The sequence below is a fragment of the Eptatretus burgeri genome, chromosome 15, assembly GCF_056783735.1.
Source record: "Eptatretus burgeri isolate ZD-2024b chromosome 15, Ebu_testis_v1, whole genome shotgun sequence".
NCBI classification, from domain to species: domain Eukaryota; kingdom Metazoa; phylum Chordata; class Myxini; order Myxiniformes; family Myxinidae; genus Eptatretus; species Eptatretus burgeri.
The window spans coordinates 2,774,340-2,909,339 of NC_140975.1; the positions used below are offsets into that span (position 1 = coordinate 2,774,340).

The window sequence follows — 135,000 nt, forward strand, 5'->3', positions numbered from 1 at the left end:
TCGAAGGCATAGCTGATTCTAGGGTATCTGTCCGTAAATTGAAGCGCTTGTACCCTTGCTTCATTTACAGACGGACATGTTTTTTTGTGAGTACAGGGCACAGGTGAATGCCTCCAACTTTGACAGTATTTCACGAGAGCTTGTGAATTCTGCTCCAAGGGCGAAGAACACATAAACAGACCTCTCTTCCTCCATGATCTTCCACGCTTTCACCTTTCCTCTTCCAAAGAAAGCACTTACACTATCTGTCACATCCTGTAAAGGAATGCAGTCCAAGAAGAGCACTTGATCTCTGTGGACCAGGCTTCTCTGCAACCTTAGGCCAAAAAAAAAAATGTTGCATTGGCGTAACGGGTCACTGAAAAATAGGGTAGGTCAGTCGGGATCTTTTTTTTTTTTTTTTTTTTCCTAATAAATCCCTCCCAAAATCTCCCCCGGCTCGAGTACCACCCTTTTTGTCGGCGGGTTCTGTCCGAAACACTGCCGGGTTTTTGCGATCGCGATCGCAATCAACAAGATACTTGAAAACGATAGCAAAACAACAAAAAATAGCAATAAAATAGGGTCGGCAAAATTTTTCGATAGCAAAAAAACAAAAAAAAAACGTAGGGTCGGCGGAATTTTTAGGGTCGGGCGGGTTACGCCAATGCAACATTTTTTTTTTTTGGCCTTATCACATGTACAATCCTCTTCACTTTCTGCCTCATCAATACACAGAATGATGGAAGTAATAAAAACATCCATATCAGGACTCTTGATTACGTTTCCAGCTTGTCGAGCTGAATACTTGCTCTGTGGAAGCAAACGGGTATCTGCTTCCTCATGATTACATGCTCGATCCTTGATTTCTTTCACCAGAACATCACCACCCTTGACAGAGGAGTGGCATGTACTTCCAACCTTGGTTTCTCCTCGGATTGGTGCAGCTCCATCTTTCTATGCTGTGAACAGGAAATTCACAATCTCCTCATTGTTTGGCCCATGGTTGCTTTCACCAGATAAAAACCACCGACACTCTTCCATCGCTCAGCACACTGTCTAAGTTTCATCCAAGAGATCAAAGAAAATGATGACATTTTTGCCTTATCTGGAATTTACATTCCAGATAAGGTATTGTCATCACGCATCGTCCGTCCTGTTCGTCTCCATTTTCGACTTCTCCGGCCAAACAACTTGGCCGATCCGGTTGAAATTTGGCAGCAACGTTCTTCTCGCGACTGGTAACAGAAATTGCAAAGCTCGTTGTAGAACATGACGAAGTAGAACAAAATGGCTGACTTAGTAAATTTCTTCAAAAATCTTTTTCTCCAGACACACCAGTCAGAATGCTACCAAATTTGGGTTACAACATTAAGCAAGGGTAAGGATGCTAAATTGCCAAAATCATTCTGATCACATGACCCGAAGTGTATCAAAATGGCTGACTTAGTCAATCTTGGGGAAAATTACGCAAATTCCTTTAAAAATCTGCTTCTCCAAACTCACCAGTCAGAATGCTACTAAATTTGGGTTTCAACATTAAGCAAGGGTAGGGATGCTAAATTGCCGAAATCATTCTGATCACATGACCCGAAGTGTGTCAAAATAGCCGACAAAGTCAATTTTGGGGAAAATTGCGTAAACTCCTTCAAATATATTCCTCTCCAGACTCAGCAGTCAGAATGCCACCAAATTTAGGTTACAACATTAGGCCAGGGCCCAGATAAGATAGATGTCCTGTGGTCCTATTTTTGATTTTGTTGACCGGCAGACATGCATGCAACACTCCACTTTGCGCACTCCGTGCTGCATGCAGAACACCATGTTGCAAACTCCGTGCTGCATGCAGTACTTCATGTTGCGAACTCCGCACTGCATGCAGTACTCCATGTTGCGAACTCTGCACTGCATGCAGTACACCATGTGGTGAACTCTGCGCTGCATGTGTAACACCATGTTGCGAACTCCGCACTGCATGCGGCGCACCATGTTGCGAACTCCGCACTGCATGCGGCACACCATGTTGAGAACTCCGCACTGCATGCGGCACACCATGTTGCGATCTCCGCACTGCATGCGGCACACCTTGTTGCGAACTACGCACTGCATGCGGCACACCTTGTTGCGAACTCCGCACTGCATGCGGCACACCATGTTGCGAACTCCGCACTGCATGCGGCACACCATGTTGCGAACTCCGCACTACATGCGGCACACCATGTTGCGAACTCCGCACTACATGCGGCACACCATGTTGCGAACTCCGCACTACATGCGGCACACCATGTTGCGAACTCCGCACTACATGCGGCACACCATGTTGCGAACTCCGCACTACATGCGGCACACCATGTTGCGAACTCCGCACTACATGCGGCACACCATGTTGCGAACTCCGCACTACATGCGGCACACCATGTTGCGAACTCCGCACTGCATGCAACACTCCACGTTGCAAATTCCGCGTTGCATGGAACACTCAATGTTACGAACTCCACGCTGCATGCAACATTCAATGTTGCGAACTTTGCACTGCATGCAATACCAAGTAAACACGCTATAGTGTCAGAAGCCTTCGGCTGTTTATTCGCAATGCAAAGCTCCGACAAAGCTCCAAAATGATAAAACTCCGGATGACTTCTTGGCTCCCAAAGACCCCGTGAAACTGCACATCAAATGAAGCAATATACAAAAGCATTCAATGGTGTCGATACAAGACATGCAATGCAGACAACATATAACAAAGCAAGCATTTCAATCACTCCATTAGCTACATAAAGAAATGCACCAACCACATTTAGTCCTCTTGTCTCAATGGAAAGCTCTTGTACGCAGAACAGACCTCTCCAAGCAGATGGCCTCATGGTTTGATTTCAACCGCACAACACAGAGGATAAGTTTCACAGCACGATGCAAACTTTGCAGCGAGCCATAAGCTTTGCATCGAGCCAGTCTCAGCGAGAAAAGGTTCCGCACGAACAACTGTCCAGACAGCTGCACTCAGAACCTCTGATCAGACTGTTTAAACTAAAAGGCATGGTGTCACTCAAGGGCCGATGACTTCATTCACCTATAAACGTCATGACTGGAATTACTTACCTCCTTAAATTAGCTTCTCTAATTTCTACACAAATGGTATACCTTACTATGGTGATTGTTTTCAAAGATTCGGACAAGCTTGTGTATTGGGCGTCCAAGTGCGATTGAGGGATGAAGCACAAGACCTTTCACATTCAGTGATCTGTTGCCGATGGTCAGCTCAACCTTGTGAACATGTTCACCTTCATCCAGGTAAGCCTCTGCAACTCGGTCCAACTGACAGTGGTTACATGCCAGGTTTTCTTCTTTCATCAGTATCACATCCCCAATCTGTATGTTACGGCACGGAGAATGCCATTTCTGTCTTGAAGTTGTGCTCTGAAGGTATTCGTTCTTCCATCTCATCCAAAACTGATTTGCCAGGTACTGAACTCTTCTCCAATGCTTGCGGGAGTACACATCGGCATCTTGGAAGATACCCGCAGGCGGCATTATAACTTGAGACTTCAGTGTCAGCAACTGGTTGAGAGAAAAGAGTTCCAGTGATGTGGGATCGTTCAAGTTGTCAACTGTCAGGGGGCGACTGTTCACAATGGCTGTGGCTTCACACATCAGTGTCCTCAGCAGCTCATCATCAAGTTGGTTACCAGCGCTTGAAGTCCATTCCCATCATTCGAGTGACATCATGTGGGTTCATAACTTCTTTCACCTTGGTTCTTAAAGTGGAACTGAAACGCAAATTTTCTTTTTTCCTGAAAACCATTGAAAATCATTAATTACCTTGTAATTTGAAGTGAAACGATTTTTGAATTTTTTTTTGGAGACATACTAGCACATTTAAAAGGGATTTTGTATTCACTGATAAATCATCTATTGTACTTCAGCAGGGATACGGCACAGAAACGATATGGAACGACACTGCAAGGACACGGCACGACACTACAAGGGCACTGCACGACACTGCAAGGGCACGGCACGGCACTGCAAGCACAAGGCACGGCACTGCAAGCACAAGGCACGACACTGCAAGGACACTGCACGACATTGCAAAGGCATTGCACGGCACTGCAAGGGCAAGGCTCGACACTGCAAGGACACGGCACAACACTGCAAGGACAAGGCACGACACTGCAAGGACAAGGCACGACACTGCAAGGACACTGCAAAGGGCACGGTACAACACTGCAAGGGCACGGCACGACACTGCAAGGACACTGCACGGACACGGCATGACACTACAAGGACACGGCACGGACACTGCAAGGACACGGCACGGACACTGCAAGGACACGGCACGGACACTGCAAGGACACGGCACGGACACTGCAAGGACACGGCACGGACACTGCAAGGACACGGCACGGACACTGCAAGGACACTGCACGACACTGAAAGGACACTGCACGACACTGAAAGGACACGGCACGACACTGCAAGGACACGGCACGGCACTGCAAGGACACGGCACGGACACGGCACGACACTGCAAGGACACTGCACGGACACGGCACGACACTGCAAGGACACGGCACGGACACGGCACGGACACGGCAAGGACACTGCAAGGACACGGCACAGACACTGCAAGGACACGGCGCAGACACTGAAAGGACACTGCACGACACTGCAAGGACACTGTACGGACACGGCACGACACTGCAAGGACATGGCACGACACTGCAAGGACACCGGCACAGACACTGCAAGGACACCGGCACGGACACTGCAAGGACACCGGCACGGACACTGAAAGGACACGGCACGGACACTGAAAGGACACGGCACGGACACTGAAAGGACACGGCACGGACACTGAAAGGACACGGCACGGACACTGAAAGGACACGGCACGACTCTGCAAGGACACGGCACGACTCTGCAAGGACACGGCACGACTCTGCAAGGACACGGCACGGCACTGCAAGGACACGGCGTGATACTATAAGGACACGGCACGAACACGGCACAGACACGGCAAGGACACTGCACGGACACGGCACTGACACGGCACTGACACGGCAAGGACACTGCACGGACAGTGCACGGACACGGCAAGGACACTGCTCGACACTGCACGGACATGGCACGACACTGCAAGGACACGGCACGACACTGCATGCACACTGCACGACACTGCATGCACACTGCAAGGACACTGCAAGGACACTGCAAGGACACCGGCACAGATACTCCAAGGACACGGCACGACACTCCAAGGACACGGCACGACACTGCAAGGACACCGGCACAGACACTCCAAGGACACGGCACGACACTCCAAGGACACGGCACGACACGACACTGCAAGGACACGCCACGACACTGCAAGGACACTGTAAGGACACTGCACGGACACCGCCAGTAAAATGGGTCATGAATGCTTTGTCTCACTATCACAGGCTGACCAGGAGTCTTGTATGTTACGATATCGTCTGGCTCATACTTTCCAGGGACACCATTTCTGTCTCTGGTCATGCCATATCCGTGCTGTGTCATGGAGGGGGAGTGGTACTATGCTGGAGAGAGAATGTGGGGTGGTTGTGAATATTTTGGGGGATTGGTGGAGGGATGTGTGCAGTGATGGTAGGTATTGTGAGACGATCGTGGATTGGGGGGGGGGGAGGGATATGCGGTGGTGGTGGGTATTGTGGTGTGATGGTGGAGTGGGGGGGTGGGAGGGTAATGTAGTGGTGGTGGGTATTGTGGGAGGATAGTGGAGGGGTTGTGTGGTGGTGGTGGTGGTGGGTATTGTGGGGGTGATGGTTGATAAGGATTGTGGGCGGATGTGGAGGGGAAGTGGTCACCCGTGTGCACGTGCTGGTAGCTGGGTCGAGATGGTCCTACAGTTTCGAGTGATGGCTGTTTCTTCCGCTTAATCATGGGGATGGCCTCCTCTGTCAATTGTGGTGGTTAACCACAAGATCTAGCCATCTGTTATTTCATAACAGTGCTCTGTAAAATGTTTCGAGCACAAAAGTGAACATTTTCTAGGCCCGATTCACACTCGGTCATTTTGGGCAAACCTCATACAATTTCTGGCAAAATTAAGGTATTTTGTCCATTGATGTAACATAAAAGCATCTCGGTTTATATTACAACAACCAACAATAATGCATCAATTTGGCATATTTGAAGAAAATCTAAAATTATTCGTCGTTCGAGATAAATCGTGATGTAACCCGCAGACAATACAAATCTGGCGGTGGACTTCCAGGTGTGACGGCATGGCTAAGCAAGAAGAAGAAGAAGAAAAATGAATATTAATCGCAAAATTACTCACTTTAATTTTTGTCAGTTGCCACGTAGTTTCATTGAGAAGGTGATGTACTCTTGTGGATCCTTTGCTCTACGTGAGCAATGATGGCGATGGGTTCCATGAAGTGCACCACTACTCCGAAGAGACTATTGGTTAGGTCAAGAACCTCAATTCCGTGACCATTCTCTGGCTCGTAAGGTTTGACGATTGATTTGACTTCTATTGACCTTTTATAAAAAAAAATGTAGCCCCCATGTCCCTTACAAAAATCCCAGCATTTTTTTCCTGAAGCACAAATCCAAGATGGCTGGTGACGCCATCTTGAAAAATTACGTTTTGAACCAGAGCACCTAGAATCATGTACAAAGACACTTTTTCGGGTAAGTCGACCACGAGGATTCCGAATCTGACATTAGTTTGACGTTACAACATAATTTTGACCCAGAAATCCAAGATGGTCACCATCCGGTAGAGTGAAAACGTAACTTTTTAATGGGAGCACCTAGGATCATGAATTAACACATTATTTCTGCTAAATCTATAATGGTCACAGAATTGAGGTCCTGCTTAGTGAATTGTTATTTTTTTTATTTTTTTTTGTGTGTGTGTAATTTCATATCACACACATATTCTACATATACTTATTTTTGTCTTTCCAGGGAATGTACGAGCGTACGAGATGGCACTGAGATGCACAGTATTGAGAAGATAGCTGTCAAGACAATGTCCACCGTTCCGTGTATCCTCCAGTGTGGCGGGCTTTGCAATGAAGCCACCGATGCCATTGTCTCCATTGAGAGTTGGGAAAATCTCAAGAAAAAGGCCCTTTTATGGAGTGGTCTTAACAAGTTCGGAGACGTCTACGCAACGGTCGATTGGAATAATGGTCCCGGCGTACAATATGTCCATAAATCATGCAAGTTGACCATATGGAATGCCAAGAAACTGGAACAGGCCAAGACAAGACATAAAAAAACGAGAGGTCGAGGAATGCCAATCTCAGTGTTCGTCCATGTCTGAGGCTTTCCCCTCAGCTGCCGCTCCAACTGCCAAGCGGCTGCGGTCGAGTGTAGAAGGGCTGATACATGAAAAAACAAACTGTGTGTGGTGCTGTAAACCGGAGTCGGCCAAGCACCCTGAATCAAAGCTGTCCCTGATATCGTACGATCATGCATGGGCAGCTTTCAAGAGCCACACGGTGGCCCTCGAAGAACAGAAAATGTGAGACGGAATCAACTGTGTGATCGATTATGCAGCTGATGACCCCTACGCGATTGAGATCAGATATCACAACAAATGCTGGTTGAAATATGTGCGTATTTACCAGAAAATGAGTGAAGATGACAAACTCCCACGCATGCACAATGTCAATCTCCGTGAGGCTCAGACTATCTTCTTTGACCACATCAGAACAGTTATCTTTGATGAACATGAGCTAAGGTCACTGCAGAGCTTCCTCAAAGACTACAGCTCCATCATATCTCGGTATGGCTTCCCAACATCCGGCGTCAAGTCATTCTCTATCAAAGATATCCTGACCCGGGAGTTTGAGGGCAAGATCGGGTTCCACTCCTGCCCTCAGAGGAACCAGAGTGACCTTGTCTATGACACGTCTGGGGTTGGTTCATATGTCGAAGCAGCGCTCCCCGCCATCGGTGTCAGCAGTGAGCAACTGGTGCGCAACGTGGCTGAGCGGTTAAAGGATGATGTCAAGTCAATCAAACTCAACCCATGACCGCCGAGAGTCGAGGAGCGAGAAGAGGAGGAAGAGTTCTCGCCTCTCCTGGTCCAGCTGCTATCTGCTTTGCAGGGGAAGAAGGGGGTAGATCTGTCTCCCAGCACATAGCACATCGCAAAGCGACCCACCACTACCGCCATAAATGCCACCATCACCCTTCACGGGATAACTCGCAGCAAGGAGCTTGTTGACTCGTACGACAAGCTGGGCATGGGGATCAGCTACCAGAACATGCTTCTCCTGCGTGTCCTTTGGGCTATGCATGACCTCGAGTGGTGCTCGATCTGTACTGACGAGATCACCGAGGGAGAACCAAGCATCAGTATCATTGACAATGACGACTTTACCAACGACACCTTGACAGGAGGGGATACTGCACACTGCTGTAACTGGATGTTTCTGCAGCATGTGGAACGTCTTGGACCGGAGTACGAGGCAAACATCCAGGATGAGCAAGCATGCATCAAAGACGCCAAGACTATCACACAGGCACTTACTGAGAAGGCGTCTGAGATGCAGGTTGTAACGCCGTATAGGACCATCAAACACGGGGAGCCTCCCATCCGCCCCAAGCCCACTACGTTCTCGTCAAGTACAGAGCATCAGCGCAAGCGGAGCATTATTCATGCCTTTGCTCATGCGGACGTGAATGGTGACCACCCTGATGCAGCTAAGCAGACTATCCCTTCCTACAACGGGTTTCATGTTTGCTTGAATGCGGAGCAGGGAAAGAGCAAGGCTTATTTTCATACGACTTACAATCAACCGCCCAACAAGTCAGTTGTGAATGACATCATGGACAAGCTGTCTACCATCATCGCCACTAAGCGCATGCCCTTCGCCTTCTTAGTGGGAAATCATCCCATGTATGTCCTCATCACCTTGCTCAAGGCTGAGAACCCAAATAAATACCGTGACATTGTGCCCTTTCTCGGTCCCTTCCATACACAGTGTGTGATGATGAGCGATATCTACAAGTGCTACAAGGAGTGTGAGCTAGGAGATGTACTCGTGGTGGGAGGAGTTATTGCCGAGGGCTCTGTTGATTGTGCGCTGAAAGGCAAACATTACAAGAGGGGGCTGCATTGCTCTCGGCTCATGTATGAGGCACTCATGAGTCAGCTGGTGCATGAGAGGCTCATGCCCCACCTGGCTGATGACACGAGGAAGAACCTCGAGATTCTGAGAGATACGAGTCTCTCCCAAGAATCCCGCGCTGCTGCTCATGCGGAACTGGAGGAGGATGCTGATCTCGACAGCCTCATCACCAACTTATTCATCCATGTGGAGGCCAGTGACATGGCAGACTATTGGAGGGACTTCCTGTCCAAGACGGACGCGTTCATGCAGAATGTGCACGCAGTCCATATCAGTAACTGGGACTAGTATGTTACCTCTCTGTACGCCATGCTGCCATGGATGGTAGCGTACGACAACAATAGATACAGGAGGTGGCTATCTGACTTCTGGGCGATGCTGACAGCTCTCCCTGCTGATCAGGTCGCCTTCATTCGTACTGACTTCGCTCATTCCATCACAGGCATCCTCTACCCCAACATGGCCTTGGACATGTGGATCGAATGCACTGTGAACAAGAGCAGCAAAATGAAGAGTGGCTGGCTCTCCATCCTCCAGAATGAGAAGCAGCTGCTGGTGCACTCCAGAAACGTGAACAATGTGTCCCGGATCCGGGCGGCTTATAATGCCCTGGCCAACCGGGAAAAAGCCAAGAGGAAGCACATGGAATGCGGTCCAAAATGGATACGAGAAGATGAGCAGTGCGTGCTGGACTTGGTCGGATGCATGCATGAGTTAGACTCCTTTCCATTTGACAAATCCTCACCCACCCTCCGCACCCTACAGTCAGCCATGCCTGCCTCTGATGAGCTGGTTGCAGACTTCAACTCAGCCCGTGCTGCAGGGGAGGAAAAGTTGACCAGCTTCTTGCGAGAGCGGATGTTCAGTAAGAAAACCTCCCTCCATGCACCAGTCCCTCTGAGCAAACGCTTGACAAGATGCCAGACACGGAGAAGCCCAGGGAGAAACTCAAAGCAAGAGCTGCTAAAATGGAGCGGAACGCTCTCAAGGCAATGATCAACCTGGTTGAGGTCTGTCAACTTGTGGACCTCACCGAGTTGCTTGAACATTGTGTTGTCGAGCAGTGTATGGCCCTATGTGTTGTGGTCAAGTTTCATCGGAATTGTGTGTGTAGTTTCAGAGAAAAATTTGCAAGTGCTTGTGGACGGACAGACGGACGATGCGCCATCCCACAAACTCCCCGAAACTACGTTCGAGATGAGCTAAGAACCGAATGACATTAGAGGGGGTGGGGGGGGTCGATTTGTGAATTTGATTTGTTTTCTTAAAATGCTTAAACTATATACATAAAGGAGCTCCAGCTCGGTGTCGGCATGCGTGCTGCTTGCACCCGTCAATAAAAAAGAAGAAGACGTCTGAATATAAAAGGCTAATACCTTGCTACAAGCGTCCTCACATCGCCAAATTTTTTGCTTTCTTGTGTTTCATATGACTTTTAATTTTATTTTTTGCGTGCAATTTTTTAAAGTAATGAAATGCTTAATATGTATATATTTTGTTACTTTGGTATGGATTAAATCAATCTATGTTACTACATTTGGCTTATGGTACATTCCACCCTCCTCCCCCCCCCATCCTGGCTTTTGGCTCAGTCCACAATGTGGATTATCACATATTGTGTGTGGAAATGTCGATGCGATTCCAGTTTTAAAAGTTACAAAATGCTTAATGTTATACATGTTTTGTTATTTTGGTATGGTTTAAATCCATCGATGTCATTAAATTGTTTTAGTTGATTTGAGGGATCATTTGGATATGTATCACTTTTGAAATGGTCCTGTCCAGTGTCTATTTTCCCCTCAGCTCACGATCCTGGACTGTTTTGGTTGAGTCCACATTTACGTTCGATTTCTTTTCTTAATAAAAAAATTAATGTTTTATATATTTTTAAATTTTGGGTTGCGTGCACTCGCCCAGAGACAAAGTCACTTCCTCGCGTTGGAATCACCATCATGGCTTCAGCAGTTGTTGAGGTAGCTTGGGCTACAGTTTTACATTGTTTTGAGAGGGAAGAATAAGAATAAGAAGAATAAGAATAAGAATAAGAATAAGAATAAGAATAAGAATAAGAATAAGAAGAAGAAGAAGAAGAAGAAGAAGACGACGACGACGTACAATTTGGCGTTTTAGCGATCTCCCGATGTGGTACTTTAGCGATGTATTTTGGCATCTTTTCAAGTCTTGGTAGTTCAGAAAATGCTCGAGAATAAAAGTTATGGCTTTTAAATGCTTATAACTTCACTCTTAAGGAGTTTATGAGTGCATCATTGCGTACACATTCGAATGGGCGGCCATTTTTCCCGTATCATCCCACTATGTGGAGTAAAATGGATCTTCATGATATAATATATACATAGTTCAGAGAGCTGGGTGTGTGTGTGTGTGTGTGTGTGTGTGTGTGTGTGTGTGTGTGTGTGTGTGTGTGTGTGTGTGTGTGTGTGTGTGTGTGTGTGTGTGTGTGTCAGCATTTCTCTCAGTGATGGTCAAACGGACCTTCATCATACTTCCAGAGGTTCATCAATGAGTGCCGGGGAGTGTTGTTGGCAAAAAAAAAAAAAATTGAAAACAAAAGTTTGATTTTTGGGGGGATTTTTTTAGATCCTCGTGGAGGATCTCTAAGTCTTACTCACATTGTTGTTCTTCATCTTCTTCTTGTGGACTTTATGTGGACGACTGGATCCTAAAAAATTATCTCCGAAACTTGGCAAGCTTTTTGAATTCTGTTTGCGGGAATCGAACAGGGCATTAGCAGAGATGAATTACCGCACATATGATACATCACTATGACGTCATATCAATTATGACGTCATTCCTATTTTTGACATTTTTTGTTACACAACCCAGAGTTTTAATCGGATCTTCGTGAAACTTGCCATGTATATGCAGAAATACGCGCAGGCAGTAACCATCTCCAATTTTGGAAATTCTTCCTCGAAAAAAGTTGACGCCATAATATCGCCGCTAATGGAAATCGCCTATACCATCATCTCCAAAACTAGGCAAGCTGTTTGAATTTTGTTTGCGGGAATCAAGCCGGGCATTAGCACAGATAATTTATCGCAAACCTGATACATCACAATGACGTCATATTCGTTTTTATGACGTCATCATTAAGAGGACGAGGATCTTAGCTCATTTGAGCTTGTTTTTTTTCATTGCTCTATCGTGCCTTAGCCTTTGTTGCGATGTGAAAGGTAATATGAAATGATCCCTGACCCCATTCCTTTGAGAGTGCAGGGAAATATTTTTGGCCCCCACATAAAAATAGAAAAAAAAAACATTTGATTTCTTCTCAATGTCGACAGGATAAGAACAGCACCAGGAAATGTCGGGTACCCCTGCCAGTAAATAATAGATAATGGTCCGAGTACTGATCCCTGAGGTACCCCACGACTTACATCCTCCCAATCGGACATCCCAACACACACACACACAACAAGTCTTTGCTTCGTATTACTAGTCCAATTATCTACCTGACCAGCCACTCCACAAGCCCACACCTTGGCTAACAACCTCCGATGTGGTACCTTATTAAATACCTTCTTAAAGTCTAGATATACTATGTCCACTACCTTTCCCTCATCCAGCCAATCAGAAACTGCTTCATAGAACTCTAAAAGATTTGTTAAACAAAAATTACCTTTAATAAATTCGTGATGATTCGTTTTAAATTATTTCAATGCTTTCCGATCCGATCCCGAACCCCAAAAGCCAAGTGTCCGTTCATGGTTTCTGCTCCGCATTTACAATACTAGTGCATGCCCGTAGGTGCATGGCCATACGTGCAAACCCACCCCCCCCCCCAAAAAAAACTTTCAAACAGTGTGCCAGAAACAACAACCACACAGGCCGTTCCTTCGCTCTCACATGCCCGTATGTGTGTGCCCGTACGTGCATGGCCGTACATGCAAAAAAAATAAAATATATATATATATACTTTAAAACCACTTGCCAGAAACAACCACACAGGCCGTTCCTTCGCTCTCGCGTGGCCGTACATACAAAAAAAAACAAAAAACTTTCAAACCGCGTGCCAGAAACAACAACCACACAGGCCGTTCCTTCACTCTCGCGTGCCCGTACGTGCAAAAAAAAACTTTCAAACAACCACACAGGCCGTTCCTTCGCTCTCGTAAATGACGACTGGATGGGGCATTGCGTTTATCTATAAATGTGCATAAGAAATCGAGAAATTATTAGAATACAGTCTGGGTGTGCGCTGCCACTCACCACGTCGCCACAGGGCGAATCCTCCTTACCTGTGGCTAATATTTTAAACCACCCATTAGCCAATGTGGCTTGTCCATGTTTTAGTGGATTTTTACCAGTTTTAGATGAATTTTGGGTGATTTTAGCACAGAATTCAACCTTCGTTGAGACGGCCGAGACGGCCGCCATTTTGTATGTTTTGATTACGGGAATCACGCGTGATTTCGTACAAGCTTATATATTATACTAACTTTAGTAGTTTTAAACTAGTTGACAAGTTTGTTTGGATGAGAGAGTTTGTTTGGATGAGTGAGTTTGATGGGTGACTTTGGTTGGTTGGAAGTGTGAGTTTGATGTGTGAAATTGGTTGGATGAGTGAAGTTGTTGGGTGAGATTGGTTGGATGAGTGAGCTTGACTGGCATGAGGTTGGTCCAATCCTGGTCCACAACCACCCCCATCCCCCACTACCACCGACTAAAGGCACAACGACCATACACCCCCCCCCCCCGGTTTATTATAAGCTCATGCATACCCTGAAACACAAACAAAACATCAGCATGAATTAAAATTTCAAATTAACTTATTATTTCATATTGCTAAAAAAAAAACCTTTTGAATAAAATATGTGGCCATTTCCTTTCTCCTGTGGCTAATCATTCTAAACCTGTATTAGCCACAATGGCTAATTCCTTTTGAAAGCCAGAGCACACCCAGACAGTAAGTCATCACTATGCAGAAGTAGTGCGTGCCCGTACGGAATGTTCACATCATTCCACGAATTATCGCTTTCATTGAAGTAACAACTGCTGTGATATTTACACACACAGAGTTAATTAAAATCCAAATTAAAATCAACTTTACCTCCCTGTCTTTGCTCGCCATGACATTCGCTGCCATTGACCATTGACACTCCGATGCCACGGTGAGGCGACAGGGTAGGATTTGTAGGAGACCTGAAAGTACAGTGTCATGAGGTATTCCATGTTCGAATTGTTTTAGTTTGAAAATAGTTTAAAAAAAAATAGTTTGCAAAGCATACCACCAAGTTGAGATGTATTTCGTTGGCAAGCATGTTCAGTAGAGCTGAATTCCTTAACACTTCCAAAGGCCACACCATTTTGACAATTGGAAACAAAAAGAAGTTGTGCACTTTTTTGATAAATTATTTTTGGAACAATTTTTCTTCAATAAATAAATAATAATAATAAAAAATTGTCTCCATGTACATTGAACACACCTTTATCTCGTTAGCACCTCTTCATAAACAACATTGCTGAGGAAACGGCGCTTCTTATTTGTTTCCTCGTCCAGGGCAAGAATGCGGAGGATGCTGGATCTACCAACGTTTTGATAAATTATTAGTTTTAATGGCCAATTATTCAATTAGTGCCGACGTATTTTACCTTTTCGCAAAGAAAAGAGAAAAAAAACCAAGGTAATGGCGAACATTGCTAAGGTTCCGTTCCACATCGGCCACGAATACGCAGCAACGTGTCCTGTCATTGGTTGATAAATGATTGGCCGCAGAAACGTGTCCTGTCATTGGATGGTAAATGAATGGCCGCAGCAACGTGTCCTATCATTGGTTGGTAAATAAATGGCCATAACTTGGGAAGCACTTGTCCGATTAATATCAAACCTTGAGAAGGCACATCCTCAGGTCCCCAGCAATATACCTGGCAAGTTTCAATTAGATCGGACCAGTGGTTGTCGAGAAACGGCGGTCACACACACATATATATATATATATATATATATATATATATATATATATATATATATATATATATATATATATATATATATACATACATACACACACACACACACACACACACACACACACACACACACACACACACACACACACACACACACACACACACACACACACACACACACACACACACACACACCTGGAATTATAGATAGATGGAGCAAGAGAATGAGATCGAACCAGCACCGTTTTAAATGGCCCTTGTGATTTGCTTTCCTAATTTCACACGACATTATAATGAGCGCGTGACGTCAGATATCATAACGTACAAACACGTCACATCCCCATCGAGATACCTGAGAAAAATCCTGACGTCACAAGCTCCTCTTGTACTTACGGAACGCCCTGCTTCGTGCAGCCAATCAGCACTCCCCGATCTCGTGGACTCCTCCTCCTCCTCTCTGAACAGCGAATCAACCCTCACTGACCGGTCGTCGGGTGGATTCGCTGTGCGCATGCGCGTCGCGCCCAGCGCGACATCTTGTCGGAGCGTCCTTTTGATCCGGTAGGTTTTTGCGATAGTTTGATATTTTGGTTAAAATTGACTTGAGTTGCTTCATAATTTATCATGTTCTCTTTTTTTGTCAGACACCCAAATCTCTCTAATGGTTATTATGTCACATTCGAACATCAACCTTGAGTTGTTTTCATTCTTTGCGGATCTGCTTCTGAGAATAAGAAGTTGATGAAGTGATTATTTGTATAAAATCATCGATTACACCCTCGACCAATGTTTTGGGGTGACGTCATGGTGGTACACCGCGTCCTGTTCCCCCCGTGAGATGCGTCCTGTTCCCCCCCGTGAGGTGCGTCCTGTGCCCCCCCGTGAGGTGCGTCCTGTTCCCCCCGTGAGGTGCGTCCTGTGCCCCCCGTGAGGTGCGTCCTGTGCGCGCCGTGATGTGCGTCTTGTTCCCGCCGTGAGGTGCGTCCTGTTCCCACCGTGAGGTGCTTCCTGTTCCCCCCGTGAGGTGCTTCCTGTTCCCCCCGTGAGGTGCGTCCTGTGTCCCCCCCCCCGTGAGGTGTGTCCTGTGCCCCCCGTGAGGTGTGTCCTGTGCGTCCTGTCCCCCCGTGAGGTGCGTGTCCGTTCCCCCCCCCCTGTGAGGTGCGTGTCCGTTCCCCCCCCCTGTGAGGTGCGTGTCCGTTCCCCCCCCCTGTGAGGTGCGTGTCCGTTCCCCCCCTGTGAGGTGCGTGTCCGTTCCCCCCTGTGAGGTGCGTGTCCGTTCCCCCCCGTGAGGTGCGTGTCCGTTCCCCCCCCTGTGAGGTGCGTGTCCGTTCCCCCCCCTGTGAGGTGCGTGTCCGTTCCTCCCCATGAGGTGCGTGTCCATGCCCCCCGTTATGTACGTGTCCGTGCCCCCCTGTGAGGTGCGCATCCGTGCCCCCCCCGTGAGGTGCGTGTCCGTTCCTCCCCGTGAGGTGCGTGTCCGTTCCTCCCCGTGAGGTGCGTGTCCGTTCCTCCCCGTGAGGTGCGTGTCCGTTCCTCCCCGTGAGGTGCGTGTCCGTTCCCCTCCCCGTGAGGTGCGTGTCCGTTCCCTCCCGTGAGGTGCGTGTCCGTTCCCCTCCCGTGAGGTGCGTGTCCGTTCCTCCCCGTGAGGTGCGTGTCCGTTCCTCCCCGTGAGGTGCGTGTCCGTTCCTCCCCGTGAGGTGCGTGTCCGTTCCTCCCCGTGAGGTGCGTGTCCGTTCCCCTCCCCGTGAGGTGCGTGTCCGTTCCCCTCCCCGTGAGGTGCGTGTCCGTTCCCCTCCCCGTGAGGTGCGTGTCCGTTCCCCTCCCCGTGAGGTGCGTGTCCGTTCCCCTCCCCGTGAGGTGCGTGTCCGTTCCTCCCCGTGAGGTGCGTGTCCGTCCCCCCCCCCGTGAGGTGCGTGTCCGTGCCCTCCCCCCGGTGAGGTGCGTGTCCATACCTCCCCGTGAGGAGCGTGTCCGTCCCCCCCCCCCCTGTGAGGTGTGTGCACGTGCCTACCTGTTTATTTTGTATTTACACCTACCTGTGTTTGTTTCTCCATGCCACTTCTGAATTTCCCACCAATCCCAATGTTCCTTCTGCTGTTTTCTCCCTCTTACGATGGATGCTGTCCTCAAGTCGAACCAACCTCTTCCTTTTCTCATCATCCGACAAGCTGCCATAACTGCTGCCCGACTTCCATTCACTTTAATTTTGTAACACTATCACTAATTGGTTTGTAAGCGTCATGCTGGCGTTCCCTTTTCTTGGGGATGATGATGATGATGATGATACTTCATGATGAGTTCTTTGTTTTTAGTGTGTGTGTGTGTGTGTGTGTGTGTGTGTGTGTGTGTGTCTACAGGCAGGGTGTGCTGAGGAGGAGGACCCATTGTGGTGGTGTTCCCATCATGGCCCAAGAAGATGAGTGTCGGAGGCTGACGGAGACTATAAACCACTGGAATGCCAATCGCCTTGATCTGTTTGAGATCAGCCCGCCAAACTCAGTGAGCCCCATGTTTTGCTGTTTGCTGGTTTATTGGTGTTAAACCCTCCCCGTGCTCCTGGTCTCTGCTTGGAGCCGTTTCTTTGGCCATATCGCCGTAATGACCGTTTCACCATCAGGCTATGCTCGTTTGAACAGCTATCTATGTGTCGTCTCGGGAGTGAATAAACACAGGGGCACCGACCACTTGCGAGTGACGAACAACTGCCGTCCGCGGGCCCGATACCCGGAACCTCATCGGCTGCACTGGCAAACCGCAGCGGGGCCTTTGTGGCTACTGCAGGAAGTACTTATGGTTTGAATACTACTTGATTAGGCCTTGTATCTGTGGCATGGCTCACCTTGTGTTTGTCTTGTCTCAAGGTTAACCATGAATAGTCTTAACAGCACCCACATTGTTTCCACATTTGTTTCATTGTGGTTCTGGCTGAACTGGTAGTTGATTCATTTATGCACAGCAATGCCTTCCACAAAAAGGTTTTGATGTGTTTACTTGTCAAGTTCTTTTTAAAAAAATTATTTTTTTTATTTTTGGACATTCCAAGTTTTACAATTATTTAAATGGATGCTCCTTAATTGGTTTAAGATGCTGCTAAAGATCGGTTTCAGTGGATTTGACATGAAGTGATGCGTTGGTTGTTGGGTGCTCAGAGCAGTGGGTTGGTTGGTGGGCATTCAGACTGGTGCATTGGTTGGTTGTTCCTCGGTGACAGTGGGTTGGCTGGTTACTCAGATCGGTGGTGTCGTGATGATTGAGAAGTTTCGATATTTATGTGTGCTGAGGTTCTTGTTCTGGTATGTCGAGAATTTGAACAAGAGACACTCTGTCATTTCTCAGCAGCTTTTGCTTGCATGTCCTGTTTAAACATTCGCATTGAGCTGGAGGTGAAATGAGACTCGCAGTGAGCTGCCTTTTCTCAGGCGAAACCATCCTTGTCCTATCCCTGTCCCCTTGGTGGCTTCTCTCTCCCTCTCTCCTTTCCTCAGTGTTTCGGTTTTATCACTTGTTTCTCTTGTGCCTTATCTCATCCGTGGTGTACTCCCACCAACGGCATTTCTTCATTTAGCATTTCCCACAGATAACCACACCGTGCCCGTGGTTTATCGAATGCACTCGCACTTTGTTCAAACGTTCGTTTTCCATAGCGCGTTGTGTTGTTTTCAATGATGCAAGCTTCCTGTGGCTGGGCTGGCTTGCACGTGACACGGCGGGAGATATGCAGGTCGGTTGGTTCGATGTCTGTCTCGTAATGGGAAATGCCTCCGATTCTTCATTTGCAACCTGATGCCTCCTGTGTCGATGACATAGTGTACATCACAGAAGTAGTTAATGTTCTTTTTCTGACCACAGTTGTTGCCTTTATCAGTCGTATGCAGGTGTTGACCATGAGAGAATCGATGAACTTTTATAATCCTGGTACAACGTGTAATGTCTTGCATTTTGAGCGATGTATGTATTTTGTAGATCTTGTATCGTGTAAGGGAAGCACTGTTTGGTCTGCATGAGCAGTCTTACTGATTACCGTTTGGCTTAACCATGTGGAATGCATTATTATTATTATTATAATTATTATTATTCATATTTTTGACGAAGACCATCTTGATGGTGCTTTGAGTTGGGCATTGTTCACAAGGAGGAATTGCATGGAAGCATCCTTCTATTGTGTGTCTGTTTCCTGTTATCAACCCCTCTCGATGGGCCAGGTGGCTAAACTCCTGTGGTTTTTGGACTTTTCCGACATTGGCAGCGATTTGATGGGAATCAGCGCGTTTTGATGGTTGATGTCTCACATCGGCCTCATTTGATGTCACGTGATTGTGCTTCTCGTGGGTGAACAACTCTGCGCTCTTTTGTCGCTTTTCATCTTGGTCTATGATGAGCAATCTTGGTTAACCTAATGGTCCAAAGGCCTTTTTTTTTAATATGGAAGATGCAATGGGATCACTTGCACGTGAGACAGCCAGCTCAACATCATCTCGAAAGGATGGGGTCTATGATGTCACCATCTCTGTGCAGAGCCAGAATGGCAGTTTGTAGTTTTATTGTATTTTTGTTGTTGTTTGATCATTTTCCTCTTGTGTGATTGAGGCCTTGCCTGTACCTTCACATTCAAACTTATACCTGTTGTGCTGATGTTTGGGAAAGGGGTTGTTTGTCGAAGACGTTACCTTTTTATTATACGCCCGATGTGTGTGTGTGTGTGTATGTATGTATATATATATCGGGGCATATTATTTTCTTTATTATAACTTTTCCCCGTTGTTATACCTGCCTCTTTAATCGCCTGCGAGGCAAACTTGAGGGGCATGTTGGTCTTGTTTTGTGACCGTTCAAGCAATAGAATAGACAATAGGAATGGAGACCAATGCATTGGATTGAATATGACGCACGGTGACGGAACAGGACTGGCAAGACAGGGCGGTACTCCCGCATTCCTCGGCGGCCTTCGTTCTGCCAGATTGCAGATCTGGCTTTTAGTGCCATTCGTGGCATTCCGGAGGGGCCGAGGGGTTGAGTGGCTCCTGTCAGGCTCCTAGTACAGAGCTGTACTGGAATCACTCGCATCCATGAGCTCTGACAACGCTTGCATTCCCGATTAGAGATTGATTGTGGTTTCCTACAAACTATATTCCTTATTAATTTGCTGTATGTTGGATTCTTCAGGCTCTACGTTTATTTAGTTTTTGGGTTCCCCATCCCTCTCCCCCACCTTCCCTCCCCACAAATCAGTAATCCAAGGTGTGTGTGTGTGTGAAGATCACACCCCATCACTGTAGTGGGTACCAGAAAGCTAGTGCCACACCAGCTATTGTTGCATACATCCTGATCAACACGAAATGCCTGCCCAACATTAACCTGCCTCTGTAACAAGAAACAGTTCTGGGAGCAGCGAGGAACAATTTAGAATTTTTTTTTTTTTTTTTTTTAAGGCTCTTCCGCCGAAACAGTTGTATAGGCTCCGCTTAGAAGGCCTCAGTTGGAGCTACAGTTTCAGCCCGAGGATTGTACTGCAGCCAATACCAGGAAGATAATTTAATTATCAATTGTACTCCACACCGGAGAAGGAACATCCCTGGAACAGTGTGTTCAGATTTATTTTATTTTTTTAAACATTTTATTCTCCTCCCCATTAGGACTCGTTATGATGGTGCACGCGCAGTGTTGTGCTGGTAAATGGGCCGTCGTTCTTTCATTGTTCACCGCTAAACCAGAAACCTTGTGCCGTGTGTACTCCCGTAAGCCCCCCTAACTCCCTCCCCTGCCGAGGACAAACTCCTCGTTTCCCTGTGCGACGTCCATGCCCATCATGTTTGAGATGCCATCTCGTCACTTTGCTCTGATGTTTTTGAGAAGGAATTGCGAAAGAGCCAAGTCTTTGTACCATAAATGCACTGACACAATCCAGGTGCTTATAGCACAGTTCTTGTGGGGCCCATAAGCGCAAGGTGAAGTGCTATAAACACGTATTTATCACTGACCCTTTGCCACAGGATCTGGACTATCATGGGGTGATGCGGTTCTACTTCCAAGACAAGCTCTCTGGGAATTTTGCCACAAAATGCATCCGAGTGGCGAGTACTGCCACCACGCACGATGTAATCGAAACCCTGGCCGAGAAGTTCCGCCCGGACATCCGCATGCTCACCGCGCCACGCTACTCACTATATGAGGTTCACTCCAATGGAGGTAGGCCCTAGCCCGTGAATCTGTACTTCTGGGTCCAATCAGATGATTGTTCGTCTTTGCTTCACTGGCTTTGTTCAACATTGCTGTTTAAAACCTTCACAGATCACACTGATAATTCACTTGTGCTGACCTGGCACACAGTCAGCCCATCCAGGAACTTGTTACTGTTGCACCACATCGGTGATAAGGTGGTGAATTTAAACTCGTCCTCTGTACTCCCTGGGGGGGGGGGTGGGTTTCGGTCCCATACCTTGCATTGTATGACAAATACATTGATCTTTTTCATTTATTTAATTCCCCCAAATACAACCAATAATGAACGACAAACTACTTAATTCATCATCATTCATCATCATTTATTTCAGTCAGTATTATCCCCCTTACGGGAGGGGGGGGGGGTTGCTGACTTTCACTCTTTCCATGACATAACTCTAGCTCTCCACTTTCTTCTATCTTCTGCGTCTTCCACTCCCAATCCCAATTTCTGACTTGCTTTCATAACCAACTCCTTCCAACTCAACTTTGGCCTTCCTCTTTTCCCCTTTTTTCCCCTCCACTTCCAAATTCCATACCCTCTTAACTCCCTCGTCATCTCTCTTTCTTAGCACGTGACCCAACCATCTCAAGCCACTCCTTACCACCTCCAATATTGTATCTTTCAGACCAATCCTTTCCATCAACTCCTTCGTGTTCTTTCTGTCTACCAACTGCACTCCACACATCTTTCTAATCATTGCTCTTTCTGTTCTTCTCAAGAGACCTTCTTCTACCGATCTCACAGTCCATGCCTCTGACCCATAAACCATCACTGCTCTCACACAGGTGGTATAGATCTTCCCTTTCAACTTCAAAGGCAGTTTTTTTTTTAACCACATAACACTAATGCAAGCTCGTTGAACTTCATCCAACCCAATATCGTTCTTCTTGTAACTGCAAGCTCGCTGCCTCCACTACTGTTGATGGTGTCGCCCAGATAACAAAATCTGCTTACTCTCTCAAGATCTTTCAATCTTTGCTCCGAATCCAGATCCTGATCCTCATGGCTTAAATTTCTTCTTCTGATGCAAGCATTACACTCAAAACTACCATTCAACTACCATCCATTCGAAGATGATTTTTTTTTTTTATCCAGGTCTGTGGAAGGTCAGTGATACAGATTGTAAGGCAAAGACCTTCCTCAAAAGATGAGGTTTAAACGACTTTGGAGAAAATTTTAGTTCAAGGTAAAAATGTGCCAGCTTTCCTGGCTGATTGTCATGTTGCTTCATAAAAGCGTTGTGCTCCATTTGCCAAAAGTTACATCATGAAGTCTTCATCATGGTTTGGGTTTTATTTGCATGTTGTGCTCTTCCTGGCAAAAAAAAAATAAACAAATAAACCTTCTCTGGTATCTTCACGAGCTACAGTCGGAATCTATGAGCACATGAAATGCTACGTCAGGGTGATTTGTCAATGTGTGGGCTGTCCCTCAGATGGACGTTAAACCCGGTCGTGGGGCACTCGCTGAAAACAATAGGAAAGAGGATGAGCGAACCTCTTTATTATAATTATTTAAACCTTCACTATCGGGGTACGAGTTTTCGCTTGCTGCCTTTGGATCCCCAAGTAGTTTTTCTCATTATGACCTCGTTTTTATTTTTACACCAGAGATTATGAACTGGGTTCTGTACACACAATGGCCACCATACGTGTGAATCATGGAACTTAAAATGATCTCTTCACACCAATTAACATTTCTCATTATTTTCCCCTTTGTGTTTAACTTCCTCGCATAACGGACGCTTTCAGGCTAATAAATCCCAACTTGCATTCGGATAATAATACATTTAATCATTGTCTCTTTCATTCATCTCCATGTGCTCCTGTTCTCCTTTCAGCCTTTTCCACTGTCCCTGCCATGACCCAACATTCCTTCAGAGGATTTCTCACAAAACATGAGCTTTTGAAGACGGATACTTTTTTTTTTTATGTTTTATTTATTTATTTATTTTCCCCCCTTTCTAGTTCAGCAAAAACATTGTTTCCTTTTCACCTGTCACTTCGTTGGTTTATAAGAGTAAAATGCCATCCAGGTAGCGTACCACCTTTTTCGGCTGTATTTGACACTCGCACCTTTGCCGCTACACGACCTTCGGTGTGCTTCCAAGCACACGATACGATGAGATGCACAAGCGAGGGGACATGAAGGATCCTGTTTTATGTATATGAGGTACCTTTAGGATGAATGTGGTTCCACAAACAGCAAGCTCTCCACCATTATGACTCGTATGTTGTTTTGAATGGGTGGTGTGTTTGACGTAATAATATGTGTGATGTTATGATAGATGGCTAGATGAATCATGTCGTGAAAGTGGGGCAGATGTGTCATGTAATATCAAAAGGAAGACCAATGACTGCACCGTTGGCCCAAGAAGAATGACACACACACACACACACACACACACACACACACACACACACACACACACACACACACACACACACACACACACACACACACACACACACACACACACACACACACTATGTACTGGTAAGTACTTACAAAAGCTACTTTATTTGAAGTTATAACTTTAACTTATAAACAATCGACTGATTTCCCAACTGCCTGGATCATCAACCGGGCACCGTTTATCATCGAGGTCATGTAATGATATGTATGACGTAGTGATATAAGGGTAGGTGTGTCATGTAGTGATAGAAGGGTGGATCGTTACTGCTCCTCCATCATGTAACCTTGTGACCTCTCGCTTTGTTCACGTGCGTGTGTTTGTCATCGTTCTAACCCGTAACTTCAGTTCTCCATGTGGAATGGTAAGGCTCGTGTAATGGACCCTTTCATCCGCACCTGATCATCGCCTGTCTCCTGATTCAATAAGAGCACAGTGAGTAATGTATATGTTGTTGGGGACCGGTGGCGAGAACGACCGCCAGGTGGGGGAAGTTACGTCGTCTCCCACCAGACTCCCGGAATTGTAGGCCGTCCCTCTCGGATAATTCCGTGAGGCGGCGGGTCGCTTTACCGACCGTGGACGCCAATACCTCCACCGCGTAGCGTAGGGTCTTTTTGTCTAGAACCAATTTACCTAATTAACCACCGGTGTCATCTACCAGGGAACCACGCCCTCGGAATGTCTTGCTCGAACCGGGTGACTCTACCAACTGCAGTGGAGTTCCCACTACCGACGACCAACTCCGGTTCGGGTGCAGTCGAGCGGAACTGCCAAAAAAAAAATAAAACCCGTGCCGGCTCAGATGAGCAGATTAATGGGAACAAAGACCCAGCTAAAACTCAGATCCGAACCATGCTGGACCAATGAAGGAAAAGACGAAAATGAACTGGGAACATTTGTACAATAATTTATTTATAATAAACGAGGAAATTTATGTGGCACAGAAACAGGTTTATTGGGGTGTTATGCAGGGGAAAGAAAGAAGATGTAGTGTGACAATTTACAGCAACTTACAAAAGAAAACACAGAGCAGACTTACGCGGGAATTTCACAGGCAAGATTTACAATGATCGGAAACACTTGTACAGTTTCTACTTATTAGACTGGCGCCACACACTCAGACACACACTCGGACAAAATAAACCCAGTTGAAGGCAAAGGACTTTTGCAGCCAGCCAGGGAGGGAGGCGGGCTGAGGTCACAGTTCTTTCGAGTACCTGAGTCTCAGGGAAAGGAATGCTCTGTCATGCGGCACCTGCCAACAGTCGTGGAGTTCGGGTCTGTGGAGGAGCTTGAGTGGACCGGGACCAGTAGTCGGGGCAAGACGTGAGCGGAGCCAAGCAGTGGGAACCCCTTCGTTTTCCAACCAACTCCGGCCTCCAATCACAGAACGAACGACCCCCAAAGAACTGAACGTACGACCCCCAAAGAACTCAAGACTGTTGTAGTTTATAGACCTCCCTCAGCGGGGAGGGGCCTCGATCAAAACTGACGTCACTGTCCTCCCTGGTTGGATGGGGCTCCCATGGGTCCGCCCTTTTTGGGAGGTCTCAACATTTTATATACTCGTGCATGCCCGTACGTGAGTGCCCGTACATGAAAAAAAAAACTTTCAAACCACGAGCCAGAAACAACAACCACACAGGCCGTTCCTTCGCTCTCACGTGCCCGTACGTGCAAAATATATATATATATATATATATATATATATATATATATATATATATATATATATATACTTTAAAACCGCTTGCCAGAAACAACCACACAGGCCATTCCTTCGCTCTCACGTGCCCGTACTTGCAATATATATATATATATATATATATATATATATATATATATATATATATATATATATATATATATATACTTTAAAACCGCTTGCCAGAAACAACTACGCAGGCCGTTCCTTCGCTCTCACGTACCCGTACATGCGTGGCCGTGAGAGCGAAGGAATGGCCTGTGTGGTTGTTGTTTCTGGCTCGTGGTTTAAAAATTTTTTTGCATGTACGGGCATGCACTAGTATATAAAATGTTGAGACCTCCCAGAAAGGGCGGACCCTTTGTTGTTGTATTTCGAGTTGTATTTAGTTCCGTGTTGGTTGTTTTAGTATCATACAATTAATCGAGATTTAGTGTGCATTGATGAAGTATGTCGTTTGGTGAGTGTTCCTGGAGTCCATCTCCTTGATTGAGATGAACAGAGGAATGTGCATGCATGTGCGGTTTTCCACAGAGGAACGGCGACTCGGCCTCAACGAGAAACCTCTGATCGTGCAGCTGAATTGGACGAAGGACGATCGAGAGGGACGGTTTGTGCTCAAGAACGAGAATGATGTCACTCCTGTGAAGGTACTGTAGTCGTATTGTCATAACGGGAAATTGGAGCGGCTTTTGCGTGCTTTTGATGATTGACGCTGCAGTTTCAATCCGACACGTAATGTGTGTGCGCGTACATACCAGGGTGGCCTGAAAGTCTGTTTTTTTTCCTCGGTAAAACAGTCGTACTTTTAAATTATTAATATTCAGGTTTTATTATGCAGCACTTAGAAAAATCCTCCTCCTTCGTATTCAGCACAAGGCTGCGGGTCACATCATTTGCTGAGGGTGCGGCTGTGCTGCTGATGCAGTGCTCCTGTTATCATCAGAAGGATGATAGGCTGACTCATCCTTACCAGGTGTTAATTCAACAGGAGTGAGGATAAAACTTCAAATTAAACTCAGGACCCTATGTGTTAGATCCCAAGCCAGCCACCTGAACTGCTAACCCAACACCAGGCTTGCCACTTACAATATAGAATCGGTCATTGTATCCTAAATCAGTGAGTGTTGTCACATGCTATGGAGGGGGAGGGAGTGAGGCAGGCAGGCAGGTGTGGGCATTTTCACAGGGGTCAAGGGACTTTCATACCACCCTGTACAATGTGCATGATATTCCGTACTTTAAGCAGACACAAAGCAAATGACCTGATGGCTGTGTTTGAAAGTGTTAATATTCAGTCGGATGTTAAAAAGTTTATGTTGAGGTTAGTAGCTTGGATGGAAGCCTTTTTCAATGGGGGTTTGGGTCGGGGAGAGGGGGGCAATGTGAACGGGGGAAGATCGAGGTGAGATTTACTTTATTTTAAAATGTCAATCGGTGAATTTTTTTTTTGGGGTTTTTTGTTTTTTGGGAGCCAATCTGTAAATCCAATTTTCAGGAGTATGTTCTTGGTCTGCATTCTTGGGATGCGGAATTGATGAACATGGTTATTTTATCCAGGTTAATATTTTGTGGTGTTTTCTTTTATTATTATTACTTTTTTGTGAGGATAAAACTTCAAATTAAACTTTTTAATTGCCGTGATTGTGTCAAAGTTGTAACTAATCGCTGTCCTTGCCGACCCAGAAACCAGCAAGCAATGGAGCAAGTCGACCGGAGAAGGAAGGCGTGATTCACAATTTCCGGAGATCTCTCTCGAAGAAGGACAAAGACAAGGAGAAGAGGCGTCGAGAAAGGGAGGCGTCACTTCAAGAGGAAGATGTTGAAAGCATTTCGGATAGCCTGCTCGAGGGGTATGCTGATGTTTATTTTATTGATTTGGGAGGGATGTTGGCTGCAGCACCAATGGGAACACAGCTGGGAGGGAGGGTACAGCACCGATGAGAACACAGCTGTGAGGAAGGGAGGGTACAACACCAATGAGGATACAGCTGCGAGGGAGGGAGGGAGGAAGGGAGGGTACAGCACCAATGAGAACACAGCTGGGAAGGAGGGAGGGTACAGGACCAATGAGAATCCAGCTGGAAGGGAGAGTTGTACACCAATGAGAACAGTTGAAGCACCAGAAGAGGGATCTGTTGTGTATGATTGGGTTCATTAACCTTCCATCACACACACCCTTTGGGAGATCATTCTTCACATCTAGAAGTTGATTCTTCATCCGTGACTGGTGCTAACAAGGAGGACTCGGTCATGTTTTATTAATAGCAGTTAAGTTGGAAATCTGTTTTATTGTTTCCCTCCACCCCTCTTCGCCCCCCCCTTCCTTTCTTGGGTTGGTGAGAGTGAAGCAGATCAGGGGGGGGGGGGGAGGGTTCATTACCGTTTTGATCTTGTTTGTTATGGCAGGTCCATGACAGGATCTAAGCTGGCAGAAGAAGTCTACAAGGAGATGCCGGAGACGAGCTTCACGCGAACCATTTCTAACCCGGATGCGGTGATGAAACGGCGCCGGCAGCAGCGTATGGAGAAGCGCATGCAGGATTTCCACGGGGAAGACGGGCGGCTGGTCTCTGGTGAGGTTTTGAGGTGTTGGTGCTTTTCTCCTGGAAGCGGACAGTTTGAGATGCGGCTCCAATTACATCCTTTGTTTGCATGCATGTTGGGGCACACTCGTGTGATATGGTGTTGTACGAGGAAATGCATGCATTAGATTGGCAGTGTTCGTGTCATGTTACAACACCTGCACATTGCGTGTAAGGAACCTGAACGATGTGTCATCGACCAGCCTGGGTGTATTCCTGGTTGCGAATCCTACAAATTTGATCTTTCCTCATGAGTCTCCACTGTCTTCTTTTCCCCTCGACCAGTTTGCCTGTCCATGTGGCAGATTGAAACGTATCTGCATTTATACTTTTTCACATCACACCATTGTGTGAATGCGTGTACTTGTCAGGGGGAATGCTGCGCATATTTGCGGACAGTCTTCGACCCTCAGGTCCTACCTTGGCAGCACGTTTGGCTCCTTCAGACACTGCCGATGTAATAGTACGAGAGATGCTTGATAAGTATGAGCTGGAAGATGAGGATCCAAGGAATTACTGTTTGGCACAGGTGAGGATGTGGAAGATAGGGGAGGGTGATTTATGGGGGTTTGTTGGCTGGTTGGGGTAATTTGAATCAAATAGAAGCCATCTATTTGAATGGTTTTACAGGTGAACGTTGTACTGAAACATCCATGATGATTTAGGTTAAAGTGTTTCTGGTGGTAAATAACATGACTGGCCATCAGTTGGATTTCCTTTGCTTCTGCCTGACAGCCTTTGTACTTCCCTTCCATGTTGCTCGCTCCATTATAAGTCTGCTCTAAGGTGTTCAATAGGCAGTCGAAGCCTTATCTGGACATTATGCAGCATCTTACAAAGTGATCTTCCTTTTGTTGATGATGCTTGGTGGAGGCTTAACAAGTCCTCTTCAACAGTAAAGGCATCCTTAACATAAGGCACACACACACCAACTCCTGCTCATTGCCCTGAATGTCTTAAGTTCAAACATTTCGCAGGATTGCATGACTCACACCTATAGAATCTCGTTCTGAATTTCTACGCTTGTAAACATCATCTTCCTTGACAGTAATGCCCTGAGGTTTACATCATCCTCAGCCGGTAACTGCAAAAGTATTTTTAAGTTTCCTTCTGAGGCATCCTTCCTGCAGATTGCAAAGCCATGTCAAGCTAAATATTGCCATGATGTGCTAATCGTGCAGAGGTTTGCTCTTCTAGAAGTTTGCTCTTCAACTGCACATTGATACCAGGTTGATTTTTGCCGATATTTCAGATTTTCAGAGGCAAACTTATGTGTGGTTGATTGTTAGTTTGTTTGTTTGTGGTGTTTGAATTTTTGGATGCCCTTCCGGTTTCAGAATCCCATTGAGACAACTGTGTCATCTGCACAGCTGGCAAGTTCAGTAGGTTTTTGATGAGAAGCGTTGGCACAAGTGGGACAGAGTACCCCGCCGATACTCTGATCAAAATGAAGCCACGGAAAGTCGTTAAATCATCGTTGTTGAAACTTCGATTCTCGGTTTGGCAGTGTTTGGACTGAGATGCAACTGACATCATGAGGTTGAAAAGGCTGATATGGGAAATTTGAAACGGTAAGTTTCAAATTGGTCAATGAAGCCTTGGCCATCTTTGATGAGCACGATCCTGACTGCATGAAAAGTTCCAAGGTGTGGAGCGAGATGGAAAATGTACTGAAATGTTACATTGAGGTCTACAAACAAAAAAAAATGAAGGCAGCTGCTGAAGTCTCCGTTATGAAGTTCTTCAAAAAAAATAAAATCCCAAGTGAATCAGCCTCCATTTCATCTTCTGAGCCTTCATCATCAACTGGACAGCCTGCTACACTTGAATAAGCCTGCCACAAGCAATATGTACTGTAGCAAACCCCAATCATGACAACACTTATTAAAAGTAATTCATTTTAATGTTTTATTGATGCATTGTTTACTTATTAAACACTTATTAAAAGTAATTCATTTTAATGTTTTATTGATGCATTGTTTACTGCTTCCTTTTTTTTTTTTTGAGGTTTTTATGTAGGTCTTCAACCTTAAACGTCTTCAACGTAGTAGCAATGGTGGAGGTGGGTAGATTTAAATGAGAGTTTGAGTATTCCTTGGAGACATTGGAGATAGATGGGTGTGGGGATGTTGGCAAGAATTGTCAGAAACTTGTATGTTGATGGATATCAGTTTAATTTGGTGTTGGTATAGCACAGGCATTATGGGCCAAATGGCCTCCTCCTGTGTCTGATTTCCTTGTTATATAGATCTAAATCTAAATGTTAATCACCTCCTGCATTAATCCCTTCCTTTCTGTAGTTTATCATTCATCAACTTGGTCTGAATGGATAAACACCAGAGGCTTTTTGACGGGGCTGGATTATGATTTGCTCAAGGTTGGATTGATGATGCCTGTGGTCTGGATGTGGACCGCAGTCCGCCTTTTGAGGACCCTTGGCACTTTAATGATACATTCATCCAATGCAACAATGACTAAATAAACTTTTCTTACCTGAAAATTCTGCACCAAGTGAGCAAAGAGGTTCCTTTAGAAGAGAACTTGAAGCAACACAGCATTGCAGTGGAAATGTCTATCCTTATGAGTACTGTCGCACAAGTGATAACTTAAGGCCCGGTCACACCTTGACGTTTCAGCCAGCGATGGCAACGTATTAAAATGTATATAAAACGCTGGCTGACGTTGAACTTTTGATGTTTTTTTTTTAAGATTCGGACGTATTCATAACGAGTTGGTCGTATGCATAACATATTAGTAATGGACACACAACGTTTCGTTGTGTTATAGATAACTTATACCAACGAATGCTGACCTGTTGTCGGCCTACACAACCGATGCCCAACGATAGTCTAACTTCGGCATAGCGCGTTGCACGCATCGCCGACGATGTCGTGACGTAGCCTATTAAAAGGCTGACGCACAACGATTCGAATCATAACTGCCGTAGAAATGAAAGTGTCAACATCGCGGTCACACCTTGGCGATCTTGCCAGCGTATGCCGACCGAAGAAAAATGTCTAAAACGTTGGGGCACGTCAAATACGGTATGAGTAAGTTTGGTATACGTGAGTACAACGCTAAAGTACGCTATCATACGTCGTAGTAAGTAGAGTATGTCAAGAAATTTTAAACATGTTCAAAATTTTACGACGTACTCGGCGTATGACACACGTTCCACATGCGATGGGGATAAGTTTTACACACGATATGTGGACGCTTACACACGTCCACAAACGCTACTTATAAGCTACTCATAAGTCGAAACACGTCGCGGTAATGTCTTTTTTACGCGAAACTTATTTCTAACTTGTGTTTGACGTGCTTTGAACCAATTCTTTACGTAGTCCCAACACACATCGACGTATGTAGACGTATTCCAATGACGTCTTCCGGTCGACAAAAAAAAAATAAATGAACGTGTTTCTAGGTTACAACTGCCATATAAAGACGTGTTCCCAGCGGTTTTGGGAATTGGTATATAAAAATGCTGCTCATAAAAGGGGAACCCAACAGTGTTTTCGAGTTCCTTTTTGAGTCGATGTCCATGTCAGCAGTATCAGTATCAGTATTAGTATTAGTAGTAGTTTGTTCATGTTGGCAGTAGTAGATGAGTGTGAGGGGGAGGGTGTGGGTTATGATGGATCGTCCTTGCGTCCGCGTGTCCACGGGTAGGTTCATAGGCTGCCACTCAACGATTTAAATGGCTGCATCTCCACTATTGAAAGTAGACGCTTGCGCTCAACAATTGGATTTTTTTTACACTCAACGACTTTTAAACGGTACCACTCAGCTATTTTCATTGTTTACAATGAACGATTTAAATTGCTGTGACTCGCCTTTGTTTTATGACGCTGGCGCTCGGAAATTTTAATCGTTTCTATTGAACGTGCTAAATCGCTCAAACCCCACTATTGAAAGTAGACGCTTGCGCTCCACAATTGGATTTTTTTTACACTCAACGACTTTTAAACGGTACCACTCAGCCATTTTCATTGTTTACAATGAACGATTTAAATTGCTGTCACTCGCCTTTGTTTTTTGACGCTGAGGTTTTGAAATTTGAAGCGTTTCTTCTGAACGTGTTAAAACGCTCAAACTCGACTATTTTAAATAGACTCTGCCGATGGACAATTGGAATCATAGCCAAGCTAGACATCGAAGTGTGAACATCCTCGTCATGCCAAAGAAAAGTTTGAAGAATGCTGCAAATAAGTGTCCTGGCCGAGGCCGTGGACGCTGACGCAAGGACGATCCATTATACCGACGTCTTTCAGCCTATGAGTAACTTAAAAGTAACGTCTGTCGATGTGTGGCAACGATCGCGTAACGTGCCAACAACACGTTAATCATAGGTTAGAAATAAGTTTCGGGTATGCTAAACATTACCTCGGCGTGTCTCAACTTATGATTAACTTACAAGTAGCATGTGTTGACGTCTGTCAACGATCGCAGACCGTGCATACAACTTGTGGCCAGCGTAGCGGAACGTGTGAGTCATACGCCGGCATACGTCGTGAAATTTCAAGCATGAAAAAATTTGAGGACAACCAAAAAGTATAACGTTTAAAGCCAACGTACAACGACGTATGGCAGTGTTTTTCAGCGTGCTCTCAATGTTATCAAAACTTACCCATAACGTATTCAACGTGTGCCAGCGTTTTAGAAAAAAAATTCAAAAATCGGCATACGTTGGCTAAAACGTCAAGGTGTGACCGGGCCTTTAGCAGTACCACAGAGCAACACATTTTATGTCAGTTCATGCGCACCATGCACATGCGATGTGCTTACTCCAACAAATGAAATCCAACATGATGTGCACAAGCTGATTCCGGTCTCTTTTATTAAATACTGGCCACCAGCGCAGTAATTGAGTTCAGAGATAACTTCTTAATACATCTAGTTAGAAAGTTAATATTGATTTATACATCTAGTAAGCTGATGCATTTTTGGAAGCATCCTGCATCCAGATCTGTGTAGATTGTCCAGAGCAATGCATTTTGTTATGTTCCAGCAAAAAAGTGGTGGTTGGGGGAAGGGGGCGGATGTGGAGGGACAATCAATGTTATTCCCCATGTCAAAAAAAGTGTAGGGGGGGGTGGGACATGTCTCCCTTGTTCCCCATGTGTGTTTGTGTGTGTGTATGTTGGTTGTCATCTCCATTTGTGGATTTGAGGAGATGGAAGAAAGTCTTCCCAGGACTCAAAATTATTCGCCTCTGCTTCAGTAAGGGATGACAGTTCATGGACCAAGCTGTTCAACTTTTGTTGTTTTCAGTTTTGTTCTGAGGGCTCTTTTCAGGATCGTCACCAAACCCTGGACTACCTCGAATTGTCGTTTGTTTGTGGTAATATGGTTTTTTAATTGCAGTAAGGTTCTTCTTTGTTATTCCTGTTGCTCCAATTATCATTGGTGGTGAAATTTTGACGTTCTTCAGATTCAAAGGTGTCGTGATCTCATTTCTGAGGTCCTGGGATTTGGTCATTTTCTTGATTTCTGAATTATTTAAGCTAAAATCACTGGGTACTGATATCTCAATCAGTAATGCTGTCTTTTCCTTTTTATACTGAAATACTATATCCGGTCACAATGCATTGTCTGGATTACTCTACATATCTTGTTGTGCCTTTGTGTGTACAGCTGTTCTGACATGAGTTTCTTTCCATCCTGATGGGAGGTGGCTCTTGCCTTCTGTTTCTACCTTGCAGAACCTACACTTGTCTGATTGGCTCAGTCCTGCTTTTTATTTATTTATTTATTTTAAGCCATTCGTGTCGTATCGTTGGTCTTGGGCATTTATAATGATTCGTTCTCCGTCCCACTTGAGCTGACCTCTTCTTCGCCATTCCAGTGATCCTTTGTCTAAACCCCAATTTGTCCAACTTTTTCCCCTCCCCCCCCCCTGCTCTTTCTCCCAGTTGTCACAATATATCTGTTTGGTATTTTGTCTTTTTTGCAATTGTTGAGGCTGTATTTGTTGTTTTGGTTTGGTGTGTGACATCTTGTGTTCACACCTGTTTTTGGAAAAATATTTTACAAGGTGAATGAGAAATACCTTTTCTGACTTGTGTTTATGTTTGTGTACAATTTGTATTCGGTAGTCTGTTGAACTCTTCACGTACTCTGCTAAGTTGTCACTCTGTGCACTTGATTGCGGCCCGTCAGGTTGACACCTCCTCCTTTTCTTGGCAGGTACATTCTCGGGATGCCCTGAGTTTTTGTGGAGAGCGAGGAGTTTCCTTGTTCTGATATCTAGTTTTCTGATTTCCGCTTGTGGCAAGTTTATTATTCCGTAGCTATATTGGAACACTGGTACTGCTAGTTGGTTTATGGCTTTGATTTTGTTCCGTGGGGAGAGGTTTGTTTTCAGAATCGGCCTCGTTCTACGCAGGTATTCTTTGGTAATTGTTTTAAGCATTTTAATGACATATTTGGGTGGCTTTCTTCTACTACAAGGTATTTGTAAGATGTTTCATTATCTAGCTCCTATATTGTTGCATGTAGATCAATTTTGTTGTAGCTCGATCTATTTTTGTGTTTGTGTGTGTGTGTCGGTGTCCGTATTTCTCAGAGATGGCTGAACGGATCTTAATCAAACTTTCAGAGGTTCATCAAGGAGTGTTTTTTAGGTGAAAAAAAATTGAAAATTTTAAAAATTGAAAAATGTCTTTGTGGACCATCAATGGGAAATGCTGGGTACCCCTGCGAGTAAGAGATAAAGTCCACATCAGTGCATACATTTTTGAGGCGTAGTTGTGTGTATATTTGAGTGTATGTACACAGGTGTCGGCAAAAGCAGAGCTTAAACGGCTGGTACATGTAGGTTATAGATTAAACTGGTATTGTATATGTCGGTTAAAGCATATAGCAATTACAAATTGAACACTTGTAACCATATCCCATTAATTCTTCCATTGTCACCAAGATGGCCTCCCTATCGATGACAAGCCAGTGTTTTTACTTTTGAACAAAAAGAACAGCTTTGGTTCAGCTTGTAGTTTTTCCTCTTTTAAAATGGTAAACTTGAAGGAGTCTCATTCCCAATCAACTCTGGAGGTGTTACTCCTTGGAAGCGTCTGTTGTTGCTAGCAGCTGTAGTTGTTGTTTAATTTTCGTAGGTGGTCTTACCTCCTGGCGCAGACGCCATGGACGAGGCATCCAGACGAAGTGGCGTGGCTACACCACTCTCAGACGATGACTGTCCGCTACAGATTCTGGCTGGGTGGTCTGTTGAACACGGTCAGTATCACTTGCCCTTCTGAACTGAATGAAGATGGTAATTTGACCTAATTTTTCGAATATCTCCCTACTTGTGCATAAATGAAATGTTTTCAAAAAATTTCTCTGATATAAATGTGTGCCCTTTTTAACGAAGAGTTACTCGTTAAACATGTTTGGTTAATAACGACACAATTTGTGACTAACACTGAAAATCGTCAAAACCCTCATGGCACACCATGGTGGAAGTTTACAAGTTTAAAAAGGACTTTTCAAACGAACTCTGAGAAGTTTCCCAATTTAGCAACAAAAGAGTATCAGTCATTTCGAGTGTGGTTAATTCCGTGGCCTTTGGTGGTGGTGGTTATTTTTTTTTTAATATTGGGAAATGATTAACATGAAATGGAGTTTTTCAGGAATGTCGAATGACTGTTCTCTTTCTTGTTATTTCCCCACGCACGCGAAGCGAAAAGCATGGTTAAACAATCGGTTCACGTCCGTCCGTCCATCCTTCCGATGAGTTTATGATCGAGGAACACCTTCATTTAAATTGAATGTTATATTTTGAACACTAATCGGAAAACAAAAACTTGTAGTTTGCGAGTGCAGATCTTAGTCTCTGAATTCATCCCGATCGCACATGCACACAGAGGAGTGAGATAATTTTTTCGCTGTCTGGCTTGTCCTGGCAGGGAAACAAAATTGAAAATCATTCCAAACGGGAAACACTATTTATAAAGAAGGTCATGAAGGAAACAACAGGCACGAAGAACTAATGTGACGTGTTTAAATAAGGTGGTGGTAATAGACGGTCAGCAGCGGTAAAACGGTGATAAACTTCCAGAATGAATTTATTTAAACAACTTTTGCAATCTTTATTTTATTAATAGTGAATAACAAATCTGAACACTGAAGAACACAAGTCATCTTAAGAATACTTCCAAGAACCTCCAGTTTTCCAGCACTTGAACATGTTCTATTTGGTGGTGTATAAGGATAATCTATTGGATGGTGCATAAGGGTCATTTATTGGGTGGTGCATAAGGGTAATGGACTGCTTCATTAGTGCTAAACTTCTGGTTGTTGTTTTCTTTTTTAAACTATTTTAAAAATCATTCTTTTATCTAAATTGAAAAGCCTGGTGTTTGTTCAACGATTAAGGGGGCTGGCTTAAGATCTTAGGGTCTTGAGTTTAAACCTCTGTCATTCCTTTAAGTAGCACCAGGTGGGTTGACTCAGCCTGCCATCCTTCAAAGGTCGGCAAAATGAGCACCAGCTTATTGGAAACGGGGAACCACATCAGCGGCACAGCTGCACTCACAGCAATGATGCAACCAGCAACCACAGGCTGTATGCGAAATGATTTTGATTTAAATTGAAGAATATAATTTGAACACTGCGTGGGGTATCGTGTTCTATGAAGTTGTTGTTGTTGTTGTTACTGCTCATTTAAATTTAACGTTTGTGTGATTATTTTTGTTCTATTTTAACTTGTGCCGAGTGATCTTTTAAAACATTAAATTATCTTAATTTTGCCTAATCCTTGTGGATTGTGCCTTATTAATGGACCCTCGCTTGGTGTTGTCATTGCTAACAGGCACAATGGTTTTCCAATTGCAAAGGAGAGGCGAAGCCGGTACTAATGAACCCCAACGCGGCAGAATGGATGCAGAAGACACAATGGGGATGCAGCAGGATTCAAACGTTTGTAGATCGTCGCGTGAGAACCTCGCCTTGAGCCAGCCTGGTGACCGCTCGCCATACTTGGTAGAGCTGAACCCTGGTAGTTGCAGCACCCAATGCCTCCCGCTTTCACCTCTGCATTCTTCCTGTGTTTAACCAATAGGACTGGAGATTGGCCACCTACAGGTTCTATGAGCAGTCACCTGATGTTGTTTATAATCACCACACTTTGTGATGTGTCTATTCAAATTTGGTTTTATGGTGTTTGTTGCCGCCTTTTCTTTAATTGTTGTTGTTGAATTAAACCGTAGTTCTTTCTCATAATCTCATATTCTAGGATAGCAACAATATTATTTTGCTTTTCCTTCCACTGTTTTGGCTTTTACCTCCACCACCTTCGCCGTGGCTGTTGCCCCTGCTTCTCCTGCCGTGGCTGTTGCTCCCGTTTCCCCCACCATGGCTGTTGGCCCGCTTCCCCTGCTGTGGCTGTTGCCCTTGCTTCCTCCGCCTCGGCACCTGGCACAGGCCGCTGATCCTGTCCTCTCTGTGATTCTTCCCTTTCTGCCAACACACAAGGAAGTTGGCACTATTACCCTCGGGGGTCCTCCAGGTGGCGAGGTAATGCAGATTTCTATCTTTTAATCTCCGCATGCTTCATTTCTTTTCATGCCAAAGCAGCACAATTCAGGTTGTAGTTATTTGTATGTTTGTCCATGAACTCCGCTCGAGCTTCATTGTGGGTATCGGGTGATTATTGTATTTGTGTGCTTATTCGCCCGACCCCACGCAGCGGGAGACGGGGTTTTGCAATCACTTGTGTGTGTCTGTCTGTGTGTATTTTTGTCTGTCCAGGCCGTAACTTTTTTACCATTTGAGCTTTTGTCGTCAAATTTTCAACAAAGCTTTATTATGAGAATATCTCACTATTCACCTTCACTCTTTCATTCCTCTTTTTTCCCTCCTCTGGAATAAACTCCCACACTCTCTTCAATCTCACTCTTCCCTCCAGGTCTTCAAAACAGATGTTCACCACCATCTCTTATCTTCCACAATCTTTTCTACCCCCGTTAATCTGCCCCAAACCCACCTCCTTCATATTCCCTGCTTTCCGGCCTGAAAGTCCCTGTAGTGACCATCTTGTGTACCCTGCCCCATCCCTCTCCCTTCCACAGATCTCCTCGTATCTCTGTTCCCCACTGCTTTTTCCTTCCCTCTCCCACCCCTCTTGTCTTCTGCTCCCCTTGTCTGTTCTGTGTGTTAGCTCTCATACGAGCCTCGACAGTCTATACAATATATATATATATATTTTTTTTTTGGAGAAGACAAAGTAATAATTTGATGAAAAGGTCAACGTTGCATTAAATCGTCAATTTTCATCCAATTTATCCTGGAATTTTAAGAATTTGCATATTGGGTCACTGAATATGCCTGGTGTTGGCTTAATGGTTAGGGTGGTGGGCTTGGGATCCTAGGATCCTGAGTTCAAATCCCACTCGGCTGTTGAATTAATACCAGGTGGGGTTGACTCTGCCTGTCATCCTTCCGAGGTCGGCAAAATGAGTGCCAGCATGCTGGTATCCTGTGTCGGAGTGGTGCCCATCCAGGATTGTGCCCAATACCCAAGGAGACTGCTTCGGCAGCACCAATGCTCTGCACAGAGTATGGTCCCAATGGATGGATGGATGGTCACTGGATTGGTTTCATGATTGATTCACCAATCAAAAGATGGAGGCCGATTGTTTTGTTTTTTTTTGAAGATTAAAAGGTGAAAGGCCAAGTTTGTATAAAATCATCAGTTTTCACCCGATTGACTTGAAATTTGAGCAAGGTTTGCATGTTGGGTCACTGAAGCCTGTTACTTTTGAAGTCAAAAGGTCAAGGTCACGTAAAATTGTCAATTTTTTTCGATGCTTCCGTTGACAAAGTCAACGGAGGCTTTGTTTTCAGGTTTCCGTCCATGCATCCATGTTCAGTTTTCGTTACTTTGATAACTTAAGTGACCTGATTAGATTTTGGGATCAAAAGGTCAAAGGTCAGAGGTCATGTTAGGTAAAAATTATATTGCCACGCTAACTTGTGAACCAGTGATGGGATTTTTTTTATCAGACTTGGTATACAGTATGATGCAAATATGAACTGAATAGATGGCAGGATCAAGAGGTCAAAGGGCGAAGGTCAGAGTCTGTGATAGGTTTTCGTTCCTGTGATAACTTGAGAGGGGCTGAAGGGATCTAAGTCAAACTTGGTACAAGTATGCATAATGATGTATCAATCAACCTATTAGATTATGGGGTCTGGAGTTCATCGGTCTGAGGTCAGGTTAAATATGATGTTTGAGAGCAGCTGAAGGGATTTAAATCAAACTTGGCATAAGTATGTATAATGATGTAATAATAATAATAATAATAATAATAATGTAAAATACACGATGTAATATGTATAATGATGTTATAATACGTCGCAACGTGGAAGAGTGCCTTTCCAGTTTATATTTTTCCAGCTGTTTTCGTCATGTTCAGCAAACAGAATAAGAGGAAGTCTGAATACAAAGTGGACGCTGATGCAAAGCTTTGTATTTTCAGATTATTTCTCATGTTCCTTTTGTGATTGTGTATTTTTGATCGTTCGGGCTCAGAGTAATTATGTATGTTCATACCATCTTGTCATACGTGTTCATTCTGTTGAATCGTGTCTGTACTGGTGAAGAAGGGGCTTTGATCTTGGATAACGAGCGTGACTTTTTTCAGATGGGACAGATTCGCACGACAAGCCAAAGGTATACCGTCTGAAGCAGAATGTCACAGAAGTTGGCTCGGAGCCGAAATCCCCACAGAACATCCAGGTACTGCCACATGAAAGGTGGCCATGTTGTCGGGGGGGGGGGGGGGTTACAACAGCACATGTTATTACCATAATGGGCATGTCAGGCCCATAGTTTTCCTTGTTTCTTATCCAATAGTTCCTGATTTTATTTTTCTCTCCATCCAGCTTTTGGGATCAGGTGTGCTTCCCCAGCACTGTGTCCTCACCAACATGGATGGAGTGGTTACTGTCACGCCAAGCTCCATTCAGGCCGAGACACTGGTGGATGGACGGCGCTTGTCGGAGACGAGCTTGCTGCGCTCCGGAGCAGCTCTGCGCTTTGGCAATGCACAGATGTTCAAATTTGTGGACCCTGTCCAAGACCTTCAGAGACTTGGTGGTCTGGAAGGGCCACAGAGTGTGAGAAGACCCAGGTTAGAAGTTTGGTGGTTTATTAGGGGAGGGAGCCCTGTAGTATTCTCTGAAACATTGATCGGAGTTATTGCCCAGGCAACCTGTTGTAGAGAAATGTTGAAACAAATCACTATTGGAGTGAATTATTTTGAATAGAAAATAAACAACCCTTGATTCGCTACCTGTCAAGTGGAGCCATCTTTTACTCATCTTGCATAGCATGTATATTCACTTGATGAAGACAATTAAATGTAATTTAGACATGACGCTCGTTTTTTCACTTTGTGTATTTCTGATGATTTGATTTGTTAAGATAAACCGTTAACATGATGTTCGTGTGTTTTTATTACACCCTGCCCTTTTTATTTCTCTTCAATGTCCACTGGCATTTCTGAGATGACGCACTAGTTTCATTTTTTTTTAATCTCCCAAAGCCTTCCGGGTCCGTCTGCCCTCCAAGAGACGACGTTCGATCTCGATGGTGACGTTCGCAGCAGCACAGCACGACTTGGAACGGTACATCGCTTTTCACTCATCGCTCCGGCCTTTTGTGACAAACTATCAACTCTTTAGCCTCTTGCCTTATTATTATTCCATTATCTCACTTTTTAACCAACTTTCTGCCTTGTTATTCACACGTGCACTGTTTGTGCGGTTGGCGTATTGAACTGATGTTTCTGTTCAGGAGGCCGAACGGGTTGGACACAAACGCCAGGCAAGCGAAAGCTCTCTGCGGTTTATAATTCCATCAGACAGGCCAGACCGTCAGAAACGAGAACAAAGGTGCCGTCGGTGCTTGTAATAATGTTTTTGTCAGATTGTGCCGCTGTTGTTTTTTGTGAAACTGAACTAAGCCCTGCTCCTTGTCTTGTGTACAGGGTCACTAAGCCCCCTGGGATTGCAATGGAGCTGCCTGCGTCGCTCGAGTTGACGGATGGAGGTGAGTCGTGTTCTGAATGAAATAATGGAAACTATTAGTTCCTCAAAAAAAAGTCTGCAATTGACCTTTTTTTTCTTTTTTTTTTTCATTTTCCAACAACTTGTCTTTTCTTACGTCCGCCTCTTCGATGGCCAAAATCGAACCCTGTCTCCATTGAAAATGCAATGAATGTTTTGCTTAACGTCCAGTTCCCGTCATTCTGTGACACGTTTAACTGGAGAGTTCATAGAACACACATTACCCCACGCAGTCTTGAGAAACAACGACATGGGCGGGGTCTTTGAGCCGCGAATTGATTGGTGGTGATGACGTAAAGTTCCGTAATATTTTGTCCAACTACTGCTAAACAGAAGGGTTTTGAGAGTGATTTTTTTAATGGAGTGTCAAGAAGGTGATTGATGTTCCATAGTGTTCAAATATAAAATTCAATTAAAATTAAAACTGGTAAACCAGTAATCCCGGGCTTCAAGGCGTGCCTCCATTTTAACAAATTTCAACACTATCACCCTGTCACATGATATGGGTTTTCCAAGTTAGAAAGTTAGTTCAAGTCTGCAATGGGGTCCAGCTACGGGGTCCCTCATGTTATCTCAATGAAGGATTGAAAAGCCCATAGCAATACATGATAGAGAAAGAAACTTCACATTGGACAAATCGAGGCTGGACAAATTTTCAAGTCCCCAAAAAAGTCCAATAACTCCACATTTGTATATTAATGTAAATAGCGAACTTGTAGAAAGTTAAAATATCTTCCAGAATATGTGGTCACTTTTTATCTATCTTCTTTGGTTTTCATTTTACGACATGTCAAAAATGGGTGATTTTCAACTTTGGGCGGCTCTGGGGCCTCACTGGGGTTAAATACAGACATAGTGTAAACATATTTGGAATCCCCTCTTCAAGGCCTATCAGAATCTGTCATTAAATTTTTTTCAACTCTCATTTGCATATTTGGCATATTTAATGAGGCGAATCGGCATCATTTTAATCATATAAATTATGTAACGATTTCGACCAAATTAACACCTTAACATTCCCGTGGAATATCGGATATGTGTGCAAAAGCTTGAGGCTGTTGGGTTATCCCTTCTGGAGAAGAAGATGTTTTTAGGTTTTGGAGAAAATCAAATATGGCCGCCATACCACGTGACATACGACATCAAAATTTTCATAGTATAAACTTCAGGTGGAGAGTTATTAAATGGATAAGTTTCATTGAATTTCATCAAAGCATTGTTTTCATTTAACGACATTTCAAAAATGGGTGATTTTAAACTTTGGGGGGCTCTGGGACCTCACTGGGGTCAAGTCCAGACATGCTATAAACATATTTGGAGTCCCCTGTTTATGTGCTATCTAAATCTGTCATTACATTTTTTCAACTCTCATTTGCATATTTTGCATATTTAATGAGGCGAATCGGCATCATTTTAAATCATATGAATTATGTAACGATTTCGACCAAATTAACAAATTAACATTACCATGGAACAATGCAAATGTGTGCAAAAGTTTGAGGCTGTCGTGTTATCCGTTCTGGAGAAGAAGATGTTTTTAGGTTTTGGATAAAATCCAATATGGCCGCCATACCACGTGACATACGTCATCAAATGTTTCATAGTATAAACTTCAGGTGGTGAGTAATTATCTTGTTAAGTTTCGTTGAATTTCATCCAACAGTTTTCCCTCCAGATCCGCCACAAAATCGGTCAGTAGAACATAAAAACGCCTTTAATAATAATAATACTAACAATTTCAATAGAGCTTCAGCCATGCTTGAAGCCCTAATAAAAGAAAGATTTTGTTGGTCGCAGAAAAACCCTTTTTTTTTTTGGAAGTTTACTGCATCGATGCAGCGTTATTTATACACCACCTTATTTAACACTTCATATTTGTTCTTCATGCCTGTTGTTTGTGTACTTCAGCACGCCCTTAAAAACAGCAAGTGTCCTGTTTGAAATGCTTTTCGATTTTGTGCGACTGCCAAATAGATCGAGTAATATATTTAATTATTTTATTCTCACCCCTCTTTGGGCATGTGTGATGGGCGCAAATTCAGAGACAAAGTACTGCAATGCTAAACTCCAGGTTTGTTTTGCAATTCATCTTCAGATTTGAATTCAAAATATAGCATTCAATTGAAATGAAGTTATTCCTCATCGTAAACTGACCTTTGTGGACAGGGAGACAAAGTGAACCGATGGATTAACCCCGCTTTTCGCTTCACGTGCGCGGGGTAAAAACTCGATGTCATGACGCAGGTAAATTACATTTGCAGATCATTTTGAAGTTGGCTCTTCACGCAAAATATGCGTCGTTTGGTATGAAACGTGAACGGCTCTTGATCTACGATCCGTGTTCAGCTGCAGGTTTATGTACATGTTTGGACACTGCCTAAGGTGCATCTACACAGTCCTTGAGGGTTGTCATGGGGCAACATCTGATATATTGTGAATTTACTTTTCTTTATTTGGTTTAATTTTTTCCATTTGTGGAAATCTAGAATTCCAAATGCACGATGATAACACACTTTAATGTTCGGATGCACACAGGAACACATAGGTGGAGGCCATTCAGCCCATCATGCCTGAGCGAACACCATACTAATTTATCAACACAAGATCCAAGGAAGAAAATACAAGAAAAATGTTTTTAATTAATGAAATAAATATGTTTGTTTTTTTTGTTGTTTTTTTTTAATTATTTTATTTTTGTATTTTTTTTTCTTCCCCTCAGGGGAGGGGGCATGGGCTTAGTTAAAAACACACAACATCGACCACACAACCCCCCTTGACAAGACCCCCACCAACAGCACTCCGTACACAATCACCCATCAATGCTCAAACTCCCTAAAAGTCTTATCAACATCCCCATACCCCTCTATCTCCATAACTTCCAGGTACCTATCTAATTCTAATTTAAACTTATCTACTGTTTCTGCTGCTACTACCTTTCCAGAGAGACCGTTCCATGCATTCACTAGTCTCTGAGTAAAAGTCCCTTGCATTGCTACCGTCTTAACTCTCATCTTCTTTATTCTCAGGCTATGGCCCCTGTTCCTATCACTGTCTACTCTTGAATAATTATTCATCTTCACTTATTTTATCTCAACCTTTCATTATCTTGAACATCTCTATCATATCTTCTCGTAACCGCCTCCTTTCTAGTGAATAAAGCCCTGTCTCCTTCAGCCGCTCCTCATAGCTGAGTCGAGCTAGGCCCGGAATCCGGAATCGATCTAGTAGCCCTGCGCTGAACCCTCAACGCAAGGCAAAAACACAGATGTATGAAACACTTACAGCAAAAGTTATCATCCTTGAGGATCATGTTCATTCAGTTGATATGTTTGATCTTTCATCAAGGCTTTCCATCAAAGCTATTGTTGTGATGTGACATGAGCCTATCGAACAAAGAGCAAGATGTTTAGGAAACATGTCAGAACGTGGGAAATGGAGTTTCACATTGCTGGATGCTTTAAGCATTTGAAATATTTGTAATTGTAATGCTGTGCAGGAAGTTGGGTCCCTTGATTGTGCAGCCACACACATGCACACATTGCTCAACGAGAACTGCACACCGGTAAGCACGTACCTCTGCCAGGTTGAACAGTTTACATTTTGTATCCCACTGATCTGCATCTGGACCTCTAAAATCGAATCGGCCTGTTATTGTCACCTCACCAACACATCCACCTAGTTTTGTCATTCGTCCAAAACTTTTAAAAATACTATCCTATGTATCATTTTTGTTCCCATCTCTCAATGGTGAAAAATCACTTTAAAAAAATTAATAATTCTTGTGTACGGATCCGGATTTGGATCTACATCAGAATCGAGTCAATTCATCCTTGTCACACACCCAACCTGTCCACCAAATTTCGTCCGAATCCGTCAACAATTTTTTGAGATATCCTGCTCACAGACAGACAGACAGACAGACAGGGGTGAAAACATAACGTCCGTTCACGTTCGGTGATGGAGGTGATAACAGAGAGTTGCCCTGATGGTACCAGAGCCACCGTTGTCCTGAGTGAGAGTGCTCTGCTGCCATTTCTTCCTTGTAGGTGCATTCTGGCACGAGGGAAACAAATTGTCCCTGTATTTGAATATGGTGAACCCACCCTTTCCACCCCGGTGGCCCTTTGATCATGTGGTGTAGTCCTTGTGCATTGTGAAGCAAGCACGATCACCGATGTTTGTCCGCAACTTGTCTTTGTGCCGTGCAGTGGAGGAAGCGATTATTGCCAGTATTATTCACTACACGAACAGCTCCACAGTACACTTCAAGCTGTCTCCCACGTATTCGCTGTACCTGGCAAGTCGCTGGGTGCTCACTGGACCGGTGCAACCCGAACCCGGCAGGACAGAGCGAGCGAGGCGGACCGGGATGCTTGTAAGCCGCATGGCAGCCACAATGGAGACGGTGGTGCAGGTGAGTGCCGGGTGCGTTCATGTGACCGGGTCCAACATGAGACCTCTCTGGGGCTATATATTTATTACGTATGTATGTAGTCGGATGGGTTGAATTAAGCAAAGCGAAGCAAAAGGGGAAGGATGTGTGTGCATGTGATAAAGGAACAGACATGTAGAGGGACGGAGAGATATGTGACGTGTAGAGAGGGGGTGGGGGGGATGCAAATCCTACGAGCAGCATTAAAATAAATGAATATTTGGATCCTTTTTGACAAGTGATCTGTTTTGAGCCATTTTTATTTTTTCAAACCAACCTGGCACAGTTTGTATTTCCTCACATTCCTTTTTACTTCGTGTTGTAGGAGGCGATGAGGCTGGAAAAGGTATGATGTATGTATATGTGCATTTTTTAATGGATGCCATGGCTGCAAGTTCACCATATGGAGCCCGATTAACCCATGCTGGCTGCTTCCTGGCGCATGATGCAAAGCCTGCCTGGCACAATCTCTTGCAAGGAGCCTCTTCCATCCTTTTGCCTTCTTCACTGAAAGCCAATCTTGTTTCCAGTCTTCCACCTTCTGCTATTGGCTTACATTGAACTGCTGTATTGGCCAATGTCTTACCATCATGCTGTCTTGAACAGTGGATGCATTATCCTCCACATGATGCTGCTCTCTTCCCTCCTCTCCCTCCCCCCCCCACCCCCCCACCATTCCAAGTACGATGCACCCCACCCCCTCCTTCCATATCCCTCCCCCCTTCAACCTTGCAGACTATATTACTAGTGTGCGTGTGTGTGTGTGTGCGTGTGTACCATAAATGCAACTCACGATGTGTAACATAAATTGATTTCTGGTTGTTGTGTATGAATCTTCTGTTTGGGAAAGTCCACCTGATAAGATTTTTCCATCGGTGAGAGATAATCGTTTGGCAGGATGTCGATCGATACTGGAAACTGCACTCATTTGACGTTTCTATCTTGTGTTTTAATATTCTCACTTTCACTCTGTTGTTACAGTGCTGTGCGAGTTTTCATGCAGTGTTTGAATGTTTTGCATGCTCCTCACTCAACTCTCATCTTTTGCGCAGGAGCCAAACTGCACAGCCGGCTCGCTGGCCTTCTGGATGGCCAACGCTTCTGAACTGTTAAACTTCATGAGACAAGACCGAAATCTCGGACCGCTGACCCTAGAATCGCAGGATGCCCTCGCCAACACTGTTCAAGTGGCTTTCAGGTGAGGGGATCGCAATATGTTCTATGAGGTACGACTTTGATGGTGTTTGAGGTTCTCATTGTGGTCTCCAACATAATCTAATGGTGAACCGGTCATTCTTGTCCTTTTTGTTTATTCTCTGATCTTTACGTACTTCGCAATAACAGGCACAACAGGACTGGCAATTTTTGTTTCGGATTTTAAAACTTTTAAATCGCAATCGTTTTTTGAGCAGTTCAACCCTGCGTCGAAGATAGTATAAATGAACAAGCAAGGATTTCAAAAACTTGCCAATAGGCACGTACGAGCAACTGCTGTGCTTCCATTGGCAGTGGAGGTTCTCAGGTTGCTATCTTTGCAGCAACTGTAGGTTTTGGATAAGCTTGGCAGACGAGAGTGTGTAGCATCACTGGGCAGACATTATGGTGTTAACGAGTCCAGTATCCACCATGTGAAGGGATAATGAGTGCTCTGGTTTTACACTGTGAGCAAGGGTGATTCCCATAAACTGTTCCAGGTCATGACACGTGGGTTTATAGATGAGAGGAAATGTAACCCCCCTCCCCCTCCCCCACCCCCGCATAAAACAAGGGTTTACTGAAGTCTGAAAATCCACCTCATATGTGGAGAGCATACATTTGTTGACTTCAACCTTTTATGAAAATGACGATAATTATGAATTGCAGTTTACTCCATGTAAGCAATCCATGTGACAGAAGCTGGTGATTAATGCTACCAAAGGTACAACTTGGAATTGTTCTATGGTATAACATTCTGAGTTAAGATAGTTTGGCTGGAGGTATACTGTACTACATATATCCAATTATATTTAATAGGGCAATTCTCTGTATGTATGTGTGTGTACACGTCTGAAAATAATAGAAAATTAAATTACAGGGCCGGGCTGATCACCAAATTTTGCATTCACGAGTGTTACAATGTAGATATTTGGTGAATATTTGAAACATATAAAGCTCACATGTTTAACCTGAGCTCACATTCGGTGACCAGAGATTCTGAGTGATTGCTAGTTTGTTTTTCCTGTCATTATAGGCATTTGGTGGACACGTTACAAGCAGACATTGCTAAGTGTATGCCTGACTTTTTGGTGCCTCATGAAGATGCCAGGCAACAAAACCACACGATCAGTGAGTAAAACCCCACCATACAGAGACAGATGAACTGTTAAGTAGTGCGAGCCAATCGGCACATTGTATTATGTTATTCGGTGCTTTGTGAGCAGCACGTATCAGATCTGTGCCCGTGTGCCCAACAGGCAGTGTGTTGCACATGCTCAGCGGAGCGATGGCGTTGCTTCGGCGTTGTCGAGTCAATGCGGCACTTACAATCCAGCTGTTCTCTCAACTCTTCCATTTCATTAACATGTGGTTGTTCAACCGTTTGGTGCGAGGAGGGAACCACGGCCTGTGTTCGCACTTTTGGGGTCAACGTTTGCGGAATCAGCTTCAGCATGTTGAGGCATGGGCCGAAAAGCAGGGCTTGGAGCTCGCCGCAGATTGTCATCTGAGCAGGCTCATCCAGGTAGGATTTCCATCAATCTGTGGAAGAGCGTGTATTTTGAATTGAGAAGCTGGTAACCTTTGTAAGATGTCTCTTGTACTTGCCAGGCCACGACACTGCTCACCATGGACAAGTACATTATGAAGGATGTTCCAATTATTAGCAATACTTGCTTCAAGTTGAACTCATTGCAGCTACGTGCCTTGCTGGAGAACTACCAGCCAGCACCAAATGAGCCACCAGTCCCACAGGTACTCAGTGCTGTGTCCTTGACCTGACAGTGCCTTTCATAGGAACAGCTTTCTGGTTTGTCAAGTATTCCCAGTGAGGAAGTTTAATTTTGACATCATGTATTTATCATCACTATAAACACCCACTCCCATAGGGGGAGTGATGGGGTCATGGGTATGTGCATATCACGCAGATCTATGGTGTGTTAATATTGTTCCTTGGAAGGGTGGGGGGAGTGGGGGGGTTCAATAGCTAGATTGTGGTAAGGATAGTATGGATCATGTGACCATGTAGCTTAGATTACTCTTATAATGGGGAAAATGTCAGAGTCAGTCATCTTGTAAAACTTGCACTGAGGAGTAATTTTGTTGTGTAAGACCTCCTGTTTTCGAGCTTGGCCGGGTGACTTAGTTACAAAGGTGCAACTGGAAAGCGCATTTGCACTCTAAGAGGAAACAGCATGGACTGTTTAACCAATGCACAGCAGGCCATGGTGACGAGATCGGCTGCAGAGCGTTGGAGAGGGTGTGTAAGACTTTTCAATGGGGCGAGACAGCCAAAGGATGGCACGCCCACAGAAGCAGAATCCAATGAGCGGGATGCACCATCCAAAAAGACGGTGTCAAAATTTACGAAGGCCGTAGCCTTTCCTGAGCACAGCAGTTCTGGTTTTGGAGTTCAAGTGGTAGTTGTTTAGTTTGAGTTTGAGTTTGAGTTGGACTTTGTCAGAGGCAGCATCCCCCATCTCCTTGCCATCCTCCTGCCTTCTGCCATACCAGCCAGCCCTGTGCAGCACCAGCCTGCACGGACCTAAAACCAGCTCGTGCCTTGCCTCAATCCCTCATTTGTTCCCCATTGTTGTACAAGTCCCAGTTATTTTTGGCACCAGTTAGGTTAGGCTTAGGTTTTATCTATTTTCATTGTACATAAGTGTGCGTGCCTCCCAACTCATTTGTCCTTTGACTGCTTGGTCTGTCCCATTTATTTATTATTTGCGTCTCGTTTCTCCTTCCGTATATTACGGAAATCAATTTTTAACCACCCATACGGAGGTTTCCGTATTTTCGTCATCATAAAAAAAAACCTGTCGTGATTATAGGGAATTGAGGTGCTATTCTGAGATGCTGATTCGTTTCTTAATCCCTTTCATTCAGATAGGGATGAAATGCAAACTCATAATGACCATGATTATGTGAACTACTCCCATGGTAGTTTTTTTTAGTATAAGCTCACCTGGAATATAGTTCCAGGGAGCTTAATGGATGTCGCGTCGTCCGTCCGTTCGATGAAACTTGACCACAACCATCATCACCCAGTATATACCAAAGTTTGTTCACAGCATTCAAAACTAGAATGACTATCTCTGACGTCTCGACATCACCAGATATGTCTCCGCCCACATTATTACATCGTTTTTTTATACATATATATATATATATATATATATATATATATATATATATATATATATATATATATATATATATATATATATATATATATATATATATATACTCGTACCCAGTTTGATTTAAATCCCTGAACCCAGATTTAAAATATTATACAATTCTGGCTGCCAGACGATGCATCCCATCAGGTTGAAATTTAAAACGTATACCGTATTTTCTGGTGTACAAACTGTGGCTGTGTATTAACTGCACCCATGTTTTTCACCCTCAAAGAAAATGACTATTGTTTTTTTTTTTCTGATCTAGATGTAAATACGTTTGTACATTAATTTTTTTACGGAACAGAGTGGTGGAGGTATCAACATGCTTACTCCGACGTGCGCTTAACTTCGTCAAACAGTCTTATTCTCATTTTCAAGAAGTTGAAGAGAGAGGAGAGGATACCAAGAAGTTTTTATTTTTCTTTCTTCTTTTGTAATATTAGAAAGATTTTTTTTGTTGTTACGAGAAAAAGTAAGAAAAGCGATTCATACCGGTGTCATACATATTTATTGTGGATTTGTGGCCCTGAAAAGGGCCGTTTGGGTTTGATGAAGCTTTTCAGCTAAATCCGAGGAAAACCTCGTCAATGCTTTCCTCATCGAAGACGGCACGTAACTCCTTATCCGAATCAGGGTAGAGCAAGTCCACGTCGGTGTCATTGTCATTTGCATCCTCCTCCTCCTCCTAAATGATGTCGTCCTCTGTACTGTCCATGTTGTTGGAGATGCAGCATTTCAGAAATGCTCGCTTGATGATGTCCGACGGTATCTCCTCCAACACCTTGACGATCCAGCCGCAGATTATCGGAAGGTCAACCTTTCTTATCCTCCCGCTCATGGTGTAGGTCTTCTCGTACTGCAGCATAGCAAACCAATTGTTCGACTTTTCATAAAAGCACCAAAATTGGTACAAATGTTGACTAATGTATTCTGAACAATTCTGGATATGGAGCCACTCGAGATTTTGCCTTGGTCAGCTTTGACCAGCTGACCTTGCAGAAGATGACTAGCCTCCCAAGGCCTTCGAAGACTGGTGCCATGAGAAAGAGAACAGCTCTCCCCAGTTTTTGTACTGGGCAACAGTCCTGGATCTGGAGCTCTCCATCCTAATCTACGTGTGATCTCTGAGAGAGGGAGATTTCATCATGTACCTGGATGCTCTCACTGAGATGGTCCCATGGTTCTTCACGCTGGACCATATAAACTATGCCCGGTGGATACCGGTCCATCTGCGTGACATGGCAGAACTTCCACAACAGCACCCAGAGATCTACAATGAGTTCAAGGCAGGCCACTTCACAGTGCAAAAGACCAAGAGGGCATTCTCAGCAATTCCTCTTGAGCAAGCGCATGAACAAAACAATGCCCGTGTCAAGGGTGACGGAGGCGCCGTTGGCCTGACGGACAATCCCAGGGCTCTGAGGCGCTGGATGGTCGCTGGACCCGAGGTGACCAGAGTGATCATGGAGTTTGAGGAGGCAAACATGCATCCAAATGCCAATGAGGAGACACGTCACCATGAAGAAAATACTGGCTCATAATATTTGAATACACCTTTTCATGGTCAATTTACTGAATTTTACACTTTCCTTATATCTACCACCAATACAATAAGAGAATAAGAGCATATAGCCAATTTCGCTAAAGTAGAATGGTGGCCATTTTGGAAAATGGTCGCCGAAGCTGACCAAAGCACAATCTCGGGTGGCTCCATATCTAGAATTGTTTGGAATACATTATTCTACATGTGTACCAATCTTGGTGCTTTTATGCAAATTTGAACAATTTATCTGAAATATCAGACTACGCAGGACTATTCTCCCCACTCATTATCCAGTCAGACCAGCAGCGACGTAGTCTGTCCTTGAACGGTTTGTTGATGGACACATTGAGTGGCTGCAGGAGCAATGTCATCCTATCTGGAATAATGACGAGATCGGTGTTGGTCCGACGGAGCAGCACTTTGGTGTCGTCAGTCTTGTGACAACTGAATGCAACCAGGACGAGCATGCTAAATCGTCAGGAGAGATCGCATTCCGGCCTACTACTCCAGACCGTGCGTACCCAGTCCTGGACCAGTCTGTAGAAATTATGTGTGTGAATTTCCACTCACGTGGGTCATGCAGTGGTGAGATGAATGGCGGCAGTCTCCCAATCTCCATAATACTCAGCCAACGTAGCTACGGGAGTAATGGTGAAAGTTCAACCAAGATGCATGTGGCCAATGGTCCTCAGAATTCGGGTCGAAAATCTCGGCAGTAAACACGTCACGAAATGTTGATTTTTCAACTGATGAAAATACCAAGTCCGGAAAGTAGGAAAGTTTGTCTGTGGTGGTTCCACCGAGATGCAGCTAATGTTCCTCAAAACCTGGGTCAAACACAAAGGTCTGCAAAGTAAGAAAGTTCTCTTGGTCAATGCGAATAATCCACGGGATAAAAGTTAAGAACCGCTGATAGAAATAAGGGAAAACGAAGACAACCAGGAAGAATGAAAAGAACCGAGCAGCACTGGTACTTCTTCAAGCTTCACCCTCCTGTGGCTCCTCGCACTCGTGAGATGATTCTTCTTCCTTTTTAAATTCATTTCCTGCCCTCTTATAGAAAAGTACTCGGGGTTGATTGGTTGTTCCTAGTTTTAAACTACGCCCTACTACCCAGCATTTGCTATTTTAGCGTCAGCATGGAAGGAACAAGGTTGGTGGATTAATGCTGCCTGCATCAGATGTTCACGTTTAAAATGATACATGTAAAAAGAGTCACCACTGCAAGTCGCTCATCTATACACCCCTTCTGCTGTGCACGAACAATGACGCTGGCTGGAAACTTGTTTTGGATATTGTCTTCCTCTTGAACATGACATACGAGGGAAGTTTGCCATGCAAGCTTATACATCTGACCCACGACGTCCTCTTCATCAAATCAAACTTAGAATGGGTGGCCAATCACGTCTTTGGAGTTTCGCGTTGATCAGATAGGGGTTTTTTTTGTCCTACATGACTGCAAGACCATGTGACCGATGATGCTGAAATTTTCAACCAATATTCCCCATGCCGAGTCGCTTATATTAAAAATATATTGTTTCTCTGAAACCGCTTAGCCTTTCGATGTGAGATGTTGCAGTGATGATCCACTCCCCTTGTTGCATACATTTGACTTTAAAATGATGTTATGAGTCACGTGGTGTGGCAGCTGCATTGGTTTAAAGGAACATATTGTTACGGATTCGCGCCCGCCGGCGTGCTGACGGCCACGTAACTCGAATCGCGGCACGTCGCCCACCGGACGGACAATCCAGTCGTGACCCTCTCGGACTAACGCCGGGAACCAGTCACGGGTGGACCTTTCGGTCTCACCGCGATCGAGCCAATCAGCCCCCGCGTGGGATAGGGTTGCTCGCCAAATTCGACCTACCTAAGTACCCACGCGGAGGGTAGACCGGGCGATCGCACCTCGCCGCAGGTCGACTTCGGACACGGGCCACTTAAGCGACCCGTTCCGTACTATCGGGATAACCGAGCGGTGTTATTCGTCGACCTCGACGGTTCGATTAATTATCGGGCGTATTCAGCCCACTACCAACCCTTTACGTGAAGCAAGATGAGGATTCAATGAAAGAAATGACGAAGCGAAGCGGGAAACAGTTCAACACAAAGCACATTTATTCGCGATGAACGGAAAGCACACATATTCAATTCCACCAAAAGCACATAGAAAAGAAAAACACAATGCAATTTACACAAAAAGCAAATGCGACAATGCAGATCTAATACCGATTACGCGAGCACACGGCAACACTTATACAATTTTACTTCACAGACGGCGCCGACAACACATACCCAAAACCAAGGAAAAGAAAAGAGAACCCTCAAAGATGAGGCGGGCCTGAGGCCGAGACCGGGTCGGGCCTACCCGTCTGGTGATGAGACGCGGAGCGGCGATGGTGCCTCAACTCCGCGGGCCTCGCGGGCAGTGTCTGGTAGGGGGTGGGAAAGGGGCCCCCTTGGTCGCACTATCTCAGCGCGGGGGGAAACAGGAGGGGGTTGCTGATGCTCGGGGTATAGAGGATTTCCACTCTGCCTCGAGTCCCGCGACGAGCGTCTCCACCTCGGCCAGGTCGCGCCGTCGGCCTCCCTGGTGTGCAGCTCCCTGCACGACGCGAGCACCCCCTCGTCTGCCCTCGCCGCCTCTCCACAGCTCCGTCCCCTCCGTTCCGACTCCAACGCACACGACGACGACCAACTCCTTCTGGCTTCTTCTTCCCAACTCCACCGCCCGCGAAGTCTTAACTCTTCTTCACTTGACTGACGAACGCGGTCGCTTTTATAAGCCCCGTGGCTTCGCTCTCTCATCTTTGACCCCCTCCCTTCGACCTTTCACCTCGCTCCCCATTGGCCCGAGAAAAAGTGGGCGTGAATGCTTTTTGATCCATAAATTTGCATATATCGATCGCCCTCCAACGCCCTGGGGGCGGGGCCAAATCGCCCCTCGCTCACCGATTGGACGGAACAAAAGTGGGCGTGTGTCGTTTTTGATCCGTTTTTGAAGTGGAAAATCCGTGGTTTTGTACACGCTGTTCGGCGCGCGCCCTGCACGAGTCCAACACCGGTACCCACAAGTGGCGCAAGAACGGTGGCGATGCGACGGTTGCGAGGTGTGACGTGAAGCGGCGCCGCGGTGGGTGGTTGATGTTGTGGTTGGTGGCGGTAACAATGGCGGTTGGTCCAAAATAAAGATAGTAAAAGAAAAACGGCTATCCTGAAGAGTCGCAGCACGCATGAATGACATGTATTCCCACTAGACAACGGGTTTGGGCCTAACTACACATATACTTACCGAGATATCTCACCTAAGGGACCTGAATGGTGGTTTGCGAATTTGGTAACCACAACAATATTAACCAGAGTTGGTGTCAAAGCCACCCAATGCTCGCCTGTTTATACATTTATCGTTTTAAAAAGACTTGTCTAATAATTAATATTTTTTTATAAAGCATTGCAGTGAAGTCTGATCCAAATAATTTTATAGCAATATATGTATTTGTATATTAAGCCTGGTGTGTTGGCGCAGTGGTTAGGGCAGCGGCTTGGGATACAAAAGGTCCTGAGTTCAAGCCCCGTTGAGCCACTGAATTAATACACCAGGGGGTTGACTCAGCCTGTCATCCTTCCGAGGTCGGCGAAATGAGTACCAGTATACTGGGCCGGTGTATACCCCGGTTAAAAATAGGTGTACCATATCCCTGTGTGTCGTAAGAGGCGACCAGGGTTGCGTCAGGAAGGGCATCCGGCGTAAAACATGTGCCAAATCACTGTGCGGATCATACGGGTGATCCGCTGTGGCGACCCCTAACGGGAGCAGCCGAAAGAAGAAGAAGAAGAAGATATGTATTTGTATATTGTAATCATTAACAAGAGCGCAAGTGAGCACAATATACACCCAAACAAGAAGGTATATACAGAATTGTGCTACTACGTGGAAAACAGCATCCTGGTTGCCATGGCAACCACTTTAGATGACGAAAGTATGTCGCGACACACCGTCTCCACAGTCTGTACCTATGTACCAAATATGAAACGTGAAAGTTTAAAACTTTGGGAGTTAGAGTGCGGACAGGAACGGACGGACTGACGACACATAATACGCCCATATATATTGGGCGTATAAAAAATAGTGTGGTGGATATAAACATTAGAAAGGAAAAATAACTTTCACCAAATTTTTTTAAACATTTTGACGCTGATGCTGACGCTCACGCTCATGCCGGGGGTATCGCTATAGCTCTCTGTTCTTCGAACAGGTGAGCTAAAAATATATATTTTGGAAACCTCTGTAGCGATCGACGTGAAACTGCCGTTGTGATCCACTGCCCTTGCTCCATGTATAGCAACATGTTTCACATCGATCCGTTAAGCGGTTTTGGAGAAAAAGTTTTTGAATTTTCGCTTTTCAAACTAACATGGCTGCCAAACCACATGACCTTTGGCATTGAAAATTTAATTTCAACTCTCCTCATGATTTGGTGGAGGATCACGTGTGTGAAGTTTCATTTTGATCGGATATGGTTCATTTTTCTATCCAATATGGCTGCCACACCACGTGACTTATGACATAATTTCCACTCTATGCAGCAATAGTGTTAGATGATACTTGTTAAATTTCACTTTGATCGGATAGGCGGTTCCAGAAAAAGGTCAGGTATGGGAGCATGTGCCAGAACAGCGCGTCGCTGTGTCCACTTTCCGCCGGTACTCCAGGGGCCTCCGTCTGGCCATCCCCCAGGCAGATGCCAGGCCCATCCCCATCTCCTTGAGATGATGGTCAACCTGCTGCAACCATGAGGCACGTGGTCGGCCCACTGGCCTCCTCCACCCATGAGACTCCCTGAGCAGGATCAGCATCAGGATCCATGAGCAGGATCAGCGTCAGGAAAACGAGCCATATGTCCATACAGCCGCAGCTGACGCTCACGGACTATGCAGGTAACAAATCTCATCCGAGTCTCTCTCAGCAACCGCTCGTTGGACACAAAATCCGACCAGCGATAGCCAAGGATTCTTCGAAGAGACCTGGTACCAAAGGAATTAAGTCTCCGTCTCAGATCCTTGGTCAAAGTCCAAGTCTCGCACCCATAGAGCAAGACTGGAAGTACCAAGGACCTGAAGACTCGGACTTTCGTCCTCCCGCACAGGTACCGGCAGCGCCACACCCCATGATCCAGTGAATCCATGACTCCCCAGGCCCGACCCAGACGTCTATTGACCTCCGGCTCACAACCGGAGGTCAATAGACGTCTGGACAATATCCAGAAAAAAGCATTATTTAATATTTTTCTTCAATCCAATATGGCCACCCAACCATGTGACATTGATTATTCCTTATTACCCTAGTATCACCAAGGCATGGTGAATTGGTGTTTGAAGTTTCCCTACAATCTGTCCAGCCATTCTGGAGAAGAATTTTGAAGGTTATAGGGTAAATCCAAGATGGCTGCCAGGCCATGTGACCTATGACGTCATAGTTATCAAACTTAATTCAACATGGCTTGTTGATCCTTTCTGTGCAGTTTCACTTCAATCTTCAAAGCGGTTCTGGAGAATATTTTTTTCCCCCTTTTTTTGTTTTTAAAACAAAACAAAAATGGCTGCCAAACAGCATGACCGATGGCGTCGGAAATCTGTCAAAATTTGTCGATCCCCAGACGAACCTCACAAATTTTCATACTGATCGAATGCAGCGTTCTACGTGTCAAATTTTGACCGGGATACCACTTCACCAATGACGTCATAGTCAAATACCCTTATTCCTCATAGAGAGTAGTTGCCATATGCCAAGTTTCAATTTTTCCATGGTGTGCTTTCAGAAAAACAGAGGCCCAAAGTTTTTCCGTTTTTCCAACAAGGCTTCCATCCCACGTGACCAATGTCATCATAATTATCATAAATTTTCCATGAGTAGTCGCATCTATGGTGAAAATTTCGTGTCAATTAGATAAGTAGTTGCAGAGAAAAGAGAAAATTTGCATGAACGTACGTACATACAGACGGACAACCTGAAAATATAATGCCACTGGCAACGGTGTCACCCCTGGGCACTCACCTGGCAGCGGCTGGATAAGATAACCAGGGAACATTAACAGGTAGGCATGGATGACCCACCAAATGTCATGGTGAAGAAAGTAAATACCTATGGAATTTTTTTCATGCCATGAACACTTTGGTACATCACGGGTGATAAAGGTTGTGATCAAGTGTCATCAAAATTGTGTGAGTGGTTTCAGAGAAAAAAACGAGTTCATATTTTGGGGGGAAACCCCTGACCTATAATCCCTGAGACATCAATATATATATATATATATATATATATATATATATATATATATATATATATATATATATATATATATATATATATATATATATATATTGTTTGTTTGTTTTTAACGGCATGAACAAATTTTAGTTCATCACGGGTGATGAAGGCGGTGGTGAAGTTTCATCAGAATTGTGTGTGTAGTTTCTGAGAAGAAAGCAAATACCTCTTTTGGGGGGCAAACCCCCATAGACACCCTCAGACCCCAACTTTTTTTTCTTTTCTGTTTGTTTTTAATGGTGTGAACAATCTTTGGTACATCAGGGGTGATGAAGGTTGTGGTAAAGTTTCATCAAAATAGTTACGTTTCGTTCCAAACATTGTGTGTAATTTCGGCGAAAAAAGGAAATACATATTTTTTGGGGGTCGCCTCCCTCATACCACCATAGAGCCCGATTTTTTTTTTTTTTTTATTTTTTTTTTTTTTTCTAATGTCATGAACAAGCTTTAGTACATCATTGGTGATGAAGGTTGTGGTCAGGTTTCATCGAGATTGTATGTGTAGTTTCAGAGAAGAAAGCAAATACCTATTTTGGGGGGCAACCCCCCTTAGACCCCGATTTTGCTAATGTCATGAACGAACTTTGGTACATTCACGGTGATGAACGTTGCGGTAAAGTTTCATCGAAATCCTATGTGTAGTTTCAGAGAAGAAGTCGCAAGTATTTGTGGACGGATGGACGACGCGCCATCCCATAAGCTCCCCGGAACTATGTTCCAGGTGAGCTAAAAATCGGAGTTTACGGGGGTGGTTGCCCCCCAAAATAGGTATTTGCTATAACATTGGTTCATTGGTACATTTTGCTGATTCCGTCCCACGTTGACTTCCTCTTCAGCCTCACTATTCCACCAGGTGAGCACCCAGGGGTATTGCCCCTATTTTTATGAGGTATTTCTGTCGAAGTTAGCCGGTTGCAAAACTTGCAAGCGCGTTGCCGTGATCAGATGTCCGCCAGGTCGGAGACCATCTGTCCGTCGGTGTTACGTATCTGTCTTTGTGTATGTCGGTGTTACGTAGCCTGCTTTGCTCGCTGGCAGATTTGTCTGTGTCGGTTATCACGTTGGAATGGCATTGATATTTGTTTCCATCATGAGTGTTTGTTAACATTTTATTTTGTTATATCAATGGTATGGTATTAATTTGTGATTTGAATGATGAGGTTTGGAATGAAAATATAGTGATTTAGAAGGAGGAAATTGTACAATAAGGGGGTGGGGTAATAAAAGGCGGGTTTTTTTCCAATCGGAATGGAAGGCTGAAACGTTCAATCATCCCTAGTGAGCGATTTATATTAGCTGCACCGAGACTGCACCTTTAATTGTCACCGAGACGGGGCTTACAATTCCTTCTTTGGGAGAATTCTTCTTCAACCGTCTCCCAAAATGTGGAGGAGAACTTGCGTGCAATTGAGATCTGTAGCAGCATCACTTTGCTTTTCATGACTTCATATGTTTGAGCTCGGGTTGATCGGGGGGTTTCAGGAACCGGGTTCAACCGGAAGAGAGACGAGCAGGTTGTTCAGTCGCGGTTGGAATCTCGGATTGACTCGGATTCTGAACGCCTCGGACATCTTTTCTTTCCACGTGAAAGATCAGCTTGCTTGGTGTTTTGGGTACAAACCACTGCCGTCTGTTGGTGTCTATCAGATGCACTCCACTCGACGGATATCTGTGCTTGGTGTTCTGCTGAAAAGGGCAGCCCTTATCGTGGAGTTTCGCTGGTAATTATTTTTCCCCTGATATTGGCACCTTGTCGTGGCTTGTGTGTAAAGAGCCCTTCTTTACCTTGGTGGTACCTTACACGTCTCGCGTTGTCTTACCCGCCGGGTTGGTGTAGCTCGTCTGAAGAGTGGGGACTCAATTTCTTCTTGGATCCTTCATTAACATTCCTGATTACATAAATGTACCCCTCGCATTGTTTAGCAGTTTGCACATGTTTATTGATATACTACAGTAATTTACCAGAAGGCTTGGTGGTTTAAGGACTCTTGGTTGTGTTGTTTAATTTTCTTTCTCCACTTCAGGACCACTTTTTCCTGCTGGGTTTCCTCCTTTCGACCCCAATCTCCATATTTATGGTTAATAAAGAGGGCAGACCCGTAACATTTGGTAAATACGGAAATAGCATCCATTGTTGGATTTTTTTTTTTTCCATCGCCGTTTCCTCTTATGAACCCCACGGAAAATATCAGTACCGTCTTTACATTGCATGAAGTACAGACTCGATTCTGCTGGACACAAATACAAAACCTGATGATGTCTGTTTGTTGTGGAAAAGTATATGACCACATCGATACGAGGCCAATAAATCATAACAAAGGACCTTGACACTGGAGGAGGCCATTCGGCCCATCATACCTGTGCTGCACTCTCTCAACTCGGTTCCAGGGTTACAAGGAAATCCAACACAGGTGGAGGCCATTCAGCCCATCATGCCTGCACGAACACCACACCAACCCATCTACACAAGATCCAAGGAAGAAAATACAAAAAATATGTTTTTCGTTACTGAAATAATTTGTATTTTTGGAGGTTTTTTTTTGTAATTTTTTTTTGTTCTTTTCTTCCCCTCAGGGGAGGGGGCATGGGCTTGGTTAAAAACACATAACATCGACCACACAACCCCCCTTGACAAGACCCCTACCAACAGCATTCCGTACACAATCACCCATCAATGCTCAAACTACCTAAAAGTCTTTTCAACATCCCCATACCCCTCTATCTCCATAAGTTCAGGTACCTGTCTAATTCTAATTTAAACTTATCTACTTTTTCTGCTGCCACTACCTTTCAAGGAAGACCATTCCATGCATTAACTACTCTCTGAGTAAAACTACTCTCTGCCTTACTACCGTCTTAACTCTCCTCTTCTTTACTCTCAGGCTACAGCCCCTGGATTTATTGTTGCAGGCCGGGCGTCGGCGATGAGCACGACCGCTAGATGGAGCTCTAGAGTCGACTCCGCCGATCACCCGGAATTTAGATCGTACTTCTTCGGAAAAAAAACGAAGAATACGGGTCCCTTATCGGACCGTGAAGCATCAGTATTTCTTCCACATGGTACAGGGTTATTTGCCAATTTTCAAAATACCTAGATATCCACGTGGCAATTTACCGAGTCTCCACACCCTCAACGGCACCCGTACGGAACGAGCCGCTAGCGTACTCGAACCGTGTGTGACCCGAGCGGATGGTCACCGAGATCCGTAGGTCCAAAGATCCCCCTTACGGCGGCACAACGGCTTTGCTAATTTTCCAACACTCAGCACGCTAAGCCAATGGAGGAAAGGACGCGAACGTGCTGATACATTTCACAAATGGGGATATTTATTAAACAATAGGGAAATGAGGGGAGCACGTAAGGGCAAAGTTATCCGAATATTGATAAGCACGTATTTACAGCAAGGCACTTAACAATTCCTCACTTAGCAGACAGGCGCTACAAACACACACACACACACACACACACACACACACACACACACACACACACACACACACACACACACAAGAATTGGACCCAAAGTGTTCTTTATTAAGGCATCCAGCTTGGCGAACTGAAGACCAGAACCTGCCTCGGACCTGTCCACCTTCAAGCTGATTTGAACCGGGCACCAGCGAGAGGCGAGCCAAATCCAGCCACCGGCGAGTCGCGATCAGCCTCCCGAGCTCCGGCGGATCCTCTCACGCTCCAAAACCCACGCTGGTGAAGACGAGGCGCTGATCCTTCACAATCCGCTTGAGTCGATTCAACCGAAGAACCACCAACCACCTTCCGTGCTCTCCGAACAACCACCAACCGCCAACCAAGAAGCAAGAAAGAAGAACCCAGAAGAGCAAAGAACCAACTTCTGTCTCTCCGTTCCCTTCTTATCCCTCTCGGGCGTGGCTCGCTTCCGGCGTGACTCATTCGCCATCGGTGGGGGCTGTCGCATCCCATTTGTTGGAGTGCCCAAGCGAGCCGATTCATGATTATATAAGGGAATGGAATTCAGTTCGCGAATGCATTCTGAACACACCCACATTTCAGCGAGTGCACGGAGAATGCCGGGAGCAGAGGGTTTTCGTTGGTGTTATAGTTATCATTGGTGGTGTTGTTGTCGTTGGTGGTGTAAAATAAAAAATGGAAAACCTGACTATAAAAATAACTCCACAGCGTAGGAACATTTAATGACCCATTAAACAAGGGAAAAGGGAGCTATCTATCCATATAATCGATATAACTGAGCTATAGGACCTGTATGTTGAGTGTAGTAAACTTCCAAATTCGTAACACGATCACTGTCTACTCTGTTGAAAAATTCATCTTCACTTATTTTATCTCTACCTTTCATTATCTTAAAAAATCTCTGTCATATCTCATCGTAACCGCCTCCTTTCTAGTGAATAAAGCCCTGTCTCCTTGAGCCGCTCCTCATAGCTGAGTTTAGCTAGGCCCGGAATCGATCTTGTAGCCCTGCGCTGAACCCTCTCTACGGCATCTATGTCTATGGGATCGGTGGGGGGAATGGGAAATGTGTTGCAGGCACAGGGACGAGAGTGCTATAAATGCCAATGAAATAATTGTTTTAAAACTCATTTGTGTATGACGACTTTTGCAACTATCCCTTGTACACGTCAAATGCTTAAAAAGAACATTTAAGACATTCACAAAGGGGAGAAGAAAAAAAAAACAAAGGTGCCAAGGGATGGTGATTTTTAGACACGTAGACCAGGGTGGGTAGAAGTCTTCGGTCTTTCCATAAGCAGCACATATCTAAGATCACAATGAATTACTTTACACTTACTTAAAGACATTTACTAAGGAGCTAACTAAATGGTAATAAGCAATGTTAACCGTTTTGAAGTCATTTCCACAACTATATTCTCTCATCATAAAAGTTTGTTGTGGCTTTAAATGCAATGCATGAAAAACTAGCACATGAGGAGGTGGTCAGTACACTATGACAGAAGAAAAATGGTCAAATTGCAACAATGGGTCATCTTAAGATTGACTGGTACTTATAGTAGTGTATCTACAAAAGGCTCTGAGACTGCCTCGTAGCATCGGTGACGTGCTTCCATTATAAAGGCCAAACGGCTGCACTCTGTGGTTTCAGGCAGTGATAGACAGCGTGGTGGTCGTGGCAGAAAGCACAGCGGATGAGCTCACACACAGTGATGAGCGTGAAGTTCGTCTGGAAGAGGATCCTGATCTTCAGCTTCCCTTTCTGCTCCCTGAGGATGGATACTCCTGTGATATAGTCCGGGGCATACCTAACGGTCTTCAGGAATTTCTCAACCCACTTTGTCAGAGAGGTAAAGCAAAATGTATTGCATGTCTCTTAACTTGTCGTTGACGTCAAGGGCTTGAGAGTCGCTGGCTTTCCTCCATATTCTGCCTGGACTCTTCCCTGCTCTCTTTTCGTTTTCCACCAAACTTTTGAGCTGCCCCTCTTCCTTATTACCCCCAACATATTCAGCCATTTACAGTTGCATGCTCCTTGGTGCTTTTTTGCATTTACATTTTCCTTGGTGTTGCTTTCAGGCCTATGCAGGTTGGTGCCCCAGCCACGTGCACCTGGCACCTGGATGGTATTCTTTGAAGGGATGGACCTGGAGTCTTTGTACACACATCAGGACATGGTATGAGAGCAGTGAGAGATGTGCAGGAGCATGTTTTCTTTCTGGTGATGTGTGGGCTCAGGATTCAGATCGAACATGCTTAGGGTGCAGTCAGACCTCCACATCTCTTCACATTGGTGTTCTTTAAAAGCCAGACCAGTCTATGACTCGCTTTATTAGACCTATTGGACTTGGTCTGAAACGGGGGCTTATGTATTTAGTCTTGATTTTTTTTTTTGTGTGCGTACGTGTGTCCGCAACCACCATCTCGGAAATGTATGGACCGATTTTATTTGTACTTGGCACAATGCCAACACATCATGGTCAACATAAGCACATCATTTCGTTTCGCGATGCGATCAAAGATGGCCGACTGTTGGCCATTTTGTTACTTGAATGCGTCCCCAACCATTTCTCAGCCATGCATGGTCCGATTTTATTCAAACTTGGCACAAGCACAGTACATGACGGCATGCACAGGCACCTCATGTTATTTTGCGATCTGATAAAAGATGGCTGACTGGGAGACTGGCGGCAATTTTAGTTGTAAAAAAAAAAAAACAACAACCCGGTATCAAACATGTCCTCAACCATTTCTCGGACAGGCATTTACCGATGTTGTTCAAACTCTGCACACAGATAACGAATGATGGCTTACATATGCACGTCACTTTTTTTTCGAGATCAGATCCAAGATAGCCGACTGGCGGCCATTTTGTTACTTAAATGTGTCCCCAACCATTTCTCGAACATGCGTGGTCTAATTTTGTTCAGAGGTGGCACAAGAATGGTACACGATGGCATACACTTGCACCTAACTTTATTTTGCGACCTGATCAAAGATGGTAGACTAGTGGCCATTTTAGTTGTAAAAAATATATATATATATATATATATATATATATATATATATATATATATATATATATATATATATAAATATGGGCTAGCCCTTTAACTGCATGCAGCAAAATTACTAAAACAATGGGGGCTATGACATTTTATGAATTTTTATTTTTTATATTTTTTTCTTGCAGGTCTCACCTTCTCGGGATAAGCCTGAGGTCGTCACTGTCACATTGCGTAAGCAGAATGGTCTTGGCCTCAGCATTGTGGCTGCACGGGTGAGTGGAAGCACTCTAAGCACACTGTCATCTAGCACACGTAATGCGTCACTTGCACAGTGTGGTTTTTGAGTCCTCCGAGGCATTTTCACGGAAAGGCATACTTGTGATGAGATTAAAAGCAGTACTTCATGGATGTGCTGATGTTGAACGGTTTTTGCTTCAGGGTTCTGGTGAAGACAAGATGGGGATTTACGTGAAATCTGTGGTGAAGGGGGGTGCGGCAGATCGGGTGAGTTTTAACAATATACGACTCGACAAACTGCTTTTTGTGCATCCTGCGACCCAACTACGCTGAAGATATAGCATCAATGACCCTCTAACTAACAAGCACGAGGAGTTTCACTCCACTCCTGTTAAAATGCAGGAACATCTACATCAACTTATTTATAATTCCACTAACAAGACAGAAGAAACCTTTCATAAACAATGACTTAAATGTCAGAGGTCATTTCTGCCCCCATGTGACCGAGAGGGTGAACCAGTGTGGTATTTAACATTCAAATAAACGATAATATGCCATATGTGAGTCCACCTGGTGCTTTTAACGAAGTAAAATGTCATTGAAGTCCACCTGGGTGCTTTTGATGCAAATAAAACTGCGAGTATGTTTGATTCACCACCCAGTCCATCTGGGTGGTACTTGGAGTGTCATGCACGAGTGGCTTTGGTGATTGTTCCAGGACGGACGCCTTGCTGCTGGAGATCAGCTGTTGTGTGTGGATGGCAACAGCCTGGTGGGATTATCGCAAGAAAGGTACGAGACCTGGTACAGGCACAGATTCTTGTGCTACTACTGATGGGAGGCGGGGTGGGGGGGGAGGTTGAGGGTAATGAGCAAGCAACAAAGTGAACACTGTCTAAAGTGATTCTGCCAATGTCCTATTTATTATAAAACTAGCAAATACAACCTATCGCTTTGCTGATGGAGGGGAAAGAGAGAGGGGAAATAGAGAGAAGGTAGGGGTAGTGTGGAGGGGAAGGGGGTGTTCTGAACATGTGTTTGACAGGGGAACTTGAGGAAAAGCGGTCACTTGAGGAAAGCTTGAGGAAAAAGGGGGGGGGGTCCCCTTCTGCCGGCATTGGTACAGGATTGAACAAAATTGGGTATGTTAAAACAACACGTTTAAACGGGTCACACTAAACACCTCCTCGAGAAGTCCGTGGGGGTGGAGGGGAATTGGGAGAGGGAGGTAAGAGCGAGGGGGGGGGAAGTGGGACAGGAGGGGACAGCAGCGTCAACCCCCTTAGACCCTGCTTTTTTTCTTCTTTTTTAATGGTGTCAACAAACTTTGGTACATCATAGGTGATGAAGGTTGTGGTCAAGTTTCATCGGAATTGTGTGTGTCGTTTCTGAGAAGAAAGCAAATACCTCTTTTGGGGGGGGGGGGCTACAGGTTTCCTTCCTGAGAGTGTGCTTCTCTGTCCATCCCATACATCCTTCTCTTCCCCTCATTCTTCCTCACATCCTTTACTTGGCCAAATTTCCCTCCATTTTATCCTTCATCACTGCTGTTTGTACATTCCCTCCCCCTCCCCCCCCTTCTTTCTACTCTTCCTTTTCTGTTGCATATTGATCCATTCAGTGTTCTAACTCTTCTACGAGCCTTGACTTCGTATCCAAAATAAGTCCATTAAAGGTGTGGAATTAAATGGAGAAAAACCAATTAAACTCCTTTGGATGAGCTCGGTTGGATATCATTAACACCGGTTGGATGTCTCTATTACCTAAATTGCAGTGAGTACAGTTTGTGGTGAGACTTCACCGCAAACACCCTGCGACTGTAATGTGTCCACACTCGCAGCCGAGGACTGTCCCGTGGAAAATGACAAAAACTTCTGCTTCGGCCCTGTGCCAAGCAGCTGTGCCGTCCAACAGCATCACGTACATCAAAGTTCCATTACAAAGAGCGATGGGATATCGAACTATCTGTGCTCCTTACTCCATGGTTCAGCCAAATCCTAATAAACGGTGAAGGAAGTTCAACAAAAACCCAGCAACCTGTTGAAAGCTCACATCTGCCTCACCAATTCATTAATCTGTACACTGCCATTAATAATTCTTAAACTATGTTTTTGTTTTATCCGTGCAGTCATCGATAGCTGCGTCATTACGTAGAGAGGAATACAAAGCCAAGAACGTTGGCAGAGATCCTTTAAATGTTCCACAATGTTTTCCAATGAACTTGCATTTAAGGAAAAACCTTGACATGTTGTGTTTTGCACAGACGTGACAATGTTGGTCAATTTCAAAATCTTGGTAATTCGGGTTTAGTGATGTCGTAGCGAGACAATGCCCAAAGAAAACATGCTCTCCACTCTGTCGTGTGCCTGTTAGGGCCGCGGAGCTCATGACTCGAACTGGTTCAGTCGTTACCCTGGAGGTTGCCAAGCAGGGAGCGATCTACCACGGTCTTGCGACGCTGCTACACCAGGGGTCACCATCTCTACAGAGAGGTTAGTGCTCCGTGTTGTGATGTCCCAGTTTGTGGGCATCTTGGTTATGAAGTCGAGAAACTGTCCACTCGTAGGCAAGATGGTTGTGGTTGATGGAACCAAATTCAGTTGCAGGTTAAAATTCTGTAGTGGGTGCTTGGTGGTGGTGTTTAAACACAGTGATTTGAAAGGCTCACCATTGATGAGCGGTGATGTATGTTAGAGGTTGTTTTTTCTCTCCACACTGCCGGTCCATGGGATCCTTGTGATTGTGTCATCATCAATAATCTTGATTGTGGCTTATCTTTCTTAATTGCATTGTTTACGTTTTTGTCTCTCGTTTGTCTGTGTAAGGTATCAATCGGAAATAGTTTTTATTGTTCATTAATTTACCCAATAATGGCTCTGAAATATTTTTTTCTGGGCAAAGCCGGTCGAGCATGGAGTGGAGTAGTTGGTCGGTGAGGGTGGTGTTGGTGTTGTGGTGGAGATGGCAGCTGAATGAGATTTGGTGTTTTCTTCGGGTGATCTTGTTCACCGTTCTGATTCCAGCAGCAGTAGCAGATCGTCGAGGCTCAGGGAAGCTGCGACCGAAGAGCGATGGCTTTGCCCTTTCCCGACACGGTAATGGGCCTGACAGTAATTCAAAAGACGGAAAAGAGAACTACACTGCAGAAAATTCATCAAGCGGAAGATGGCACACGATGGAGCAACGCAGACCGTCAACCGAGGACTGGTTGGTGAAGAACAGAACCGATCATCGCTCCACTCCCAATGTTGCCGGTATGGTTTGGAGCTCATGGTTTTGGCTGTAATGTATTACCTTTAACCCAGGGAAGGCTAAACCATATTCAACCGGTCTATTACAAGGTTCATGGTGCAAGTGTTTGTTTTGGCTATTAACGTGGAAGAGAAACTGCAGAGGTTTTTGAAGTAACTTCTAAATATTTCCTCTTTAAGATGCTACAATAACTCCAATGAGCAAAGAACAATGAATAAGGCAAAACGGTATTGAAAGGGATTAAGTAAAACACGTTGATTTCTATGATCTAAAGATAATTTGGTGTAATCACAATAAGCGGCATGTTTGTGCCTGTATACCCCAGCAGACCCACCGATTGCGAACCTCAGGCCTGGAGCACCGACTTCCAAAGTTCAGTCTGTATCAACTGGAGACCTGAAAGCACAGGTGGTGTATGTGGGTCCATTGGGGATCAGAGTGGACGGGCCAATTGTGGGACAATTCCTTGGTAACGGACGCGCAACTTGAACTTTGCAAAATGATCATTCTCTCATTTGTGGATGAAACGAGTCATGATTTGAACAGGAAGATATACAACTCTGTATTTGTAAATACAGGGTGACACACAAACAGTGAAGCAATACGACTTGGCCAAGGTTTGAACCGCTGACCTCCCAGACTCAGATTGGATACTCCACGCATTACCCCACCGAGTCTGGTCACTTTGTCTCACATCTTGCTATTGTCTCATCTTAGGTTTTTATATTTAGCTTTAAAGATGATTGTTCCTCAAATGGTCTCTATCAAAGGAACAAAAAAAAAAGTGTGGCCCCACAATGCAGCGCACAACACGAGTGTTTGACTCTGACGAGGTTTCTTGTGAAACCCCTGTAGCGTTTCTGAGCCCCAAGACCTGCAATTTACTTCTCAACTAAATCGCTCGGTGCAGGTTTACTCTTCGCTCGAGAACTGGTTAACAGTTGTAATCCTCAAAATCAAAATGCACTTGAAAATATTGCTTTTTTTTGTTTGCGTACAGAGCCGAGACTCATGAAGGGGAAAGAGTATATCATGAACCAGAATAGAACAAAATGAATAGTATAACGAGAGAGGGAGGGGTGGGGAACACACCAACAGCAGGTCAGAGGGACAAGATAGCAGGAGACTTGGAGGACGAAAGGACACTGGGAAGCTGTGGCAGGCCGATATTCATTGTTGACAATTGAATGTGCTCTCAGCTTGAACAATTGAGTAAGTTGCAAAGAACAACTCCACAAGAGCAGAACAACTCTCTTTCTCTGGGAGTCTATCAATGCATGTCTTCACAATCTAAAACCCTAATTGGAAAGGAAAGAAATGACCAACACAAGTTTTATTGACGTCATGGTATCAACATTTGCATTCCTTCGATATTCGTGTCATCTTGTCTAATGTTTTCAACGTCTCACTCCAACAGGTAATTTTAACATTCATGGTAATGTAGAAAATTTGCTCTCTGCCATGGAATTGCCCTGCACGAGGCGTAGGGTCCACGAGTGTGCATCGTGGGGTCCGGGGTGCCTCTGGGCGCTCGCGTGTTCGTTGCAGGATCTTGTGTGTGAGCACGTTCGCCGTGGGTCCTGGGCGTTTGCACATTTGCCACGAGATCCCGGGTTTGTTTGCGCCCGAGGGCATTGGTCGCGGGGCCATGGGCGCGTTCGTCGGGGTTCTGGACGTTGCAAGTTCATCGTGGGGTCACGAGCATGTTCGCTGCGTGGTTCTGGACATTCGCGTGTCCACCGCGGGATCACTGGTGTGTTTGCACGTGAGACCCATTGACCATGGAGTGATGGGCGCAAGCGTGTTCACCGAGGGGTCGTGGGTGCGAGCGCGTTTGCTGTGGGGTCCTGGTTGTTTTTGTGTGCGAGCGTAAGCCGTGGTGTCTGGGGCATGAGCGTGTGCTATGGGGTCCAGGGAACGTGTGTGCGAGTGCACCATTATTTGTTGAACGTGCAGTTTAGAAGTTATTCATTTGCAAGAGGTTATGTTTGTTAAAGTTTATTGTATGAGGCATTGAGATTCCCTGAGGTTCGGAAAATTTTACAACTCCGGTGAATGTCATAAATTACACAAGCTGGTACGTGAAGTTATTGTTATAGGTTGTCTTTCATGTAAATAACTGTTCATTCGGAAAAGGCACATTCCACTTGGCAATATGAATGACACTTCATCATGTTTGGGACAGCTGAGTAGCAATTCCTCGCACAAAATGGTCATTGAGCCATTACCACTTCAGAATCCATTTTAATTTCAATTCCTCAAGAAAATGTACGGCCAAATCCATGGTTGCTCCATTATGGAGGACAGAATTACATTCCAAATCGAGCTCTGAAGCAAGGAAACAGAACGTTATTATCCCTACTTCATGGAATACACTCCCCAGCAGTCCATCGTGATAACTGGGGAACACTGTGTTATAAAATGGAACAGTGGACAAAATAGCCATCTTTGAAGCTATGTTATACCCCGCATTAGCTTACACTGGTAAAATAAATAAATAATAATCTGAGATGGTGAATCTATAGTGGACTGTGCAGAAGTCTGGACAGGGTAGATTAAGGAGATGTGGGAGAAGAAAGGACTGGAAACTAGAGCAGCAGAGGTCTGTAGAAGTCGGGCACGTGTGAGCGAAGCTAGGACTCTATCCGGGCAGGACTGTGTGTAAAACGAGTGACATTTCAGCCATGAACTCGGCCGTGTCTGATGGCCGTGTTGACTATACGCACGCTCCCGCTTGCCTATTGGTGTCATTACCCGGCACCTGGCATTCCGATACATCACACAGGAGAAACGGTGTTTGCCCGATTCTTTCCCGTAACATCCTCTCTGCCTCTTCTCTGATTCACTCCACGTTTGCAACCTGAGTATTGTGGCCAAGAGCTAAGGAAAAGAATTAAGCTTCTAAACTCAATCCTTTAATGTATTGTCCACATGTCTTTTGTGTTTTTGGTTCACGAGTCAGTAAGTGATCACTATATTCATCATGGGTGTGTGTCTGTCTGTCTGTCTGTCTGTCTGTCTGTCTCTGACTGTCCCGAGCATAGCTCCGTGGGTTTTGATCCGATTCTGATAAAATTTGGGTGGGAGGTTTATATCATGATTGAGTTGTGTTTTCCTGAGAATGGGCGTGCTGCGCCCATTATGGTGGAGCCATGCCCAAAAAACGTGTTTTTAGGGGGTAGCCGGTTTCAAGTTACATCTTCTCTGAGGGGGTTTGTCGAATCTGGCAGGGTTTTGGTATTTGGTTAGCCCAATGGCACCTGCATAGCCCGACGGAGCTCTATTTTTTTTTTTTCATTTTCGTCCCAATACAAGGTCAAGGTCACAAGGTCACGAACTTAGAAAATGTCAAAAAAATCAATGAATTGGGCATCGAGCTCCTTGGGTTTTCAACTGTTTCGAATGAAAGTTGGTATGCAAGTAGTGCTCTTCGAGTACTACAACTTTCATCATTTACGTTTTTCCCAATTCCCGCCAGTTTGCCCGTGGCGTCCCCTCGAAGGTCAAAAAATAAAAAAGGCGAACCGTGTACATTGCTCGTGATAAAAGTGTTTTTATCCCCAGGCCTTTTGAAAAAAAAATAATGGGGATATTGTAATTGGCTCTGTCTGTCTGTCAAAGGAGCTCCTTGTGAGCCAACGGCCATCCATATCTAGTGCCCAACTGTGTCTGCGGACGTCCTCCTGCAGTTGGGGTCACTTCTTATTAGGAGGTTGGTGGCAGGATTTGCACTCCGGCCACCGTAAAACCCTTCATTCCGCAAAAACGCAAAAAAATCTGAAAACCCACTCCGTGGGAGTACCTCCTGTGCAGCTTCCCTTCGCAGGGCAGCTCACCGGATGACGGGATTGGGGCAAAGCCTTCGGGACCCCCAATCGTTGATAGGAGGGAAACCACGGGGTAACATCCCTGGGTCAGATTGCGGGAGAGTGTGTCGGAGTGGTGCTGAGGTGTCGTCCACCAGACGGCGGTCTCCTTGGGTTAACCTGAGGCGGTCCCTTCGGGTGGGTGCCTGGAATGTCCTATCCCTAAGAGAGGATGATCACCTGTCTCTGTTATCATCTGAGCTCAAGCGTTTGGACATTGGGATTGCAGCTCTCTCTGAGGTTCGGAGACCGGATTGCGGCGAGATAATGGTGGGTGGTGACACCTACTATTGGTCTGGTCGCTCTGATGGTTACCATACCCAAGGAGTTGCTGTAGCTGTGTCCAATAAGCTGACCCCAATGATAATTGAGGTAACACCGGTCAACGAGCGTATCATGAGATTAAAGATTCGTCACTCCTTAGGTGTCATTTCCCTGGTCTCTATTTATGCTCCGACTGAGGCGAGTGATCTCACCGTGAAGGATGCATTCTACGCCACACTCGAGTCTGTGGTTGATCAGTGCCCCAGACGAGATACACTTCTAGTCTTGGGGGATTTCAATGCATCGACTGGAACTGATAGGGACGGTTATGAGGTGTGTGTTGGTCCCCATGGGTCAGGAACTATGAACCAGAATAGCACTAAGTTCCTTGACTTTGCAAGAAGTCATGGACTTAGGGTGGCTGGTTCATGGTTTCAGCACCCACAAGCTCATGGCTGGACTTGGTATTCCAATGCTGGCGGTGTGGCAAAGGAGATTGACCATGTCCTCATTGACGGTCGTTGGAGGATGATCCAGAACTGCAGGGTCTACCGGAGTGCTCAGTTCCTCAATACTGACCACAGGCTTGTTGTAGCAACTCTAAAGCTGCACCTTAAATCCTGGAGAATGGTACCATCCCAGCCGAGGCTGGATGTTGCCAAGCTCAGGGATGAGAGAGTAGCTGAGGAGTTTGCGAACAGGCTGAGTGGACACTTGGGGGGTCTGGGTGCTTTGGGGGGTCCTGAAGAGTTGTGGAGCGCCTTCAAGACCACCGTCCTTGATGTTGCCGGTGGATGCCTTTGAGCTCACCGCAGGGCAAAGAAGAATTTTGTCTCTCAAGGGACACTGGATACCATTGACCAGAGTCGCAGGGCCAGGCTGAATGGCAGAGCTGAGCTGTTCAGGGAGCTGAGGCGTAAAACTGTACGTGCACTGAGGGTGGACAAGGAGGCCTATGTGCGAGGAATCTCTGAGGGGGTAGAGCATCACCTGTGGACAGGTGATTCTCGTCCCGCTTACAGGGGAATTCGCGCATTACGTTCATCCAAGCCCATCCCTCGGAGCACTACAGTTCGAGCAGAGAGTGGTAGGCTCTTGACAGAGGAGTCTGAAGTGAAGGCCCGCTGGGCCGGTTACTTTGAGCGGTTGTACCAGGCTGATCCCCCAACTGTCGAGTTGGACGTCAAGGGTGTTACAATCCCTGTTGCTGACCCTCGAATCAACTGTGGTCCACCTACGCTTGTGGAAACACGGGCTGCGGTGAACCAGTTGAAACGGGGCAAAGCTCCAGGGATCTGTGGCATCCATGCCGAACTTCTCAAGGCTGGTGGAAATGCTGCACTCGTGTCGTTGCATGCAGTTTTGTGCTCTGCCTGGAACACAGGCATCATCCCAACTGACTGGAAGAGGGGCCTTGTTGTCCCTCTCTGGAAAGGGAAGGGTGATCGCCAAGACTGCAACAACTACCGAGGGGTGACGCTGCTCTCAGTGCCGGGCAAGGTCTTTGCTCGGATAATTCTCGATAGGGTTCGCCACCATCTGCTTGAGCACCAGCGTCCAGAGCAGTCAGGCTTTACACCAAAGAGGTCAACGATTGACCGTATCCTTGCACTTCGTGTCCTCACCGAACGCAGACGAGAGTTTCGGCAGGGGCTGCTTGCAGCCTATGTTGATCTCTGTAAAGCGTTCGATTCAGTGAATCGGGACGTCCTCTGGAGGATTCTTGGTCTTCGTGGGGTGCCACCAAAACTGATCGATCTGATGTCTGAACTCTACTCTGGTACTGAGAGTGCTGTGAAGTGTGGTGGTACCATCTCTGACTTATTTCCAGTTGTTACTGGAGTTCGTCAGGGATGTGTACTTGCCCCCACACTTTTCAGCACTTGTATGGACTGGATTCTAGGGAGGATGTCGGAGAGATCAAGTTGCGGTGCGTCATTTGGGAATGTCAAGATCTCGGACCTTGACTTTGCAGATGATGCAGTCATCTTTGCGGAGACTTTAGACATCCTCTTGGGGGCCCTCGAGGTGCTGAATGAGGAGTCGGAGCCGTTGGGATTACGGGTTTCTTGGGTCAAAACTAAGATCCAGGCTTTCGGTGACATCTTGGATGCTGCTGTCCTGTCTGTGTCTGTTTGTGGTGAGGATGTTGAGGTCGTGGAGAGATTCACTTACCTTGGCAGTGATATTCATGTCTCTGCTGGCTGCGAGTCAGAGGTCAATAGACGTCTGGGTCGGGCCTGGGGAGTCATTGATTCACTGGATCATGGGGTGTGGCGCTGCCGGTACCTGTGCGGGAGGACGAAAGTCCGAGTCTTCAGGTCCTTGGTACTTCCAGTCTTGCTCTATGGGTGCGAGACTTGAACTCTGACCAAGGATCTGAGACGGAGACTTAATTCCTTTGGTACCAGGTCTCTTCGGAGAATCCTTGGCTATCGCTGGTCGGATTTTGTGTCCAACGAGCGGTTGCTGAGAGAGACTCGGATGAGATTTGTTACCTGCATAGTCCGTGAGCGTCAGTTGCGGCTGTATGGACATGTGGCTCGTTTTTCTGACTCTGATCCTGCTCACCAGATTCTCTCAGCGAGGGAGTCTCATGAGTGGAGGAGGCCAGTGGGTCGACCACGTGCCTCATGGTTGCAACAGGTTGACCATCATCTCAAGGAGATGGGGATGGGCCTGGCATCTGCCTGGGGGATGGCCAGACGGAGGCCCCTGGAGTACCGGCGGAAAGTGGACGCAGCGACGTGCTGTTCTGGCACATGCTCCCATACCTGACCTGACCTGTCTGTCTGTCTGTCTGTCTGCCATGCTATCTCCTAAATTCTCCTCCTGAATGCAGAAATTCACCAAACCTGGTCGTTATGATCACTACATGGCAAGGTGTGCGATCAGTGTCAGTTTTGGCCCCACCACCTGGGGTGGGTTCAAAAGGTCAAATGCCAAAAAATGCAATTATGGCCAGATTTTTAAACAAAACTTTGTGCAATCAACATTGGGGGCCGCATGAAATATGTATTGGCTTTTTGGTTCATGTACCAGGGGGTGGGGACTTGGGGTTCAAAACAGAAAAAAAATTAAACTGAAAATTTCATATTGGATCAATCCTGGTGGAACTTTTTGTCAACTTTGCTTTACGTGGGAAGCGTCGGCATTTGCGATGGTGCGTCATCGACTTCGCTCTCTTTATTTTTACATCCGCCATCGAAGGTGAAGGAAGTTATGTTTTCACCCCTTTCTGTCTGTCTGTTACTTGGCGGAAAAAAAAAAAAATTGCCATGTATGTTGGTCTGTAATGTCTGTCATCTGTTTATCTGTTTGTTTGTTTGTCTGTTTGTCACACAATTTTTGGTCACAGTTTTCAAGCAATCATTTTGAAATTTTTTGTGTGTGACCGGCCAAGGATGGTAACGCTAAATTTCGGTGAAGATCCAAATCCAGATCTGGATACGAGAATTCTTTCGTTTTTAGCTCGCCTGTTCGAAGAACAGAGAGCTATAGTGATACCCCCGGCGTGAGCGTGAAAATGTTAAAGTTTTTGGTGCAAGTTATTTAGAAGCTTGCCATTCATTTAATATGTGTACTAGGATGGTGATATTTGGCATGGAGGTTCCTTTGGGGTATATTATTGATGTAGTGAAGTTGAAATTAAAAAGTAATTTGAAATGTTTTAAATTTTTGACCTGTTTTGAACTTAACTTTATTGTAGCACATCAACGTTAAAGTTTTTGGTGCAAGTTATTTCGAAGCTTGCCATTCATTTAATATGTGTACTAGGATGCTGATATTTGGCATGGAGGTTCCTTTGGGGTATACTATTGGTGTAGTGAAGTTGAAATTAACAAATGATTTAAAAACATTTTTAGCTCGCCTGTTCGAAGAACAGAGAGCTATAGCGATACCCCCGGCTTGAGCGTGAGAATGTTTAAGTTTTTGGTGCAAGTTATTTCCTTTCTAATGTTTTTATCCACTACACTTTTTTACTGATTACAATACACAAATACATATATTGCTTTAAAATTATTTGGATCAGACTTCACTGCAATGCTTTATAAAAAAAACATTATTAGACTAGTCTTTAAAAACGATAAATGTATAAACAGGCGAGCATTGGGTGGCTTTGACACCAATTCTCTGGTTAACTGATTCTTCACCATTGAGAGATGGGGCTAAAAAATGGTATTGCATGATATCTCAAAAAGTTGTGGACGGAACTTGGTGGAGATGTTGGGTGTGTGACGAGGAATAATTGATTCAAATTTGGTGAAGATCTGAATCTGGATCTGATAATTTTTAAAGTGATTCTTCACCATTGGGAGATCGGGCTAAACTAACTTCGAGCACAATATCTCAAAAGGTTATTGATGGATTTGGACGAAACTTGGTGGACAGTTTGGGTGTGTGACCACGACGAATTGATTAGATTTTGGTGAAGATCCGGATACAAAAATTATTTAATTTTTCAAGTGATTCTTCACAATTGAGAGAGAGATGGGACCAAAAATGACAAAGTACTGGATAGCACGATATTTCAAAAAATGTATTGGGCCTGATATGTTCTCGTGGATCAGGCGTTGTGTGGCGGAATTATGCGCTCTACCAAGTACCTTTGTAGTTTGGTTTGTAATTACTGTATATTTATGGACAATAATACATTGAGTACTGGGTTAATGACCAACCTCTGTGATTGTGAAGTAATTTGATGCAAGTAGCATGAACTAAAGAACCAATGTATGATTAACTTTTAGAACAAGTCCCATTAATTACTGGGATCATCTAGCATGTGTGTAGTTTAATAAAGTCATTCCTTTGTAACTGGCCTCGCTCTGCTCCTTGGTGCAATTGGTCATCGAGATTGCAAGAACTAATTCGTTCAATCGTTCTTGTGATCGGATCTTCGTGAGTGTGTCGTTGATACCTCCATGCCCCCAGTTTGCGACGGTTAGCCAAGCACTGCATTAGACATTTGACGACCATGGAGTACGTCGTCCCTTATGTCCCTGTGCCATGACGGCTGCAGAACGCCCACCTGACGTCATCCATTGAAGCCTTCCCGATTCCGACGTCCGCGTATCCTCGGGAGTACAACACGCTGCCCCCAGCACGTGCTCCAGACCCTTCGGAGCAGTTGAGGTTCACGCAGGCAGTGGATCGGAGTGGAAACGGCCCCATGCAGGTATGTTGTACATTGCATCTTAAAGGTCCCATCAACACTCAAGTACGTTTGCTATTAAAATCCGAATTCTCATGTGTGGACCCCTAATCAAAAGAACATTTGTTATTTGTGGATTGCAAGCTGTAGTCGTATGACTCAAAATAGTAGTTTTATTTTCATTAAATCGTTTTTTATTATTATTATTATTATTATTATTATTATTATTATTATTATTATTATTATTTATAACATTTATTGCAGGGGTACTCGGCGTTGAACGGTATATTTTTGTGGGGGAATGAAACACTTCTCTACACCCACTAAGAAATGGGGTCGGGGATCATTTAATATTACCTTTCATGCAGTTACAAAGGCTTAGGCACTATGTGGAGTTTTTGAAATGGCCTATAATGGTTGCCTGTCCCAACTCTCAATCCCATGAGATTTGCGGAAACCCATGTTATTGCAACTGTTAAGTGACCATGCCAATGAGACCCAAAACCAAGAGATCGCAAAATCACTTCGCACATTGAGAAATGTACTGTACCCAACAGGGTGGTCACAAAGTCCCATTACCCACTCACTCCCCACCCCCACCCCTCCCCCCAATCATCATCTCCCCTGGTACGTTTCATATATATACACACACACACACACACACACAGGGTGTCCCAAAAAAAATGTACTCACTCTTTAAATGATAAATACGTTGTTTATTTACTTAGAAACAAGATTAATGTATAAATGCATGTTCAAACTGACGACCATCACATTCCAAACACAGCCGATAACGTGGACCATTGGATTCAACAGCGTTACGAATCATTTCATTTGGAACTCCAAGACATTGTCTTTCAATTTCCTCTTTCAGCTCATCGACTGTTGCTGGTTTTGAGCCGTAAACCTTATCTTTGAGATATCCCCATAAAAAGAAATCCATTGGAGTGAGGTCTGGGGAACGCGCAGGGAATTCAACACTACCTCTTCGCCCAATCCATCTGTTCGGAAAAGTTGCTTCGAGATAGGCCCTTACATCACGGTGGTAGTGGGGAGGTGCTCCAACTTGCTGAAGGTAGATCTCTTCGTCACCAAATATCTCTTCTACACGTGGACCGACGGATTCCTGCAGCAAGTTTAAGTAAACATCCCCAGTGACAGTTTGGTCAAAAAATAATGACCCTAGGATGCCCAATGCTGATATCCCACACCACACAGTAACCCCTGGTAAGTTTAAATGGTGTTCCATAGTAACATGCGGATTTTCAGGAGCCCAGTCGGTGCAATTGTGTCGGTTAATTGAGCCATTTAACTTGAAGCTGGCCTCATCGCTCCAAACAATTTTGGATGGAAATGATGCATCTTCTTCGCATTTGCCCAGGTACCACTCACAAAATTCAGCTCTCCGGTCAGGATCGTCTTCATTTAGAGCGTGGATTAATTTTGGAATGCAACTTTTCCAATTAATTCGCTTCAAAATGCGATAGGCGCTTCATTTTGGGATTCCTGTCTCAAGAGCCATTTGTCGTACAGATTTCCATGGGGATCGGTGGAGGGTTTCCAGCAATTGATTTTCCTTTGCGGGGGTGGTTGATGACCGTGGTCTTCCTGAATGCTCCTTATGGACGTCATGCACAGTTCCATCTGCTTCAAACTTATCTTGGATGCGAGCAATGGTGCGTCGCGTTAGTGGATCTTTGTGAAAATGTCTTCTAAATTGTCTTTGCACTTCCATGATGTTTTCGTGCTTCCAGTAGCACTTCATGATCAATTTTCTTTCTATCAACACCATGTCGTACTTCTGCCATTATAAGGGTCAATTTGATCTGAAAAAAATGAAAAATTCAATGAGTTATGAGGAGCCAAAATGTGAGTAAATTTTTTTGGGACACCCTGTGTGTATGTATATATATATATATATATATATATATATATATATATATATATATATATATATATATATATATATATATATATATATATATATATATATATATATGTATATATATATATATATATTGGGTGGTTGCTAGACTACCCCTTATTCTCAGTTTTTCCGTCTGTCTGTATGTTTGTTTGTATGTAATGAACAGTTCTGGAGGTCAGGAGTCTACCGATTTTGATGAAACTTGACAGGTATGTTCATACCAGGATATAGTTGTATGTTTTTGAGCACCGTTGCTATGGACGCCACCGTTGCCTAACAACGGGACTTTGAAATTTTTGAAAAAAAGCTAAAAAAATTTTTTTTTCAAAAATCTGCTTCCGCGCTTTTATGTGCACTATAATCAACCTCTTTGTCAAAGATTTTCAGCCTGATCCGTCAAAAACTATGACTAGTATGCAATTATGTAGCGACCACCCATGTCGCCTACCGGCTTGTACATGGTGAGGCCGTCCGTAGTTCCGGTTTTGGTGTCTTGCCCATCGCTGCTATCGGCTTGTCCCGTTCTCTGCCAGGCCTGTTATCGATCTCTCCACCCGTTCTGCTAACTCCGCCTTTTACTCCCGCCGTTCTGTCATCGCCTGCGACTCCGCCTCCTCCTTCCGCCCTTCTCCGCCCACGCGTCGCTGACTCCACCCACCCACCTGGTTATGTCTACTACTCCGCCCACTCGCTCTCAATCCTGCCTTCTCCACCCATTCGGCTCCCCACTCCGCCTTCTCCACCCAAGTCTCTCCCTTCACGCCTGACGGTTGCGTCTCATTCTCTGGACCGACGCTAGCTGCACGAAGTGCCACAAAGCAAGAGACGACGCGCCAGCTGTCAGGGAGGTATCGCCCAGCGGAACATCCCACCAAAACGTATTGGTGGCGAGATCGGGCAATCGTGCAAGGTATTAAGAGACCGTTTGCCTCATCTCCTCTCCTCCTTTTTCTCTTCATTAACTCCTCTTCATCGGTGTGTGTGTGTGTGTGTGTGTGTGTGTGTGTGTGTGTGTGTGTGTGTGTGTGTGTGTGTGTGTGTGTGTGTGTGTGTGTGTGTGTGTGTGTGTTGGTGCCTGTCCTCGTTTAAGTTAAGATTGTACAATAATTATATCGGGATAACTCTGCTCTGTGTCTGCTTTTGTAAGTTGCTTGTATATTGTCGCACCTATCACATTTCTTCCTATCCCTGCATTACACACAACAATAAAACTATTCACTGTTCCACATATCTTTCTTCGCCTGCTTGTAAATAAATTATTATTTTTAGAAATGTTCCCAGCTCCTTTTTGTCTGTTCTTTTATTGATTCAGCATGGTCCATATCCTAGCTTAGCCGGGACTTTATTCCCAACGATCCGTTCCTTTTAGCCAGTACGTCCTTGGCAGTGTCACTCAGCTGCATCTGATCCGGAAAAGTGATTCGGTTCGGACAAGATGTACCGAGGGCGTGTTCCCTGTAATTAAATCGCTGATTAATTGGCTAACCCGTTTAACCCATAGACGGGAGGACCCTCGGTCACGCGGTTGAGTTATTGGCATTCACGGTCGGTTAGCGACCCGCCACGTCATGGAATTATCCGCGTCCGACGGCCTGCAATTCCAGGGAGTCTGGTGGAAACCCGAGATAGCTTTTCCCCCCTGGTGGTCTTCTCACCCAACCCCTGGCCCACGACAATATATTGTGTATATATATATATATATATATATATATATATATATATATATATATATATATATATATATATATATATATATATATACATACATTATTATATACACATTATTATATTAATACGCTAAGCCATATTTTGTGGACATATCTCCTCCGAAACTGCCAGACGGCTTCTCACCACTTTTGGCATACGGGTGCTCTGTGGTCTAATGTACAGCATAGGCGATGTGAGATCGCGCCAGACGGACAGGTTTGGGAATTTTTGGCGATTTTCTAATTTTTACATTCGTTTGCACGGCGACGTGTGACGTTACGACGTCATGACATCATCGGTCATTCGCTGATGTAATTACGTCTGTCGTCGACAGACCGTCACCGCTGAGAGGCGTAATGCCACTCCTAGAAAACAGCGTCTGCAATGTAAAACCCTCTTCTGCACATACTGACTACCTCAGAAGGTGCATTTGACGCAAAAAATATATAACAAGAAACATTGTATATAAAGAAATTCTATAAATCACATTGTGAACACTGGATATATTGATGTCCTAACGAACCCTCACTGTAGAAACTTTGTGCGGAGCATGGGTTTGGCTGGTGTTAATTTCATGTTCATGTTAATATTTTGGTTTTTATGACAATAAAATTCTTGTGTATTCATAGTTTACATTTATACCTCTTGTGTGTTCATTATATTCATTTATCAGGTTCTGGGGGGAGGCGAAGAGGTCTTGATAAACATCCTGTAGATTATTGGCTAAGAGGCATTGTAAAAGTGTGACCTGAGGAGTGGAATTTGATATTATTTGTCGATTGGATGCTTGTGAATGTGCCATTGATATTTCTGGGTTAAGTTTGCCCCCGATCTATAAATATGGTGCCGTTCAGGAAGAATAAGAAGATTACCGATAATTTGACCACTTCCAGAAGACACACACACACACACACACACACACACACACACACACACACACACACACACACACACACACACACACACATATATATATATATATATATATATATATATATATATATATATATATATATATATATATATATATATATATATATATATACATATATATACATATTGTTGCGGGTCGGGTGAGAAGACCACTAGGGGGGGAAGCTATCTCGGCTCCCACCAGACTCCCCGGAATTGTAGGCCGTCACACACGGATAAATCCGTGACGCAACCGACCGTGGACACCAAAAACTCAACCACGTGACTTAGGGTCCTCCGTATAGTTAATTCGGTTACCTAAAAATAACCACATCATTTAATTTCCCGGGGAACACGCCCTCGGTACGCCTTGTCCGAACCAGATCACTCTACGGATTGGATGCAGCCAAGCGACACTGCCAAGGACGTACTGGCTAAAAGGAACGGATTGTTGGGAATAAAGTCCCGGCTAAGCTAGGATTCGGACCATGTTGGATCAATGGAAGAAAAGACAAAAACGAGCAGGGAACCTTTCTAATAATTATTTATTTACAATGGGCGAGGAAAGGTATGTGGTACGATCAAGATTCATTGGGGTGTGTTATGCAGAGATAGGGGAGAGAGGTGTGGTGCAGCAAATAACAAGCAACTTATAAAAGCGGACACAGAGCAGACCTAACCCGAAAATAATAATAACGATCTTCTGCAGGTTTACTTACATGGACAGGTGCCAGGACACACACACGCACACACGCACACACCCAGAAACAGAAAACCCGATGAAGAGGGATTGAGGCAAGACAGGAGAGGAGTTGAGGCTACGGTCTCTCGGTACCTTTGTATAACTGATACATGGTACCCCAACGCGCCACCAATACGTTTGGGGGAGTGCTCCGTGGCGCGTCCGTCTCTCGCTTCGGGCAGCTCGCGTCGAGACCGTGGGTGTGAAGGAAGGGCTTGAGTTCGGAAGGCGGAGTCGAGGTCCAGGTTGAGCAGCAGGGCAGCAGAGAGAGGGAGCAAACGGACCCGCTCTGACCTTTTTGGGCACGGGGGGAGGGGCACCCTGAAACTCGGTGATGTCCCCCGAATCGGGCGCTCTGACTGGCCCCGTCCCCCTGCGATGGCCGGAAACTGCAACACTCCATTTCTGGCAAGATGAGCCTATGCCGCAAAGATGTCCAGCTCAGACCTCACGACATGATACGAATCGCCCACACCGAATTCCGCGCCATGCTTCGCCTTGCAAGAACCCCCGGGTCGTGCGTTGATGACCGGCCGAGGGCAGCGCCGGTCTCGCACGCCCGCTTGGGCGCCCCCGACCAGCGGGCGTGCGCCTGCTCCAATGCGCTGGCCTGGTCAATACACCCGCTCCGTGTGCGCCAACGTGGCCCAAGCTGTACAACATGCCCCCGCCTGATCACAGCTTCGCTGGCTATAGAGCCGAGAAGGTAAGATGTTATGGCGAACCCATGCACAGACAGTAAGATGTGTCCATTTGTGCCCTGCTCTGTATGATAACAAAGTGTCACGAGTGGTACATTCGTGCCCTGATCTGTACGATAACAAAGTGTCGCGAACAGTGCACGGGTTTGCCTTCGAGCACATTCCGTACAGTGCGCATAGATCTGCCATTACGCTCGTGGCCAGCGCTCCCCCGATTCTGCTATCGTGTGCGTGGGGCGAAACCCGATCGATATAATTAGTCCAGAAATGGGTTGAAAGGAACGTGCCGCTTGCGCCTTTCACACTCGCATCCCGCGCAACGTGGCATGGGGTTGCGTTTCTATCATCGGCCTCAGTACGCGTTCCGTTCAGCGTGGGCGTCGTGCCGGGTGTGTTTCATGTGTTGTGGAAAACACCATTGGGTGGACATTACCGCTGTGAGTGCGTTTGGCAGGCTGTGTTTTGTACGGAGGGTTGTGGGCGTAGTGTCTGCTTGGCCTTTGCTGAGGACCCACCTCACAGCGCAGGGTGCACGTGGCTCAGATTTACCTCAGGAATAATCAGAAAATAAGAGTAGAAATGAAATGAAGAAGAAATGATGTAAGCAAACTGAGCTATGAGATCATCGCAATGCACGCCCCTGTTGTCCCGCTAGACAAAAGGGAAGGACTATCTACACGTATATTAATGGAATAACTGTCTTGGAACCACTATCTGTTGGATGCATGCAGTTCTGAGAACCACAACTATATATATATATATATATATATGTATATATTGTGCGTGTTTTGTGTATATCTCATTCTAACCACTGACTCAGCGACTGATATTAAAGATCGGTACCTTCCGGGTGACGTAGAGAGCTTAAATTTTGTACACCGATGGACATCGAAGCCAATACACTGGGGGAAAAAAAATCACAGAACCATTGGAATGCATCTGTAAATGAAAATATAAATGAATGAAAATAAATTTCTGAAAAAAATCCACGTGAATGACCCTAGACAATGGGAAGCATGGTAATTTTGTGTGCTGGACAGAAGTCGGAGCCGATATAGCAGGAAAAATAAATAAATAAATCGCAGAACCATCAGAAAGCATCCGCAAATGACAATATTAATGAATGAAAATAAATAAATGAAAAATCAAATGCAGGTGAGCAACCCAAGTCAATGGGGAAGCACAGTTCGTTGTTGGTTTCAATGTTTTAATAGTGTGAACAAACGTTGGTACATCACGGGAGATGAAGGTTGTGGTAAAGTGTCATTGAAATTGTCTGTGTAGTTTCTGAGAATAAAGCAAATACCTATTTGGTGTGGGGGAGAGGGTGGGCAAACCTCCTGCAGAGTCCCTTCTGTGCTATATATTTATTTTTCATGCCGTGAACAAATTTTGCAACATAACAGGTGATGAAGGTTGTGGTCAAGTTTAATCGAAATCGTGTGTGTAGTTTCAGAGAAGAAGTTGCAAGTGTTTGTGGACTGACGGACGGACAGACTGACGGACGACGCGCTATCCCATAAACTCCCCGGAACTACGTTCCAGGTGAGATTTAAAAAAAAATTCATACTTATTCCCCATGCGGAGTACTTGCCATGTGCCAAGTTTAAATTTTTTCCTTGATGCGGTTTCGGAGATACGGAGGTCCAAAGTTTTTCCAACATGGCTGCCACACCACGTGACCTATTTTGTGTCAATCTGACAAGCAGTTGCCGAGAAAAACCATACTGAAGTTCTGTGCGAACAAACAAACAGACAGACAAATGGACCCAAATGCAATACCCTCTCCTCTGGAGAGGGTAGATATGGCAATTTCTATATCTGATGGCCATCTTAGATTTTATGAGGAGGACACCGACGTCAGGCACCCCTCCTACCCCCCCCCCCCCCCGGGATATGTTTATACAGGTTGTGTATCTTACCTGTACCAAGTTTGGTGCTTTTAACCGACGTATCATGATTATTCACCGAAGCCACTCGACTATATGGACTTAGCCCGAGTGAGTCCATGATAAGCAGTTGTTTCCACATGTCATTTATGGATGCTGTTGATACCACATAGTTCGATTTTACAATTTGCCATGTGACATTTTCAACTTGGATCTTTCCTGAAATTCATTCAAAATTAAACAAGGACAAATGCGTCCAAGAGCAGTGTCCTAAAGGTTTTGTCGGCTAAAAAAAAAAAAAAAAAAAACACAACAACTTCCGATATTTCGTCACGTGCGTTGATTAAGCCAATTGCGAGACCCGTCATAGTGTATATACGTATTTACGAAATATAGTGTATTTACTAAATAAATAATGTATTTACGAATTTACAAAACATTAAATGGAATAATCTTTAAATAGTAACGTGAAATTTTCGAAACTTTAAAGCAAATGTCCGAATATATTTAAAAGTTCATGATAGACGCTCTCAAAAGGAACCCTCAATTCGAGGATGTGTACAAGTGCTTAGTATTTAAGGAGATCCGGATCGTGTATATAAAAGAGCCGAGTCCGAATATAAAGGTTTTGTCTACACAAGAAGAAGAAGAACAACAACGCCAAGCTGTTCGTTTCGCTACGCGAGACGCTGCTAAAAGTAGTTTGTTTAATTTCCTGGAAGTGATCCTTAGCCTGCCTGGTTGGAGAAGTGCAAGCACAAACAGCTGGAACTACAATAAAAGTTTGGTCAAGGTCTTTTCGAAAAAGCCTCACCTGAATTGGTCAAGATCATCAAGAGCATTATTTATCACGTAATCTTAGTAATAATGAAGAGGTTCTAGACACCTGTATACATGTAGTTGTCATGTATTCGGGCTGTACAAAAAGGATGCCTTTCATTTCTTGTGTTGCTCCGCTAAATGCCACATTTACACTCACACATGTTGTTTTTTTTTTTTTGCATTACCTCGGTTTCTGATTGATCCTGGTGGTAATCTTTGTGCAGCGAGTGGCATATTCTGAGGAGGAATTGTGGAAAGAGCGTCATGGCTCGCGTGAGGTGCTCAGCTCACATGAGAGCCTTCCTCGAGAACTTGACCGACGCAACTCGCCTCTTGAAACTCGTCGTATCTCTCCTGCCGCATCCAGCTCTTCCAGTTCGGAGCGGCTTGTCCAGCCAAGTAGGACTGGTCCTGGACGCTGGCACCCTCCTGGTCCCACCCCGGCCATGCTTGTTGCCGTGTCTCAGCCAATGAGAGCAGAGTCTCGTATTTCGCCAACACCACCTCTTCCCCCACCCCCTCCACCTACCTATGTCCCTACTTTAGAATCTTATGATGATACACTACCACCTCCACCACCCCCAGCTCCCCAAGGAACCACAGTATACAACACGATGCCACTACCTTCCCCACCAGCAAACAGCAGGGCTCAAAGGGGCTACGAGACCTTGCCTGCCGTGCCACCAGTTACAGGGTCGGACAATAGGAATGAGCAGCAGCATTGGTACGAGAGGGAAAAGGCCCGGTTGGAGGAGGAGCGCAAGCACAAACAGCTGGAACTAGGGCGGCGTGAAGAGAGCCTGCAGTCCCGGCAGTCCGGTGCTGGCTTTGCAGAGAAGGATAGCAACTTGCAACAGCACTCGAAGGAGCCCGTTCCTTCCCACAAGAAGGTGCAAACTACCATACGTGAACTGCGACCACAACAGCAGCCTCATACGGTTGACCGCCGTGACCTTCTGTTTGTACTGCCACCAAATGAGGCCAAGCATGAACAGGTTGACCCACTGTCACCATCCCCATGGAAACGAGATGAAAAGGAGAAGCGCGAGAAGTTGCAGCAGCAGGAACTACTGGGCATGCTCGAGCGGGAGATCTGGGAGTTGCAGAGCAAAACCGAACGATCAGCCGAAGAGGGTGATCGGCTGCGCAAACTTTTGTTGGAACGAGAGTTTCAGCGGAGGCTTCAAGAGACGAGGAGTCGTGTAGATGATGATGATGATTATGATGATGAAGAGGATGACGATGGGGCTCCGGTAAATATCCTTTTTCATTTCACTCGGTAACCATGAAGTGGAGCTTGTAAAGTGTGATGTAACCGTTCGAGTGTGCTTGCTAATGAGGAATGCGATAAATGCTGGCTGATCATTTTCTGCAGGATCCAAGGTGGCAGCAAAGACAGCAGCAGGAGGATAATCGGCATCGTCTGCAGGCAAGTTGCACCGTGCTATGATGGGCATGCAATGCTTGGGCAGAAAATGTAGGGAGAGCAGGTGCAATGTGGCACTCAAACACTCAGACTTTGCTATGCGGTGGGTCTTCTGTGCGGTATTTACTTCCCTTTTCTGCGATCACTGATGGCTGTTTTTCCTCCCTCCTGGCCTGTGCAACCACACTACAGGCTATCCCAGCCCTGTCCGTGTTAGAGTTGGTATGTCGGATTCTTTGTATTGTCTGAACCTGCATGCCATTGACATCGGACATATGTTATCTCATGCTGGTGTTTGACTGATTTTCCCTGCATTATCTGCATGCACACTTTCATGTCGGTTCAAATTGATTTGCCACCACTGTACTGTTGTTGGTTCTGCTTTGTGTTGTTAACTCTCAAGAATCGTAATCATGGTGATGTATGTGTGTACATTTCACTCGTCACCCATTGACTACCTTGAGCATCATGTGAAACCTGTCATGTTCAGGGATTAATCCTTCTCTGAGGTAGTAATTTAAGGGAAAGGTCAACTCGACAGTTGACATAATGACTGAGTAACGGATGCCCTGTCTCTATTTAGCCATGATCAGATGGATCATCCTGTTGTCACCAACTTGCATTCCATTACAGCAACTGGGATTGGAGGAAATTTGCTTACATGGTGGAGTCCCAATAGAACTAAACTGTGCTGTTGGTAACCGTTTTCGTATTACCAGAGTTGTTTCAGAACTGCTAGGAGGCAGATGTTTAAACACTCGAACTATGATTTGATGCCAAGTGCTGTGAATGGGGCTTATGAGGGGTGTTGGAGATGGGGTGAGGGGAGAATTGTGAGCTCAATCATTATCTTTTGATGTGTACCATCACTCGTGGTGGTCAAACTTTAGTTTAACAGTGCATGAAAACAAACCCCATGCAGTCAATTTCACCACTTGCCCTCTTCATCTAAGATGCTACATGGAAAAGTTGTGCTGTCAGTTACAGGAGGAAGAACGAGCACGACAGCAAAAGGAAGCGGAGGATCGTGCGTGCCAGCAAAGAGAGGCGGAGGATCGTGCGCGCCAGCAGCGAGAGGCGGAGGATCGTGCGCGCCAGCAACGAGAGGCGGAGGATCGTGCGCGCCAGCAACGAGAGGCGGAGGATCGTGCGCGCCAGCAACGAGAGGCGGAGGATCATGCGCGCCAGCAACGAGAGGCGGAGGATCGTGCGCGCCAGCAACGAGAGGCGGAGGATCGTGCGCGCCAGCAACGAGAGGCGGAGGATCGTGCGCGGCAGCAGCAGGAATCAGAGCAGCGTGCTCGGCTGCAGCGGGAAGCGGAAGAGCGTGCACAGCTGCAGCGGGAAGCGGAAGATCGTGTGCAGCAACAGCGGGAAGCGGAGGATCGTGCGTGTCAGCATCAGGAAGCGGAGGATCGTGCACGTCAGCAGCGTGAAGTGGAGGATCGTGCACGTCAGCAACGTGAAGCGGAGGATCGTGCACGGAGATTTGAGGAGCAGGTAACTGGCAAATGTTTTTTTTCTTTTCACTTCTTGTACAAAGGATCGAAGCTTGTGAAGGAGTTAGGACTTAGAATGGACCGTGACGTAACAGTGGAAAGAGGGGGAGGGGTGGGAACACACCAACAATAGCAAAGTAGAGGGACAAAATAGAGGGAGCCACAAAGGAAGAAAGGACATTGGGAAGAATGAGTGGGGGTGGTGGGGTGGGGGGATGAGCTGGATATCGGTGTAAACTCTCAATCACAGAAGTGGAAGGGAAAACTGGGTTTAAGTGGAACAACAAAAATGAAGATTAGCATGAGTGAGTGGGGGAAACCTTATAATCTGGAAACCTACGAATATGTGGGCTTGGGGAAGGTCAATAGGGGTAGAAATGATCACGATTATGGATGGGGGACAATCTTGATGGTGGTGAACAGCTGTCGTGAAGCACTGGAGGGAAGAATGAGATTTAAGAGAATGTGGAAGTTGATTCCAAAGGTGGGAAAAAAAAGAGGAACTAATAAGTCGAGTTTAGCAGTGATTCTGGATTTTGGAAGTTTCACCAAAGGTTGGTTACTAGCGGACCGTGTGCACCCTGTAGATATCTGGGGAGAGGAAGGGGGGGATATGGAGAGAGCAGCACTCTATAAAGCTGCGGATGAAGGCCTTGTCAATGGAGAGGAGTTCAGGTGTGTCAAGGAAGGACTTTGTGTGACGGAGGAGTGCAGTCGGCGGCTGGCTTTGAAATGTGGTTTGCCCAAGAAAGATTGCAGCTGATAGCGAGCCCCAGGAGTTTGAATAACTGAACTTCCTTAAGAGGATTGTTAAAAAAGTATATGGGGGTGAGGGGTTGCCATACCATCCTTTCAGAGTGAGAGAGAGTGTGAGATTTGTCAGGATTGAAAGATGTATTCCAAATGTTGGACCAGCTCATAATTGTATCAATTATAAACATTTGTTGTGTTGTCCCTGTGAAAATTGCTTTATGAGTCGACCCACCATTTTTCTTTGTTCATGTCCTCTCCCTGCATCATTCATGTCTTCTCCCTACAGAGGCAGCGAGAAGGTGAGTACTATGCACATTTGGAGACAGAGCGGCGGCGGCAGCAAGACGTTGTAGATCACCAGCTGATGGGTGCAGATCTTGGCAACAAGCATCCTGCCCCACCTGCTCGCAACAAACACCTTCCTCCCACGCCGCCTCAGCGTAACCCCTTGCCTAGTAAGCCACCTGACTCGGTGTACACTGCCACAATGATACACTACTATGGAGAGGGAGATGAACGTGATTTTGGGATGAGTATCACGCATGCCCTGCGGCCCCCTGTGACTCGCCTGCCACGCCCCCTCTCGGATGGCTACGCTCTAGCGACCGCCACCCCTTACCGCCCACCCGCTTCTGCCAGCAGCCTGGCCAACCTGATGCAACACGGCTCCCCACTCACCTTTGTCTCACCCGGAAATTCTACAGGTATAACAGCCTGCTCTCTATTGCCTGCATATCCTTACCTGCCTTAACCTGGCTCTATTTTCCTGCCTCACCTTGTGTTGCTTGAAGAGCTGCCCCTGGAATGTTTTCCTACTCTTTTTCACCAGCAATAGCATTTGCTTTTTCACACGTGTTCTTATCAGCAGCGTTAACATTACTCGCAATAACCATGGAAATAACAGTAAACCTGTGTATTTTTCTCATTCATGTGGATTGGCGGTTTTTTTGATGTTATGGTTGTTCAAGTATTGTATGCAATGTCGTAGTATAGTATGTACATCATCCCAGGCATGAACAGCTACTCCTCAGGAAACACACCGGGAGTGATTGGTTCCCAGGAGGTGTACCGTGACCCACGAGAACGGCTCCTGGACCAGCAAAAAGGGTGTGTGAAAAGTGGTTAAACCAGTACAGTGGTGAAAATGAAAGCAATACGTTTCAAACACAGAAGTTACTGAGAAACTTCTTTCATTTCCCCATTTATTTTCTCCTCATCCATGACCCTCTTCCTAATTGATGACCCTCCTGCTCTTCCATGTCCTTCCTCCACCATTATGCTGCTCCCATTACATCCACCATGAGCCTTTCCCTACATACACCATGACCTTCCTCCTCCTCCTACATCCAGCATGATCCCTCCTCTGACATCCACCATGATCCCTCCTCCTACATCCACCATGATCCCTCCTCTGACATCCACCATGATCCCTCCTCCTACATCCACCATGATCCCTCCTCTGACATCTACCATGATCTCTCCTCCCCTCCATCCACCATGATCCCTCCTCTGACATCTACCATGATCCCTCCTCCTCCTACATCCACCATGATCCCTCCTCTGATATCTACCATGATCCCTCATCCCCGACTTCCACAATGACCACTCCTCCTCCACCATGATCCTCCTCCTCTCCCATGATCCTCCTCCTCCTCCTACATCCAGCATGATCCCTCCTCCTACATCCACCATGATCCCTCCTCTGACATCTACCATGATCCCTCATCCCCCTACTTCCACAATGACAGCTACTCCTCCACCATGATCCTCCTCCTCCTCCTACATCCAGCATGATCCCTCCTCTGACATCTACCATGATCTCTCCTCCCCCTCCATCCACCATTGATCCCTCCACTGACATCTACCATGATCCCTCCTCCTCCTACATCCACCATGATCCCTCCTCTGATATCTACCATGATCCCTCATCCCCGACTTCCACAATGACCACTCCTCCTCCACCATGATCCTCCTCCTCTCCCATGATCCTCCTCCTCCTACATTCAGCATGATCCCTCTGACATCTACCATTATCTCTCCTCCCCCTACATCCACCATGACCCTCCTCCTCCTCCTAATCCAGCATGATCCCTCCTCTGACATCTACCATGATCCCTCCTCCCCTGACATCCACCATGACCCTCCTCCTCCTACATTCATAATGACCGCTCCTCCTCTACCATGACCCTCCTCCTCCTCCTACATCCAGCATGATCCCTCCTCTGACATCTACCATGATCCCTCCTCCCCCTACATTCACAATGACCGTTCCTTCTCTACCATGACCCTCCTTGTCCGTCCTCTTTCACTGTCCCCCCCCCCACATCCCATGCTTGTTGGTTCACGGGCGCCAGCTGTGACCACTATTTTCGTTGTTTGTGTGTCTGTTGGATTCGCTATATATGCTAGATATCCCTTATTGTCGGGGTGTGTGTGTGTGTGTGTGTGTGTGTGTGTGTGTGTGTGTGTGTGTGTGTGTGTGTGTGTGTGTGTGTGTCTGTCTGCAACGCGAGGCTCCATAGCACAAACCAGCAAACCCATTATTTTTGAAATGGTAGTCCTTCAAAAATAGGGTGTCTATTTACCGTCATTTTTTATGAGGAGTGCCAGTTGGCAAAATACGCAATAGGAAAAATCTTGCCGGGCAGAGGAACAATTGTATGTGAACCAATACGTCTTGGCAATGAATCTTCGTCGGTGGATCGGTCAGAATGAAAAGCATCGTATCCAGCGCTTCAATCCTAGCGAATCCCTCGTCGCCTACCGGCTTGTCTATCTGTTTGTGACTCTCTCCAGAGTAAAGCTCCGTGACGTTTGATGCGATCTTGATGAAACTTAGACACAAGCTAGATATCATGGTCTAGTTGTGTCTTTTTGTATGAGGGGCGTCCCACGCCCCTTGTGGGTGGAGCCACGCCGACTTGAACTTTTTTTTCTCACAATATCATTTCCTACAAGCTTTGCGTAATGTCCATAAGTACAACATGAAAAATCCGATTTGATTTGGTCAATTTTGACGGAAGAGATAGGTTTTTACGGTAGGGCTTCCTCAAAAGCTTCCACTAACTCAATTGTACCTATCGTGGCATTGTTCAATAATTCCCGCGAACCATCGTCGCCTCCCGGCTAGTTTTTCTTATTATGACCTCCGTTTCGAGTGCTGAAGTGAAACAACAAATTCAACAAATTGTTCTTAACATGTTTCACTGCAATGTGAAAGACATGAGCCTTGCCTCATCTTGATCGTGCACCACTCTTTGCAGGCCGGAGCGAGTTGTAGGACCAGAAAAACTCACATTCCGTGAGCGGCAACGACTGTTCTCTGAAGGCAAAGATGTTTCCAGCAAGATGAAAACGTCTCGCAGGCTCATGGAGCTCGAACAAGAGCTTGGTAACAAGTGACTCACGAGATGAAAGGTTCCCGACCGAGACCTGTCCAGCCTGCGTACTTCACCTCTGACTGTTGCACTATCTTATCCTCACCCGGACGCCCTGCCCTTGTCAGACCATTTGTGGTGGTAAACTCGCCGTGTGCCCGGGCCGGTGATCCAGGAGTCGCCGCTTTTTTACTTAGTGTCCACGTTTTAAACTTTCAACAACCAGGTGGACATTTTGTGCTGTTATGCAATATTTTTGTAGCCTTTGTGAGTCCCCCCTCCCCTCCCCTTCAACAGTTCATTGTGTAAAAGTGACGGTTAAAGTCAGTGGGTGAGATGTGCAACATTTCAACAATTTTTTTTGTACAAGTGGCAAGGGCCGTCATTGCAAAGAGTTTGATACCGATGGGACGAGATTCACCACTGCCTTAGAAATGCGTGCACGGCCCGCAGTGTACATGTGTCGTAGTATTGAGGATGTCCCATGGGGTGATGAGGGTGAGATTACTGTGTGTTGATTGGTGGGGGGGGGGGGGTGGGCAGGGTGTTTAACCTCAGCATAGTGCACTACAAATACCATGTAAAGTACATCAAACTATGAAGCAGATTTACCTGAATTTTTCTTACACACACACTTGCACACCTGTATAACCAGGTAAATGGTTGTCATGTTTAATAATCTCTTGTTTGAATAAAAGTTTAAACTGTGATATTGTAAAACAACATAGTAAATTTCTCGGTGGTGAAAACCATTTCTCTTCATTTGCGGAACGTTTGAATCTTCATGATCAGAAGTTTAAACGATGCTGTAAAACACACACGAGTGGATTACACCCTGTTAGCTGAAATGGTGACACAAATGACAGTACGAGTGAGACGTAGACCTATTGGACGAGTGGGTCTAGCTTCCGTCATGGATCTGACCCATGATGGCAGATCCGCCAATGCAGATGGAATGATTTTGCTCCACCATGCATGTTGGATTTGATTATTACGACGTGCAAGAAGGAGGGCTCCGTGCAAACGACTGTTATTGTACGAGGGTACGGTGGTGACCGCCGTGTAAACCACCCGGACTCCGATTCAGACGAACACGGAAACGACTTCATTCGCGATTCCTAGTGGTGAAGAAAACACAGGCAATCGATTTAAAAAATAATTTACCCAAAACAAGGAACCATTCATTCGTTTCCACGTGAACTCGTTTACATTCGCTGTTAATAATGGACACCAAATCGAACTTCCACCATTTGTTGACACAAATTGAGCTTGGAGGAAAAAACTAAACAAGAAGATGAAAAGGTAATGATAGCGAGCGGTGGTGACATTAAACATACGTTTCATTAGAAATGTATAAATTGTTTCGACTTTTGAACAGAGAGAGAGAACAAGAAGATAGAGTAGTTATTAAGTGGTTGCATCGTAATACTATTTGCTCTGAAGGAGACCATGAGGAATAGGATTGGACGGCATTGTGATTCTACAACAGCAGTAAATCCGAGAGGGAGTATGTCGGGAGAGGGTTTCTATTCTCACCACAGACAGGATGGTGCACAGGTAGTGAGTGCACTTACCTCGGAATTACGTAGTCTCAGGTTATAGATCGGGTTAAGAATCAGTCGGATTGGTGCTTTTACGGGCCGGGCGTTGCATCACAAGGTGCGCCATCCTCCGGATGGACGTTAAGCCGGGTGTCCAGTCTGCTAGCATTACATGGTGGATGTTAAAGATCCCACAATGTCCTTGAAGTGTTGGCGAGTTATCTCTGGCACCCTGAACAAATTCCAAATTGCTGTACAAAGCAGCTAAGTTAAACATCAGGCATGGCCAACCGCTTCGTATAAGATTTGGGACAAAACCTTTCCCAGCCAACCACCCAATATGGGAATAATTGGGACCGTTAGTAGTAGTAGTATTTTGATTCTCACCACAAACATTCTCAAACATGCGGATGTGTACATAGCCAGAAATTCCCCACTGTGCACCCCACGAGTTCCTCACGATCCAGTACGGGATCTCTCCTGGCAAGTCAACACACACAATTGTACACAGTAAGAAATGGCATTTTGTAAAATGTATAAATGCACTCCAGGTTTAAAATACCGATTTTAAAATGTATTTATGAGGTGCTTTCAGAAAATTGTAGCAATGAGGTATTGGCACCCTAGAGCTATGGCTAGGTCTCCTCATTGTAAGTTTGCACCTTTGTTAAACGTAATTTGGTTCAATAATCTGATTATTTTCGGACTATAATCAATATTTTTTATTCAGATAACATGCAGATCCAAAACAATCGCAAACATAAGCTGGCCGTGTGTGGAATGGGCGGCCGACTAAGTGTGGACTCGAGGCCCATGAAGATGGCACCGGTTCTGGACTGCCAGCAGACGTGACCGACCGACAAATTTGTCCGAGTCGAGGTGTCGTTGAGGAAGGTCACCAAACCATCCTGAGACCGTTGGAATTTCTCAAAGTAGCATTTTCACCATCATTCGTAAACACCTGCACACGTCCAAGGTTTTGGAAATACGAGTCCCTAAAAAAGCTCATCATGGTGGTGTCGGCAATGGCTGGCATCCTATAAGCATCACTTTGCGTGATCTTCCATTTACCGACGAAAACCTGACTGATGGAGCGAGTTTAGCAAAGTCGAGGGCACGATATCAAAGAAAGGTTGGTATGTCTTGGATCATTGTGATTATCTTGTTGTTGTTACTTTTTGAATACCCCTCGCATTAGTAACAATGATGAATGAGTACCTTTAATGACCGTCTGCTTTAACTGACTACCTGTTATGTACAGTTGGTGAGAAAAACGTCTTGAGTGTTGCATTGAACAAAATAATCACCTTACAACTGCTCTGAAAACACCACCCGAACGCATGTTGTGAGTCTGATGGGTCAGTGTAGAGTCGATGCTCGGTTGTACTCGGAAAGGTTCGTTGATGACAAACACTGATCGTTGAACATTCAACGTGGACAATGACATGCTGGTCTAATATGCATCGTGGCAAAATTAAATGCAAAAGGACAGTGATGCACCACTTCCAGCCCGTCACCCATGATGCCACCATTATCTCGACCACAATCCGGGAATTACACAAACGATGTACACGTGATGGGGAACCTCGATACAGAACACCCGTGAAAATACAAACGTTTACTGAACCTTGAGGGTCACTCCAAACTTGGATAAGGAAAGCAAACCTGAACTAACCAGAATGGCAGTTCATAGAGTGCATACCTTCACGAGGCTGAACGATTTATTTTGTATCGCACTGATAGGCCGGATTTGGATCCGGAGCTGAATCAAAAAACGAATCGGCTTGTTCTTGTTACTTAACCAACTTATTCACCAAGTTTCATCCAAATCTGTCCAAAACTTTTTGAGATATCCTGCTCACAGACAAGCAGACCAAGAAACAGGGATGAAAACACAACTTCTGTCTACCTTCGTTGGCGGAGATAATATCGGAAGAATGCGAGTTTGAGTAAGAACAAGCAACCTGCACTGGTGGCACAGAATGGTCGATGGATGGTAGATAAGGTGTGACTTTTAAAAAAATATATATTTTATATTTTTCAACATATTTTAGTTTTTAAAAATTCCCTTTCTCGTTTTGCTTCTTCCACTCCTTCACCCCTGCACCCTCCCTCCAGACCTGCAATCCCCACCAACCCCTCCATCCATCCCACTTCACTCTTGATGTAAATCCCAAACACTCAAAAACAAAATCCATAATGTACGATCACAATACTGCCATTTACAAACAGGACGATGAAACCGTTCTTACATCTTCCTCCTCCTTGCTCCACAAAGGCTAGACACGCTAAACGTCAGCGTCTTTGTGTCTTTTGTTCTATCCTGGTGGAAAAGATAAACCTTTCATCCTGAAGGAATAACACTTGTGTAAATTTATGGTTTGAGGGTCATTCTACCTCAGTTCACCCCAGGGTTGTAACCCGACCCCCTCAGATTTGGCTAATTTTTTGCATGTATGTTACATATGATAGTCTATGTTCACATACAAAATTTTAGCTAAATCGGACTAGGGGTTGACGAGATATGACCTTGAGAACTTTTGACCTTTTCGACTAGTGTCGCGTTTCCACCAAAATTCAAATCTTCATATCTCAGCAACCCCTTGCCCTATCTCGATTATTTTGGTGTCGTTGGAAAGGTAATTGTCCATAGAATGCAAATCCAGCATCGGTTCGTCGATCTAGTTAAGTTAGGGGTGGATGATTTTTTGACCTGACATTTGACCTTGTCCTTGACCTTGAAGACCTCGTGACCTTGACCTGGCCTTGCATGAAAATGAAAGTTCATACTGTCTACTATAACATATCAAAAAACTAGAGGGGTAGTATTTTTTGTTCTCGAGATATTTTTGACCAAAGTTCAAAGGTCGTAAAAATGCAACCAAATCATGACGTACATAGACATGCCCAGGCTTGTCAGTTTACAGCCAATATTGTGCCCAGACTCATTCCAATCGTAGTTGATGACATGTTTTCCACTACAAGTTGTAACATGCTCCTTTGGTGACTCGCAACTAAGACGGAGGGGGGGGGGGCATCTCTCAGAAAAATTTCTGATATACACTCCTATGCTAGTAGCACTAAATAATACATTTTTGAAAATTTTCTGATTACTCTCCAATCGTAGGTGTCGCCAAACCTACCATTAGGAGTTGATATCAGAAAATTTTGTATGTGAACATAGACTATCATATGTAACATGCATGCAAAAAATTAGCCAAATCTGAGGGGGTCGGGTTACAAATTATTTTTTTTCTGGGTGATTTGAGGTGGAATGACCCTTGAGGAAATTAATTCTTTTAGGTCAGGTGTTTGGTTACAGACATCAAAACATAGGAAAATGTTTCTCGATGAAACAAAGGTGGATGGAGGTTATGTTTTCACTCTTGTTTGTCTGTGAGCAGGATATCTCGGTTATGGACGGATTCGGACAAAACTTGGTGGACAGGTTGAGTGTGGGATGAGGACAAATTGATTAGATTTTGGTTCAGGTCCGAATCCAGATCCAGCCCATCAGTGGGATACAAAACGTAAACTGTTCAGCCTGGCAGAGGTATGCACTCCACCTACTGCTGTTCTAGTTATTTTGTTCATGGTATGATGGGTTATACTGTTATAGCATCCAAGCATCTATCTTCGGCCTTATCAAACCTTGTCCTGAAGGTTACTGTATTGTTAAGAAAAGGTGAGTTTCTCCACCGATGGATTTACATCGTGAGGATGTACCAGCAGCTAGTAAGTGTTGAGCCATCTTGACACTATAATGTGGCTAAGCCACCACTTTAATATACATTTACATGACTTACCCTGGAGGGTAGTGTACCTGTGGTATCGTATCCTACAACAACGACCGCGTGGTTGGGGTGGGTTTCGGAACAGTGGTGTTGGATGATGCCTCCCAGGTAGTCTTGCCAACTGAGTGCATCAACAGTGATTGCCAGAGGACCTTCCTTGAGAAGAATCGCCTGCATTGTTTTCTCGCAGTTCCTGCAAGAGAGGTACCATCAATATTGTCTCGAAACTACTGGCAATGAAGCTGGATTTGTCCTTAGACATCCCGCTAGAGTATAGGTTGGGAGCAGAAGTCAATTATATTCCATTGCCCTTTGTCTAATAAAATGGCTAAGAAGTGATCAAATGTAAGCAGACAAATGACTTTTGAACCTGTTGCTCTACATGTGTCCATTAAGCAAAACATCTCCTTTGAAAACTCCCCCCCCCCCCCCCCCCAAGCTGCTTGTGGAGATTCTCATGATCACCATTCGATGTTCTGCCTGGATGGGCACCAATAGGCAGACTTGTCTGTTATACACAGAAATAATGCATCAGAAGGTGCTCAGAGCTTTTCACCAAATGGCTGTTGTTTAGAAATACCCCACATTACCTGCACCACCCATTATGCAAACAAACACTACATGGCCAAAAGTATGTGGACACCTGCTCATCCAACATCTCATTCCAAAATCATGGGCATTACTAATATGGAGTTGGTCCCCCCCCTTTGCTGCTATAACAGCCTCCACTCTTGTGGGAAGGCTTTCCATGAGATGTTGGAACATTGCTGTGGGGGGTTGCTTCCATTCAGCCACAAGAGCATTAGTGAGGTTGGGCGATTAGGTTTTGCTCACAGTCAGCGTTCCAATTCATCCCAAATGTTTTTGATGGGGTTTGGTCAGGGCTCTGTGCAGGCCAGTCAAGTTCTTGCAAATCAATCTCATCAAACCATTTCTGTATGGACCTTGCTTGGTGCATGGGGGCAGCAATCGGTTGGCAATCTCCGAAGTATTGCCGATGTATGGTACTACTGTTACGGATTTGGAAACCTTGTGCACACAAGCAGCCAGAGTCCCCGTAGTTCAGTTATTTCGATAAGTATGTGTTTATCGTCAGAATCCTTCCTTCTGTCTAATGGGAATTACATGTGTGGGCTACTAGTTACTTTTTAGCTAGGTTTTCACAACAACAACTACTACTACTACATCCACTACAACAACGCCACCGTCCCTCATTCTTCCCGGTCGCCATTACCCACGTGTTTTTGGCTGAAGGCGTGGGCGGAGCCTCCATCGCCTCAGATCGAGGGTCCGCCCCAAGGCAGGGCATGGACGTTTCCTCCAACGAATGAGCGAAGGGCGAGCATGACACGCACGCCCCAGCCAATCAGGAGGTGACCACGAGTCATCCGACAACCCCTCGTCCAATCAAGAGGCGAGTGACAAGGAGAAGAGACCCCTCCCAACTCAGAAGAGTAGAGTGGTTGTTCGGACGAGGGGTTGGGCAGACAAGAGGTGTTCTGCAGGATCGTGGCGATTGCGGTCTGCAGTGATTGTGGCGATTGGCTTGGTCTGCAGTCGTGGTTCGAGCGTCTGTGGCCCTTTGCGGTGGATTCTCGTGGTGGTAGCGGCCGAGCTGCCGGGGACGTGGGCCGTGGACTTCGGGTCGTGGGTTCGAGTCCCACCGTGGTGGTTCGGGTTGGTGTGACCGCACGAGGCGGGACAGGTACCCCGGCCCGGCTCTACCGACTAAAGACTCACGGGTCCAGTTCTTTCGTGTGTGTGTGTGTGTGTGTGTGTATGTGTGTGTGCGCGTGCGCGCGTGTGTGCGTGCGTGTGTGTGTGTGTGTGTGTGTGCGCGTGTGTGTGTGCGCGTGTGCGTGTGTGCGCGTGTGTGTGTGCGTATGTGTGTGTGCGTGCGTGTGTGTGTGTGTGTGTGCGTGTGTGTGCGTGTGTGTGTGCGCGTGTGTGTGTGCGTGTGTGTGCGTGTGTGTGCGTGTGTGTGTGTCCATGGGCCCCGTCTTTAAGTAGGGTTGGGCACACATCGACTTTTTCTCTGTTGTCCCGTTAAAAGGAGGTTTTTTTATCGCCATTTTTCACGCTGATCACGAATCTGTTGAATTTTTTGACCGAGGATGATGTCTTCGGTTGGTAAAATGCAAAAATTCAAAATGGCCGCCAAATTTACCCACTTTTCAGGTAAAATTTGATAATTATGGCTTACTAGGGCATGTAATATTATTACAAGGTCAGCTGATGTCTCGGTAGTCAGATGATGTCTGTCTTAGTAAGACATCATCCTCGGTCAAAAATTTCAACGGATTCGTGATCAGCGTGAAAAATGGCCATAAATAACGCTCCTTTCAACGGGACAACAGAGAAAAAGTCGATGTGTGCCCAACCCTAATATTACATGCCCTAGTAAGCCATAATTATCAAATTTGGTGGCCATTTTGTATTTTTGCATTTTACCAACCTAAGACATCATCCTCGGTCAAAAAGTTCAACGGATTCGTGATCAGCGTGAAATTTGGCCATAAAAAAACACTCCTTTCAAAAAAAAGTATGGTTGTATGCCCAACCCTACTTTAAGTAGAATTGTTAAGTGCTTTTGCTCATTGTCCATTGCCTGCCTTTTATTCGGATAACTCTGCTCTGTTTGCTCCCCTCCCCGATTATTATTGTAAAATACCCCCCCCCGCCCCGTGTTAAATGTACCAGCTCGTTTTCTGTGCTTTCCTCCATTGGCCTAGCATGGTGCGTGTTGCGAATTGGTAGGGCCGTTCGTGCCGTGGATTGTTCATTTGGTCCGGCGCGGCTTTGGGTAACTTCCACTCGGTTACGCCGGATCCGAGTCGGTGATAGCGACTCGATTCGGACAAAGTCGGTCGAGGGTGTGGTTTTCCCCGGTAGTTGGATGACGTGGGTATTTAGGTATATTGAAATTAGGCAATTAACCCTACCCCACGCCGTCAAAATATTGGCGACCACGGTCCGCTAAGGGACCCGTGAACTCTGGGACTTATCCGAGAGTCACGACCTAAATTCCGGGTGTGCGGTGGGAAACGACTCTACTGCTCCCCTGGTGGTCGTTTATCGCCACTGAACCCCGGCCCACAACAATACTACTGTTTTGGCCGGTTCCTCTGGTCACGATGCGGGTACCCTCCTCCGGCGGCAAGATTAAATGAATGTTGCCGGATAGTCATTGTTCTGCAGTAAGCGGGTAACATGTTCGATTTCGGTCCGTCGTGTGTGTGTTGCTCACTGCAGTGCGATTTGGCCCGGTCAAACAATGTTCGTGCACAAGACCATTTGTGCGTAGTCGGGTGACGACTGTTGTAATTGAACACCTGGTCTGTATGTGTGGGTTTGCGGTACACCTGGGTGCTCAAACGCTGGTCTGTTGCGCGTGCGATGCCCACATCCAGAACAGCAATGAAGCCGGATAGTTCGAGTTCATGTGTAAACTGTATGGCAGGTATGACGCTGTTAACGTCTGTGCAGCTGCACATGCGTTTTTTTTATTTTTTTATTTTACCTCTGAGGACGGAAGATAGTGGTCTTCTGAAACGTCAGGGTTTTTTTTTTAATAAAGAATTTTATTATTCTTCTAGGCTCAGTGTGCTTTTACTTTTCATACAAATATATGCATCTGTCTGTCTGTCTGTCTGTCTGTCTGTCTGTCTGTTCCTTATGCACAGGCCACATCTATAAAACTACAAACTCAGGATACAGGTACAACTTTGTGGAGGAAGTAACATTGGCTACGTGGCCGTGGCCTCAGAGGCTGAGCGACCAATATTACAATTTTTGGTAAAAAGATAAACAAAGAACTGGTCTCAAATTGAAAAGGCCAGATTTTTTGAGTGTAACACAATTGACTTGTTTAAAGTTCATGAAATAATTTAAATTGACAGATTCACTTAAGCGTTTCCCATCTCGGGATGAGTACTTTTGCAAGTACATCTATAAATGACCTTCAGATACTTGTACAATTCAATTGGATCTGCAGGTAGTTTCTAATTCGTTCACTTGCTCTTCAAACCACTGTTATCCCTTGGTCGTGACGCACTTATGTAGTGATAAAATGTCGAAATCTGCATCTCAGAGCATCTCACAACTAGTTAATTAGTTCCTCCCGTCCCCGTTTTGCAAAATTGGGTCGCCACAGCAAGTTCCGAGTAGTTTTTAAGGTATTGCTCCAAAATAAGCTCAGAGTGGGTCGCAGGGTCACATACAAAACAAAATTGTATGCCGTATGTACGGATGTCCGTTAACATTTGACAAACACATCTCCCCACAAACTACCCAACCAATTATGGAGCAAATTTGGTATGATACATCAGGACAGCAATGTCTCATGGGGTTGTGCTTCCCCCTGATAAAGAGGGGTAAAAATGGGGTTTTGCCCCAAATATTGGTATTTTATTCAAAAATCATCTCAGAAACCGCCAGACATATCCAGACCAAACTCGCCATGAGTCAGCAGGACCATGACCGAACCTTAAGTTGTGGTCCTCATGGCCATATCTCCCCCAGAAAGGGGGCTGCGAGCCCGCTCCCTGAATCTCTCATTTTCACGAAAACATCTTCCACACAACTACCTGAGCAATTATGGATGAAATTTGGTACGATACATCAGAACAGAAAGGTCTCGTGTGTTTGATGCCCATCCAGAACCACCACCTATCCATCCATCCATTGGGACCGTTCTCTGTACAGAGCATTGGTGCTGCCAAAGCAGTCTCCTTGGCTATTAGAAACAATCCTGGACGGGTCGCCACTCCGACACAGGATACCAGTAAGCTGGCACTCATTTTGCCGACCTCGGAAGGATGACAGGCCACCTATAAGAGGCTGAAAAGGGGGGTTTCACCTCAAATTCAGCAAATATATTTTTTAATCTTCTCAGAAACCGACGGCCACACGCAGACCAAACTCTTCATGAAACATAAGGACCATGGTGTTGACTTAAATTATGCTCCCCATGACTGAGCCACTTCAGGAAGGGGGGGGGGCCATGGCTCCTTCCCTCTAATACCTCATTTTCATGCCACCTGTTTTAAATAATCATCAGTCTCCCACAGGGTGCGTGTTTTTACCTGTAGTTTCTCCAGTAGTAGTTTCGGACACGCACGCCGGATGTAGAAGATGAGAAGTTTCTGCACGGACCAACAGCGCCGACGAAGGGGTACCGAGAATCTTCCACCACCCGTACGCCCGTCTGATAAGGTAATAATATGTTCTTCACTAGTAGATATGGACCAGAGCTGTGATGGTGGCTTGTTGCATACAACTCGTAAAAAGGGCAAAAACCAAAAAATGCAATTAAAAGAGTATTTAAACTTTTTTTTTTTAATGAAACTTTGTCTGCAATCAACATTGTGGGACGCATGAAATATGTCACAATCTTTTGGATTTAATCCCTGGATCATGTCCTTGGTGGTGAGGACTTGGGGTTACAGGGGTCAAAATTGGAAAAATAAGTTTAACTCTACATTTGATATTGGGTCATTCCTGGTGGAACCTTTTGCCATCTTTTAATTTTGCTTCAGGTTGTAAGCGTGGTGACTTGCGATGGCATGCCATCAACTTCACTCTCGTTCAAGGTGTTCCAAAAAGACCCGGACAATTTTGGTTGTGAATATATTGAGAACCACAAATGATACAAAGATACCTTTGGGTTTATATTCTACAGAAACTCGTAAAGTTTTGTGCAGACCATCAATACACTTCAATGTGAGCTCTGTTTGTTGCGTGCAGGACATCATCAAGGCGGTATACGAGTTCTTGCCATGGTCGGCTCAGCATGTTTGCGTCCACCAGTACGCATGCAGCTGTGATCCGAGAACAAAGATCCTGCAGGTGTGCCACCTTAGTGTTGTAAACAACAACTTTGACAAACCCCCACAGAAAAAAAAATCAAGGGGAGTTATGTCTGGTGATCGTGGGGTCAAGCGGTTGGTCCGCCTAACATGCTGAGCTGAACATGGCAACAACTCGTGTTCTGCCTTCATGATGTCCTGCATGCGATAAATGGAACTCACATTGAAGTGTATTGATGGTGTGCACGAAACTTTGAGTTTCTGTATTATATAAACCAAAGGGTATCGTTATATCATTTGTAGTTTTAAATATATTAACAACCAAAGTTGTCCAGGTCTTTTTGGAACACACTGAATTATTATTGCCATTATTATATACATGCTATAGTATGTACAGGTAATGGACAAAGATAGAAACACCTGGGTAAATGAAGGACCCCAAGTATATTGAAAGCAAAGTGTGGCCCATGTGTAAATTAAGCATATAACATCCCAGCATGCTTAGGGTCATATATATAATTGCTACACAGGCCTGGTGCCTTTTATTATGGCGAGCATGACTGAAAGAGGAGACCTTAGTGACTTTTAAAGAGGGGTGATTGTTGAGGAAGATTTGGCAGGAGCTTGAGTGACAAAGAGCTCAACTCGATGAATCACAAACAACGGTGTCGAAGGTGATGTCGGCATGGAACTCTGAGGGAAGGACATCGGCAAAGGGCAACAGTGGGCAGAAGCGCATACTCCAGGATTGTGACATCCATGCATTAATTTGAAGTAAAAGGCAAAGCAGGCGAGCAACTGCAGAACAATAGACTGTAAATTTCAACCTAGGGAACGAGCAGCCAGTTTCATCAAAAGACGGTCCACTGAGAACTCCACAGAGCGGGATACCACAACCGGGTTGCAGTGCGCAAACCGCTCGTCACACATGGCAATGCACGTTTGCGAGTCCGGTGGTGCAAAGAGCACAGGCAAAGGACTTCGAACCAGTGGAGAAATGTGATATGGTCAGATGAATCATCCTTCACCATGTTCTCGAGAAACGGATGAGTACACATGTGGCGACAACCTAAAGGCTACATCCCAGAGTGCTTAGTTCCAACAATGAAAGGTTCTGGTGGTTCTATAATGTTGTGGGGTGAATTTTCCTTGCATGATTTGGGTGCAGTGAATCCCTTAGAAGGCAAGGTCAATGCCAATTGTGACTTAATGGAACTGAGTGATCATCTTCACCCCATGCTGAAGCATTTCTTTCCTGCTGGGAGGGGTGTTTTCCATCCACAGAGCACGTTTGGTCGCCCAATGGTTTGATGAGCATCACACTGATGTTATCCATACGTCATGGCCTTCTCCATCACCAGATCTAAACCCAATGGAGCATTTATGGGACATTCTGGAACAACACCTGAGATGGCGCTTTCCACCTCCATTGAACAGGTGTGAGTTGATTGACTTTTTTGTGCAAGAATGGTGCTGCATCCTTCCTGCAGAATTCCAGACACTGGCGGACTCTATGCCACGGCGCATACAGGCTGTACTGGCCACACGTGGTGGCCCAATGCTCTATTAAGTGACATTACATTGGTGTTTCCATTTATTTGTCCACTACCTGGACATTACACCTTACTCTGCCTATACATTATGTATAATGTGTCCAAAACAATATTCAATGTAGGAGGTGTAACATCATCATGTGAAATGGAGGCTGATATGGCCACATGAGGATCATGATGATTTACCTGATTCAACCATTTCAAGGCCAGGAGGACGTGACCTCCACTGCAGCCATAGTTGTGCCTTGAGCAGTCCAACACTTGCTGCTCACTCAGGGCCCTTAAGGGTTGGCCAGAATGTACTGCAGCACTCTCGAGTATCTCCACACAGGAGAACGCCCAACAACCACCACACTGCAACACAGCACACCCATGAACCACCACACTGCAACACAGCCCGCCAACAACCACCACACTGCAGCACAGCACACCCAACAACACACATTAAAAGTATACTGAAGGTCGTGCTGAATAGATCTGGGTGTGTTATCCGTTCTGGTCAATGTTGTGATGCGGGTCCAGTCTTCCTTCACCCTGTCCTCGGCTTTCTCCGTATTCCTCAACAAGTCCATGTTCCTGAAATGGAATCTTATTCTGCCATTTGTGCCACAAATGTCGTCCTCATCCTCTTCCCCAATCCCCTGCTTGTGGTGTCCGTTTTCTTGTGACTTTTCTTTGCTTACACAGCCATGCTGCAAGAGATCTCCTTGACATTCTACAAAGGAGTCTGTGTCTCATAAGTCTGTCTATCAGCTATGTCCTTCAACAACATATTCTACTCTCAAGCACAAAACCAGCCACTTCCAGTCCACTGAAGGTCGCAATGAGGTCTGTATACTGGGCGTGGATCGGCAAGAGTGAACAGCCTCGGGATTTGAATGCACAAAAGCAATCGGAGAAAGAAACGAGTCTTCCAAGATACCAGATGCCATTGATGCAGTTCCCCCTTTTGGTTTAGACAGGAATTTGGAATCTGGTCAGGGTACCACTGATGCAGTATCAGCAGGTTAGTGCAGGAATTTGGTGTCTCGTCAGGGTGCCACTGATGCAGTGCTCCTTTTAGGTAAAGGCAGGAATTTGGAATCTGGCCAGGATGCTGTCGATGCAGTGCCCCCTGTAGGTTAGGGCAGGAATTTGGCCAGGGTGCCAATGATAGCTCACCTTCTCTTCTACCTTTTATTGAAGTTGATCTTTCGATGTGCAAACATTTCTTTTTATTCCGAGTCACATTCTGACACACTCACTGATTTCTGGTCCTTGACTGCAGTAATCACTCCTTTCTCTCTCCAATCAAATCGTGCTGGAAGCGAGTCAAGAGTTTGAACTTGAACTTGGGATGCGAGTATCTGCCTGGGAGGGACAGAGGCTCGTTCCAACCCCAGGAAACCTGTGAAAGGGTCAAAATAAAGTTACCACCTTATTTCTGAGTATCAGAACCGGGGTTTGTGGTTTGGGGCCTTTTGTCATACCTTCAAACTCTGGTGTACTGAGGTCTGAAAAGGTCGTGACCCCATATCTCGCTACACCGCTTGCATTCCCCGAAAGGTTATTCAACCGCTCGTGTCGTCGCAAACTCTCCTACAGGATGGGAAAACAAGTGTTAAAAGGCTTTAAATGACCTCACAGCACCCATACGGCATCTCGATCGGGCCTTTGTCTGGACAGGAAACAGTGTGTGGACAATGAAAGCTTCCATTATGGATCCATTTGATTTCATCGCCGATCGGGACCAACACACACCTCATAACCATCCCTATCAGTTCCAGTCGATGTATTGAAATCCCCCAAGACGAGAAGTGTACCTCGTCTGGCACCGATCAACCACAGACTCGAGCACGGCATAGAATGTGTCCTTCATGGAGAGATCACTCTCTCATTCGGAGCATATGAAGAGACCAGGGAAGCGACACCCAAGGAGTGACGAATCCTTAATCTCATAATCCGCTCGTTGACCGGTGTTACCTCAATTATCATTGGCGTCAGCTTATTGGACACAGCTACAGCAACTCCTTGGGTATGGTAACCATCAGAGCGACCAGACCAATAGTAGGTGTAACCACCCAACATGATCTCGCCGCAATCCGGTCTCCGAACCTCAGAGAGAGCTGCAATACCGATGTCCAAACGCTTGAGCTCAGATGATAACAGAGACAGGTGATCACCCACCTCAGGTTAACCCAAGGAGAACGCTGGGTGGTAGACGACACCTCAGCACCACCCTGACACACACTACCACAATCTGACCCAGGGATGTTACCCCGTGGTTTCCCTCCTATCATTACAGATTGGAGGTCCCGAAGACTTTGCCCCAATCCCATCATCCGGTGAGCTGCCCTGCGGAGGGAAGCTGCACATGAGGTACTCCCATGGAGTGGGTTTTCAGATTTCTTTGCGTTTTTGTGGTTTGTGGAGTGAAGGGTTTAACTGTGGCCGGAGTGCAAATCCTGGCACCAACCTCCTAACTATAGTAACCCAACCACAGGAGGACGTCTGCAGACATAGTTGGGCACGAGATACATGTGGGTTATCATGTTATTAAAATCGTTCCTCTACTCGTGTACATGTGTGTTATCATGTTATTAAAATCATTCCTCTACTCGTGTACATGTATGTTATGTTATTAAAACCATTCCTCCACTCATGTACGTTATCATGTTATTAAAATGATTCCTCCACTCATGTACATGTATGTTATCATGTTATTAAAATCACTCCTCTACTAGTGTACATGTACGTTATCATGTTATTAAAATCATTCCTCGACTCGTGTACATGTATGTTATTAAAATGATTCCTCCACTCATGTACATGTGTGTTATCATGTTATTAAAATCATTCCTCTACTCATGTACATGTATGTTATCATGTTAGTAAAATCATTCCTCCACTCGTGTACATGTATGTGATCATGTTATTAAAACCATTCCTCCACTCATGTACATGTATGTGATCATGTTATTAAAACCATTCCTCTACTCGTGTACATGTATGTTATGTTATTGAAATCATTCCTCTACTCGTGTACATGTATGTTATGTTATTAAAACCATTCCTCCACTCATGTACAGGTATGTTATCATGTTATTAAAATCATTCCTCTACTAGTGTACATGTACGTTAACATGTTATTAAAATAATTCCTCCACTCGTGTACATGTATGTGATCATGTTCGTAAAACCATTCCTCCACTCGTGTACATGTATGTGATCATGTTATAAAAACCATTCCTTTACTCGTGTACATGTGTGTTATGTGATTAAAATCATTTCTCTACTCATGTACATGTGTGTTATTATGTTATTAAAATCATTCCTCTACTCGTGTACATGTATGTTATTATGTTATTAAAATCATTCCTCTACTCGTGTACATGTATGTTATCATGTTATTAAAATCATTCCTCTACTCGTGTACATGTATGTTATCATGTTATTAACATCATTCCTCCACTCGTGTACATGTATGTGATCATGTTATAAAAACCATTCCTTTACTCGTGTACATGTGTGTTATGTGATTAAAATCATTCCTCCACTCGTGTACATGTATGTGATCATGTTATTAAAACCATTCCTTTACTCGTGTACATGTATGTTATGTTTTTAAAACCATTCCTCCACTTGTGTACATGTGTGTTATGTGATTAAAATCATTCCTCTACTCATGTACATGTGTGTTATCATGTTATTAAAATCATTCCTCTACTCGTGTACATGTGTGTTATCATGTTAGTAAAATCATTCCTCCACTCGTGTACATGTATGTGATCATGTTATTGAAACCATTCCTCCACACGTGTACATGTATGTGATCATGTTATTAAAACCATTCCTTTACTCGTGTACATGTGTGTTATGTGATTAAAATCATTCCTCTACTTGTGTACATGCGTGTTATCATGTTATTAAAATCATTCCTCTACTCGTGTACATGTACGTTCTGTTATTAAAATCATTCCTCTACTCGTGTACATGTGTGTTATTATGTTATTAAAATCATTCCTCTACTTGTGTACATGTATGTTATCATGTTATTAAAATCATTCCTCCACTCGTGTACATGCATGTGATCATGTTATTAAAACCATTCCTCTACTCGTGTACATGTACGTTCTGTTATTAAAATCATTCCTCTACTCGTGTACATGTGTGTTATTATGAAATTAAAATCATTCCTCTTTTCGTGTACATGTATGTTATGTTATTAAAATCATTCCTCTACTCGTGTACATGTATGTTATCATGTTATTAAAATCATTCCTCTACTAGTGTACATGTACGTTATCATGTTATTAAAATCATTCCTCCACTCGTGTACATGTATGGTATCATGATATTAAAATCATTCCTCTACTCGTGTACATGTATGTTATTATGTTATTAAAATCATTCCTCTACTCGTGTACATGTATGTTATTATGTTATTAAAATCATTCCTCTACTCGTGTAAATGTATGTTATCATGTTATTAAAATCATTCCTCTACTCGTGTACATGTATGTTATTATGTTATTAAAATCATTCCTCTACTCGTGTACATGTATGTTATCATGTTATTAAAATCATTCCTCTACTCGTGTAAATGTATGTTATCATGTTATTAAAATCATTCCTCTACTCGTGTACATGTATGTTATTATGTTATTAAAATCATTCCTCTACTTGTGTACATGCGTGTTATCATGTTATTAAAATCATTCCTCTACTCGTGTACATGTAAGTTATCATGTTATTAAAATAGTTCCTCTACTCGTGTACATGTACGTTCTGTTATTAAAATCATTCCTCTACTCGTGTACATGTATGTTATTATGTTATTAAAATCATTCCTCTACTCGTGTACATGTATGTTATTATGTTATTAAAATCATTCCTCTACTCGTGTAAATGTATGTTATCATGTTATTAAAATCATTCCTCTACTCGTGTACATGTATGTTATTATGTTATTAAAATCATTCCTCTACTCGTGTACATGTATGTTATCATGTTATTAAAATCATTCCTCTACTCGTGTAAATGTATGTTATCATGTTATTAAAATCATTCCTCTACTCGTGTACATGTATGTTATTATGTTATTAAAATCATTCCTCTACTCGTGTACATGTATGTTATTATGTTATTAAAATCATTCCTCTACTCGTGTAAATGTATGTTATCATGTTATTAAAATCATTCCTCTACTCGTGTACATGTATGTTATTATGTTATTAAAATCATTCCTCTACTCGTGTACATGTATGTGATCATGTTATTAAAACCATTCCTCCACTCATGTACATGTATGTGATCATGTTATTAAAACCATTCCTCTACTCGTGTACATGTATGTTATGTTATTGAAATCATTCCTCTACTCGTGTACATGTATGTTATGTTATTAAAACCATTCCTCCACTCATGTACAGGTATGTTATCATGTTATTAAAATCATTCCTCTACTAGTGTACATGTACGTTAACATGTTATTAAAATAATTCCTCCACTCGTGTACATGTATGTGATCATGTTCGTAAAACCATTCCTCCACTCGTGTACATGTATGTGATCATGTTATAAAAACCATTCCTTTACTCGTGTACATGTGTGTTATGTGATTAAAATCATTTCTCTACTCATGTACATGTGTGTTATTATGTTATTAAAATCATTCCTCTACTCGTGTACATGTATGTTATTATGTTATTAAAATCATTCCTCTACTCGTGTACATGTATGTTATCATGTTATTAAAATCATTCCTCTACTCGTGTACATGTATGTTATCATGTTATTAACATCATTCCTCCACTCGTGTACATGTATGTGATCATGTTATAAAAACCATTCCTTTACTCGTGTACATGTGTGTTATGTGATTAAAATCATTCCTCCACTCGTGTACATGTATGTGATCATGTTATTAAAACCATTCCTTTACTCGTGTACATGTATGTTATGTTTTTAAAACCATTCCTCCACTTGTGTACATGTGTGTTATGTGATTAAAATCATTCCTCTACTCATGTACATGTGTGTTATCATGTTATTAAAATCATTCCTCTACTCGTGTACATGTGTGTTATCATGTTAGTAAAATCATTCCTCCACTCGTGTACATGTATGTGATCATGTTATTGAAACCATTCCTCCACACGTGTACATGTATGTGATCATGTTATTAAAACCATTCCTTTACTCGTGTACATGTGTGTTATGTGATTAAAATCATTCCTCTACTTGTGTACATGCGTGTTATCATGTTATTAAAATCATTCCTCTACTCGTGTACATGTACGTTCTGTTATTAAAATCATTCCTCTACTCGTGTACATGTGTGTTATGTTATTAAAATCATTCCTCTACTTGTGTACATGTATGTTATCATGTTATTAAAATCATTCCTCCACTCGTGTACATGCATGTGATCATGTTATTAAAACCATTCCTCTACTCGTGTACATGTACGTTCTGTTATTAAAATCATTCCTCTACTCGTGTACATGTGTGTTATTATGAAATTAAAATCATTCCTCTTTTCGTGTACATGTATGTTATGTTATTAAAATCATTCCTCTACTCGTGTACATGTATGTTATCATGTTATTAAAATCATTCCTCTACTAGTGTACATGTACGTTATCATGTTATTAAAATCATTCCTCCACTCGTGTACATGTATGGTATCATGATATTAAAATCATTCCTCTACTCGTGTACATGTATGTTATTATGTTATTAAAATCATTCCTCTACTCGTGTACATGTATGTTATTATGTTATTAAGATCATTCCTCTACTCGTGTAAATGTATGTTATCATGTTATTAAAATCATTCCTCTACTCGTGTACATGTATGTTATTATGTTATTAAAATCATTCCTCTACTCGTGTACATGTATGTTATCATGTTATTAAAATCATTCCTCTACTCGTGTAAATGTATGTTATCATGTTATTAAAATCATTCCTCTACTCGTGTACATGTATGTTATTATGTTATTAAAATCATTCCTCTACTTGTGTACATGCGTGTTATCATGTTATTAAAATCATTCCTCTACTCGTGTACATGTAAGTTATCATGTTATTAAAATAGTTCCTCTACTCGTGTACATGTACGTTCTGTTATTAAAATCATTCCTCTACTCGTGTACATGTATGTTATTATGTTATTAAAATCATTCCTCTACTCGTGTACATGTATGTTATTATGTTATTAAAATCATTCCTCTACTCGTGTAAATGTATGTTATCATGTTATTAAAATCATTCCTCTACTCGTGTACATGTATGTTATTATGTTATTAAAATCATTCCTCTACTCGTGTACATGTATGTTATCATGTTATTAAAATCATTCCTCTACTCGTGTAAATGTATGTTATCATGTTATTAAAATCATTCCTCTACTCGTGTACATGTATGTTATTATGTTATTAAAATCATTCCTCTACTTGTGTACATGCGTGTTATCATGTTATTAAAATCATTCCTCTACTCGTGTACATGTAAGTTATCATGTTATTAAAATAGTTCCTCTACTCGTGTACATGTACGTTCTGTTATTAAAATCATTCCTCTACTCGTGTACATGTATGTTATTATGTTATTAAAATCATTCCTCTACTCGTGTACATGTATGTTATCATGTTATTAAAATCATTCCTCTACTCGTGTACATGTATGTTATTATGTTATTAAAATCATTCCTCCACTCGTGTACATGTACGTTCTGTGATTAAAATCATTCCTCCACTCGTGTACATGTGTGTTATCATGTTATTAAAATCATTCCTCTACTCGTGTACATGTATGTTATCATGTTATTAAAATCATTCCTCTACTCGTGTACATGTATGTTATTATGTTATTAAAATCATTCCTCTACTCGTGTACATGTACGTTCTGTGATTAAAATCATTCCTCCACTCATGTACATGTGTTATCATGTTATTAAATCATTCCTCTACTCGTGTACATGTGTTATCATGTTATTAAAATCATTCCTCCACTCGTGTACATGTATGTGATCATGTTATTAAAACCATTCCTCCACTCGTGTACATGTATGTGATCATGTTATAAAACCATTCCTTTACTCGTGTACATGTATGTTATGTTATTAAAACCATTCCTCCACTTGTGTACATTTGTGTTATGTGATTAAAATCATTCCTCTACTCATGTACATGTGTGTTATCATGTAATTAAAATCATTCCTCTACTCGTGTACATGTATGTTATTAAAATCATTCCTCTGCCCGTGTACATGTATGTTATCATGTTATTAAAATCATTCCTCAACTCGTGTACATGTATTATCATGTTATTAAAATCATTCCTCTACTCATGTACATTGTATGTTATTAAAACCATTCCTCGACTCGTGTACATGTGTGTTATGTTATTAAAATCATATCTCTACTCGTGTACATGTGTGTTATGTTCTTAAAGCCATTCCTCTACTCGTGTACATGTGTGTTATCATGTTATTAAAATCATTCCTCTACTCGTGTACATGTATGTTATCATGTTATTAACATCATTCCTCCACTTGTGTATATGTATGTTATCATGTTATTAAAATCATTCCTCTACTCGTGTACATGTATGTTATCATGTTATTAAAATCATTCCTCCACTCGTGTACATGTATGGTATCATGATATTAAAATCATTCCTCTACTCGTGTACATGTATGTTATTATGTTATTAAAATCATTCCTCTACTCGTGTACATGTATGTTATTATGTTATCATGTTATTAAAATCATTCCTCTACTCGTGTACATGTATGTTATCATGTTATTAACATCATTCCTCCACTCGTGTACATGTATGTGATCATGTTATAAAAACCATTCCTTTACTCGTGTACATGTGTGTTATGTGATTAAAATCATTCCTCCACTCGTGTACATGTATGTGATCATGTTATTAAAACCATTCCTTTACTCGTGTACATGTATGTTATGTTTTTAAAACCATTCCTCCACTTGTGTACATGTGTGTTATGTGATTAAAATCATTCCTCTACTCATGTACATGTGTGTTATCATGTTATTAAAATCATTCCTCTACTCGTGTACATGTGTGTTATCATGTTAGTAAAATCATTCCTCCACTCGTGTACATGTATGTGATCATGTTATTGAAACCATTCCTCCACACGTGTACATGTATGTGATCATGTTATTAAAACCATTCCTTTACTCGTGTACATGTGTGTTATGTGATTAAAATCATTCCTCTACTTGTGTACATGCGTGTTATCATGTTATTAAAATCATTCCTCTACTCGTGTACATGTAAGTTATCATGTTATTAAAATAGTTCCTCTACTCGTGTACATGTACGTTCTGTTATTAAAATCATTCCTCTACTCGTGTACATGTGTGTTATTATGTTATTAAAATCATTTCTCTACTTGTGTACATGTATGTTATCATGTTATTAAAATCATTCCTCCACTCGTGTACATGTATGTGATCATGTGATTAAAATCATTCCTCTACTCGTGTACATGTATGTTATTAAAATCATTCCTCTACTCGTGTACATGTACGTTCTGTTATTAAAATCATTCCTCTACTCGTGTACATGTGTGTTATTATGTTATTAAAATCATTCCTCTACTTGTGTACATGTATGTTATCATGTTATTAAAATCATTCCTCCACTCGTGTACATGCATGTGATCATGTTATTAAAACCATTCCTCTACTCGTGTACATGTACGTTCTGTTATTAAAATCATTCCTCTACTCGTGTACATGTGTGTTATTATGTAATTAAAATCATTCCTCTTTTCGTGTACATGTATGTTATGTTATTAAAATCATTCCTCTACTCGTGTACATGTATGTTATCATGTTATTAAAATCATTCCTCTAATAGTGTACATGTACGTTATCATGTTATTAAAATCATTCCTCTACTCGTGTACATGTATGTTATTAAAATGATTCCTACACTCATGTACATGTGTGTTATCATGTTATTAAAATCATTCCTCTACTCGTGTACATGTATGTTATCATGTTAGTAAAATCATTCCTCCACTTGTGTACATGTATGTGATCATGTTATTGAAACCATTCCTCCACACGTGTACATGTATGTGATCATGTTATTAAAACCATTCCTTTACTCGTGTACATGTGTGTTATGTGATTAAAATCATTCCTCTACTCGTGTACATGTGTGTTATCATGTTATTAAAATCATTCCTCTACTCGTGTACATGTAAGTTATCATGTTATTAAAATAGTTCCTCTACTCGTGTACATGTACGTTCTGTTATTAAAATCATTCCTCTACTCGTGTACATGTGTGTTATTATGTTATTAAAATCATTCCTCTACTTGTGTACATGTATGTTATCATGTTATTAAAATCATTCCTCCACTCGTGTACATGTATGTGATCATGTGATTAAAATCATTCCTCTACTCGTGTACATGTATGTTATTAAAATCATTCCTCTGCTCGTGTACATGTACGTTCTGTTATTAAAATCATTCCTCTACTCGTGTACATGTGTGTTATTATGTTATTAAAATCATTCCTCTACTTGTGTACATGTATGTTATCATGTTATTAAAATCATTCCTCCACTCGTGTACATGCATGTGATCATGTTATTGAAACCATTCCTCTACTCGTGTACATGTACGTTCTGTTATTAAAATCATTCCTCTACTCGTGTACATGTGTGTTATTATGAAATTAAAATCATTCCTCTTTTCGTGTACATGTATGTTATGTTATTAAAATCATTCCTCTACTCGTGTACATGTATGTTATCATGTTATTAAAATCATTCCTCTACTCGTGTACATGTATGTTATTAAAATGATTCCTCCACTCATGTACATGTGTGTTATCCTGTTATTAAAATCATTCCTCCACTCGTGTACATGTATGGTATCATGATATTAAAATCATTCCTCTACTCGTGTACATGTATGTTATTATGTTATTAAAATCATTCCTCTACTCGTGTACATGTATGTTATTATGTTATTAAAATCATTCCTCTACTCGTGTACATGTATGTTATCATGTTATTAAAATCATTCCTCTACTCGTGTACATGTATGTTATTATGTTATTAAAATCATTCCTCTACTCGTGTACATGTATGTTATTATGTTATTAAAATCATTCCTCTACTCGTGTACATGTATGTTATCATGTTATTAAAATCATTCCTCTACTCGTGTACATGTATGTTATTATGTTATTAAAATCATTCCTCTACTCGTGTACATGTACGTTCTGTGATTAAAATCATTCCTTCACTCGTGTACATGTGTGTTATCATGTTATTAAAATCATTCCTCTACTCGTGTACATGTATGTTATCATGTTATTAAAATCATTCCTCCACTCGTGTACATGTACGTTCTGTTATTAAAATCATTCCTCTACTCGTGTACATGTACGTTCTGTGATTAAAATCATTCCTCTACTCGTGTACATGTATGTCATCATGTTATTAAAATCATTCCTCTACTCGTGTACATGTATGTTATTATGTTATTAAAATCATTCCTCTACTCGTGTACATGTACGTTCTGTGATTAAAATCATTCCTCCACTCATGTACATGTGTTATCATGTTATTAAAATCATTCCTCTACTCGTGTACATGTATGTTATCATGTTATTAAAATCATTCCTCCACTCGTGTACATGTATGTGATCATGTTATTAAAACCATTCCTCCACTCGTGTACATGTATGTGATCATGTTATTAAAACCATTCCTTTACTCGTGTACATGTATGTTATGTTATTAAAACCATTCCTCCACTTGTGTACATGTGTGTTATGTGATTAAAATCATTCCTCTACTCATGTACATGTGTGTTATCATGTAATTAAAATCATTCCTCTACTCGTGTACATGTGTGTTATCATGTTATTAAAATCATTCCTCTACTCGTGTACATGTATGTTATTAAAATCATTCCTCTGCCCGTGTACATGTATGTTATCATGTTATTAAAATCATTCCTCAACTCTTGTACATGTATTATCATGTTATTAAAATCATTCCTCTACTCATGTACATTGTATGTTATTAAAACCATTCTTCGACTCGTGTACATGTGTGTTATGTTATTAAAATCATATCTCTACTCGTGTACATGTGTGTTATGTTCTTAAAGCCATTCCTCTACTCGTGTACATGTGTGTTATCATGTTATTAAAATCATTCCTCTACTCATGTACATGTATGTTATCATGTTATTAACATCATTCCTCCACTTGTGTATATGTATGTTATCATGTTATTAAAATCATTCCTCTACTCGTGTACATGTATGTTATCATGTTATTAAAGTCATTCCTCCACTCGTGTACATGTATGGTATCATGATATTAAAATCATTCCTCTACTCGTGTACATGTATGTTATTATGTTATTAAAATCATTCCTCTACTCGTGTACATGTATGTTATTATGTTATTAAAATCATTCCTCTACTCGTGTACATGTATGTTATCATGTTATTAAAATCATTCCTCTACTCGTGTACATGTATGTTATCATGTTATTAACATCATTCCTCCACTCGTGTACATGTATGTGATCATGTTATAAAAACCATTCCTTTACTCGTGTACATGTGTGTTATGTGATTAAAATCATTCCTCCACTCGTGAACATGTATGTGATCATGTTATTAAAACCATTCCTTTACTCGTGTACATGTATGTTATGTTTTTAAAATCATTCCTCCACTTGTGTACATGTGTGTTATGTGATTAAAATCATTCCTCTACTCATGTACATGTGTGTTATCATGTTATTAAAATCATTCCTCTACTCGTGTACATGTGTGTTATCATGTTATTAAAATCATTCCTCTACTCGTGTAAATGTGTGTTATCATGTTATTAAAACCATCCCTCCACTCGTGTACATGTATGTTATTAAAATCATTCCTCCACTCGTGTACATGTATGTTATCATGTTATTAAAATCATTCCTCCACTCGTGTACATGTATGTTATCATGTTATTAAAATCATTCCTCCACTCGTGTACATGTATGTTATCATGTTATTAAAATCATTCCTCCACTCGTGTACATGTATGTTATCATGTTATTAAAACCATTCCTCCACTCATCTACATGTATGTTATCATGTTATTAAAACCATTCCTCCACTCGTGTACATGTATGTTATTAAAATGTTTAATCTTGGAGCGAAGGTTTTTTTGATATGATTTGATCCAACGCGCCGCTCTCTCCTCCGTCCGCTCGGTGTACTATGGAGTCACGTGATGGGTGTTTTCCATCACCTTGAAGAAGGTGTAGCGCTGCACGTACTCGTGCTCCTTCCTGTACGTCTTGTTGAACGTTTTCATGAAGCCGATGAAACGGACAAAATCACCGGCCACGGGACTCTCGGACGTTCCGATGATACACGAGGACAGAGACAAAGCCAGAGACAACAGCAGACAATAGGGAGACATGACCTTGAGGGTCGTCGAACGTCCGTTCAAGGCAACTCCTTGTTTACCTAAATTTCTTCCTCTTCATGTTGACCTGCCCTCCTCCATTTGTCGCGTCCTTTAAACCATATAATGTCGATATACGAGGCCATATTTACACGGTGCTCGTGCTTTACACAATGGTTAATCAACCTCGGTGACATAATTCGTTAATTCTCCATTTCTCTATAATTAAATCTCGTCTGTATGAGATCTCGTTTTTCGCGTGAGGACGAGGTCAGGTTGGGGACGTGGTGGGAGGGGGGGGGGTTGGGAGTTGGGGAGGCTTGGGGAGGTGGGGCGATTTCTTCCCGCCTTTTTTTCGTTTGTCGGTTGGCGATGATGGTACACACAATCTCCCATAGTTGACGTTTGACGTGCTTACCTGTGACACAATCCTAATATTTGGTGGTAGATTATTAACCAGCACCCGCTAAGTGAACGTACATGTGTGTACGTAAAACGTACATGTATGGTTTTTGGTTTTCCTTTTCTCTGCAGCTGCTTGTTGGATTAACAGGAAATTTTCACCATGGATTGAAACTCGGCTCCTGTCCCATGGGAAATGTGATTTTTTTTTTTAATGATGTCATAAGTGCCTTCATTATGACATCATAATTTCATATACCGAACTTTACATCCGATCAGCATGAAAAATTTTGTGTCATTTTGGGATAAATTGGTCAACAGAAAAAATTTTATGACGTCATTGGTCACGTGGTTCGGCAGCCATGTTTTCTTCTTTTGCGAAAAAAAAAAAAAAACTTCAAAAATCTTCTCCAAAAAAAGGTAAACAGATCGAGGGGAAACTTCACACACGTGTTCCCCAAACCTTGGGGGATAACTGGGTCTTCATGAATAATCGATAGGTCACATGGTTTGGCAATCATATTGGATGGAAGGAAAATATATTTTTAAATTTTCTCTTGAACTGCTGGATCAATCAACGTGAAACTTCAAAATTATGATATTGTCCTCCTGGGGAATATAAGTTTTAAATTTCAATCTGATGGGATGCATGGTATGGCAGCTAGAATTATTTAATTTGTGTATCTGCATTCTTTCTGATTTTTTTTGAGTAAGGTTTGAGTAAGGTAGAGTAAGTAAGGGTAGAGGAGTTGCAGCTGAAACCCGAATCCTATCGAGGTTCCTCCTGATGACTTCATCTTTGCTTTTCGCTTGTTCGGGTTCCTTCTGATGGCTCCAATGTAGGACTTGTACCTGTTTGTAAAAATTGTACCTGTGTACCTGTTTCTCCAATGTAGAAATGTATATCGTAGAGTTGATGTTGCCAACACACTCCACAAGCTCTGGCCGACCAGCTGTTTGTTAGTTTTTAGTGATCACAGACATGGAGATCTTGCTACGAGGTTGGGGTTCATGACAACTCGAACACCATCGCTAAAATAGACAGCACCTCAGCACCCCCACTCAAAATACCTTCCCGCGTGCCTGCTCAACCGACCGTGAACGCCTATACCTCAACCACGTAGCGTCGGGTCTTCCTGCCAGGTGAAATCGGGTTACCTAATTAACCACGCGGTTTCGACTACCGGGGAGCCACGCCCTCGGTACACCTTGCCCGAACCGGATCACTCTACCAACTCCGGATCGGATGCAGCCGAGCGGAACTGCCAAGAACGTCAGGTCAGGTATGGGAGCATGTGCCAGAACAGCGCGTCGCTGCGTCCACTTTCCGCCGGTACACCAGGGGCCTCCGTCTGGCCATCCCCCAGGCAGATGCCAGGCCCATCCCCATCTCCTTGAGATGATGGTCAACCTGCTGCAACCATGAGGCACGTGGTCGGCCCACTGGCCTCCTCCACTCATGAGACTCCCTCGCTGAGAGAATCTGGTGAGCAGGATCAGCGTCAGGAAAACGAGCCACATGTCCATACAGCCGCAGCTGACGCTCACGGACTATGCAGGTAACAAATCTCATCCGAGTCTCTCTCAGCAACCGCTCGTTGGACACAAAATCCGACCAGCGATAGCCAAGGATTCTCCGAAGAGACCTGGTACCAAAGGAATTAAGTCTCCGTCTCAGATCCTTGGTCAAAGTCCAAGTCTCGCACCCATAGAGCAAGACTGGAAGTACCAAGGACCTGAAGACTCGGACTTTCGTCCTCCCGCACAGGTACCGGCAGCGCCACACCCCATGATCCAGTGAATCCATGACTCCCCAGGCCCGACCCAGACGTCTATTGACCTCCGGCTCACAACCTGCGGAGACATGAATATCACTGCCAAGGTAAGTGAATCTATCCACGACCTCAACATCCTCACCACAAACAGACACAGACAGGACAGCAGCATCCAAGATGTCACCGAAAGCCTGGATCTTTGTTTTGACCCAAGAAATCCGTAATCCCAACGGCTCCGACTCCTCATTCAGCACCTCGAGGGCCCCCAAGAGGATGTCTAAAGTCTCCGCAAAGATGACTGCATCATCTGCAAAATCAAGGTCCGAGATCTTGTCATTGGCAAACGATGCACCGCAACTTGATCTCTCCGACATCCTCCCAAAAATCCAGTCCATACAAGTGTTGAAAAGTGTGGGGGCAAGTACACATCCCTGACGAACTCCAGTAACAACTGGAAATAAGTCAGAGGCGGTACCACCACACTTCACAGCACTCTCAGTACCAGAGTAGAGTTCAGACATCAGATCGATCAGTTTCGGTGGCACCCCACGAAGACCAAGAATCCTCCAGAGGACATCCCGATTCACTGAATCGAACGCTTTACAGAGATCAACATAGGCTGCAAGCAGCCCCTGCCGAAACTCTCGTCTGCGTTCAGTGAGGACACGAAGAGCAAGGATACGGTCAATCGTTGACCTCTTTGGTGTAAAGCCTGACTGCTCTGGACGCTGGTGCTCAAGCAGATGGTGGCGAACCCTATCAAGAATTATCCGAGCAAAGACCTTGCCCGGCACTGAGAGCAGCGTCACCCCTCGGTAGTTGTTGCAGTCTTGGCGATCACCCTTCCCTTTCCAGAGAGGGACAACAAGGCCCCTCTTCCAGTCAGTTGGGATGATGCCTGTGTTCCAGGCAGAGCACAAAACTGCATGCAACGACGCGAGTGCAGCATTTCCACCAGCCTTGAGAAGTTCAGCATGGATGCCACAGATCCCTGGAGCTTTGCCCCGTTTCAACTGGTTCACCGCAGCCCGTGTTTCCACAAGCGATGGTGGACCACAGTTGATTCGAGGGTCAGCAACAGGGATTGTAACACCCTTGACGTCCAACTCGACAGCTGGGGGATCAGCCTGGTACAACCGCTCAAAGTAACCGGCCCAGCGGGCCTTCACTTCAGACTCCTCTGTCAAGAGCCTACCACTCTCTGCTCGAACTGCAGTGCTCCGAGGGATGGGCTTGGATGAACGTAATGCGCGAATTCCCCTGTAAGCGGGACGAGAATCACCTGTCCACAGGTGATGCTCTACCCCCTCACAGATTCCTCGCACATAGGCCTCCTTGTCCACCCTCAGTGCACGTACAGTTTTACGCCTCAGCTCCCTGAACAGCTCAGCTCTGCCATTCAGCCTGGCCCTGCGACTCTGGTCAATGGTATCCAGTGTCCGTTGAGAGACAAAATTCTTCTTTGCCCTGCGGTGAACTCCAAGGCATCCACCGGCAACATCAAGGACGGTGGTCTTGAGAAGGTGCTCCACAACTCTTCAGGACCCCCAAGCACCCAGACCCCCCAAGTGTCCACTCAGCCTGTTCGCAAACTCCTCAGCTACTCTCTCATCCCTGAGCTTGGCAACATCCAGCCTAGGCTGGGATGGTACCATTCTCCAGGATTTAAGGTGCAGCTTTAGAGTTGCTACAACAAGCCTGTGGTCAGTATTGAGGAACTGAGCACTCCGGTAGACCCTGCAGTTCTGGATCATCCTCCAACGACCGTCAATGAGGACATGGTCAATCTCCTTTGCCACACCGCCAGCGTTGGAATACCAAGTCCAGCGATGAGCTTGCGGGCGCTGAAACCATGAACCAGCCACCCTAAGTCCATGACTTCTTGCAAAGTCAAGGAACTTAGTGCTATTCTGGTTCATAGTTCCTGACCCATGGGGACCAACACACACCTCATAACCATCCCTATCAGTTCCAGTCGATGCATTGAAATCCCCCAAGACTAGAAGTGTATCTCGTCTGGGGCACTGATCAACCACAGACTCGAGTGTGGCGTAGAATGTGTCCTTCACGGTGAGATCACTCGCCTCAGTCGGAGCATAAATAGAGACCAGGGAAATGACACCTAAGGAGTGACGAATCCTTAATCTCATAATACGCTCGTTGACCGGTGTTACCTCAATTATCATTGGGGTCAGCTTATTGGACACAGCTACAGCAACTCCTTGGGTATGGTAACCATCAGAGCGACCAGACCAATAGTAGGTGTAACCACCCACCATTATCTCGCCGCAATCCGGTCTCCGAACCTCAGAGAGAGCTGCAATCCCGATGTCCAAACGCTTGAGCTCAGATGATAACAGAGACAGGTGATCATCCTCTCTTAGGGATAGGACATTCCAGGCACCCACCCGAAGGGACCGCCTCAGGTTAACCCAAGGAGACCGCCGTCTGGTGGACGACACCTCAGCACCACTCCGACACACTCTCCCGCAATCTGACCCAGGGATGTTACCCCGTGGTTTCCCTCCTATCAAAGATTGGGGGTCCCGAGCTTTGCCCCAATCCCATCATCCGGTGAGCTGCCCTGCGAAGGAAGCTGCACAGGAGGTACTCCCCACGGTGGGTTTTCCAGATTTTTTTCGCGTTTTGCGTTTGCGGAATGAAGCGTTTTACGGTGGCTGGAGTGCAAATCCTGCCACCAACCTCCAAATAAGAAGTAACCCAACTGCAGGAGGACGTCCGCAGACACAGTTGGGCACTAGATATGGATGGCCGTTGGCTCACAAGGAGCTCCTCCGCCCTTTGACAGGTTTTGTTTTTAATCCTGCTGGGTGTCCATATCCAAACACCCTCCTCACCAGAAAACCTGGTGGGGGAGACGGTTTAGTCGCCGACAACCCGACCATGGAACAGGTTAGTACAGGTTTACATGGTACCTGTAGCAGGTCATAGATCGAACCTGACCTGACAAAGCCAAGCCAAGAACGAGGCAAAGCCAAGCCAAGCCAAGAAGACAAACGAGCCAAGAACGTACCGGCTAGAATGAACAGATTATCGGGGATAAAGACCCACAGTTCAGCCCACAGTCGCACGTGTGGAGACCGTGTCTGCGAAGGAGCCCGGGTGGAGAGCGCAGAGTCCAAGGTATGAACGGGGCTGCAAACAGGAGCAGGACCCGACCGAGGCCTGGTCGAGGTCTTTTCAGCTCTCTCACAACCAACCAACGAACAAACTTTCAAATCCAACCAGCGAACCTCTTCCTCCCTCAACCAACAACGAACTCTCCCACTCTCTCTCTACTCTGAGGATGGTGTCATAATTTATAGATCCCCAAGGTCGGGGAGGGACCTTGGCGAAGCCGAAGTCATCGTCCGTCCTGATTGGACAGGGCCTTCATGGGGTCCGTCCTTTCTGGGCGGGATTTCGGCCAGGCTGGGAAAGCCCACCCACTCCACGCGTGTCTGGACCCGTCAAGAAGGAATTAGAACGTTTTGGGAAGCCGAGGAACTGGAACAGCGAACGTGAAGATTTTGCCTCGAGAAACGAGCCTCCGGAGACAGCAGATGGACAATGGTGCGCTGCGGCCAGCGAACAGAAGGCTGCAAGCACTATGGTACCATGGATCGTAATGGAGGGGATATGATTTATTAATCTAACTAAAAAAAAAAAACATCGCAACGCACCCCAGTGTTTTCCCACTACACACAAGGTCGGGATCTATCTACACATATACTTATGGCATAACTAACTTCGGGACAACTGTATGTTTGTATGCATACGGTTCCAAGAACCGTAACAATATACAGTATATCATATATCACACCATTTGAAAGCCTTTATACCTGAGCAGGGGTCAGCTTTTCGTGGGCTCCAATCATGGTACCCTTTCTTGTGGCAATGTTTTTTTTATGGCCGGATGCCCTTCCTGCCGCCAACCCTTTAGTCACCTTCAACCCTGCAGGGATAATTACCAGTGTACTGGTGCTCATTTCGCCAACCTTCAGAAGGATGACAGGCTGAGTCAACCACCCTGATGCTAACTCAGCAGCCAGCGGGACTTGAACTCAGGACCCCAAGGATCCCAAGCCACACCAGGCTCATAACATGTGTGTATATGTGTATATATATATATATATATATATATATATATATATATATATATATATATATATATATATATATATATATATATATCAGTGATCTTCACGAATGTTTTAGAGGGGGCCACTGTTGCCAATAAGACATCAGGATGAGAGCCACCACACCACCTGCAGGACTCCATAATGGCTGCAATTAGGTCCTGCCCCCATGTTCTCTTCTTCATTGTCGTTAACTGGGCTGAAAGCATCATTGTTTGTTTACTGCCACCTACTGATGAAGCTGTTACTGTCATGCTTCATGTTGGAACACTCATTTGAAACTCATGGGTCGATTTGTTAGCATTTATGGTGGATTATGATGGTTTCCATGCCCAAGGAGTTGCTGTAGCTGTGTTTTTTTTTTTGTATATCTTGTCGAGGCTCGTGTGAGAGCCAACACACAACGCACAGCAAGGGGGGGGGGCATGAGACAAGAGGGGCAGGAGAGGGAAGGTCAAAACAGTGGGGAACAGAGACATTAGGAGATCTGTGGAAGGGAGAGGGATGGGGCGGGGAACATGGGGAATACAAGATGGACATTACAGGGACTTTCAGGAAGGAAAGCAGGGAATTTGAAGGAGGTGGGCTTGGGTGGATTATCGGGGGAAGAAAAGATCAAGGATTTGGATGGGGGATGATAAGAGGTGGTGGTGAACAGCTGTTTTGAAGGCCTGGAGGGAAGAATGGGATTGAATAGAGTGAGGGAGTTTATTCCAAAGGCAGGAAAAAAGAGGAATGAAAGAGTGACAGTGAGCAGTGATTCGTGATTTTGGTAGTTTTACTAGAAGGGGGTTGTTGACGGACCTTGAGCACCCTGCGGAAATCTGGTGGGGTCAAATCGCAGGGAGAGCAGGGGAGGGCGAGGCTGGAGAGGAGACGGTCGAAGACAGAAAGACCACCGACCAGCCTGCGGTGAGAGAGTGAGAGGCCCAAAGACTCAGCCTCATTGCGGGAGATGCCAATGATCTGAAATGCCTTGGTTTCCACAGCGTGAAGCCGAGAAAGGTGGGAGGCAGGAGCACCAGCCCAGACGAGAGAGCAGTCCTCCATCAGGCTGCGGACGAAAGCTTTGTCAGTGGTCAGGAGCTCAGGTGGGTCGAGGAAAGACTTTGCACGACGGAGGATTCCCAGTCGGCGACTGGCTTTGGAGGTGAGGTTTGAAATGTGGCTCCTCCCAGGAAAGGTCATGGCAGATAGTGAGACCCAGAAGCTTGAAAGAAAGGGCTTATTCCAGAGGATTGTTGAGAAAGTGGATGGGGGGGGGTTCTAAACGGTCCTTTCGGGGAGACATAGTGAGAGTGTGAGATTTGTCCGGATTGAAAGACATGTTCCACGTGTTGGACCAGTTTGTGATTTTATCCAGATCTGCAGTGAGCGAAGAAGCTGCTGCATGCCGGTCTGACGGATGACAGATGGTATGGCAGAGTGTGGAGTCATCAGCAATGAGATAAAGAGGATTTTCCAGAGAATAGGAGAGATCATTGATGAAAACCAGAAAAAGAACAGGGCCCAGAACGCTACCTTGAGGAACTCCAGCCTGGACAGGAAGAGGGGATGAAAGAACTCCATTTAGGGCCACACGGTGACTGCGACAGGAGAGGAAGTCTGCGAGCCATGAGTGGAGATGGCCTTGGATACCATGGGAAGAGAGTTTGGTGAGCAGGGTAGGGTGCCAGACCGTGTCAAAAGCACATGATATGTCCAGGGATACGGCTCGGATTTCCTGTCTGGCATTGAGGACCTCCATCCATTGTTGGGAGAGCGGAAGCAACATATCCAGGGTAGAGTGACCTGGTCTGAAACCAAATTGATGATCGGAAATCAAGCCATTGGAGAAGAGGAAGGATTTAATGTCTGAAGCGATGATGGATTCCATAACCTTGCTGATGATTGGGAGAAGGCTGATTGGTCTGTAGTTGCAGGGATCTGTTTTTGCACCTTTGTTATGCAGGGCAGTAATGTTTGCTGATTTCCAAGCAGATGGCAGATGACCTTGAGCAAATGAGAGGATGAATAGAACAGAGAGAGGGTGAGCAAGAGCAGAGTAGCAGGTTTTTAGGACATGTGGGCTGATGCCGTCTGGACCGGTTGCAGAATCTGAATTGAGGTTTGACAGCAAGCTCTGCACCTTGTCAGGAGTAAAGGACACAGAGTCCAGGGACAGTTGGGTGTGACTGGGTAAGGTGGGTAGAGAAAGCGATGGGTTTTGGACACAAGATTTAGTTGCAAACACCGAGCTGAGGCATTCAGCCTTTTCACGTGCGGTATCAGCAGTGCGGCCATTTGTGGTAAGGGACGGGATGGAGGGGGGACACACACCAGAAATAGATTTGATTAGATGCCACCAGGATTTTGAGGAGGGAGAGAGGTTTGAAAGTTCAGACTTGAGCTTAGAAAGATGTTGTTTTCTGGCTCTCCTGAGGGTAGATACGCACTTGTTCCGAGCTTCATGGAAGGAACTGAGATTACCCTCAGTTTGGTTTGCTTTCCATAAGGCAAAGGCAAGTTGTTTCAGGACAACTGCCTCGCCACAAGCTTCAGTGAACCAAGGGTGGGAGGAAGGTAAGACAACTGAAGACGAGAGGGGATAAATCTGTGCATGAGGGAGAGCAAGTTTCTTTAAAAGAATTCCCAGGATGAGTTGATGTTGGAGAAAGTAGCGATAGGAGATCAGTCTGTAAGTTTTAGGGCTGCTTGGAGACCCTGCCATTCGACGTGAGTGAAATGCCAGACTCGACGGGGGTGAGGTGGTTCTCTGATAATAGCCAGAGAGATGTCCACTTTGACATGGACATGGTCAGAAGAACCGATTGGAGCGGCATAAGAGCAGCAGATATTGTCAGGGAAATTTGTCAAAATCAGATCCAGAAGAGATGGAGTACCATTGGTTGAGATCCGGGTCGGGAAGTTGACCGATTGAGTCAGTCCCAATGAGTCTCAGAAAGCTTTTGCTGAAGTGCCATGACAGGTGAGAGAGGTACCCACACCTAGCCAACTGGCGTGATGACAATTGAAGTCGCCACATATGAGGAAGAGAGAGTTTGGATGAGAAGATAGAAGATGGTCCATGTTTTCGGATAGTGAGGTGTAAATGGAGTCATCACTGTTTGGTAGACAGTACGGTACACATATAAAAATGAGGTGGGAGTGGAGGGGAAGCCATAGCCAGAGGTATTCCTGGGGGTGTGGGGGAGTGAGGGCTGTGCTTGGAGAGTGAGGAATAGAGTCTTTGATGAAGAGAGCAACACCTCCACCAGGACGAGGCTCAGGTCTGTCATACCGGAGGAGGGAGTAACCAGGGAGAGATACTTGGGGGTCAGACACGTCTTGGGGGAGGAAAGTTTCTATGAGCCAGATTATGTCTGGTTGTCAGTGGCAACCTGTATGGAAAGATCTGAAAGGTTTGAGCGAAGGCCCCAGATATTTGAGGTCCACACTGCTAATGAAGAGGAAGGGGAGGAGGCTTTGGGTGCAGGGGGTGGGAGGGGAGGGGGAGGGTAGGACAAGGGACGTGGTGGGGGGGAGGAGGGTTGTTGAAAGAGTTTGGGGGTTTTGCAGAATAGTGAGGGGAGGGGGCTGGATGAGGAGGAGAAAAGGCTCTGTGGTGCTGGAGGAGAGGGGGGACAAGAGAGGGGGAAGAAGGCAGTTGAGGATTTGAGGAGGTGGAGTGAAGAGATGGAGGTGAGAGGGCAGTGGAAGGAGGCAGCTTTGTGGATGAGAGGGAGGCAACTTTGAGAAGGTTAAGTGAGGGGGGTGAATGGTGTGAGAAAGGTGAGGGGGGAATTTTTGAGAGAGGTGAGAGGGAGGCTTGGAGGGAAAAGAGTGTGATGGTTGCTTTGAGAGTGAGGGGTGAGAAGGGTGAGTTGGCACTGAAATTGGAAAAAAAGAATGGTTGATGGAAAGCGAACATTAATAGTAAACTGGGGTTTTAAAGATTTTTAGGTCAGAGATGTGATTAAACAAGTTCTTGATGGATGAAATAAATGCGAATTTAGAGAATGGAGAGAAGAAACGCTGTAACAGTTGGATTTTTTTAGGCAAGGTATGAAGGAAAGGTCAAATTGAGAGCAATCTGTTTAAATAGTAGAAGAGTAGTGCATTCTGATACAGTAAAGAGCACCACACGTCTGATACAGTAAAGAGCACCACACGTGTGAAAGAGGAAGATGTAGTATTATAAGAGATCGTTTTTATTATTATTATTATTATTATTGTTTGAGAGAGTTTTCATCAGATTAGGTCATGGAGGTGTTGTAGAAAAAAATGGTGAGGTGAATGGTGAAATTAGATCGGTAAACACAGGTGGTGTAAACATATCACGTGGTTATGGGAGAAGCATTTGGCTCTGGGAGGTGTATCGTCAAAAGTGAAATTATCTATTTTAAATAAGGATTGCATAATATTTGGAAAAGGGAAGGTTGAAGTAACATCGTGGAAGTGTGTGGTGAATTTGGATGATAAACGCAGTGTGAAGCTGCTGGCTCGATGAAAAGTACCAGGAAGAGTATAGAGAGACACGTGGTTTTAGGAGGTGTCGAGATCGAAAGGATACAAGGAAGATTATTATTTTTTGATGTATTTTTTAAGAACAGGTAAGATTCGGGAATGGAAGGTTGTAGATCAGAAGAAATTGTGAAGGTAATGGCGAGAGAGGGTAAGCTCAGTAGAATAAAGATGGTGTGCCAGCAGGAGGAAGAAGAGTAAGAAGAAGAGGAGGAAGAAGAAGAATAAGGATCGAGACTCGTGAGTGTGCAAGGAGAAAGGTAGTTTTTTTGTTTTTTGGGGATTTAAGACAAGAAATAGAGTGTTTAGTTGGGAGGGATGGGGGACGTTGGGAAAGTGGGGAAGATAGAAATTGAAGGTAATGGGGAGAAAATACAAATAAACACGATCGTACACCAAAGGGAACGATGGGTAGGCCTCAAGCACCCGGTAAGACAAGGTCGACGAAATCTCACAAAATAGCACGATTTTTGAAACAAAACCGAACTCGGAACACACAATAACATGTAGGTGAGAAAATAAACAGTTAAAACGGGACAGATAACGACCGGAAACTTAACTTTGAGATCGACAGCAGAGGGTCCTGAAGGCCACCTGCCAACGCTCCAAACCCAGAATCAGAAGTTGTTTAATAAGCTGACTCCAAGAGTAATTGAGGTCAATGAGGATATTATGAGACAGGATTCGTCACTCCTTGGGTGTCATTTCTCTGGTCTCTGTTTATGCTCTGACTGAGGTGAGTGATCTCACCCTGAAGGACGCATTCTATGCCATGTTCGAGTCTGTGGTTGATCAGTGCTCCAGTCGAGATACTCTTCCAGTCTTTGGGGATTTCAATGCATCGACTGGAACTGATAGGGATAGTTATGAAACACGTGTTGGTCCTCATGAGTCTGGAACTGTGAACGAGAATAGCACTATGTTCTTTGACTTTGCAAGAAGTCATGGGCTTAGGGTGGCTGGTTCATGGTTTCAGCACCCACGAGCTCATCGCTGGACTTGGTATTCCAACGCTGGCAGTGTGGCAAAGGAGATTGACCATATGCGTGTTGATGGTTGCTGGAGGAAGATCCAGAACTGCAGCGTCGACTGGAGTGCTCAGTTCCTCAATACTGACCACAGGCTTGTTATAGCAATTCTAAAGTTGCACTTTAAATCCGGGAGAATGGTACCATCCCAGCCTCGGTTGGATGTTGGCAAGCTCAAGGATGAGAAGGTAGCTAAGGAGTTTGCGAACAGGCCAAGTGAAGATTTGTGGAGTGCTGTCAAGATCACCATCCTTGATATGTTGCTGGTGAATGTCTTGGAACTCGCTATCAGGCGAAGAAGAATTTTTTTTTTGCTCAAGTGACACTGGATACCATTGAGCAGAGTCGTAGGGCCAGTCTCATTGGCAGAGCTTAACTGTTCAGGGAGCTGAGGCGTAAAACTGTACGTGTGCTAAGGGTGAACAAGGAGGCCTATGTGCGAGGAATCTGTGAGGAGGTAGAGCATCACCTGTGGTCAAGTGATTCTCGTCCTGCTTACAGGGGAATTCGAGCATTGCGTTCACCCAAGCCCATCCCTCGGTGTACTGCAGTGAGAGCAGAGGGTGGTAGGCTCTTGACAGAGGAGTCCGAAGCGAAGGTTCGCTGGGCCAGTTACTTTGAGCAGCTGTACCAGGTTGATCCACCACCTGTTGAGTTGGATATTGGGGTGTTATAATCCCTATTGCTGACCCTCCAATCAACTGTGATCCACATTCCTTTGTGGAAATACAGGCTGCGGTGAACCGGTTGAAATTGGGTAAAGCTCCAGGGATCTGTGGCATCCATGCTGAACTTCTCAAGGCTGCTGGAAATGCTGCACTCGTGTCATTGCATGCAGTGCTGTGCTCTGCCTGGAACGCAGGCATCATCCCAACTGACTGGAAGAGGGGCCTTTTTGACCATCTCTGGAAAGGGAAGGGTGATCACCAGGACTGCAACAACTACTGAGGGGTGACGCTGCTCTCAGTGCTGGGCAAGGTCTTTGCTTGGATTATTCTTGATAGGGTTCGTCACCATCTGCTTGAGCACCAGCCTCCAAAGCAGTCAGGCTTTACACCAAAGAGGTCAACGATTGACCGTATCCTTGCTATTTGGGTCCTTACTGAACGCAGATGATGAGAGTTTTGGAAATACTGAACGCAGTTTCACAGATACTGAACGCAGATGATAATCATCTTTGCGGAGACCCTGGAGATCCTTTTGGGAGACCTCGAGGTGGTGAATGAGGAGTCTGAGCCGCCGGGATTACAGGTTTCCTGGGTCAAAACTAAGATCCAGGTTTTCAATGATATCTTGGATGCTGCTATCCTGTCTGTACCTGTTTGTGGTGAGGATGTTGAGGTCACGGAGAGATTCACTTACTTTGGCAGTGATATTCATGTCTCTGCTGGATGTGAGCCAGAGGTCAACAGACGTCTGGGTTGGGTCTGGGAAGTGTTGGACTCACTGGATCATGGGGTGTGGCGCAGCCGGTATCTGAGTGGGAGGACGAAAGTCTGAGTCTCCATGTCCTTGGTGCTTCCGGTCTTGCTCTCTGGACGTGAGACTTGAACTCTGACCAGGGATCTGAGACGGAGACTTAATTCCTTTGGTACCAAGTCTCTTCAGAGAATCCTTGGCTATGACTGGTTGGACTTTGCGTCCAACAAGCGGTTGCTGAGAGAGACACAAACGAGATTTGTTACCTGCATAGTCCGTGAGCGTCAGCTGTGGCTGTACGGACATGTGGCTCGTTTTACTGACGCTGAACACCAGATTCTCTCACCGAGGGAGTCTCGTGAGTTAAGGAGCCCAATGGGCCGACCATGTGCCTCGTGGTTGCAGCAGGTTGATTGGCATCTCAAGGAGATGGGGATGGGCCAGGCATCTGCCTGGGGGATGGCCAGCCGGAGGCCCCTGGAGTACCAGCGGAAAGTGGACGCAGCAACGCACTGCTCTGGCGCATGCTCCCATACCTGGCCTGACCTGACTCACAGGTAATTATTTCAACGGGACACACATTAACAGGTAATTATTTAAATGGGACACACATTAACAGGTAATTGTTAAAACTGCACATACACCAACATGTAATTATTTAAACGGTACACGCACAAACAGATAGTTGTTCAAACGGGACACACATGATCTGGTAATTTTTTTTGAATGGTACATGCACAAACGAGTAATTATTTAAACGGGACAGACATTAACAGGTAATTATTTAAACGGTACACGTACAAACAGGTAATCGTTTAAACGATGTAACACACATTTACAGTCGATTGTTCTTAACTGTACACACACGAACATGTTTGCAGGTAGAGTGGCTGAGTGATGTTTTTGAGGTTAGACAAGGTTTTGTAGAACCGGTTCTTTGACCCGGAGCGCTGTACGCCCTTACAGACAAGTGTGGCACCTGCTCTCCGAGGAATGTACAGCACACGCTGTTTTGTCTCGCATCGCCGTCCTTCGACACGTTTCTGAACGACAATTCTTCTCTGTGGAGGAGGGTCCTGTGTCGTGTCTTACGGGCCACCACGTTCAGCGGATCGTGACGCTGCGAAACGTGCGCAGCATTCAGTTCGTCGTGCGTGTGTATATTGTAAAGGATACAAGAACATGCATTGTCCTCTCGTTTGAGTGACCGTCAAACATCCTGGAGCTCGAGCAATCACTGAACGCGCCGTAAACACTCGGATCGTTCAGAGTGATGTGAACATTGCACTCGAATTCACCGACGCTCCATTGGATCATCCCGTTGGTGGCACTCCATCAGAGTCTCGTGGTTTCCGACGTCCTCTCGGCATGTTTGATGATGTGTCACGTCCACCCAATGCTGAAACATGCGACTCCAGGATTGATGCCCCCTCCGAGCTGTTAGTTATAGTTATACAAAGGTCTACAAACTCGTTATAGTTCAGAGAAAGCAGATCATATAAGTTGTGAATGAAAATTGTATGTACTACAAGCACCTGACAAAATGTCAGGTGGGTTGTGTTATTATCCTTATTCACATGTGTCATTCAAAAATCCTCACTGGACTGGAAAACATGGGGACAGGACGAATGTACTGTAAAGGGTGGGACTTGTAATACCCTCTCCCACCTGGTGCGGAACGACATGATATATACATTTACATATCAAATTTGGGTCCCCCCCTACCCCTCCCCTACCCATAAGACCACTGGCAAAACAAAAAACACCCCTATGCACGAATTGGTGTCATGATGATCCTTTGCAGCAACTCTGGATATAATCAGCCCAGAACTGTAGAAGGAATAGCCCAACACACGCACAAAAAAATTAAAAATTCACTCGTAGAGTGACAACTTGACAAAACAGCACAAAGTGGAGCAGCACTCTGTGGAGCGCACACCTCTGCCAGGTGGAACAGTTCATGTTTTGTATCCCACTGATGGGCTGGATCCGAACCACAATCCAATCTGCTTGTTGCGATTTAACTGCGATTTAACACAGTGGAGGCCAATTAACTTGGTGTGTGATTTTGAATGTGATTGGTTGCACATGAGCTAATTAACCTCCGCTATCAAAGATCGGAGGTTACTGTGTTCACCCCTTTCTGTTTGTGTTTGTTTGTTTGTTTGTAAACAGTATTACGGAAAAACTCCTCGACGGATTTCGACGAAACTTGGTAGGGGGATTAGGTATGGTCCAAGGATCATGCCATTGGATTTGGACTTGGTCCAAAATCCAATATGGCCGCTATGGCGGCCATTTTGAAAAAATATTAGAATTTTTTTGCATTTCTACATGTTTTAAATGATTTCCAACCCCCCCCCCCAAAAAAAAATCCATTTCTGTCTCAAGGAATCTCGTTATGACGAATGAATTGAGTATGTAAAAGTTAAAAGTAAAAGGGAAAGTTGCAAACTATAACTCTGTGAGCACTGTTGACGTCATATTGAATGAATATGATATCAGGTTCACTTGAGTGACCTCGCAGTATTGGCGGCGGAGGTTTTGCACTCTACCGAGTGATCCCCCTCTAGTTTGCAGTTGCTTTTATAAAGGGGGGGGGGTGGGTGGACACTTGTCCAACTAAGATATTCTTGTTTTGTATTTTAATTAATATTCTGGAATTTGTAGAATTTGTTTTTCACTTGGAAGTTGTGGGTTACAATGTGTAAATAAAGGTGTAAAAAGTCTGATTTAATGAAATTTATTTCCAGGTAATAAGGTAACAAAAGGTGAAAAATTTGAAAAGGGGGTGTAGACTTTCTATAGGTACTGTAAGTTACCTTATTGAAATTCCTCTCGACACTACAAGTTAACTTATTGAAATTCCTCTC

The 135,000-nt window shown here is 44.6% G+C and overlaps 2 protein-coding genes across 21 annotated transcripts; one reads left to right on the forward strand and one right to left on the reverse strand.

Moving 5' to 3' along the window:
- Positions 1-15,468: 15,468 nt before the first annotated feature.
- Positions 15,469-93,415, forward strand: AFDN (afadin, adherens junction formation factor). 17 transcript variants are annotated; one of them, XR_015051691.1, is made up of 37 exons: positions 15,469-15,602; positions 17,399-17,540; positions 21,032-21,227; positions 25,920-26,035; positions 27,072-27,238; positions 27,795-27,961; positions 28,342-28,499; positions 35,086-35,206; positions 36,783-36,968; positions 37,445-37,486; positions 39,616-39,710; positions 39,857-40,104; positions 40,519-40,600; positions 40,770-40,867; positions 40,963-41,024; positions 45,250-45,455; positions 45,799-45,819; positions 46,526-46,671; positions 47,704-47,798; positions 47,927-48,192; positions 48,279-48,422; positions 62,823-63,021; positions 63,251-63,348; positions 64,365-64,451; positions 64,618-64,683; positions 65,135-65,208; positions 66,790-66,908; positions 67,440-67,670; positions 67,994-68,076; positions 76,819-76,974; positions 85,875-86,903; positions 87,026-87,079; positions 87,269-87,298; positions 88,058-88,576; positions 89,615-90,032; positions 90,322-90,435; positions 92,592-93,415. XR_015051691.1 is itself a non-coding variant. In XM_085857071.1 (37 exons), exons 1-37 carry the CDS (start codon positions 15,553-15,555, stop codon positions 92,728-92,730), a joined length of 6,207 nt encoding a protein of 2,068 aa, XP_085713197.1. In that variant the 5' UTR covers positions 15,469-15,552; the 3' UTR covers positions 92,731-93,415. The 17 variants fall into 17 exon arrangements, 15 of the variants coding, with proteins under 15 accessions (XP_085713197.1, XP_085713207.1, XP_085713198.1 ...); XR_015051692.1 differs by having other exon boundaries at positions 89,615-89,783; XM_085857071.1 differs by having other exon boundaries at positions 90,339-90,435.
- CTSO (cathepsin O) lies at positions 77,643-119,130 on the reverse strand. Of its 4 annotated transcripts, none has more exons than XM_085857088.1 (8): positions 118,703-119,129; positions 106,870-106,978; positions 106,645-106,787; positions 105,587-105,754; positions 103,125-103,246; positions 98,070-98,233; positions 94,634-94,726; positions 77,643-78,776 (listed from the first exon to the last, which is right to left on the reverse strand). In XM_085857088.1, the coding sequence occupies exons 1-8, from the start codon at positions 118,874-118,876 to the stop codon at positions 78,733-78,735; spliced, it is 1,017 nt and encodes a 338-aa protein (XP_085713214.1). In that variant the 5' UTR covers positions 118,877-119,129; the 3' UTR covers positions 77,643-78,732. The 4 variants fall into 4 exon arrangements, with proteins under 4 accessions (XP_085713214.1, XP_085713215.1, XP_085713216.1 ...); XM_085857089.1 differs by lacking the exon at positions 77,643-78,776 and adding an exon at positions 93,354-93,823 and having other exon boundaries at positions 118,703-119,127; XM_085857087.1 differs by lacking the exon at positions 77,643-78,776 and adding an exon at positions 93,830-94,405 and having other exon boundaries at positions 118,703-119,130.
- Positions 119,131-135,000: the final 15,870 nt, after the last annotated feature.

Coding starts and splice junctions, on each gene's coding strand:
- AFDN (XM_085857071.1), top strand. CDS start 15,553: ATGCGCGTCGCGCCCAGCGCGACATCTTGTCGGAGCGTCCTTTTGATC. Junction 28,500..35,085: donor GGAATTACTGTTTGGCACAG/GTGAGGATGTGG, acceptor TAATTTTCGTAG/GTGGTCTTACCTCCTGGCGC. Junction 64,684..65,134: donor AGGGGGGTGCGGCAGATCGG/GTGAGTTTTAAC, acceptor TGATTGTTCCAG/GACGGACGCCTTGCTGCTGG.
- CTSO (XM_085857087.1), bottom strand. CDS start 118,876: ATGTCTCCCTATTGTCTGCTGTTGTCTCTGGCTTTGTCTCTGTCCTCG. Junction 103,247..105,586: donor CCTTGAAATGGTTGAATCAG/GTAAATCATCAT, acceptor TTACCTTATCAG/ACGGGCGTACGGGTGGTGGA. Junction 94,727..98,069: donor TGTAGGATACGATACCACAG/GTACACTACCCT, acceptor TTGACTTGCCAG/GAGAGATCCCGTACTGGATC.